Genomic DNA, 121,896 nt, shown 5'->3' on the forward strand with positions numbered 1-121,896 from the left:
ATATCCTCTCCAACGTTTAAAACAGCTTCAGATTAAAAATAATCATCTCAATGTTTTTTCTATTTTCCATGTTATTATACAAATTAAATTCTAGGAAAAAAATATGTTTAATAAAGAATAAATACCTGACTTTATACCATATACTATAACTGTCCAATATATCTAATTAGAAATATACATACATGTATAGAAATTACAAGAAATTCTTCCTTCTCAATCATTACAAATATATATCTTCCGTTTCCCAGTATTTAACAATTGAAATCGGAAACTAATATTCAATATGTATAATGTTCTAAGTGCTTTGTGTCACACGTCTAACACTTTTATACATTTGTATAAATAATGTTCAAATAATATTATTTTACGACTGTACCCAAGGATTCCGTCTTCATGGTTTTTCAATGGCATAATTTTATCAGGAAATGAGCCGTTTACTTGTAATAAAATTTTAACAACTAAAATGAACGATTACCAAAACGACAAGTATGAACATTTGTTTCCCGAACTACTTTATAGAAATAATGCTGAAATTCGTAAATCTTGAAAAACATAGTTGAGTATTAGGTCAATATTCTGGCTTTTGACTCATATTTTGTTTTGAACTAAGCAGATATATTCATATTTCACGTCATGTAATGTATTTTTTTCGTGTATGATTGTTTGTTTGTAATTTTGAATGGAAATATCTGTTACAAAACCTTGACTGTTGAATCTGTTGATTTTTGTAAAACCGGAACTTTTCGGCATTTTGTCTGTATCCTTTATCCTTTTTGATCACTCTGATGATCTTGTCGACGAAAGCTATATGTTGAACTATATATATATATATATATGGAGTTTGATGGTCTTATACTGATAAAGATTTTTTAAGTCATGTCCTGGAGATCTGAAGTCTAGGGCAGCAGATATAAAGTCTAGTGCTGCAGAAGTAAAGTTACGCAAAAGAACCCCCAACTTAAACACTGGAGATGCAAATCAATAGCGCTAAATATATATAAACTCTATAAGTCAGTTATAAAAGGACCCGAAATCACAAATGTTAAACTAACAGCCAAAAATGAAAGAAAAATAAGTACCTAACACTGCAACAAACAACAACCCCTAAATTACAGACTCCTGAATTGGGACAGACGGCACATACATACTGAACTGTAAAAGTTCTGTAGATGACTTGTGGTGAACTAAATAGAAAGTCCCAAATCCAAAAAATCATATATGTCATCATAAGACCACATCGTTAAATTTATGTATATTTTAATTTATTTCCAATTGTCGACTCGAATTTTTAAGTAGTGTATTGCTTAAGTTAAAATGTTGAAAGCTATAAGATAAGATAAGATAAGATAAGATATATTTTATTTCAAATTTAAGACCCACAAGGGATATATAGAGAATACAAGTATACGGAAAAAGAACATTCATTTGATGAGTATAGATACATAGAATTTACATATACAATCACAATACAATAAGAATGTAAATAATAAAAGTTAACCCTTGGTTTAATATATAAAACATATTTATATTAGAAATTAATACATCTTCCTCATATTGACTTGAATAAATTTTACAACAGTATAAAAACCTGATTGTCTTCACAGCTAAATAAATAAAAATAATTTTCCTGATTGTTTAGTAAAGTTTAGGCCGTGTTCATATTGACCTAAATTCGGTGTTGTGTTAGTGTAACTCACACGTAAACTAAACACAATTGCGTTCCCATTGATAAAACTCAATGTTTACATGTAGTTTAAATCATGTTTTACCTACACACAGTCGATAGTCAATGTAGGCCTTGTGTAGGACAAGTATACACAAAACTAGGCATTTAGGACATTAGTTTTATCGTGTATATATTTAAGGAGGAAACTATTTTTGAGTAAAATTGATATTTTTGATAATTATTAGTTGTCTAAATTTTTACAGATTTTTTTTGTTAAAAAAAATTAACGTACTTTATTAAGCCCTAATCAAGACTCAAAGCAGCATCATTGCCGAACCCATAAGGCAGCAACCATTTGATTTTCGGGGGAGGGGGGGCTGTTATAGTTGAGTATAAAACATAAAGGCAAGGTGGTGGGGATGGTGAGCTATGGATTTTGTTTTGGAAACTAAAAATTTTTCCAGTTTTTGGCCCTGAAAAAAAATTTGTTTGTTTCACCCTCAGCTGCCACTATATATAATGCTAAAATTGATTTCGACTTGTCACCAATATTTGTCCTGAAAAAAATCAATAGCTCACACCCCCTCCCCCTCCACAAAAAATGAAGTAAATAATTGTTGCCTAATTCATTTGAAAAGGTCGTCCCGAATCGACTTGACGTACACAGAAGTATTCGCCACTGGTCTTTACTCAAAAAACGATTCACGCATAAATGCATGACTAAAAAAAGTGTGAGGTAAATGATATGTTTGTCTAGTATCTCAGATCCGCTAAATAACACGTAAAATAAATAAAAAGAAACGTTACCCTATTCATTTTCCAAATACTCCTTGGAAAAGAAATACCATTTGAAACGAACAGAAAAGATAAAAAGGTAGTGATCCCTAATCATGCTAATATCTCAATCCTTTTTTTTTCAGCTGTAAGCACGCTGTTGCAGCTAACGTTTTCTGATGCGTTATCGAGACATCTCTTGTATATTCAAACTACTGCAAATTATAAAAATGGCTTTCATAAAGTAGCAACCACTTAACTTAAAAAAAGGGGAGGGTTATTTTTTTTTATCTGAGTCAGATTTTTTTTCTCGCTTACGTTTTTATTCCTTTTTTTCGATGCTGGTTATCAAATACTTTTTTTCAATATTTAACAATGATTCTTGATTCAGAACATTTTTTTTATCATCTGTATGACCATTTTTTTTATCAAATTGGGGATCGGAATATTTCCATTCCCATCCTCCACCCCCTTTTGAAGTCAAATGGTTGTTCTCTGACCGCTAGAAAAAAAATCCAAAAATTTTGAATCTGTTCTACGTAATGAACATTTACATGACATATAGTTTACAAGTGGGAACAAATATTATGTACAGGTAGCTAAACAAGGTGTATAGATGTGAACAAATGTAATGTGAAACCAAAGTACACTACACTATAAACTAATTGTAAACATGTTTACTCTACACGGCGTTTGGTGTGAACACGGCCTTAAGTTATTTTATGGCAAACAAAGTTAAAGAGATCCTCTCTATCAGACATAAATTTTTCACATGAAGTTAAAACAATTATTTAACTTCAACACAGCCAGAGGAGCATTTTTTTGCAAATTTCTTCATTTCATAGAATATTAGAAAAACGACCAAAATCCAATTTGCAGCTTACATGTATGAGCAGATATACGTAATTTACAAATAGCTCTTCTAAAATCAAAGTTCTTATTTACATAACAATATTGTCATGTGACTTTCGCAAGGAAGGTGTTGTAAGTGTTTGCCTATTGCTTTACTCTTTACTTCAGACAGTATTTAGTAAAATACATCCATGAATTGCAACAACAGGCATATACAAAATATTTACATTTTCAAAAGAAAACAAATGTGTACAAATTCATAGCAATAGGACAAAAAGCAAAGCCGAATTTTCGTCTGTTTCGTGCGAGTCACATGGTGCAGTTATAATGGTATTGAAACGAAAGTGTGTGGTGTTAAAACAGTTTTATTACATTGGTTGCAATGAGTTACATTGATTTCCCTAAGAAATTCTCTCCTCGCGCTGTCATGACGTCGGATCAAAACTAATTGTGAATGTTTAGAAAAAAGACATACATGTAGTTCCTTACATTTTCTACTGTAATTGCAAAAAAAGCCATGTGCCATGGTTTAACACACAACGAAGTACTCTGTGCAATTGAAGACGTGATCTCTAGAGAATCTATTAACTCTATACAACTTACAGAGAAAAACTGTGTTGTTACTGTGAAAGAAAAAAATCAAAAGGATAGATTGATCAATGTTGGAATTAAAATTCGAGAAAGGTCAGTTAATTTTGTTGAAATAGATAAACAATTAACAAATGTCACAATTAAAGATTTGCCCGATGAACTTAGTAACAGTTTCGTTACAACAGGTCCAGGGTTCGATCAGGAGAGGTGTCATTAAAGACACCAGTATTGAGAATGGTACTAGATATTTACAGCTTAAAAACTGTGTACCTATACTTCCTAATAAGATAACATTTGGTAAACATGAAATCAGACTATTTGCCGATAATAATAGAACATCCTGTAAATTCTGTAATAGAACTGATCACCCCTCGTTCAAATGTAGAGAAAAACCCCAACAACTTCGTAAATGCTTTAACTGTCATCAGCTTGGACATATATCTAAAAACTGTCTGGAGGAGGTTGTGTGAAATTATTGTTTGTTAGCGGGGTATAAAAGCGGGACTGTGAAAAGTATCAGGATGACGAGACAAGGCGAGAAATGGGAGAATACGTTGAATGAAATCATCGAAGGCAGACGTGGTCAGTCATAAAGCTTTGACGAATCCATAACACAGTGTGACACAGGTATAGAAGACACGTATGTGATTCCTAAAATCAAAAACTTTAATACTTGGGGCATCAAATGGTAAACGGTTGGGAGATTTCAGCCCTGATATTATAAATGCGTCTGTATTTGGTGCCTCCTTTGAGAATATAGATGAACTTCTTAACCATGCTCTGTCCGTCATGGATGACACAGATGCAAGTGTCGAAAAGGTGGTCATTTGTCTTAGGACAAATGATATCACTCGTAATATATATAGAAGTGACCCAGATGAAGTGAATGTAAACGCTACGAGTGCTGTTAACTGTGTAAAATCAAGATTTCCAAGTGCAAAAATAGGTCTCTCCACTATCATTCCTCGTAAAGGCAAAGGACAGAGCATACTAAAATTGAATGAAACAACACAATCTGTAAACAATTTTCTTGCTAAATTATGTAAAAAGGATAGTTCTGTATCTTTGATTGACACTTTTAACATATTTTGTCAAAATGGTAATGCTGCGAGGCCACTGTATGACATCAATGACCCTAGCGGAGTACATATCAGTGATAAAGGGGTAGATAAATATATTGTTGAATTGTCCTCATTTTTTGGTAATACTCATGTAGTTGAGGCAATTGTCCACACACCAGCTCTGCGAAAACGCAATCTGAGTTCAAATACTACCCCTTCATATACTGAAAAGCAAGGTAAACATCATAAAAGTATCTAGGATGGACTCCGTAGCAGGAGTGATCTGTTGAGTACAGAGAATAATTGTTTTTTCATACAATACTCTGATCAGAAATGTATTTGCCTAAATGTATGTGGGTTGAGATCAAAGCTTAAGTCTCCTGAATTTCAGGAACTGATGCTGATGTATGATATACTTATATTTTTGGAATCAAAGACTGATGAATTTGACATTCTAGGGATGCCTGATGGGTTTAAGTATTTTGCTAAGCATAGAAAAACATTTAAAAAGAAATTGGGTGGTATAATTATTTGTTTTAAGAGTAATTTAGATTTTTTTTTGAAATTTCCAAAATCTAATTCTGAATTTGTACAGTGGGTAGTATTAGAAAAGGGGGTAGTTGATTTTGATAAAAACTTGTTAATGGGATGTATGTATCTTCCACCTGAAAATACTAAGTATACAAGCAAAGAGGCGTTCACAGAGGTTGAAATTGAAATGATAGAACTTGTTAATAAGTACAATTATCAACCTCTATTTGTTGGTGATTTGAATGCTAAAACCAAGTTGTTAGATGATGTTGTCATCTCTGATGACAGTCTTTTTGATATACTGGATGATTTTGAAGATGACAGTTTTGTGTCATATTTGTACGATTATCAAAATTTATGTGACAACAATGTGTCTTTAAAGCGATGTTCAGAAGATAGCAGTGTGCCCAATAACTATGGGTACAAACTTATTATAGATTTTTGTAAACGTAACAATTTGTATATTGGTAACAGTAGGTTACCAGGTAATGATCATATGATAGGTTTGACTACATGTAATAGTGTATCTCTTATTGATTATCTATTACTATCCTCCAGTGTATTTCCATTGATAAAAGAATTCAATGTTCTCGAATTCAACCCAGTTTTTTCTGACGTTCGTTTTGGTCTTTGTTTATGTTTTCATGCTTCAGTGAACATTTTTACTATGCATTCCGATGATAATTGTAGTAGTCAGCGTGGTCATGCACGATGGGTCCCAGACAAGGAAAACCGGTTTATTGAAACACTCGTTAGTGACGTTACTAAATTTGAGGAGATATCACTGCTTTTGTCGGAGGACAGTAGTACTGATCCAAAAGAACGAAACAACACAGCCGTTGATAAAATATGTGATCTTTTTAAAAGCACCGCTAATCGTGTATTTAAATCAAAGGGAAGATTCTATCCATCGGGTACTTCTAACCAACTTTGGTTTAATAAACAATGCAGATATAAGCGAAAGGGTTTCCATAAAGCGAAAACCGTTACAGTTTGAATAAGAATAAAGAGAACCGAGATGAGATGAAAAAGTCCGGGAAAGTTTACAGAACCGAAATGAATAAGTTTTGAGAGTTTTCAACATGCACTAGAATCTGACATGCGTATACTTTCGAAAAAAGATTCTGGTAAATTTTGGAAAATCTTGAAAAGATTTGATAGAGGGGGGTCTGATAAAGATATCCAAGTTACTATTGATCAATTAAATGAGTATTTTAAGTCATTAAATAAGAGCGATGTTCCAGATGATGATATTGATTATGAGGATTTAGCTTATATTATAAAAAATCAGAGTTTTATTGAAATTATAGATCAGGAAATTACAGAGTACAAAATACTGTCAGCTGTTAAACAGTTATGTAATGGGAAGCCCAAGGGGAAGATGAGATTGTCAACGAATATATAAAAAGCACGGTGAATCAATTTTTGCCTATTTACACTAAGTTATTTATTATAATTTAGTGTTTGATTCTGGAATCGTTCCAAATTCATGGCTTGTTGGTATCATTAAGCCGTTATTTAAAAACAAGGGGGATCCAAATAATTTGGATAATTACCGTTACCGAGCTATTTGTCTTACATCGAATTTAGGAAAAGTGTTCACCTCTATACTTAATTCAAGACTTCATGCTCTGTCAGACGAGATCGGGATTATAACTAATGCCCAGGGTGGTTTTCGTAAGGGGTATTCTGTCCAAGATAGTATGTTTATCATGCATGCTTTAATTTCACTATATTTGAGTTCGGGAGAGAAATTATTTTGCGCTTTTGTAGATTTTAGAAAAGTGTTTGACACAGTGTGAAGGGTGGGACTATGGCAAAAACTATTAAAATATAACATTGGTAGGAAAATGTTTAAAGTTATATTGAGCATGTATACAGATATTCTGATATTAAGTCTTGTGTTAAAAATTGAGAACTGAAAACAGATTTTTTCCCGTGTGAGGTAGGTGTAAGACAGGGAGAAAAAATGTCACCTTTTCTCTTTGCCTTATATCTTATTGACTTGGAGGAATATCTGGATGAAAACTCTGTGGATGGTCTAAAATTTATGAATGAAAAATTTACAGAGAATCTTGATTTGTATATCAAGTTCATCTACGCCAAATGTTATGGTATATGGGGAACTTGGAAGATTTCCACTTGAACTGCAGATCAAGTTAAAAATGGTATGTCTTTGGCACAAGCTAGGAACAAATGATAAAAAAAATATCGGGTAAACTTTATAAGTTACTTTGGTACATGCATGAGCAAGAAGGTTGTAAGTTTTAAGTAGTTTTACTATGTAAAATCTGTGTTTAATGACTATGGCTTTTGTGAACTATATAATTTTCCAGAGCAAGTTGATTATAATTATATTAAAATTAATGTAAGGCAGCGTCTCCAGGACCAGTTTAATCAAAAATGGTTCTCAGATATAAATAATGCATCAAGGGGGGGGGGGGGGGGGATTTTATCTACACTTTAAAGAAGAGTTTTGCTTGGAACTATATCTGTTAAAATTAAGGCGGGGTCATAGAGTAAACATATGTAAATTAAGGGTATGTTATACAAAGTTTCCCATCGAAACAGGAAGATGGAGAAATGTACCACGAAATGAGAGGATTTGTCCTCTCTGTAAAGCTGGTCTTGGAGATGTATACCACTATATATGTAAATGTACCAACTGTGAAGTTAAGGATTGAAGGGGGAAGTTCCTACCTCCATATTATTTAAAATATCCAAATGAAAAAAAAAGTACTTGGCATGCTTAAATATAGTAATAGTAATGTGCTGTTTAAGCTGTCAATTTTTACTCAAAAAGTTGAAAAGATGCTTGTCTAATTTAAAACTGTAATAAACACACTTATTTCTGAAGATGTATAATTTAAAAATGTATTCTGTTTGTATTATGAACTATGTTGTAATTAATATTGTGTATATAAATATGCTCCTGTTACGCAGTCTTCTGCGGCTGAGTTTTCTCTAATAAACTATGAAACCAATTAAATGTAATAAAAAGAAATAAATAACATATCGAAAAATATTTAACTCGTGACAGACACTGATAATTAACTTTTTCGCTCGATGAATGCTTTTCTATATTTGAATTCTTCCAATAATTGCTCTATTATTATTTGCGAACTATCAATCCCTTTGGATATCAAGAACATTTGCATAAGGGAGCTACCATTTGATTTAAAGGGGGAAAAAAGGGGGGGGGGTGTTTAAATAGGATGAAAAATTATGTCCTGCATTTTTATTTCAGTTGTAATCTCTGTTCTACCTTTTTATTTTTCATTATTCAGTCCTGCTTTTATTATTTTTAGTTTATCCTGACGTTTTTTTTTATCATAAAATGTCATCCTGTTTTCTTTTATATCACATCCTTGCCGCCCGATGATGATGGGAGTTTTTAACGACTTTGACTGGCTATACAGTCCTTGCACCATCGAAAGGAAAGATGTGGAGTTAAAGACATTTTTTTTTATTCCACCACATGTCCATATGTGACTAGTATAATTATGTTTCAAGTCTTTTCTCGTTGTTTAACGAACATAATATACATGTTGAAGGCCGTACTTTAACCTATAATGGTTTACTTTTTAAATTGTTACTTGGATGGAGAGTTGTCTCATTGGCACTCACACCACATCTTCCTATATCTGAAATAAATATTTATCAAATAAATGACTATTACAGTGTCATCTTTTATTTTGACGAATACATAAAAAAAATAGCTGCCACGATCGATTCCTATTTTATACAAATTATACAATTAATACAGTCAAGACAAGACACCTACTAGTAAAATATTAACACTTGTTACATATCAAATACACAGCTTATCAAAACACAAGACGAATCTAATAATATGAGCAACTATACTATATAAAGACTATACATATTTCTTTAATTATAATACAAATACAACTCTCATGAGTACAAAATACATTTCACTTTATCAAAGTTTAAAAGCAGATATTTTCATTTGTAAAAAGAAATATACATTTTTGATGGTCAGACATATGAAAAAAAATCCCACAAACAATATTAGCATGTTTAGAAATAACATTAAGAACATCTAAATGTACAGGACAGTTTAACCAAAAAAGTATTTTATCTTCAACGTCACCAGTACACTTAACACATGATCTATTTTGAATATCAAAATTATCAAAACGACTAGTTTCAATTCTGATGGGTGCCACACCACATCTAAATTTGACTAAAGCACTCCTGTATCTACCTGGAATATTAAAAATTGAAATATCTTCTTCACCATATATACCCTTTTGAACATTCTATATGTACGTAACTGATTTTAATCAATTGATTTTAGTCATTTGGCGTAATTTTGTCGAAACATCCTACTTCATTATTTCGAAACATACATTTTCAATATTCTTAATATTCTTGATGTATGTACATAAAGAATCTCATTGGCACTTATATTACATCTTCTTAATTCTATATAAACTACAGTCTAATCTAAATAGAACAATAAACAATACAATAAAAATGTGATAGATGTCATAGATATACAAATAACAAGAAGCATAATATAAAAAAATTGTAAAAATAATATCTTTTTTGAAAGTTCACTATGATTAATAGTAATGATTTAAATAAAGCTAGCACATTCGTTCACATCTTACATTTTTATGAAAACATTTTAGTTCCTTTTGCCAAATTTAGTCAGTTCATTACTATCAGAATGTCACCAAATTCACAAGATAAGACAATAATAAATTATATATAATACAATTATAAATATATAAACATATAAAAAAAATAATAAATATATATACATTACAATAGCATCATAATATATTTGTAAAACAGCGCTGATATATCCCATAAAAGCTAGTAAGTACATAGTATTGCTTAGTGATGGGAAAAGCTCAATTGGCCCTAGAAAATATGTAATAGCTTCCAAGTTAAAGCTGAGGTTTACAGAATAGAGAATAATAGGGAAAAAGGACATAATAAAGGTCTACAAACGTACAGAATAGAGAAAAATAAAGCAAAGCAATAAAGAATGGAGAATATGTATGTGTTTAGATATAACATAAAGAGAATGACGGGCAAAATAAATTCAGAAAAGAAAAAGTTGGCTAAAAAAATACTGAACATAAGGCACATATTCAGACCATCATAAATGCATAAATAAAAAATATATACCTTAAACTTTGTATATTTATTAAATAATACAACAAATTGCTACAGCAACTAAGTTCTTTTGTTTTTTAACTACATAATTTACAATATATAAGCAACTATATCAGGTAACAAATATGTCGAGTATTGTATAAAATATACATATAAAAAACGACTAAAAAGTGTTAAAACACAACACCAATAACAAAAAACCAGATGCTCTAATGCGCCTGTGTCGGTCACCTTGATCTATGTGCCTACTAAACAAAGGATACAGATGGATTCATGACAAAATTGTGTTTTGGTGATGGTAATGTATTTGTAGATCTTTATTTACTGAACATTTTTGCCGCTTATAATTTTCTCTATCTATAATGAACTTGGCCAAGTAGTTACAGTTGTAAAAATTTAGTAAATATTAAAATAAATTATGGAATTGTTGAAAATTAACTAGAAAGGGCAATAACTCCTTAAGTTGTCAATTAACCTTTTTGGTCATTCGACGTTTTTGTAGATCTTAATTACTTTGATGTACATTATTGTTGTTTACATAGATATAGGAAGATGTGGTGTGAGTGCCAATGAGACAACTCTCCATCCAAGTAACAATTTAAAAGGTAAACCATTATAGGTTAAAGTACGGTCTTCAACACGGAGCCTTGGCTCACACCGAACAACAAGCTATAAAGGGCCCCAAAATTACTAGTGTAAAACCATTCAAACGGGAAAAACAAGTTTATCTCTATGTATGATAATATTCAAGATAATAACAAAAAGCTGCAAACTTTTCTTAAATTACAAATTCAGGGGCAGCCACCTAACAGCGGGTTGCTTAATTGGTATGAAAATTCCAGGGCAAATAGATCTTGACCTCATAAACAATTTGATCCCGTCATATTTGCTCTAAATGTTTTAGAGGTATTAGCTAAAAACTGCATTTCACTCTATGTACTTTGTTTTAGCGATGTCATCTATCTTGGTTCGCGGGTGGGGTCAGCGGACACAATTTTTAAACAAGATACCCTAATGACCATTGTGTACAAGTTTGGTTATATTTTAGCGAGTAGTTTCAGAGGAGAAGATTTTTGTAAAGATAACAAAAATTTACAAAAAAAATTTTAAAAATAGACTAAATGAACAATTATATCCCGTGTCAAATTTGCTTTAAATGCTTTGGTTTCAGAGATATAAGCCAAACACTCCATTTTACCCCTATGTTCTATTTTTAGCAATGTCGGCCATCTTGGTTGTTGGCGCGGTAATCGGACATATTTTGTAAACTAGAAACTCTTATAATGATTGTAGCCAAGTATGGTTAAATTTGGCCCAGTAGTTTCAGAGGAGAACATTTTTGTATAAATTAACAGACGACAATGACGACAAACGACAACGGACGACGGACGCCAAGTGATGAGAATTAGGTCAGGTGAGCTAGATAGGAAACTATGAATGTAATTGTTTATAAATATTTTGGATAACAGATATCCTTCATCAGTTTGATTACGATTTCAAATGAACCATATGAATCTACTTTGATTAGACTATAACAATCTTGAAATTTATACAATAAAACAAGTAAACCGAACATCAGTCAAGACGCCTGTACAATTCTGAAAGTTTTAAAGATGACATAAGTTATATGGTTATTTACAACAGAAACTGCAAAGCTATGCTTCAAATACAAATAGTAATGTGCGATATGAACTATCACAATTTTAAAATGTAAACGGTGACGACAGTTACGATGTTACAAGAATTATTCAGACGTTTAATATACATATATATTTTATGTACAAATTGTAATGTTGTACACATTATAATTTGTACAGATTTTTCGTACAAGTTATCAAGTGTTTTATAAACTGCTAAACACAAATGGAGGATTTTGTTTCACATATTTCTGTGATATTTCCATGACTACATGATACAGACTAATACTGACGTTGATATAAAGAACATTCGAAGATCACAAAAAGACTTTTTATGAATATGGTATTGGAATAAAGAGAAAAATAAAATTAGAAATTTAATTATTCGGTTGTCCTTATTTCCAGTTTGAAGACAAGGAGAACAGCACTTAATGTTAGGTTGAAGTGTACACATTTGAATTTAAGATATTAAACTGATATATTTTAAAAGATTTTTTTTTTTCACCTGGTGTAAAAAGGTTTGTGTCAATAAACGTATAATTGTACAAATTATAATTTTTACAAACTTACATCTTGTACACAACATATTTATATATATATATATATATATATATATATATATTACATCTATTATCACTGAACTAATATTTTGTAGACGAAACGCGCGTCTGACTAATATAAAATAAAAATCCTGGTATCTATGATGAGTTTATATACATATTTGTTTAGGGCTAGCTGAAGGACGTCTCCGGGTGCAGGAGTTTCTCGCTGCATTGAAGACCCATTGGTGGCCTTCGGCTGTTGTCTGCTATATGGTCGGGTTGTTGTCTCTTTGACACATTCTTCATTTACATTCTCAATTTCATGATGGAAGAAGGAAAATAGTAAAATAACCAAAATACCTAGCTCCAAGCAAAATTCCAATCGAAAATGTACTTCAAGCCCAAACACATCAAACGAATGGAAAACAACTGTAATGTTACTGACTTGGTACAGGCATTTTCGTATGTTTGAAGGCACTGTTTGGATGTATAAAATAAATACAAGATAAGTCAAAATGACAATACACAAAAGACGAGAGGCATTTGCAGGGATACACATTATTCAACTTATTAATGTTTATACATAGAAAATCATCAAGCTTTAAATAACGCCTTTTTTGCGAAGTCATAATATATAAAAACATTTATCAGAGGCTGTAACAAAATTGATATCAATACGTTTGCTGCTTTTGTGCATGATCATGGACTTGGACAGACACATTAACATGTGGCTATGTTAATACAAAGTGCATTATTGAATAAAGACAGACACATCTGAGCTGAGATAGTTTTTCAGTTACTTGACCTCAGACAAACCCTTTTTATTTCGTTGATAAAACAAGGAGTAAACGCTGTGAACTTGTTTAACTCTACACAACTGATTCCGGTAAAGTGAACAATTGCAACATACACACACTTGAGTTCTCACAGATGACCATTACATTGATATGTTCATAGACACTTCACCTATTTGTTAATCAAATTGAGATTGGTTATATCTTCCAGTCGTCACGTCCCTTTTTCATCGTCTAATGTATTCTTTTTGTTGTTCATTTTCAACTCCTAAGCCAGAATCTATCAGAAATGACATTAAAATGTTACAAATAATTAATCAATCATATGTTTTGTACGGTAGCTGACAATAAAGTTATGATAAAAACACGAAAAATGGAAATCACAATATTTGAAAAAGATTTTGTTTCTGCTATCACACAAATCAATCAATGTATATAGATGTACTTTGAAGAATGCACATGTACATGTCTCCATCTTTGAACTACATTATATAACGTGTATTTGTTTATCAAATAGTGTGTGGTTATATTTTCAACATGTTAAGCATGTCTGTTAGTTCGATTATTATGATATTGAGTAATGCTGAATTTGTCCTTTAATTGCAAAAATTGAAAAATGGGTGTTGAAATTTGAAACATAATTGTATTTTTTTGTTGTAAAATTTTGCAGATATTTAAATATTTGATACTGATTCGCCTTGTTGATTTTTAGCTGAAATATTTTGGTTTTTAACATTTACTGCTCACTAACTATGTTCATTCATTTACAAGTACAGAAGGAATATCTTTTATTCAAATTTATTTAGTCGTATGAGCGTTCTAGGTTCGTAGTTACAAGTTCAAGAACCTGGAAGTTCTAGGTTAACTTTGTAATTATAAGACACCTTCTTTTTAAAGGTGTTGAAATAACTTTCACCAATAACGTTCAAAAAACAAAACATAACTTTGCAAAACTCACATTGTGACAGGCACTTTTCTTTTTCTTCCAAATTTGTCTCTGATTCGGTTGTAGACCTGCTGTTATCAGAAACATTGCTGCTACTTGTACATGTACATGGTTGACTTTCAACGTCACTGTTTGTGTCTTTTTCTAAATACATTGATACAGATTTAATGTTGTATAAACAATTTAATTATATATTTTATTTTCCATCTGAATTCTCAGTTTATTTATTGTTAGAATAATTTCCGAAAATACCATTTGTTATTCGTGCACTTAAGATGTATTCAAACTAAAATCTGTTTTTGGAGAGAAAAACGTTATAATTTCAATACATAAATAGGGTGAATGTTCTGCCAAACTGTTTTCGTCTAGTTTTTTTATTCGAAACTTTTTGAAGATGTTGCTTTTCTATCATCCTCAACTTTGAAATACAACATTATATTATTTGTTGGGCCTGGAAATCGAATGATGTGATAAACACGCGTGCGGCATGTGTTCAATTCAGCTGATACGACCGAAAGTTTAGAAAGACAAAATTATAAACCGCGGGTAGTCAAAAGAATAAACACAACTGTAAAGTACTGTATAACCTTAAGTAACAATAAAATAACAGTTACATTGTCCACTGCATTACACATATCTTATTTATACAATGTACATGGGCAATAGCAAAAACAAAAACATTTTTTATAAGTATTATTTTACTTATAAAAGTATCCTAGAGAATGAAAGCTTCAGAGCAAATGCATTGCGATTTGTTTCCAAGGAACATAAACTCTTATATAATATTTGATCATCAATTGTTATTGAAAGTGTCAAAATCATTTCTGATATAAACCTATGATTTAAGTTTCATAGCATGAACTGTACACATGAGAGTTTCAAAAATGCATTTTTCCATGTAATTTAGTAATCAATATTTCCAAGAGCATAACTTTTGGAAACAAAAATTGATAAGCACTGATTTTCGAACTTGTCCAAGAAATTCCTGATACATACCTATGCTATAAGTTTCATTAAAATCTGGTAAGAATTGTATAATTATGTCATTGCGCTAACAACACCGGACGGACTGACAGAGGCCTGATTTTTCAGTTTCCTGTAAAATGCGTTGCACGTGGGACAATTACATAAACTTGTTTAACAATGCACATTTTCAATTTAATCAATAATATGCAAGTCTTACTGATAGACATTAAATGTCTTGACGTTTTTGCATTTGGCACGATATTGATTTGTTCTCATCTATCCACAAACAATCCATTCGGTGAACCAGTAATCTGCGTACTGATAACTGTCATAATACTGAATTCAACATCTAGAATGTGGTCTTCATTATATATTTTCACCGTCCGATAGTTAAATTATGATATCTACATGTATATACTGTATACATTATTCTAAATCCACCGGACATCAGGTATGGGGTAATCGTAATCAGTAATCGTAATCAGCTGTAATCGATTACATTTTGCAGTGTAATCCTATGTAATCAATACAGGTGTAATCGTGATTACTTTTAGATTACTTTAAGATTACATTCATATGATTACTTGCTGATTACAAATCTTGTATATATATATATATATAATAATTATAAAATCTATAATACTTATATATATATATGAAAATAGTTTTTGATAGAGAAGATGAAAATAAGAAAATGTAAAGCTTGAATGAAAAATCATAAACTAGTATTCACAATGATGGGACCTTGTTTAATGTGATAAATTGTATCATCTATATAACAAATTTGTATAACCAAGTGTTTTATTTTGTTTACAGTTTACTTAAGAAAATTGCCTCTCCAATATTTCGTTGTGAGATTGAGCTTTTATGATACAAGAACATGCCTTGAAGGCATTTTTTCCTTAATTGAAAACTTCTGTTATTTACTCCTATTTCATATAAGTTTACCCAATATGTTTACATAACTACATTGAAATTCAAACGCAGAAATTTATTGACAAATTGAATTAATTTTGTTTTCCATAAATTCAAGTATAATATTTGCTTTCTAATAATTTTTATTCTGTTATATTAATTTTGAGCATTACGGCTCATCAGTATAAACAAGTACATGTACAGTATATACATATGGCATATTATATTACAAACAATATGCATTGTAAACAACAGGTGACCTCAGAAGTTTCATCAATACAAAATATCTTTTATTACAATAAACTGTTTCTTAATTTAATGAGAAATGTATATACTTTCTTAAGTTACAAAGCTGTTTTGTGTTTTCACATGACAAAAGTTCTATTATTTAATTATTAAAATTTATTGATATTGTTATTAAGACAATAAAATTTTAATACCCAAGCTCACCTATTTTTTGTTAAAACAATGGAAGTAATGATTAACACCTGTAAAAACATTAATGGATGTGTCAATTATGTCCCCAACAGACAATAAAACTTAATTAATTCTTTATTTGTTCAGGTTTTTTGTTAATTAGGCAGTTGGTTAAAATTTGTAGAAAAAAAAAAAGTTATATCTTTTACATAGAGATAGGACACTTGTCTATAGCTATTTCATCAAATTACACATGTAACACTGTACTTGTCTATAAATTCTTTTAAACAAGATGAATACATTAAGACTTTTAAAAAAATCACCAAAATTAGCTTTTTTGTGAGGATAAAAAGTTATAAAAAAACTATGATATTGCAATATACAATGTAATCACAAGTAATCTAAAGTAATCATGATTACTTTAAAGAAAAGTAATATAATGTAATCGATTACATATGAAATAGGGTGTTATTGTAATGTAATCGATTACATTGTATTAGCAAAGTAATTGTAATTTAATCGATTACATTTTAAAGTAATCGACCCCATCCCTGCCGGACATTATATTTTTCTTTTAAAAAACCCACACATTACGAAATGTAATTAGTATGTTAAAGGTAATTACCATTCTTCTCTTCTTGGTATGAATCTCTTCTTATTAAACGTTTTTTAAATATCAGAAATCCTATTACCACAATGAGTACTATGAAAACTGTCGGCAAACTAATCAATAATTCATTCCCTGTCTCTGAATCGTCAGTGAAAGCTACAGCTATAAAAAATTGTAGAAAAAAACCAAGACACATATCAACTTTGCTTTGGTAATGATTCTATTGAATATCTTCATTGTATGTTAATCAAATCTATATTTCAAGTTTCTTTATATACTCATGATACTGTGGATTCATTTATTTTCGTGGGTACCAATTTTCGTGGAATGAGGAAAACTTTCATGTCCGTGGAAATCTAATTTCGCGGTTTGAGAGAAATCTGCAAACAAGCCTATAGAAAATTTGATATTCGTTGAACATTTAATTTCGTGGTTCGTCTGTTCACACGAAATCCACGAAAATTGGTATTCAACGAATAATAACGAATCCACAGTACATGGTATACAAGGATAGTGGTGTCAATCATATTGATATCATTATACGGTTTAAAAAGAATCATCCCTGTTCTTAGAAATCGAACTGTTTCAAAGGCACAGACCATCTCAAAATATGAGCTATTAAGAACGCCTCCGGGTGCGGAAATTTCTTGCTGCATTGAAGACCTATTGGTGACCTTCTGCTGTTGTCTGTTCTATGGCCGGGTTGTTGTCTCTTTGACACATTTCCCATTTGCATTCTCAATTTTATTAAATATATGATGTTCATGGATCAATGCGTCGCTTTTATAATCCGAAAACTACTTTTCATACATGTATTATTAAAGAAAAATTCGTTGAAAACATAATATAATGATGCAAATACCGATTTGTATCGTCAATGTTGACACATTGAACATTCTTACTTCACTAGGCACCTAATGTCTAAACTTAAGCATTAACGGTGTCATGGTATTCCATCGTGTAAAACAGAATGTATGACAATCTTTCTATCCAAGAACTACTCGAGGCGAAACGTACTATACCATTTGATGCTACCAGAGCAGGTACACGCATAGTAATGAATGTTTCAAGACTAACCTGCATAAGACGACCTAGTACACTTTCCTAGTAATTAAGTATCACTGTATATCGAGTTATCTCTTTTTCCTACATTTTTTACATGCGCAATGAAAAGTGGCAGAATTCTAGTTGTCAGTTTAGTTATGGTGATCGTGTAATAGTAGAAGTAGAAGTAGAAATGAATGTTAACATCAAGGATCAAGTACATCACGTTGGAATATATCAGGAATGACTATGTTTGTCAATTTCTTCATTTGACCATGGAATAAGAGATTATTCCTTATAAAGGTGTACTAGGAAATACATTAATTTGAATCGACAATGGAGACATAGCAGAAAGAACAAACGACACATGTGCATATATTTAAATATCAAAAAAGGACATTGACGTCAATTTGAATTCAGATGTATTGACTTTGTTCCATTCTCAATTTTATTTCAATATTGCTCATTCATTTTAGGGTAGCGCCATATGGGACAATATTATGTTACCTACTGATGAAACATATATTATGGATTTGATACTTTGTCACTTTTATTATCAATAAGGGATTTTAAGCTTTAGTTTAACATAAAACCGTTAGTATTATTATCGTACTGTAAAATGCAGATTTAACTTGGTTTCTTTTAAACATATTAATGCGGGCAGTAGGTTTTTCATTATATGATTCTATATGTATATATATTTTGTCATTCAATAATGATGCTTATACATATTTGCCTCCTGTGTTTCATATCCATTATTAATCTTCGTAATAACTTTTCTCTCCCGATTTTAAAATGTTCCCTCTCAGAGTTCAAGATCAAGATAGTAATGCAGATGTGGTATGATAACTAATGAGACAACTATCAACCAGAGAACAATGAAGTGGATGTACGTTCTCATGTATACCAAAGGTGTCAGATAGGCAAACGTTTACAACTAACTATTTACCTGAAGGACATATTTATTATAAAACAGGGAGATGCCACAAAAGATTCAGACTTTGACTAGCCTTATGTCTCGTTGTTAGAACAGATTTGGATAGCAAATTTGTTCATATTACAGGTATAACCAAAACATACTGATTTAAACTGGACATAACAATTTAAAACGTTATTATGCCCCACCTACGATAGTAGAGGGGCATTATGTTTTCTGGTCTGTGGCTCCGTTCGTTCGTTCGTTCGTTCGTTCGTTTGTCCGTCCGTCCGTCCGTTCGTTCGTCCCGCTTCAGATTAAAGTTTTTGGTCGAGGTAGTTTTTGATGAAGTTGAAGTCCAATCAACTTGAAACTTAGTATATATGTTCCTTATTATATGATCTTTCTAATTTTAATGTCAAATTAGAGTTCTGACCCCAATTTCACGGTCCACTGAACATAGAAAATGATAGTGCGAGTGGGGCATCCGTGTACTGGGGACACATTCTTGTTTTTGTTTTGTTTTTTGGCGATGATGATCATTTTGACCCTTCCTACTGTGTGCATATTTTTTAACGAGTTGGCAATGCTTGTTTCTGGTACTAAATTTTAAGAGTTGAATGAATATTATCTGTGTAACACTGGTAAAGTATTTAGGATTTCGTTAGCATAGATTACTTAGAGCTGAAAAAGTATTTTACAACATTCTTTCCTAGATACAATATTAAACTTGTTTTTGGAAGTTTGGGTGTACCTGTAGAATTGTTCTTAACGACGGGATATCACATCCTAGTTTTACGTAATGTTGTTCTTATAGCCTTAATACTTGCATATGAGCAATGTAAAGTCATCCCCTTGATTAAACGTATAGGATATCAATTAGATACAAATTTAAACAACATCATTTTGGAAAAAATAAGTGCTTTCAGGACCATGATTGTCTTAAAAGTTTTATGACGTATTTTCTAAATGAATCGGATGTGAACTGGCTGATACTATAACCTGAGAGAAGACGATTGATATATTTATACAAGTATGCTATTATGATTGGATTTGAACTTGTTTTCAGTAACTCTTGTACTCTTAGATCGGTAATTCGTATTTAATCTTTATGTTAGTATGTTTCTTGCTTCATGTCAATCTGATATGTCAAGCCTTTTACAATTTTTTTTTACAAGTTGACCTTTTTTTAAATGTTTTTTGGTTATAACAGCGTCGTAGTACATATTTTAAACAAAATAGTTTCTATGTATAGCAGTATCTATGTCAATAGGTGAAATATTTGGGCAGTTTTTGATATCAAATAAAAACTTGAGGACTTGGGATCACTGGAGAGCCAAAAATAATAGGAGAGCAAATGTGTACTGCTGTTTAGATCAGAAGTACATGTTCCTGTTTATTTTCTATCAAACTTCCGGGAACTAGTACGCTTTAATATGAAAATATGTATTAAAGCGTACTAGTTCAATGGGGCTGTGAATCATTATTATTTGTTTTTGTTTTGTTTTATTGTTTTTTTTTGTGTGTAGAAAACAACATATAAAAATCCAATATTGCATACATACCTTCTGCTTTACAGGGATCTATATTTTCAACTGCTATAGAGTAATTCTTTATCAGCTGGCAAGACACTTCAAAATCACGATTACATTTTATCGAATTCGCCAATCGTTTAATCATATAAACTTCATAGTAGATACCATTTGTGTGGTGCTTCACAATATCGAGAGCCATTTGGGAATCCTAAAACATAATTATACAAGAGTACGATTATTTTTCTGTGTCAAAATTTAAAATCTACTAATATTTAAGCATCAGTTATTAGATAACCCAAATGCAAATGTTTGTGTATACGAAAACCACATCGTTAATATAATACTTATACATAAATTCATGGAAACAAAGACAACTAATGTAGTTTTATGTCATTCAAAGGTTTGAAAAAGAGCATTTCCAAAAATACCGTTATACATTTATACGACAAGAAAGCATGGCTTTAATTTTGAAAGGAGTAGGTTCAGTTAGGCCCCTTTTTGGCCCCAAAATATAGCAGTTTTACAAAATTGTTAAAATGTATAATTTTAGTTATTTATTGGACAGAAGAATGATTCTGCTACATAAATATGGGCTGTTTTTGACAATACGATGTACATTTATTGAGTACTAGCACCATTAAGTCATGCTAAATTACTGAAATCTTCACAATTCTAGCATTTTGGTAAAATTTTAGACGGTTTTCGTGTAAAACGAAAGTGGCCGCATTCGTGTTCATCCAAAATATTTAAATATAAGTTGTATTTGATGATAATACATAACATATATAAAGGTTGAGGATGAACACGGATGCGGCCACTTTCAATTTTGACAAAAACCATCTTAAAAGTGACAGTTTTCAGCATATTTGGTAGAATTTTCATATTTGAGCTTAAATCGGAGCGTTTTTAATGACTAAATTAGTTAAAATCTTGAACATAAATTAATTGAATCAAATAAAATAGACACTTAAGTGTTTAAAAAGTGGTCAACATCTTTCGTCAGATTAACCTGAAATTTGAGGCCAAAATTGGTCCTTACCGGACCTACTCCTTTCGATGATATCAGATACCAAAATAACATCCAGCTAATATATCAGTATATCATAGATCAAAACATTTTTTGTGCATCAAAGCCTCAAAATTCTATATAATTTGGAAAAGAATACAATAGCCGCAATATTGCCTCCCTTCTCGGTGTGCTTCATTGCAAGTGTGTTACAATTTTTTTGCATTTCTGACTAGAAAAATGGCGGGTGGATGCCATGCACTATTTTCACATCCGGTTCAACTAAGATTAGGTTTTGACTACAGTTATCTGCATTTTTTCTACTCATATTTTGTATTGCCCCTGGTAAAAGTCTAAGACTTCCTTTTACTACAGTTTATAAATTCATAAAAAATCACATGATTTTTTTTTACTATGAACCAATTATTAAAGTATACTGGACTCGTATTCAGTAACTATTCTTTGCTAACTCACCCCTACAGTTACTGTACAGATCGGCATTGGATACACCTTTTTCAAATGCAGATGTATTGTGCTACTTTCGTCTGATACGTTGCTTTTGATTGTGGCTTTGGTTTCATTTGCAGGTGGATCTAGAATAAATCAAAATATATTTCATTCAATCTTTTCTTGCTGCAATCACAGGCGCTTGGGTATATGATACATTTTTTTTCTTTTTTTTTTCTTTATTAAAATATTCAATTTTTTATATTTATAATGCATATCTATCACTTCTGTGCTTGTCTCACCTAGTTTCGAGTGACTTAAACGACTAAGTGAAAATACCAAATTTTACTATCCATACTAAGAAACAAATGGATAGTAAAATTTGGTATTTTCACTAAATCGTTTAAGTCACTGGAAACTAGGTGAGACATGCACAGAAGTGATAGATATGCATTATAAATATAAAGAATTGAATATTTTAATAGAGAAAAAAATGTATCATATACCCAAGCGCCTGTGGCTGCAATGTACATGATTTACTATCGAATCATATCAAACCATATACTGTTAATAGTCATCAAAGGTACCAGGATTATAATTTAGTACGCCAGACGCGCGTTTCGTCTACATAAGACTCAAAACACAGATAATGTATCGCCTTTAAGTTTCAGTAAAGTGCAAACTGTTAATGCAAAAATTGAACCAGCATTTTTTTTAACCCGTAAAAAATGCAAACATTTAAAGACTATGAACCACAGTGACAAATGAATGTACATTATCAATTTATCTCCATGGGGATGCGATGTGCCAATGCTCATACAACTAAATAAAATTATATACCTTTATACCAAATACCATTATCATTTACTTATAAAAAGCGTTTCCCTTCAACTTTTCTGAACACTTAACTTTAACATGTAATATATACTGAAGGAGTAGGATAAAATGATCCCAGAAGAAATGAGATGTGCAATGTATTTTGACTTAAACGTTTTGATTTCAATAAGACATCTTTAGTTTGGTATTGTCCGACTATTTCCCGTAAAAACTATAAAACATAACCCTCCATGGACATGATGATGTTTATATAATGTACCCGAGTTTTAAAAACACGAATTAATTCCTTCCTTAATATCAAACCAATATAATGCATGCCATTAAAGACCATATAGTGTTCAGAGATGACCGAAAATCAAGTCCATAAAATTCTATTGGCCAAATGTGTCATGAGGTTATAATGAATTGAATTGTTAACTTGAATCTTACTAGTATTTCACTTTAACCGTAATAAGAACATTTTAAGTTATAAGTATTCAAACGACACAAACCACATCGAAAGTTTTAAAAAGTAGTTAGAGCCTCGTGTTCGAATCGAGTGCCTATTTTTTTTTTTATTTTTTCGATCCAAGACTGTGTCAAACCAAAGATTTGAAAACTGGTATTTGGTGCTCCTCCCAGTATCTTGCCGTACTTAGAATCAAGAACAAAAAGATGAGCTTGAAAATGATGTGTCTGGGTGTGTTGGTATGGTTTTCTTGTCAGTGTCAAATACCTTAATGAAATCACACTTTAAATATGCGACTCAATGTATTGTTCTACTACAGCGAAGGGTCATCAACAAAATAAAAAAGTCACAAAGGTAACGATACGAGATAATAAACAACCAACTGACCAATTCCAATTTATAATATTCATTAGGAAACCAGTCATTAGTAGTGTTGCCAGTGAAAACAAACTTAACTGTTCTCCTTTTTAGCTCAACCGGGCAAAAATGGCCAAGTGAGCTTTTCTCATCACTTTGCGTCCGTCGTCGTCGTCCGTGAACTTTTATGAAAATCATCTCCTCTGAAACTCCAGGGCCAAATGAAACTAAACTTGGCCTAAATCATTTCTAGTTGAAAAAATGTACCCAATGACCCCACCCATCAACCAAGCCAATCCGACAGGAGTAAAAATGTTCTTCAGGTCAACATCTACATGCCCGAAAATTTTCAGCGACATCAGACAACCGGTTGTTGGGTTTGCGCCCCTAAATTGGTAATTTTAAGGAAATTTTGCAGTTTTTGGTTATAATTATCTTAAATATTATAATAGATAGAGATAAACTGTGAACAGCAAAATTGTTCAGCAAAGTAAGATCTACAAATAAGAATAGGAAACATGACCAAAATGGTCAATTGACCCCTTTATGAGTAATTGCCCTTTTAATTAAATTTTCACAATTTTTCTAAAGTTTTTACAAAAATCTTTTACTCTGAAACAACTGGGCGAAATTGAACCAAGCTTGGCCTAAATCATCCTTATGGCTAGTTTAAAAAAGAGTATCCAATGATCCTGCCCATAAATCAAGATGGCCGCTATGGCTAAAAAAAGAACATGAGGGTCAAATGCAGTTTTTGGCCTGATAATATCTCTGAAACTAAAGAATTTACAGAAAAGTCGACACTAAATACAAAAATGTTCATAAGGTCAAGATCTATCTGCATCAGACAATCTGTTGATAACTTTCTGCCCCGGATGATAATTTTAATGAAATTTTGCAGTTTTTTGTTTTTATTTTGAATATTATAATAGATAGAGTTAAACTGTTAACAGCAAAATTGTTCAGCAAAGTAAGATCTACAAAAAAAGTCAAGATGACCAAAAATGGTCAATTGACTCTTTAGAAGTTATTGCCCTCATTTTAAATTTTTAACAATTAGTTTTTTATATTCTTTTACAAAAATCTTCTCGTCTGAAACTACTGAGACAAATATACCAAACTTGGCCACAATCATCATTAAGGTATCTTGATTAAAAAATGTGTAAGATGACCCAGCCCACCAACCAACATCGCTGACATGGCTAAAAACAGAACATAGGAGTAAATGCAAGTTTTGTTAATTATTTTTTTAACCTTTTTGAATAGAGAAAATCTGAAAGGAACAAATATGTTCCGAATAATGAGCACTTCCAATTGTCCATATATATCAAAACTGTTAGACAAATTCTTATAGGAGTTATATGGCCCATAAATGACAAAGTTTAACATTTTTTTTTTTCATTTTTGCCTTTTATCATGAGAGCTATAATATTAAGGGAGAAACATTGTGTTTCTGTTATGCCTCATATGATTTAAATTATAAAAGAAAAATATACACTTTAAATAAGAAAAATGATAAGCAATGCAAGATCTATTAACAAGTCAAAGAAACTAAGCAGACTGAATGATCAGTAAAACAAGAGCATTAAGATAGAGATTTTTGTCATAAAGTCTACTCTCATCTACAATGTTTAAGAGTGTGCTTTGTTTGATATACTCATAGACCAAGGTGAGCGACACAGTCTCTTTAGAGGCTCTAATTATACTTACATTCAAAAGTATGTTTCGATATTTCTTTCTTTTTTGTTTGTGTTTCAAAGCTATAACGACATTGATAATTACACAGCAGGTCAGACTCTGTTACGTTGTTGATCTGCAGCTTAAATTGGTTATCCTTCGTTACAATCTCGCTATACTTAAGTGGATCTATTGGATGGCCATTATAACAAATCAGTTCAGGCCCTTTTGTCCATTGTCTTATAAGTCCTTGGTTGATAATGTCTACATCAGCAACAGTACAAACTAAAGACAGAGTCTCTCCAATACGTATGATTTCTGGTTCAAATGTCAAAAACACTGCAATAGTTCAGATACTAGTACTTGAATATAAATACTCAAAGTTAGACCCAGAAGTTTATAGACGTATTTATACAATACAACAATACAATTATCAATTTAATTCTGCACTGACTTTTTAGATAAGTTTATCCCGACTTTTTTTTACAAAAAAACTCTTGTCCTGCCTTTTTCAATTTCATCCTAGCCCCCACCCTTTCTCCCCATAAAAACAAATGGTAGCTCCCTTGCGATATAATTTTTGGATTTCTAAATTCTTTTATTTGTATTTTTTTCAACTTTGTGAATAATTTATCCTTCATTTTTGTTTAATTCGAGTGACCATGATGACACTGGCTTACCAATCTCGCATGTAAAAAAACTTTATTCGGTTCGCAAAGTAAAAAATGTATGTTCGAAACATCATATCCAGTATTTTGATTGGTTGAATTCTGGGACAAACTACGAAAACCGTGTTCCAAATTGTTTCTTAATACTTAATACCCACAAATGTTTGGTACCAAACGATTTGATATCATTTTAAAGAGTGTGTTTCTTCCTGTATCATGTTTATTATGTGTGTGTCGTTTTTCCATTACTGAGCTGATAGTAAGATTTTATTCTAATGACATTATTACGCTGCAAAAGTGGTGATTAGACAAGACTCAAAACACAACTGGAAACACATTTGGTTTTGTATTTTAGTTTTACATGTCTAGGTCGAAACTTGTCTCATTTTTAAACATATTTAGTTTGACCAAAGCAAGGAAAGTGTTTAGAATTGTGCGTATGATGTGTAGCTTATAAATAAGTGTTTAAATGTTAAATACGAATTCAAAAACACATTTTAAGTGTTTCTATTCATGACAGGTGTACATTTTTAAAATGTTCTTTATACTTAAAGTTGTGTTTAGATATACCATTGTAACTACTAATATATATCTCAAAACGCGTTTAGAAAACACATGACTTTGTACACAATTCCGACTCAAACATGAATAAGATAAACTGTTTGATGGTTTCAAACAACGTAGCACAAATGGTAGTTTATACAAGATATTCCCAAATGTCATTATCTAACTATCTTTTATTAGATACATACCATTCGCATTTAACGTGTCTATTATATTGAGCAACAGCATACTCAACTGGATATTGGATTGTGCCATTTAATCTGTACCTGTAATCATACAAGGATTAGTGTTTTTCAATAACTATAATATATAAATGTATGTTGTTGTTTTAACCCTGTATGGAACGAGTAGAAAAAAAATATGCTCTTGATAACGGATGTTGTTATTGTCACACATTAACCATATCTGTATTTCGTATATTCAATTTTGATGTAGATAGTCATAATCACAAGTTAATAAAGTTGACCACGATGACGGTCTTACAATAGAATAACAAAGGATAATGGGGGATCCATTAATGACAAAAAAATAGTAAATTCATGTACACAACAAAAACACTCATAAAGCCAAGGAACAGCGGTTATATTACTGTTACTCATCTTGGTGAACAAGGTTTTGAAAGAAACTCTGCTTACGTTGCCAACATCTTAAGGACACCGAGCATATGCGCTGTGGTATTTGATACAGATATCTTTTTTAATTTTTGTTGTTGTTGAGTTACCTACTCTTATTATGTACATGATATTAAATACAAAAGCTTCATTCTCACCTGTTTGTTTTGATGGTCAAAATCTATAAGTTCTTTACACCTACAAAAAAAAATTCGTATAATTTAGTAAATTAAAAGGTTAGATAATTTTCATGTATTTTTTGTACTAATACATTTTGAATGGAATCAGACAAGACATTCATGAGAGTATGGCTTCATTGGAGTATAATATTTCACTCCAAAAAAAGAGTAAATGTCATCCTACCGTGAAAACCTCTGTTTTTTAGTATTGTTTGTGTGTTTTCGTTTTCGAGTATCTTGAAATCTTCATAAATGATATTTCACTTTACCACACACAGTTCACTTTACAATTACGCTGATCATGCTGATGACAACACACTAGCTTATGCAAATAGAGATATAGACACAGTTATTTCCACACTTGAAAAAGACAGTTTGGCTCTGATAGACTTGTTCCCTTTAAATCAAATGAAGGCAAACTCTGAAAAATTTCAAGCTTTGGCAATTGGCAAAACAACAATGTGCAAAAACGTTAAATTTGATCTAGCAGGTAACAAATTGTTGTGAAAAAGAGGTCAAACTATTAGGCATCACCATTGACTTTGAAATAAATTTCAACAAACATATATCAAACATCTGCAAAAAAGCATCCAGACAACTAAATGTATTAAAAAGACTTGGGAAATACTTGAACAAACTTGGAAAACTAACAATATGTCACTCCTTCATTATGTCAATTAAACTTTAATTTTGCTCATTGTCTTGGCATTTCTGCAGCGAGGCCAACACAACAAAAATTGAAAAAGTACAAGAAAGAGCATTTCGCTTCATTTACCAGGTTCACAATAGTACATATGAAGACTTGCCAAACTATGGAATGGGTTGCCAAACCACTTTAGAACTGAAACATCTTTTACCCAATTAAAGAGTCTAATAAACTCATGGAATGGCAACTCATGTCATTGCAATGCATGTGCTTAGTTTTTATTTTATGTTTTATGTTATAGCTTTAAAACATAATAGTGTTGCTTTTTATGTGATTGTTTGCTTAGCTTTTTTATAATTTGTGATTGCTGTGCTTTAGTTCTTATGCTGTTTTAGCAATGGTGATTATGCATGTGTATACTGTGTCGTATTTAAATTAGTGCAGCCTAAATATGCATGAAATGTATGTTCTGTGTCTTTTATGTTTTAATATTAGTATTGTGTATATATATTATGATTATCATGTAAATGTATGTAGTTGTCGGTTATAAAAGCTCAGAGAGATTATGTTTATTTGTTATATAACATGCCGACTATAAATAAAGCTTTGAATTCAATTCAATTGATCTAGTGTTTTGCAGAATATAGCCTTTGGCCTCCGACCTTGATGCATAAATACTTCCTCTCAAATTGCCCATAAATCATTTAGGAAAAGCGCGTAAATTTGTCGTTTTTGCGTGCAAATATTAATAAGTGTTTTACTTTTATCACATGTCTTTTACTTATAGCAAATACATGTATGCATTCATAGATCAACAACAACAAAAAGGCTCTTTTTAGAAACAACAAAGTGAGTTACAAACATTTATTGAATATTCCAGTCGATATAATATTGATTACCGGTGCCAAACAGTAAAAAATCACTGTTTATTGATAAAGGAAGATGTGGTATGTGTGCCAATAACAGAGACAACTCTCCATCCAAGTCACAATTTGTAAAAGTAAACCATTATAGGTCAAAGTACGGTCTTCAACTACAGGAACACATCCGCGAGGTTGATGACTGAATTAAAGTACCAACGCCTTACTTTTAGTCTAGATCTTTTAGCATTCGTATTGTCCTTTGATAAAGTCATGGTGATTATAAAAATCTATGAAATTTAAATACAAGGTTTATGACCACAAAAGGAAGGTTGGGATTGATTTTGGGAGTTGAGGTCACAACAGTTTAGGAATTAGGGGCCAAAAAAGGGCCCAAATAAGCATTTTTCTTGGTTTTCGCACAATAATTTTAGTATAAGTAAATAGAAATCTATGAAATTTAAACACAAGGTTTATGACCATAAAAGGAAGGTTGGGATTGATTTTGGGAGTTTTGGTCCCAACAGTTTAGGAATTAGGGGCCAAAAGGGTCCAAAATTAAACTTTGTTTGAGTTCATCAAAAATTGAATAATTGGGGTTCTTTGATATGCCGAATCTAACTGTGTATGTAGATACTTAATTTTTGGTCCCGTTTTCAAATTGGTCTACATTAAGGTCCAAAAGTTCCAAAATTAAACTTAGTTCGATTTTAACAAAAATTCAATTCTTGGGGTTCTTTGATATGCTGAATCCGTCCTTGTTTTCTTACTTTGACCGGAAACTACTTGTAGATATATTTTTGGGTCGATGATTGAATTCATTAGAATTCTGTATAATGACGAAGTTCGGCAGTGATTATGACCCGTGTAAACATGTATAGCAAATCCGAAATTTAGGTCACCGTACGGCCTTCAACAATGAGCAAATTTTCTACCGTATAGTCAACTATAACATGCCCCGAAATGACAAATGTAAATGATTCAAACGAGAAAAGTAACAACCTTATCTATTATGTACAAAATAATTAACGAAACCCAAATAGTTAACACTACAACAAACCACAACCACTACATAACAGGCTCCTGACTTTGGGCAGGCATGAATGTGGCTGGGTGAACTTAAGTTTGAAAGCGCCACCCCTATAGTTATTTTGGACGGTGGTATCACTTACAATACAAAATAAGAGCAAACAATACAAATCAGTTGAATAAGGCTTAGTTTACTCATCAGATGGATTCAAATAAAATTACATCAAACAAAACACACACACTAAACGTGAACGGCCGGGAACTTGTACATCCCAAAAACGAATTGACACGAAGTACAGATCTGAGAGAACTCGCAGTTACTGACAGCTATTTCAAAGCAAATGACAACTAATAAAAAAGATTCAAACATTTAGACTAGATTATCAAACAGTGCATCTATTATCCAATTGACTTAGTACATGTATAATAACGTCATCAAGACCACTACAGTAACTCTTGGACTTTTATAAACAAATCAAAGTACTGAAGTACTGATCATCGGATGACCACAAGTTCTTGTGGATGGTCACAAGCACCTGTCTCAGAACAAAAATTCACATCCCTATACATGTACCTGAAGTGAGGTTTAAGTACAGATATATTTTTTTTCTGAGACAAGTTCGTGCGTGGATTATAAATTCAACCTCATCGTAATAAATGTTATATTGTAGTGACACAGTATACTCTGGTAGGTTGTTATATATTACTATTAATATTTGTATATTACAATTACATGTATATATAATTTTCATCCATTTGTATATCATTTATTCTACTATATTGATAAAAGAGCAGCGCAAGTGCATAGTGGACACTTTTCTGAACTAATTTGATTTTCTAATAAATTGGATTTGAGTAGGCATTCATATTTTCACGCAAAATGTTCAATGTCCCGTGCTGAGTTATCGGTCCTTTAACTCTGCATGGGAGATTGCAAACGTTCGTGGATATTCTTCCATAGCTTTTCTGTACGTGTACATAGATATTAAAGATTGTTAAACTTTACTTATATCTATTTCTAACGACAAAACAGTTTCATATCATGAGTTTATGTCATAAAAAAAAATGTTTTTAGAAGTAATCCTTGCAAAATGAATTTATTACAGCACAAAAAGAAATGTTATTTTGCACTCAATAATGTCCGCGTATTTAATATGTTTGTAGATGGGTTACAATCCCAACAAAGAAGCGACTTAATGGAAATCAGGCGACAGCAATACACCGGAATGTCCTCACGGTCATCCGATGTAAAAAATAAAAACAAAGCTGTGATAGCAATACACAGTTAAAAGTTTAGTTTGGTGATTTTTTTAAATATGAAAGTGTTTTGTACAATAAAATTGATTTTTAGATAATTGAGGAATAATATAGCCTTCTTAGTGGGTTTATATAAACATTTAAATTGTTTTAGCATGTTTTATCATGTTTATAGGCCATTTATATGTTTGACAGTCCGTATTTTCCTATCCGTACCACCCATAGGTCCATACATTATTGTAGTGCTTTAATATCAACAAAGATTTTACGCTCGATCTTTTCAATTCAATTTTATGGAAAAACGAGCAGAAATGCATATGATTTTTTTTTGGGACCACTTGATAGATATAAACCTATGGTTTCAGGAAAGGTATCACTGCAATTGATTGAAATGTTCCTTTTGATCAAATTTTGGGGAATTTTGTGACATGTTCACCCCCTTTTTTGTTATATTTTGTATCAAAGAAATTCAGATTATTGCCATGGTTAAACCCAAAAGGGATTATATTTCACCATTATGACCATTAGAAATCAAATCTATGGAAGATTTCTTTCTATAAATATTTACATGCATAACACAACTATTAAGCCTTATTTGTTAGAAAGAAGGGGGAAGAGGGTGTTTAAAAATTATGAGTGTCAATTTTAAGTTTTTTTCCTAACTGTGTATTGCTACCTGTTCTCAAGTTTTTCGGTTCAGAAAAAATTGAGGATTCGAAGTATGTTTAAGCGCATGTCAAGGGGGTCTCATTGGGGGGTTCCGATCCCGGATCCCGCTTACTGTTTTGTCAGATTCCCGTATCCCGCTTACACTATGTACGTAAGCAATTATATTTTTTTTTGTCAATTCCCGGGTCCCGCAAGACCTCATTTCCCGTTTTCACGACACAATAATTTGACTTTCACGTTTCACGCTTACGAAAAATCGGCAATCCCGCGTCACGCTTAGACCCCAATGAGACCCACTGTCAATGGATAAGATTAATTTTGTTTGCATTTTTAGTAAATAAATATTAAACTTCCGTGAAGAAAAACACATAGGTGCCAGGGGCGTAGCTGCCGTTAGCATGGTTAGGCACTTTAGGCACGTGCCTACACATATTTTTTTCACATTTTTTTTTTGGTTAAAAAAAATAATAAACAACGTTATCTGTAGATGAACTCCAGTGAAAGTAGAACTTGCAATTGGTTCAGATCATTTAACCTCTATCAACAAAAACTTGAATGAACCTCAACTTAGAAACATCAGTTTTTTAATAAGTTGTTGTTAGTGTTCAACTAGTTTTCCGCTTTGTCTTCAACGGACTTGCCAATGTTGGTCGTCCGTTTGGCTGTGCAGGATGTATTATAATAAATACGCAGTCACGTCTGGTCAGAATGGGGACATTAAATCCGATGCCTAATTGTAGAGAAAATGCCACTCTTTGAGGAGTTCGTAGTTGCCTACTGAAAGGCGTAATTTCTGCTCCTGTCCAATAATCCCTCATTTTCCAATGCATGGCATTTTCAAATTTCCAGACCTTCGTCCTGGACGACACCTATTACAGGACTTAGCTCAATGTTGTATTTATTGTAATATATTTTTTTGTCCTGAACTTTCATAAATATTTGACATTGGATATTTAAAAATCAATAAATCAACTAGCTTCCAGTAATTTTGAGTACTCTCAGATCTGCGTACAATGACCACAATTATTCAAATTCCTAAGCAGGTAGGAATTTAACAGTTGTCGAGGATATAAAGAAATACGAATTTCTTAAATTTTGTAACGATAGTATGAACAGAACAGAACTTTTGCATTAGGCATCGACTATGTGTGTATGTGTGGCTAGGGTGAAGGTTTAAGAATCAAAAGATTGATGGTTTTTGTCTAGCCAAAATGATAGTTCTATTATATATGTTATATATTAATATCAGTGTTTACGTGCCTATTTTTATTTTAAGGATCGTCACAATCGTACATATAGCTTGTTGTTCGGTGTGAGCCAAGGCTCCGTGTTGAAGGCCGTACATTGAACTGTAATGGTTTACTTTTATAAATTGTTATTTGGATGGAGAGTTGTTTCATTGGCACTCACACCACATCTTCCTATATCTATATCAATCAGAACGGTATAGATATGAAAATACCAAACAGGGTGTACTGCTTAATTAAAGGGATACGCTTATCTACAGTTAGGCAATGCATATTGTAAATATTTTTTTCTTCATATTTCCGATTGTACTGCGCGTTATCTTATTCACCAGTCAGATGTTATAGTGAATTATTCATAATTTTTAGAACTTTTCATCATGTATATTATAACTATAATGATTAAATAACCAGTAAATTCAATATTTTTGTACAGAAAATTTTGCAGCTAAAATGCTGAAAACCGTTTTCCGTCAGGGGGTCGCCCCCCCCCCCCTTGAACCCCCTACCTTGAGCGGCCCCTAGACATCCTGACGATTGGTGCCTACAGTTGACAGAATACCTAGCTACGCCCCTGCGAGTTATGAACATTATGAACTTATTAAGCATGTATAGGTTGTCAATTTGGCACACTGTTCATTTGCCTGTCCTTTATTCAAGTAGTTAAGATAATATTTCTGATTAAAATTGCATTCTTAAAACCTCAACAGTTATACCAAAACGCAACGGGACATTTTTTTACGGATTCAACAAAGGTTTGTTAGGTCTGAGCTGCCTGTAATTAATTAATCATCTAATTCATAAACTAAAGTCAAATAAATCACAGATGAAAAGTATGATAAGGAACTTACTTGCCAAAGAATCGAGTGGTCTAAACATTCAGAATTCAAAATGGAGGTTTCTTACATTCCGGCTCACAACCACAAATACTTTATCATCCTCATACACATTAGTGTACAAGATTTCATCTTTTTAAATTAGCAACTCTACACGGTTTAGAAGATACCCCTGTGCATGCCAAAATATTAAACAATTTTCTTACCGTTTATTTCAGTACATGTATGTATTTATATACAACATATTTCTTATGTAACACAAGAGTTACACTTTCCGGTTTCCGTTTTCGGAGAATTTGATAAAATCTTAGTTTTTGACATGTCATTTTGTCAGTTTTCGTATAACTTCAAATGAAGTGGGTGTAAGTTGAAGGCAACTGTACGGCCTTCAACGATGAGAATCAAAGTACTGAAGTACCATACATTTCAAATGACCGCCAGTTCTTGTGGATGGTCCGACAAGCACCTGTCTCAAAAAAAATCACATCTCTATACCTGAACGTGAGGTTAATGTACAGATATAAAAAAAAATCTGGGACAAGTTCGTGTGTGGATCAGTGGCGGATCCAGAAATTTTCATAAGTGGGGGCCCACTGACTGGCCTAAGAGGGGGCCCGCTCCAGTCACGCTTCAGTGATTCCCTTTATAAGCAACCAAATTTTTTCCCAAAAAGGGGGGGCCGGGCCCCCCGGGCCCCCCCCCCCCCATAAATCCGCCTATGTGGATGATAAATTAATGACAGGGAATTTATCCTCATAAAATTTTCCTCTTTGAATGAGAATTAATTATAATAACCGCTCCAAATCGGAAGATTTAAAGTCATCTGTCAAAATTTTGTTAATTATTACTAGAGATCGGTCATTCAAACACGTATCAACCGTATCTATATTATAATTTTCATGCATTTGTATACAATGTATCATTCTACCGCATGCGTGTGCATAGATATATAATGATTAATAATTTTTCACTTTTAAAATGTATGTATATACATACATGTATAACAAAACATTTCAATATTATTAATTTATATTCTTTTAAAAATATTTGATGCGTATTCATTGAACATGTTGAAGAAATGAATTTATAACAAGCGACAAGGGATATTAGTTTGCACTTGATGATGTCGACGTATTCAGGTTTATAGATCGGTTAAAAACCCAAAACGAATATTACGTAATGGAAATCATATGGCAAAATCAAGGGTACTTTATTCAAATGATTTGCATTTAGTTACGTGACTTTGACACTTTTGATTAAATTTCTTCCCTTAGTTTAAGATTGAAAATATCAATTATATCAAATTTTCGGATAATCCAGTCCTTTTCCATGTGTTTTAGTGGGAGATATTATGGACATAATTGTGCAAATCGTGATACAAGCATGAAATTTGGCATACGGGTTGACTAAATGATAATTAAAAAAAATCAGGTGCTGGCCATCAAAAATTTCCATTTTTTCAAGATGGCCACCGATCATTTTGCAAATTGCGTCCTATCCAATTGGTTACATTTCGACAATCCTTGAAAGCTGTGTTATAGGTATAATGCAATGTAAGTTTTGATAAAACGTAAATGACAGTTCCTAAACTATGACAAAACAACACATAAATGACAAAAAAAAGTGACTTCCGGTTCCAAAATGGCGGCAAAAATTTTAAAAATGTATTTTTTTATAATTTCCATCAACTAAACAAGTGATATCACATTCTTTGTTAAGTTTACATGCCTAGTTTTGTTAGATAGACAGGTTGGTTATCTTATAATTATCTTACAGTAGCCAATACAAAAACCCGTACAAGGAAGGACAGAACGGTAGCATTTACAGTTGTCAACACAGCTGGATTTTTTGCCATCACATTACATAAGTTCCTGACAGGAGGAAGTAACGACAGCCGAAGAAGTCCTTTTTGGTTTCCAACTGTCATCGATTTTTTTCTTACATCCAACCCCAGCGTTCGTGACTTGGTACATGTACCTGTCGAATACATAAATCATACTGAGCCCAAACTTGTCCTCCTTGATATGCTTTTCTTTGGATGTGCTCCGAGAAAAACTCTTGTAGGCGGAACTGCATCACAATGCTACTGCTTCCTGTGTAACAATTTACATCGCGCCTCGTTAACAGCAAATGTTGATCATATGTTAATTGTTCTGTCATACATGATGCAAACAAATGCTTATATGATGTCCATGTATGTATCTTTATAATTCAGCGAAGAAAAAAAAAAACGTCCCTTACATCTGGAAATACTTCCCATGTCATACAAACTGACCTATGCCTTTTCCCACGAAAATCCAATAAAGTATCACATCCACTGAATGCATGCACGAAAGAAAGAGTAGCTACACGAGGAACAAACGCATTTGATATGACACGTACAGGAAGCAAGCTGAACATTTACAAATATTCGTGTATCTGCCTCTCCATGATTACAAGGGGTAGCTGGAAAGTATCATTATTAGTCTCTAAAGAAGCAATTCTGTCGGCAAGAAACTTGAAACATTTCGTTTTGTTGTCATCTTCACAGTCCCCTGGTGTTCTACTAGAACCAACACCTTTCCGTCTAGCACAAGAACCTTGCTTTTGTCTTGTAACATCTAGCCTTTAAATTATTCATTTAGTAAACATCAAATACAATGTCTACTCTTGAATACTTAGTGATGCAAGATTTTATGTAAGGCAGTATGACATCTTTTGCAGAATCATCAAATATTGTTGCACGACAAGGTGGCCTGGAATAAACCATTGCTGCCCCTCCAACGACAAATGCGTCAGAATTTGGATCAGCTAATCGCAAAATGTTTCAAGTATACCCATTTGCACCGATTTAATACCACTGTTTAAAGTGACATCCTGAGACAAAAACGGAGGAGCAGTTTGGTTTTAATAAATAAAGAAATACTCCATGTCAATTTGTCTACTGTGACAAGAAATACAAGTCTATAGAAAAGATATTGCAATCACTGTTAAAGTTCTCTAGCTTTGTTTTTGACAAAGACGTTTACAGTTTTATTTTACGGACATAGGAAATTGTTCTTTTTGATCTGGTTATAAGAAACAGGTTCTCCTTCGTTTTGCATTTGCTTCAAACGATCTTCGTATTGTTTGCCTTTGATCTTTTTAAAGAAATCCTTTTTTTGTGTTTTTGTAGTGTTCATTAAGTGGTTCATCTGTTAAAGAATGCCTAAAACCACTAGATCTTTCAAATGCATCTGATAGTCTTCTGACTTCTGGTCCAGCTACCATCCATATGTCTAAAAGGGATCTTCGGTTAACCTTATGACAACAACATCGCCCTTCACAATTCCATTCTTCGATTTTTTTACCTGATCAATTGTGCTATAAGAAAAATATTTGCTGGTCTTACGTACAGTGAAATTATCATTTTCAAAATCAATTGCCACCTGTGGGTGATGTTAGAGAATGGAAGCCATATCTCGGAGAATGTCGGTAACGATCGAAAATAATTTACACGATCAAGACATAGATAAATATAGCATCATGCTTTTTTGTTTTTACTGAATATGACTCATGAAATGAGCATACTACCAAATTCAGAAGAATTTCTTATTTTATGATTAAACGCCGGGGATTAAACTGTGGTCTAGATGACTATATTTCCTTGCACAATACACAAGTCTATCAATCATTGAACGTCACAGAGTCATGAAATGATTATAATTTCTGAGTTTAGCTTTCTTAAGCCGATATATACAATTCAAGGAAAACACATACAGTTATCTGATGCGTGTGTCTAGTCCTAGGTACATTTAAAAAACATACAAAGAATCTGCCGTTCTAGGTGTTGCAATATTGGTTTTAGTGAGGACACATGTCAATTCGGAAAGTCTATAATCACATGGCAAAATCACATGTGTTTTTTCTCGGAGCACATTCAAAGAAAAGCATATCAAGGAGGACAAGTTTGGGCTTAGCCTGATTTATATATTCGACAGGTACATGTACCAAGTCATGAACACTGGGGTTGGATGTAAGAAAAATATCGATGACAGTTAGTGCATAAAAATCGCTCTTTATATCTATAAATAGTTTGCGCATGCGCAAACTTGTTAAATCATGTGTATCATAACCTTGAAAAATGTTATCAAACCAAATCATAAGATCCTTGAAAAATCCCAAAACACTAATTGTATAGTAAATAGTCAAATGTTTTTTAATGAATTTTAATACATTTTCGCGCATGCGCAAACCCTGGATATGTCAAATATTCATTTCTAGTAAATTTTTCACATGTAAGAAAGGCAGCCACCAAACTTAATAGCTGTTTTTTCACTAAAAGAAGGTAAAAGAAACGTTTTCCAGAAAAAATAGTATTTTCAAACTGTAAAAACGGCCATTTTAGAAAAAGGTCGTGGCCATCTTGAAAACTGATTTTGTTTAATGGCCAGCAGCTGTTTCTTAAAAAGTATATAACAATGATGCTTTGTGGTGATTTTCATGCTTGTATCATCGTTTGCACAATTCCCTCGATTTTGCCTGCTAATATCTCCCACTATTTTTGAAAACTGTCTTTGGCGGGTATTTACAAAAATGTTGTGTAATTCTAAGGGACTGGTCAAAATTGATATATACATAGGACCGGTGCAAAGTACAGTAGGACAGATACTTTTTTCTGAAATCGCTTTTGTTGGGACATCACTTTTTTCACAGATAATATCCATAGGACACAAGTTTTTTTCAAACGATAAATCATTACTTTGAAATAATTTTTATTAACATTTATAACAAAACTTGAAATAACAAGTATAATATACAATATGTAAAAATAACAAGAGTGCACACGCTGAAATGTCTCGCCTTCTATACTAATCATTGATATTATGTTGATAGTCCTAAGTATAAAGCTTAGTTTTATTACAACTGTCTCATAAACTTAACTTTAACCAAGATAACTAAACAAAGACCAATGAACCTTGAAAATGAGGTCAAGGTCAGATGAACCATGCCAGGCAGACATGTACAGCTAACAATGCTTCTATACAACATATATAGTTGACCCACTACTTATAGTTTAAGAAAAATAGACCAAAACACAAAAACTTAACACTGTGCAATGAACCGTGAAAATGAGGTCACCGTCAAAAAAAACCTGCGCGACTGACATAAAGATCATAAAATATTTCCATACACCAAATATAGTTGACCTATGGCATACAGAATTAGATAAAAAGATCAAAACTCAAAAACTTAACTTTGACCACTGAACCATGAAAATGAGGTCAAGGTCACATGACATCTGCCCTCTAGACATGTACACCTTACCATCATTCCATACAACAAATATAGTAGACCTATTGCATATAGTATGAGAAAAACAGACCAAAACACAAAAATTTAACTATAACCACTGAACCATGAAAATGAGGTCAAGGTCAGATGACACCTGCCAGTTGGACATGTACACCTTACAGTCCTTCCATACACCGAATATACTAGCCCTATTGCTTATAGTATCTGAGATATGGACTTGACCACCAAAACTTAACCTTGATCACTGATCCATGAAATGAGGTCGAGGTCAAGTGAAAACTGTCTGACAGACATGAGGACCTTGCAAGGTACGCCCATACCAAATATAGTTATCCTTTTACTTATAATAAGAGAGAATTCAACATTACAAAAAATTTGAACTTTTTTTCAAGTGGTCACTGAACCATGAAAATGAGGTCAAGGACATTGGACATGTGACTGACGGAAACTTTGTAACATGAAGCATCTATATACAAAGTATGAAGCATCCAGGTCTTCCACCTTCTGAAATATAAAGCTTTTAAGAAGTGAGCTAACACCGCCGCCGCCGCCGTAGCCGCCGCCGGATCACTATCCCTATGTCGAGCTTTCTGCAACAAAAGTTGCAGGCTCGACAAAAATTATTATATAAAAATTTAGATAGGCATCTTTAATTTTTTTTTATAACTTTTTCAAATCAACTTGGATTTTTATCAAACTATGCAGCTATTTTAGATATATATCAAGCTTACAGCATCCCATTTCATTTAGTTTTTTGTTGTATTGCTGTAAAATTTAAGAATTAAAGTAATCTTGGTAAAAAAAAAGGTAGGATTTGCAATTCGGACAAAATAGAGATAGTACACTTTAATTTTTTTAATAACTTTTTCAAATCAACTTGGATTTTCATCAAACTATGCAGCTATCTTAGATATATATCAAGCTTACTGAATCCAATGTCATTTAGTTTTTTGTTGTTTTGCTGTAAAATTTAATTTCACAACAAACATACATCGTGTACATCATGTATATTACATCAACCAACAAAGTAGCAAAAATCATTCGGGGGTCACATCAAGTACATTTTCTGTAAATGGGAAAATGTTAAAGCAATTATTACCACTCCTTATAAAAAAAAACATTCCAAGGCAACCTATGGGTCTTCAGGTTAAAATATATATCGAGAGTTAAACCAAATGCTATTGAGTTTCATGTTTCTCCTGGAGCTTGTTTTTATAATTAATATTTAAAGGTATTGATAAAATTCTATATAAGACACATGCAGCTTCATTAATGTTTCAGTTTAACAACACCTACATGCATTTGTGGTTTGATTGCATTATGTAATGTTTTTGTTTTTTCAATGCTATATTCATAGTATAATTTATGATAATGCCATGCCTGTAATTGTATGTGAATCAACAAAATAAAACATGAAACTGTTGCTTTTGATCATATTATAAAGACAACATACATTTGTATGTTAAATGCCTCTATTAAGTATACTTTTATTTACAATACATTGGAAAAGTAGGATAGGACACCAACTTTTTTATTACTAAGTTGGCATAGGACATCATTTTTTTTCCAGTCAGAAAGCCATAGGGCAGAGGCGGATTTAGAGGGGGGGCCCAGGGGGCCCGGGCCCCCCCTTTTTGGGAAAAAAATTGGTTGCTTATATAGGGAATCACTGAAGCGTGACTCGAGTGGGCCCCCTCTTAGCGCAGTCAGTGGGCCCCCACTTATGAAAATTTCTAGATCCGCCAGTGTAGGGTTGTAACTTTTTATATTAAATGTTTTCATTTTTTGCACCGGTCCTATGTGACGATAAATTTTGACCGGTTCCTAAGGGAAAATGCTGAAAAGTTGACTTTTTACGAAATGGGAAGGTTGAAATCATCATGTTTTAAAAAGAATTTGCCCGAAAACTTCAGAAAGCAGGTAAGTTAAAAGTTATTGAACTTTGAAATTCAATCTACATGGTGTTTCCCCATATGCGGAGAAATCATGAACAATATCTTCTTGTATCTTGATTTCTGTTTTGGACCTTGTTTTTCTACGATTTTTCGCTTTTTTAAATAGTAATTATGCTATGGTTACGCTTCCGATTTTCAAACTTCAAAGACCGTAAGTTTTTAAAATAGACAATGTTCATGTGTACACGAACAAATCCCTAAAAACATGCACAATTCACTTATATGCGGACAAGTTGTTGATACAGCATAGGAATTGATATATTGGCATTTTTATCTAATCCTATTATGGCTGTCGTCATGATAAGGCAAAATGAACCTTTTATCTTAAAGACGGATATAAATCTTAGATAATTAATCTGAATGAAAGGATTATAGACTAGTAGCTTGTAACTTCACTTTATTGTCCAAAAAGACAAACATTGAAGGATAAACTGAATAAAACAGTTCATGATTATTCCTGTTGAATGCTTCTGCTCCATTACTGGTACGTCTTGTGGTAGATCAAGTTTCAGCCCATACGGATGGTTGGAACAAAGCACTGCGTCATCAACATATGTAGCTAAAACATAATCAGCAAAATCTTCTATTTTCTTCTCTTTTTGCATATCTTGTGTTAAATATTCAGCAAAGCAATACGTTTTCTTCTCTCTTTGTACATGGACTGTCTGATGAATTTAAAATAATTTCTTTCAAGATGCTAATCTTCATGGTGAAATATCTCCGAACATAGGATACTTTTTAAGCCAAAAATAAGAACAAATGTTAATCATTATATAATATTTATGATATATACGTGTACAGCTAAATTGGCGCAAATGAGTTACGAATATTGGCGCAATTGATACATTTGGAAAACAAAATTTGGCGCAAATGATACCCCTGAAAAACAGTAATTGGCGCCAAAGGACTGTTGCCTAAAATACAAGGTAGAGATCCGTTTGCGCCAAAAATGCGTCCTTTTGCGCCACAGCTTTTTCTCCTAGGCTACGTTTGCGCCACATGTTTTAAAATTACAAGGTATCATTTGCGCCAAAAATAAAACACGATTGTTCCACTTAGCAGAAAAATGACTTCCCTACTCCTTTATTCGGACATGGTACCGGCAGTTTACACGGTTTCCTTTTCTGAAACACATCTGCTTCTTACTGTTGCTGCATAGGTACTTCCAAATTTAATGTATGTAGTAGCTTGTAACTTCACTTTATTGTCCAAAAACACAAACATTGAAGGATGAAATGCATAAAGCAGTTCATAATAATAAAGCCCATACACATTATGGGAACAAAGCACTGTGTCATCAACATATGTGGCTAAAACATAATCAGCAAAATCTTCTATGTTCTTCTCTATTGGCATATCTTTATTAAATATTCAGCAAAGCAATAAGTTTTATTCTCTGAACATATGATTCTTTTTTAAGCCAAAAATAAGAACAAATATATAATAATCATTAATATTTGTGATAGATACGTGTACAGGTAAATTGGCGCAAATGAGTCCCGAATATTGGCGCAATTGATACATTTGGAAAACAAAATTTAACGCAAATGATACCCCTGAAAAACAGTAATTGGCGCAAAAGGACTGCTGCCAAATACAAGTAACTTTTGAATAGCGTAAAATACAATAAACTAATAAATGATTAAAACGCAACGACGACTCGGAATAATAATAAAAGGCTAATATCAAAAAAATATACAAAATCCTAAATGTGGACTTTGAACGAACAATTGTCGACAATTGTCTGGTCATAATATTAGCAAAAATTGTATATACAAAATGTAGAAAGGTAAAAAAAAACAACCATTTGATTTGGTTCAGTGGCAAATATTCCATGCATATGTTTAAGACGATCAACTTAAATGAAGACAACTTTAAGATTTGCTTCATATTTATAAAACTTTTAAATGAAACTTTTTTGTTTTATCTTATAGAGTATATAGATATAGGAAGATGTGGTATGAGTGCCCAAGAAAAAACTATCCATCCAAGGCATATTTTTACAATAATTGTATTTATATATCTGCAATAGTATTGAGCACAAATTAATCAGGTCGGGAAAACTACCCTATACAGATACGCATAAATTGTCATACATTTGTCCTCGCACATGTAATTGTTTATTTACGTGTGACGCAATATAGTTTTACTTCTTTTTTTTTTACCGATCCACTAAATGAGTATTAATAATGCATGATGGAATACTACGTTTTTACAATCAATCAAGAACACGAGTTATTTACTGAAATATTATTACTCATTGTTTTTTTCATGTATTACGGGATTAACAATTTCGCTTCGCTTTCACTTTTTGTATCCACATTAATATTATAGTTCGTGATATGAAGTATTCGTTCCACGCTCTGATTAACGAACAGTTGTTTTTTTATGCGATTAAACGAGTGTTTGAATTACACAATATACTCATACTGGACAGTGGTCACTTCATTAGAAATTTCACTGTTACACGTCGTGAAATCATGCACAGGTGCAATGCTCAACGATGGAAAACCCCTTTTCAACTACTTTTACAAGACGAAAAAAGAAAGTCGAATCGTGAAACCTGTAAATATAAAAAAAGAAGATGTGGTATGATTGCCAATGAGACAACTGTCCACAAGTGACCAAAATGACACAGACATTAACAACTAAAGGTCACCGCACGGCCTTCAACAATGAGCAAAGCCCATACCACATAGTCAGCTACAAAAGGCCCCGATATGACAATGTAAAACAATTCAAACGAGAAAACTAATGGTCTTATTTATATAAAAGAATGAACAAAAAACAAATATGTCACACATAAACAAACGACAACCACTGAATTAAACCCTTTTTTTAATCTGAGCATTCCAATATGTAGATTACAGTGGCGGATCCAGAAATTTTCATAAGTGGGGGCCCACTGACTGACCTAAGAGGGGGCCCGCTCCAGTCACGCTTCAGTGATTCCCTATATAAGCAACCAAAATTTTTCCCAAAAAGGGCCCCCCCCCCTAAATCCGCCTATGGATTATGTTTTGTTTTTTACATTAAATATATTTGCAGAACAAGAACATTTATTATGAGAGTCCCAGACACTATATTAGTCGGTGGCGGATCCAGAAATTTTCATAAGTGGGGGCCCACTGACTGCCTTAGAGGGGACCAGCTCCGGTCATGATTCAGTGATACCCTATATAATCAATTAAAAAATTGCCAGAAAAGGGAGGGCCCAGGATCCCTGCCTCCCTTCCCCCTTAATCCGCCTCTGTTAGTTGATAGTTTTAAACTCCCCCTAAATTAAGGGGGAAGAAATCCGCCTCTAAACCATCAAATAACAGAGGCGGATTTAGGGGGGAGGGGGTGACTGTTTGCCACTTTTTCAAGAGGTTGTAAACAGCTAAACTCGTAGTAGCCCACAATGCATTGTAGTTCATTGATTCGGTCAGTTTTTCAAGGCCATATTGACCTTTAAATTTATTTGGGAAATTACTATACAAATATTCTGACGTCAGGAAATCTAGATTTTTCGACCTGTTAAAATAGACACAAGCATGATAAAACATGATGGATCGAAATGTGACACGAATCATTGGTCGTCGTAAAAGAAATTCGTTCTGATAGGCTACTACGACATTCTTTGTTCATATATTCTCACGGACTGCGCAAGTGCATAGCATTAATGTTTACTACAATTATTTCGGTCACAGTCTACTGACTTTACTATGAAAGTAGTTTCTATATCAATAGTGAAACTTTACGTTTGACACGGGGTGGCAATTTCGAAGCGAAGAAAAAAACTAACTAAGTAAGTTCAAGTATCAATTTTTTTTTTATATAATTATAAGTACCTTATAATGTATTGCACGGAAGGAACTAAAACATAATCTACGTTCTGCAAGCAGAAGCAGTCGTTTTCAGAGCTCTAGCTGTTTTCTCAAACTGTTTTTGCGATCCCTAGTTTTCCGTGTTGCAGATTTTGAAGCTTCATAATTATTATGCAAATTTCTGAATAAAAAACTACTTTAGACGACTTCCCTCCGTATCCTTTATATAAAATTAAATTCCTATCATGGAAAATTATTTAACCAACAACAGCTTATTACGTAAAATTAACTGGTTTCAAAACTAAATTTTCATCAAAATATAAAGTGTCGCTCGGGGTGTCAGATTTTGCATTCTAAGGGATATAGGCTTTTCATAAAAAAATAAAATAATATTTGCATATAAATCGGTCTTTATCTGATATTTTTTTAATCCAAACACATCTACTTTATTATAATAACACATTACAAACCAAATGTACTTCATTTTGCCTGTTTTTAATCGTATTAGAAATGTGCTTTTAATTTCATTAATAGTTAAAATGACTCAAAATATTTTGTTTTAAAGCTGGAAAATGATTTCTTTTGCTTTTCATTCACTCTCATGGTGAATAAGTTTTCATTTAATGTCAACTGAGAGAAGCTCGTGTATTGCAATCTAACATTGATAACTACTTGGTTGAAGTCATGTGTTATGTTATTAAGATACAATTTGTGAAATATAACTGCATGTACCTCTAGCTGGTTTCTTTCTTGTAGATTTTTCCAAAGAAAGAACAGCGTTGCTTTGTACCTTCTTTTTATTGATTGATTGTTGGTTGTTAAAGGCAAATGACCAGTGATATATATATATATATATATCTTGTTCACATTGAGGACGAGAGCAAAGTAACTTTGTACATTAAATACAACAAAAGTCATGTACTTGTTCTACAAAGGGGGTCGACCTTGTTGAAAGGCAGTTTATTTGTGATACCGCTGTAAAATTGGTATACTCTAAAAGGAACAGACCTTTTGCCTCATATACCAGCCTTCAATGGACCCCTCAGAGAGTGGTTGCAAAGGTTGTTTTAACATATTCTCGTCATACACAAGTCAGTACTGTAGTAAACAATGTACTTGTAAGTTGCTCCAGTCGATCATTGCTGAATAATAAGTTAAGCGACACCTCATCACCTAATACAAATCCTTGACCTCATCAAGAATCCACATATTGTTGAAAGAGATGGAGAGGATGTTGTATATTGCGGGCCGGTATCCATTCGTGATTCAAAAACATAAATTGGAGAAAGTCATTCCCCTCAAATTATATATTACGTCCCCCTTTTCTTCGTAATCGCAAATACTTTCCATGTAGCAGCCACAAGGTAAGTCTTGTGATAAGTTAATGCTATTGTAAATGATGGTGTATAAACAGTGCTCAGAAACAGTGTGTTTGCACAATGTAGAAACTCAGTCTTGACAGCAGGTTTGTGCATGATCAATGTTGAATAGTAAATTTGGTTTCAATACATATATTATGTGCAAATGGATCAATAAACCATACAAAAAGCGTTAACACAATAATAAATATAAAATTATGAATGCTGTGCAATTTACTTACTTTGAACTTGTCGGAGGTCCCAAGCTATACATTCAAATTTGAATTTGACCTCTATCTAAAAATATCTAAAAAATAGCGTCCAAAGCTCTATAGATTTAAACCAGGAAGTTTATAGTTCTTACAATCCTTGCGTGGTTTAAGGTTCCACTAAGGGAGCTACCATTTGATTTTTATGGGGGGGCTAGGATGAAATTTGAAAAAAATAGGCAGGACAGGAGTTTTGAGTAAAAAAAAGGCAGGATGAGACACTTGCAAAAAAAAAAAGTCAGGATGACAATTTATGTAAAAAAAGTCAGGATAAACTAAAAAAAAAAAAAAAGCAGGACCGAATAGAGTGAAAAATAAAAAGGCAGGACAGAGATTACAACTAAAAAAAAATGCAGGACAAAATTTTTCATCCTAGCCCCCCCCCCCCCCCATAAAAATCAAATGGTAGCTCCCTAAAGTCAAAATATAGGACGCTTCATAAACATATAAACTTTGCCTGTATTTTTAAACCTATAATGAATAAAGTCCTAAACTATGGGAACATATGTTCATTTAAACATACTCTACATATACACACTGTAAAAACTTTAAATAAACTTGAAATGTTATTGTTGTGGCCAAACCGGTTTTGGGGTGAACACTAAATTTTCAAAAAAATCTGGAGGCTTGAGAGATGACTTAATTTGTTTTAAATTGGTATGAATGAATACTGTCACATATAAGAAAATGTAGTGATTTACGAGTTTCAGTTAAATTCATGTATCTAAGTGAACGCATATCAAAGGTACAATCTCGAGGGTACAATACAGAAATTGGACAAAAATCTCATTGAAACATATTTATTTGACAAATAAACACTAGCTTGTACTGCATTACATGTATCAGTAATCGTCTATACCAATTTTAAACCAAAAAAGTCATCTCGTCGGCCTCCAGATTTGTTTGAAAATTAAGTGTTCACCCCCAAAACCGATTTTGGCCACAACATAACAATTTGAAGTTTATTTACAATTTTGACAGCGTGTACATGTAGAGTATGTTTAAATGAACATATGTTCCCATAGTTTAGGACTTTATTCAATATAGGTTGAAAAATACAGGCATGGTTCAGATATTTCTGTAGTGTCCTATATTTTGACTTTAGTGGAACAACTAGTCTCGGGTTGTATTTATTAAAATCATATCATTTATTTTTTATCTAGAGACATATTTTTACAATAACTATAGTTCATATTTGAAATAATCTATTTTGGTATTGAAAAAAAAAAGACCATAACATGATGATCATAATGATAAATCGAAATATGTAACAAAAATGTTTATCATCGGTCATTGTAAGAAAAAAACGTTATCATTGGCTACTACGAAATAACATTATTTTTATTCTCACGGTTTTGTGCATGTGCGCATGATTTATGTTTACTACAATTAGGTCATATTTACTATGATAGTGGTTTATGTTTACTACAGTTTCTACCCGTATAACCCAGATACAAATGAATCCGGACGTTGACGCGTTTGAAGCGATAATCAGGACAACATTTGGTATGACAACAATTTCGAATGCCTCTCTAGCACTTATTTGAGTATATATGAATACATGTATGTCAATGTGCATGTTAGTTTATTTATTCAATTATACAGTTGTTGTAAGTTTTAGATATTGCATAGAACGTTTGATAAAACTGCTAGATGCAAAACCCACAGACATGGTGCAATTTCATACATTTTATGAGGTAAACAATGTTGAACATCTTTTCGTGCATACACCTTTGCATATTAATACCTTAAGCAATAATAAATAACTATACGTTGAATTACTACGTGTCTTCAAATGTTCCCTAGAACTTAGAATAAACGCAATATCATACTAAATAAATTTTCTCTTACTGTATTGTTCGTTCATTCAAATGTGTCGCGTTCGTTGTGCGTTTTAAATAATCACTGTACAGTTCGTTGACAAAAACCGTCACAAATCACTTTCTTGTCAAGGTATTTGAGATGGTGTCGGCGACCCTTTTTCTGTATTTTATTGTAAATGTTTATCTGTTAACTTAGTCAAAGTAGTTTAACTTAAAATATCTGTCATCCACAGCCAAAATTGCAATATTTCACCAGCATGACATCTGATAGGAATTCTTCTATTGAAAATTGGGACTTTCAACGTTATTCCAGATGAAATGAAGTTAATAAATATATTCCAGTAGAAATAAAGTTTCAAAAAGTATAGTACAGTCAATAAAACTTTAATGACTTACTTTTCACAATTTGAGACTCTTCCAAATGCCGATGTTGGTCCAAATTCGCCTAGACGAAAGCAGACATAGGAACTCGTTGAAACTTAATTTGCCGAATGCCATAGATGGCATTCCAACTGCTTTATTTTCTTTATTTTATTTTTATGCAGTTAAGCTGCATTATGCGAGCACCCTAGATTTGTGTTCTACCCAATAAATGCTGAAATACTTGCCATTGTTATTATCTAGCTCGCTACTATGTTATATATAACTAATTGAACACTTTTTTAATACTTTTTATTCTGGATTACAAAAAATATGACCAGAAAAACCTTAAATGATCGTCGATTTATCCAAAAGTTTTGAAGTTACACATAGGAAGTAGTGCTTATTAAGAATCCTTGTGTAGTTCATTATGACTTATGCTTTTGACCAAGATGTCAAAGAACAATTGTATGAAATATTTAATCGCCGAAAATCTCTCAAGACAAGTAGTTTAGATTTCTTAAATGGCAAAAGTCGTAGGAATATTGTTTGTCATCAATACGTAGTACAACTACGTCAGTAGTCTATTATTAAGTTCAATTGTTCATGCTGTTGGCGGCAATTTCAAATTAGAAAAAGAAATTTTCGTATCTTTTCAATTTGGAGGCAGGTGTGCAAATTAGCGGTGGTCCGAGGTCCGCGACCTTCCACTATAGCAAGCGGAATTTCGACTAGGATAGTTGGTTTCTAGCTACGCCCGACGTAGTCACTTTCCACTTGAAAGAAAATAAGAATTAACTTTGCAAACCTTTTCACCATGTTCACCAAAGTCTCCAATTTAACGAGCTAAAAACTTATGTTTATTATTTTTATTCATGACAGCGATGTTCATTTTGTTCAACCGCTAGCTTTAAACAGAAAATCGCCGACAAATATTGTATAAATTCGAGTAAAATCGTATCTGGTTGACAAAAACAACATTGTAAACAACTAACAATGGCGGCCGCTGAAGACAAAATTTTACAATATCGGATCCGATTCCGGAAGCGGATAAGGGTAATTCCGGGTTTAACGATCATTACAAAATAAATCAAAGCAGGTAAAAAAATACACCTATGCATGGTAAATAAATATAAACACTAGAATTGTAAACCAAAAGATAAATGTAAAAAAAATAAAAAGCAGAAAAATATTTTATACAGAAACTCAAAATTTTTTTTGACAAATTTTAATTTAAAAATCCAATACAACGTGACAGCTGGGAACAGTATATCTAACAATATACATGTCCATGGTCACAGTCTAAATTTTCTTTATCAGTGATAAATGATGATAATGCATGTTAGATGCTTTTTAAGTGTAAACATATTAATTACTGCAATTTCGAAGGGTTATTTTTTTATCTCAATTTTGAAGGGTCAATTAAAGTAACTGAAAGTTTCTTTCTCTATTTTCACAAATAATGCAACTATATTATATATACCTGAATGTAAGTAAAGCATATGATATATAGGTGGCATTCTTTGGGCCACTCTACCCCTCCTGTTTATTAACTTGGAAACCGTCGAGCTCCCCACCCTAAACAGTAGGGGGAGATCCAGGATCTTAGGTTAGGAGGGGCACAAACTTAAATTTTCTCCGAGTAGAGCGAAGCTAAAAAAAAATTGAGGTAAAATTATCGGAATATTCTTTATTAAGCTGAGAACAACCCATGCTTTGCAAATTTAAGGGGTGCACGCTGCCAACCACCACCCCCTCGACTGAATCCGCCCCTGCATATATTCAAGTATAGGACAATATACTTGGAAACGGTTGAGATCCACACCCCTTAACCATATATACTCATGTTTGTGACAATATGAAAAATCAAATGAAATATAGGAAGAGTCGCTGGGGGTCACCTCAACCCTCCTGTTTTAGAATTTAAAAATGATCGAGATCCCCACCCATAAACCATATATATTCATGTATGGGACAATATAACAAATCAGATGAAATATAGGGGGAGTCCCTTGGGTCACCCCACTCCCTCCTGTTTGAGAATTTGAAACCTGTTGAGATCCCCACCCCTTAACCATATATATTCATGTACGGGATAATATAACAATTCAAATGAAAGATAGGGGAGTCCCTTGGGTCACTGTACACCCTCCTGTTTGAGAACTTGGAAATGGTCAAGATCCTCACCCTAAACCATATATACTCGTGTATGGGACAATATAACAAATGAAATGAAATATATAGGAAGTCCCTGTGGTCACCCCAACCCTCCTGTTTGAGAACTTGGAAACGGTTGAGATCCCCATACCAAAACAATATGTATTCATATATGGGCCAATATAACTAATTAAATGAAATATAGGGGGAGTCCCCGGGGTCACCCTACCCCTCCTGTTTGAGAACTTGGAAACCAATGAGATCCCACCCCTAAACCATATATATTTATGTATGGGACAATATAACAAATAAAATGAAATGTAGGGGAAGTCCCTAGGGTCACCCTACCCCCAGTGGCGGATCCAAAAATTTTCATAAGTGGGGGCCCACTCCAGTCACGCTTCAGTGATCATTCTCTATATAAGCAACCAATTTTTTTCCCAAAAAAGGGGGGGCAGCCCCCTAAATCCTCTGCCTACCTCTACCTGTTTGAGAACTTGAAAACCATTGAGATCCCCACCCCTAAATTATATATATTCATATGTATGGGACAAAATAACAAATCATTTACATTTACTATGGGCAAGTCAGTCAGACCTCACCTTTGATCCCTGTTGTAGTAAACATTTGTCTGTTCGTGTCTAATAACTTTTGTACTATAGAACACAAATTCAGTTTTCTTTCCATGGAAACCAGTCCATTCATACTATTACATGTTCATACTAAGTCAACTTGAACTTCAAGCAGTCAAATAAAACCAAGGTTAACTACCAAGTAGAACAACTGCAATCATTGGGAACTTGTACCACTGCAGACTCACCATAAAAAAATATACATTGCTATATGCATTGCTTTTGAAACATTGATAACATATAAATTATTTGCCGTAATAAATAAATCATTAGATAAACATAAATGTACTATATATGAATGTTTAATGTTGAGGCAACTTTGCCAGTTTTCAGAATTACGGTTGCCTTGGTTTTTGGTTAACTGCCTTCAGCGCTTACAGCGCTTTGATTTATATATAAAGCTTTGTAGATGTGATGTGGTGGCCAGTGAGACAACTTTCCACCAAAGTTTAAATGAAGTGGGTGCATAAAGCAATTATTATAGTCCAATGTACAACATTTAACAATGAGGAAAACCTATACCATAAAGTCGGCTAAAAAAGGCCCCGATATAAAAAAAAATTCAGGAAAACGATAAAACTAACGGTAATATTTTTATAACTTATGAATTATGTATTAAAGAAAAAGAAAAAATGACAGATCTATATAACCAATGTACTACAGGCTCCTGACGTTGGACCGACACAAAAAAAATTGCGGCGGGATTAAACACGTGAGCCCCCAATCCTCTCCTTAACCTGAGACACTGGTGTAACAGCACAACATGATAAAAAAAAACTGTACAGTTGCAATTGGCTCAACTCAAAATGTTGGTAAAAGGCAGAAAAACCATATACAATATCGACAAAGGAGTAATTTTAGTAACTGATAGTTATTTCAAAGCGAATTACAACTAAGAGGTAAATCATGTATCTAAAGTATTAATCAGTATATATCCAACGCTTTTAGGTAAAGACGTAATAAAGCTCATGGACTTGTGCAATGCCAAATATAAACAGTATCAAGAGGATGTACGGTATTATGAGTTCTGAGATTCAGGCCAAAAGGCTTAACCTATGATCCATTGATTGTTTTTGATTGCTGTCTATATAAAAAAAAATGTGGTATTGAAACAACTCTTCGCAAGAGACCAAATGAAACAAAAATGAACAACTATAGGTCACCGTACGGCCTTCAACAATGAACAAAGCCCATACCGCATAGTCAGCTATAAAACACACCGAAATGACAAATGTAAAACAATTCATACGAGAAAACTACCGGCCCAATTTATGCACAAAACAGTGAACAAAAAAATATATAAAACCACTGAATTACACGCTCCTTGCTTTGGACAGGCACATACAGAATATGGCGGGATTAAACATGTTAGCGGGCAACCAACCCACCACCTAACCGTACATTAAATGTCGTATGTCAGTTAAGAGTTATTTAGCCACGACAATAATTTTGCTACCTTTATATTTTACCCTTGCAAAATTTAAGAATGAGATGTTCCTGAGCAAGCCATTTCTTTATCGTTCCATTTAATGTAGTTAAAATAATAGCCGAACTGAGGATAAGGTGATGCTTGTAACACTTGAAGTTCTTTGCCTGTAGTTCAGATATTATACTTTTAATATAACGGTAATAAAAGCCACTATGAATCTGAATTTTGAATAATAAATTAGACATCTCACAAATTCAAGAGGTTGATTATACGACCGCAAACACAAATTTTTGCAATCACGTCGTCGTCGTCTGTCGCAAGACATTTGGTTTTATGACCACAAAAAGAAGGTTTGGTTTGATTTTGGGAGTTTTGGTCCCAACAGTTTAGGAATTAGGGACCAAAAAGGGTCAAAATTAATTAGAATAAGTTTGTTTGATTTCATCAAAAATTGAAATATTGGGGTTCTTTCAGATGCTGAATCTAACCGTGTATTTAGATTCTTAATTTTTGGTCCTGTTTTCAATTGGTCTACATTAAGGTCTAAAGGGTCCAGAATTAAACTTAGTTTGATTTTAACAAAACAAAAAATGAATTATTGGGGTTCTTTGATATGCTGAGTCTAAACATGTACTTAGATTTTTTATTATTGGCCCAGTTTTCAAGTTGATCCAAATCGGGGTCCAAAATTAAACTTTGTTTGATTTCAACAAAAATAGAATATATGGGGTTCTTTGATATGCTGAATCTAACCATGTATTTACACTTTTGATATTTAGGTCCCGTTATCAAATTGGTCCACATTGAGGTCTAAAGGGTCCAACATTGAACTTTATTTGACTTCATAAACAATTTAATACTTGGGGTTCTTTGATATGCTGAATCTAACCATGTGTTTACATACTGGATATTGGAACATAAGAGGTAAATGTCCCAATTTAAATTTTTTAAGTTCTCAGACCACATTCATTCTGTGTCAGAAACCTATGCTGTGTCAACTATTTAATCACAATCCAAATTCAGAGCTGTATCAAGCTTGCATGTTGTGTCCATACTTGCCGCAACTGTTTGTGGTCGTATCAAGCTGCGCACTGCAGAGAATTTTATTTTTTTATTGTGAGTCAACTGAAAGAAGCTCGTGTAATGCAATATTGCCTTGCTAACTAAGTTATGTGTAGTATTACTAATTAGATGAAATACAAGATAAACTATTACAATATTACATGCACCGAAAGTTCAAATATAGGATTCGGAAACAAGTTTGGAAAAACTTATATAAATAGTCCGTCTTCCTAAAAAAAATTAACATCGATTTAACAAACAATATTACGTGCTAACAGTATATTCAGTTTAATTTAGCATATGATAAACTGAATAAACACACACACACACACACCCCTACACACACACACACACACACACACACACACACACACACACACACACACACACACACACACACACACACACACACACACACACACACACACACACACACACACACACACACACACACACACACACACACACACACACACACACACACACACACACACACACACACACACACACACACACACACACACACACACACACACACACACACACACACACACACACACACACACACACACACACACACACACACACACACACATACAACTTACAAATAAAATAAATTAAAATAAAATAAAATGAGATTTGTTCTTATTTAAATAAATGAAAAAAAAAAAATGAAACAGTCAACTCTAATTTAATTTATTATGGTACCGTGTGAAAGTAAATGCCATCCTAAGCGTAAATTTAAAAATACAATTCGCGATGAAAACTAACTGTGGCATCACTATTTGATTTTTATATAGCATTTGAATTATAAAATTAATACATTTTCATGTGCACGGCCGACACTCGGCTAACCGAGAGATTGGTCAGTTAATCTATATTGAGTATGCGGCTATATGGGCGATTGGTCTGTTAATCGTGTTGGTTATACGTCTGTTAAGAGTAAAACGCTTAATTTAATGTTAAACTCTATTAAATATACAGATTTTTGGCATGTTATAAGCACCAAATCATAAAAAGAAAAGTGTCTAACAAAATGATATCTATCATAGAACATTTTGCACTTGTAAAAACATTTCTTAGTCTGCGCAGTTTTCAGTAAAACTAAAAGGCGTCGCGCAAGTAAGTAGTATTTATGCTTATACGCATAGCAATTTAAAAAAAAAAGGCGAAACAAACAAATTTAGATATCATTCAAAGGACAAAAAATAGTACTGTGGTTCTAAAAAATAAATTGACATTAGTAAATATTTCATAATTGTAAAATAACGTGAATAATACCACGTTTTAGTGAAAATTATGGGAAAAGTCTGTTAATGGGTTGGACAATTGAAATTGTGTCAGTTAAGAGTTATTTAGCCACGACAATAATTTTGCTACCTTTATATTTTACCCTTGCAAAATTTAAGAATGAGATGTTCCTGAGTAAACAAAAATGACAATACGGTGCCACAGTATCCTAGAAAGAGCATTTTTATTTTGACTTTCTTTGCATTTTATTGAAGGGTGTGTCACTTCAATATAGCGTGATATGGATTGGCCTCTGGAATATGCATGAATTTTTTATTGGTGTTTTCTATCAGCCTAAATGTTTGTGTCTGTTCGAAGTAGCACGTTCTCAATTCTGACTGAAGTGTCTTTCTAATACATCACAGGGTACATATAACGTGTTCTCGTTCACATATGAACATGATATTTGTCACTGGACGTTAAACCCTAATTCGTCAGCATCATCCAATTGGTTCTTTTCTTCTATAACTTAATCATATGTTGTTTACAAATCACTCTAAAGAAGTAAACGGAAAGGAGCGAATGCAGCTACATTTGGTTATTTTAAGTTTCAATTCTACATAAATGCAGAGGAGAACTACAGTTGTCTATGGTGGCCGGTGAAGTCCATCTCGCGTTTTCGCGATTTCGCCTTTCATATTCTATAGGGCGAAAAGGTGAAATCGCAAAGTCGAAAACGAGAAATCGGTTTCGCTTTTTCGCGTTTTCGACTTCACAATTTAGCGTTTTCGCCATATAGAATATGTAAGGCGGCGAAAACGCTTAAGCGCTAAAACGCAAAATGGCATTAACCTGCCACCATAGTTGTCCGCATGTAAACTTCTAGAATTTGTCATCAATATAAGTACATCGCAATCCGTTACTGTTTCAACAGCCTTCGGTGTTTCATGTGTGTATTCTTAAACAAGTATTATTTTTCTCTCGTTTTTAGCAATGTATCACTCTCTACTGTCCTTATATATTATTCTATATTCTGCATTTCCATCCAGATTCTCGTGTATACCATGAGGGTCCGGATTGGGGGTATTGTTTATTTCTGTATTCTTTAAATTGTTGTCATTTTTTTCTACATTTTATTTATCTTACTCATTATTCTTTCTTTATTTTTCATATTTTGTCATCCCAATATATTTTACTTACTGATGTTTAATTACATTACGCATTTATCTCTGATTTATTTACTGGTTACCAATGTAGATTACAAATTTGTGTCATTCATGACAATTAAACAGAATCAAGATGATATATGCGATCATTCTTGGATGAAAGTAATATTACTTTAATATTACACTTTTTGAAACAATTTTTATCAATTTTCAATTTCATGTGTTGTTTCCGTATATGTTATGTTCCATTGCTCATGTGTTGTTTTCGTATATTTTAGCCGCTCGTCTTGAGCCTACTCGTTTAATCCGATAACACCCCATATAGCAATAAAATTATACTTTCATTGCCATTCATAACTCTTAACAGACCAATTAACAGACCGGGTTTTATACATCCGACCCATTAACAGACCAGGTTTTAAATAAAGATTGATTTGTGTCACCAAAATACAGATTTTCGTGTAGATTTTTCACACAATGATATCAATATGGTTAACAATCAGAATGCCTTTCTTTTTTCGATGTTCAAAGTATTGAATGCAAGTAAATTTAACCAAATTGTCATTTTGTGTACATTTTATGTGTGTAAAATGTGTATAAATTTATTGATTAGTAACCCGCCTTTTCATTTTATAGATCGTACACAGAAGCTAGAAAAATAATAATTACACCACCGAATTCAGTACATTAAATTGTTTTGTTAGACATGAATACTTTTTATGATGAAAATATATTTAGAAAGTTATACAATAAAACATGCTGAACTTTCAATGATTTTCGCGATAACACCTGATTAACAGACTTTAGCCAACCCGATTAACAGACCAACCGCCGATATAGCCGCATACTCAATATAGATTATCCGACCAATCTCTCGGTTAGCCGAGTGTCGGCCGTGATGTAAACCTCATTGTTTTTATTAGATAAAGTTTATTTTAATATTTGAAAAAAAATACCTATATGGTCCAAATACTGATATGGTCCGGTCCGTTAATAAACAAACCAGTATATATACTCAATGAGTATACGCATATGGTCACGACCATACGCGTATGGTCCATACGAGTATGGTCGGACCATATGAGTATACGTATATGGTCATGACCATACGCGTATGGTCCAAATACTCATATGGTCCATACGAGTATGGTCGGACCATATGAGTATATGCATATGGTCATAACCATACGCGTACGGTCCAAATACTCAAATGGTCCGGAACATATATATGATATAAACATATTTGTACCATAGTTTGTTTAATTTTCCATTGAAAAAGTGTGAGGGTATCTACACTTGTACCATAGTTTGTTTAATTTTCCAGCAGAGCTTTCTCGTGAAATTTAGCCCCTCCTATGGTGTATCTACACATACCCAACACTTTTTAATTTGGTAACTATAACATATACAAGATCAACTTTCAAAACGTTTTGTTTTATTTATGTATTGAGAAACTTTTTGAAATATTTGCATATGGACCTCTTCAGCCTTTAAACATGTCAAACTGTCCCCATATATAATATAATCTTACGATTAGAACAAGAGACCGTCCCGATAGTATCCCTTCGAATTTCATTATATTTTGGACATTTGAAGAAGTAATGAGAGGTACATTGTAGTTTCTACTTGACCACAGGAACAAAGTGCGTTTTCGATTATATTTTTTCTAAATAGATGGTCCCTTATGACTCTACTCTGGAGTCTGAGTCTTGCTAAACATATCTGAGTGTTCTCTTCTACAGCCTAAGTGAAAATACAAAGGTATTTTATTACTATTTCGAGAGAGATGCGTCTTAAAACCCGATTTTGATTGATTTAAACGAATGCCGTCTGGATTATTATTCCAAAGGTTAATAACGGCTGGTAGAAATGACTTTTGATAATGGCTTGTTCTGCATAATGCAGTTTGTAAATTTGAAAACCCCCTAGGACAGTCTCCGTGAAACATTTGATAACATTTTTATATATAACTTATGTTTATTACGCAGAGTCTCGGTTTCATCGTACTGCAACTACAATGTATCTCGATGTTATCTTAGTACCATCTGTAACGATTCTTGCTGCTTTTAGTTGTAAGTTTTCCAGAGATGTTTTTTTTTAGAAATAATCAGGTATGTTATCTCAGACAATGTTCCCGTATTCTAAGACAATGTTCCCGTATTCTAAGACTGGGCGTATGAAAGATAAATAAATAGTTTCTATAAAATTTTTCCTTTTAAGTTTAAACTTGAGCTTTCGGCATAATGCTAATCTAGGAATAGCTGTATTCATAATTATTTTTACATAATTATTCCAGCTTCCATCTTCATTTATAGTAACCCCTAAATGCTTGTGCGACTCAACTTCTTTTATGATATTATTATTCATATATACATGTACACTGGCGGGTGATGGGGTTGATGGTGCCTTTTTTAAATGGTCATTATTTCTGTTTTGTTTGGGTTGAAATTGACAAGCCATTGCTTAGACTAATTATGTATTTTCTCAATATCTTTATTTAGCTTTTCTGCCGCTTCATAGTCGTCAACTGAGAGAAGCTCGTGTAATGCAATCTTGCCTTGTTAACTACTTGGTAGAAGTCATGTGTCACGGTGGGTATGGTTGTCCTGCGAGAGAATGTTCTGTGCTGGTGATTCGGTCCTGACGGGTGCTGGTGATCAATGAAAAAATGTAAACAAAGACGAAAATGATGATTTTTGACGTTTTCACTCATAAAAAATAGAAGAAAACAGTTGAGATTTTTCAATTTTGTTTCTTATGGGTTTATATGTAAAGCATTAAAAAGTTGACCCTCTAAACTGTTTCAGTAAGCGTAACACAAAAATGCTCATTTTCAGAAAATCTCGAACTGAAAAAATAAAACAAAAATTCTCATAGAGTCCGCTTTCTATACCGCAATCCACACGACAAAACTATTTTGTGAAAAAACATTGCAATTTATTAAAATTTAGCATTTTTTCAATTTATTCATGTCCTGATACTGTGCTGGTGGGTCCTGTCATTGTGCTGGTGGGTCCTGATACGGTGCTGGTGATTTTGGATAAGAAGTTGCTCATATTTGAAACAAATGTTACAAAATCAATAAAATTGGGCAGATAATTATTATCAATAGGATCTATGACTCCTATTTTAGCTATTGTGCATCCATTTGGCTGTTTAATATGTGTTTTCAAATGATCGTTACTTATATTACACAATTACATAACAGGGCAACCTCTTTCGTCCAATATCAGATAACAATATATACTATCTGAAATAAAAATAGTTTTATTAAGATATTAAATGCCCCTTACATTGATGCTTCAACAATCATTCCCCCCCCCCCCCCCCCCCCCCCCCCCCCCCATTTCCGCCTTCATTGTTACAGTGGTGTAGCAACACAATAATTTATCACAAAAATAATAACACAAAGACACACATTATTGAACAACAAATGCTCACAGGGTACTGAAAGCTAGTTCAAAGCCGCATTTTCAACTAATAGATAAACCATGTTCTCATATGCAAAAATTCCAATCGTGCCGATTAAAAAAGTCTCAAAACTTAAGTTCACATTTTAATGTTTGATTAAGCAGAACTTTAATTAAAAGTGTGCAGTGAATCTTGTGCTCACAAAAGTTATTGTCATAATTATGTTTACATAAGACTTATAAAGGAATTAAGAAGGTACCAAGAAATATTTTACAGTTCAATTTAATGATCATGAATGGAAGGAAATGGTACGGAAGTTTACATAGGACAAAAAGAAATTGATAGTATTTTTTGGCGAAAGACTTAAACGCTTCTTTGCATTATATAGTAAAACTCTTCTTTAAAAGCATGCAAAAAATAACTTTGATTGACTTGCTTGCTATGTTTGCTCCAAGGATATTTTCAAACAATAGGTAGGCGGAGTTTCAATACATACTGGGATTTGATTGGACAAATACAAACTGACAGGAATTGAAGTTAATGTTTATTGTCCAAACAAATTCTAGTATATAGTAAACATACTACTTACCTGTCGTTTACAACCATCCAAACAATCATAGCAAGCAATTTAATCAAGGTTTGCTTTGTATGTATTTATAGAAGAGCTGTAAATTATAAAAAGAAAATCTTGTTGTCGTAGATGGTTAAATCCTCAACAAAATATCATTAACTTTGTTGGAACGAATAAAGGTTTTAAATCAAATTTTCGTGGACATTTTAGCTTCCACCCTGACGAGGCATGTTAGCTGTTCGTATGCTGTTGCACCTGACGCACCGAAACTTTCACATTTCCATCTTCTTTTCTGAAATATTTTACCCAGCTCATACTTGACAGGATTGTTATTCTAGTAAAAGGTGTAACCAATGAATTGAACACAAGTTAAAAATTCCACAATACTATATAATTCATTTTATGTGTCAATTTGTTCGAAAAAAATCGAAAAGAAGAGAGTTTTTTAATGTCATGGTTATCTGTCGCTATCTAGATATATGCTTAGCATTTATTTCAGATTACATGGACTCCTCACCCAGGTGACCCTGCTGCCTTTCATAACTTTATTCGTATACAATTATTTTAAAATAGATAACCAAAGGCTGCAACTCGTATTTTTGTATTTAATGATTCGTTGTAACGAGAATATTTGTGGTAAATGGAAACTGTGAGGGTCAAAATCTTAAATTGCTTATAAATGTTGCTGAACCCAGTTTCGTTATCTGATCTGAATTTTCTAAAATGTGCAAGGTAGATAGACATTTTGATTTTTTTTACTCGGTAAGTTTGCCCCAATCGCTTGAACTTTTGCAATATTACAGCCAATTTCAATGAGTGTGTAGACAAAGGGATTACTTTGGTTATCTTGCTTGCTGAACAGAAAAGTCATTGTAAGTTATGTAAACTACCCTACTTTAAAAGTAGACTAGTCCGACAAATGACACATCTTTCTGTCTGTAGGACCAGGCTACTTCGAAAGTAGGGTACTTTACCTTACCTAACAATGACCTCACGGTTTAGCTAACAAGCTATTTTGGAATTTTGAAATGAAAAAGCTAAGAAATCTTAGTTTTGTTAGTGTGTACTAGGTTTTCGAAAAAAAATACCTGATAACCATTCAGACAAAAAAAAATGTTGAAAATATCTTACAGATACAGCAAGCTATAAGATAAAATTGAGAATGGAAATGGGGAATGTGTCAAAGAGACAACAACCCGACCAAATAAAAAACAACAGCAGAGGGTCACCAACAGGTCTTCAATGTAGCGAGAAATTCCCGCACCCGGAGGCGACCTTCAGCTGGCCCCTAAACAAAATATACTAGTCCAGTGATAATGAACGCCATACTAATTTCCAAATTGTACACAAGAAACTAAAATTAAAATAATACAAGACTAACAAAGGCCAGAGGCTCCTGACTTGGGACAGGCGCAAAAATGCGGCGAGGTTAAACATGTTTGTGAGATCTCAACCCTCCCCCTATACCTCTAACCAATGTAGTAAAGTAAACGCATAACAATACGCACATTAAAATTCAGTTCAAGAGAAATCCGAGTCTGATGTCAGAAGATGTAACCAAAGAAAATAAACAAAATGACAAAAATACATAAATAACAACAGACTACTAGCAGTTAACTGACATGCCAGCTCCAGACTTCAATTAAACTGACTGAAAGATTATGATTTCATCATATGAACATCAGGCACAATCCTTCCCGTTAGGGGTTTAGTATCATAGTCACCATCATAACATATATGAGAAGAACATAACCCGTGTCATGCCAACAACTGTTTTTAAAAAAAATAATGTGTTTAGTTCCGATGCAAAGACCTTATCAGTGACTCAATATTAACGCCAAAATATGCAATATTTAATGACTTGACAACAGTATCGTAATTATATCCCTTCTTAATAAGTATATTCAAAGGTTTTGTAAGTTTCTGAGGTGAATACTGACACCTTTGTGCTTTATAAAGAATATTATCATAAAAAATTGGATGTGAAATACCTGAACGTATTAGAAGTCTGCATGTTGAGCTATATTTACGAATGATGTCTTTATACCGATGATAAAATTTAGTAAATGTTTTGACTAGTTTGTGATATCGAAAACCCTGGTGTAATAATTTTTCAGTAATACATAAATTTCTCTCGTTAAAATCTAAAACATTGTTACATACACGAGCGAATCGTACAAGTTGAGATATATAAACACCGTAAGATGGTGACAAGGGAACGTCACCATCTAAAAACGGATAATTAACGATAGGAAATGAAAAATCATCCCTTTTATCATAAATTTTAGTATTCAGCTTTCCATTAGTGATATAGATATCAAGATCGAGAAAAGGGCAGTGGTCATTGTTAGTATTAGCTTTATTTAAAGTAAGTTCAACAGGATAAATTTCATTAATATACATACTGAAGTCGTCATTATTGAGAGCCAAAATATCATCCAAATATCTAAAAGTATTATTAAATGTGTTTATCAGATATTGTTTCGATGGGTCTTTGCTTATTTTTGTCATAAATTGTAACTCATAACAATATAAAAACAGGTCCGCAATAAGTGGTGCACAGTTAGTCCCCATTGGAATTCCGATAATCTGACGATATACGGAATCCCCAAAGCGAACAAAAATGTTATCTAGTAAAAATTCAAGGGCATATATAGTATCAAAGCATGTCCAATTAACATAGTTTTTTTGTTTATTGCTACTAAAAAATGACCTAAAAGAGTTTGAACATATATATTCACATTCTGATTTTTTGAATGCCCATTTAATTAGGTGTGTGAATTTTTTCTTAATGAGAATATGAGGCAATGTGGTATACAGGGTAGAAAAATCAAAACTTTGAACAGATTCAAAATCACCAATATAAGCATGCAATTTATCAAGTACTTCCAACGAGTTCTTGACACTCCAAAAGTAATTTATTCCACTATTTTTGAAGGCCTTATTTGAACAATTTATTATCAGGTTTTTAATTGTACCAAGTGTGCTGGTAAGAAGAATAGACAATTTAGTAGTTGAACAATGGCTTGAAGACGAAATAAATCTATATTTGTAAGGGGTTTTGTGTAGCTTCGGAAGCCAATACATAGTTGGGACTTTCATTGTATTTGGCTCTGCTTGTAAAGCGTTGTTACAGATTTCGTTTTCTGAAAATGGAGTCAGTTGGAATGTTGGTGAATTGGTGATTTCCTTTTTCAGAACCTCAATGTAAAATTTACGTCAAACAATAATAATATTATTAGCAGCTTTATCTGCCGGGACAAAAACAAATTTCTTGGCTAGTTCTTTTAGTTTATGTTTGATACGAGAAATAGGTTTATTGTGGTTATTGTTTATAGTAAAATGTTCTTTAAAATGTTGAATACGTATATCAACTATCTTAATTACTGAATTAAAAAAAGAGTCCAAAGATTTTTTGTCAGCTTTTTCCCGTTTTATCCATTTCATACAGTAAGTATGGAGTGAGTCGTTGATGATATTACGACACTCATTCCAATTAATAATTGACGGGGGACGATATTTAGGTCCTTTACTGAGGAATGATTTTAACTCTCGGTCTTGAACGATGTTAAGATCTCCTGTTATAACATGGGATATGGGTCCATAAATATATTCGGAATTACTGCAATTACATGAAGTAGGTGTATTTTCACTGATATTAACATCTTTACACAATTGACTATAATTAAACACAAATTTCCGGGTAGATTTCTTGTAAATATAACAAATAAGAGGTAGCTCAGTATTGTCAAAATATCCAGGAATTTGTTCTTTAACAGAATGGTCGTTAAATATACCGGCAATATTTACAAAATCAAAGCCTTTATTGACATACTTAATTTTAATAAAATGTTTTTTATGATCTTCAGGGCGATCAATTTTGGGAAATAATTTAGAATAACAATATGCCATAATAATTTGAACAATTTCATACTTAGGACTGCTATATGAAATTGTGTTGCAATCCTCCAAAATTTTATTTAACTTATTAACCTGCAACGAACAGAGTTTTGTTAACAGATAATGTTTGCCGTTGTTTTTTGAAATAGAAATTAGGTCCGAAATATTGGTATGATTGGCCCGAAATTTTCTTTGATTGCGATTTGTTCTACGACCGTGAGAACGTTTTTTACGAACAGTTTTAGAAACTATATCCAAAATGTTAACGGAATTGGTTCTAGATATATTACCAATTCCCATGATATTATCATTTAGACCGAGAGGGTAAACTGTCTGTAATTTTTTAATCCAATTTAATTCAATTATTTTCCGTGGACACGCTTAAATCATGCAATAGGATTGGCTTATCAATTCAATGAAAATATTGTAATTACGGGTGATTTGAACAGTGATTTATTCAAGGCGCAAAACAACAAATTAATTGAAATCTTAAATATATTTAATTTGCGAAATGTTATTGATAAACCAACTCGAGTGACAAATCACAGTAGCACACTACTTGATCCAATTATTTTAAGTGACACTTTGTCGTACTTTATCTCAGATGTTTTACCAACGCCTTCTAATATAAGTGACCACGATGCGCCAATAATTTTTCTCGAGTGTCCGACAACTATTACACGTTCGTATAAAAGAGAAATTTGGATATATGAAAAAGTTGACAAAGTTAAATTCTCAGAAAAAATGGACGACGTAGACTGGAATGCACTGCTTCCTGATAATAAAGACGTGGACGAACTATCTGGAATATTTACTGAAACATTCTTAAATATCGCGAGGGAGTGCATTCCCACTAAATTAGTTACTATACGTAGTTCTGATAAACCATGGTTTAATGGTGAATTAAAACGAGAAATTCGAAAACGAGACCGTTTTAGAAAATATGCCCTGAAATTTAAAAGAGAATCGGATATTGCGAAGTACAAGAAACAGAGAAACAGAGTTAACAATTTAAAAAAACTTGCTAAGGAAAGATTTGAAACTAATTTAGATAACCTTATATTGAGTAATGCCCCAAATTCAAAAAACTATTGGAAAATAATGAAAATGCTGATAAAGTCGAATAAGAGTTCAAATAATATTCCTCCTCTACAAAACATAATAAAAGATGAGGAGTTCAGTGACATAGTTTATGAGGATAGCGAGAAGTGTGACTTATTGAACAAATACTTTGGTTTGATATCTAAACTCGAGGAAGAAAATGTTCCTATTCCAGAGTTTAAAGAAAAAACTAATACTTATATTCAAAATATATACATAAATCAAAATGAAATAATTGATATTATCAAAACTATTGATCCGAATAAGGCATCAGGACCAGATTTGATTAGTCACAGAATGCTGAAAATTTGCCCTAAGAAAGTGGCGGTTCCTTTACAAATAATATTAAATAAATCCCTCCAACAATGTAAGTATCCTTCTAGCTGGAAGATTGCAAATGTTATTGCTATTTTTAAAAAAGGTGATTCGTCATTACCTTCAAACTATAGACCAATTTCGTTAATAAGCTGTGTAGGTAAAATCATGGAACGAATTGTCTTTAAACATGTATATAATCATTTACATATGAATAAATTAATTTATGAATATCAGTCTGGATTTTTGCCAAAAAATTCAACTGTACATCAGCTATTAGAAATGTATAATTGTATTCTTAACTCACTAGAAAAGAAGGAAATAAATTGTTTTGTCTTTTGTGATTTTTCGAGAGCTTTTGACAAGGTTTGGCATAGAGGACTCTTGCATAAAATGAAAGCTTACGGAATACATGGTAATCTACTTAACTGGTTTGAGAGTTATCTTTGTGATAGGCAACAAAAAGTCGTGATTAATACATCATCATCCTCATTTTGCAGTCTTTCAGCTGGAGTACCCCAAGGCTCAGTACTTGGTCCCTTATTATTCATAATATATATAAATGACATTGCAGAGAAACTCACATCTCTAACTAGACTCTATGCGGATGACACTTCGTTTAATTACTCGGGGAACGACCAAGAGCAAATAAAAACTGTTATTGATCGTGACCTCGAAGAGCTAAACGAGTGGTCACGGAGGTGGCTAATGTCTTTTAATCCAGACAAAACAGAAATAATGATTTTTTCAAATAAAGATGCACCCGTTTTAAAATTCTGCTTAAATGATAAAGAAATCCCTATAACAAAATTTCACAAACACCTTGGGGTAACGTTTTGCTCTGATGCTCGGTGGAACAGTCATATAGACAATCTGATTATCAGTGTTACGAAACATTTAAATATCCTGAGAAAACTCAAGTATCAGCTTTGTAGGAAAAATTTAGAAAAACTCTATTTAGTATTTATAAGACCAATTTTTGAATATGCAACTGAAGTTTGGGATAATTGCGGGATAGGATATGTTAATAAACTTGAAAGTTTGCAGCTAGAAGCTGCTAGAATAGTTACTGGTTTGCCTATATTTACAAAATCTGAAATTCTGTATGAGGAAATTGGGTGGGAAACTTTAGCTGACAGGAGAAAAAGACGAAAATTACAAATGTTTTATAGCATTCAACATAACCAAGCTCCGGATTATCTTTGCAAACTTGTTCCACCTAGTGTACAGAGCACAACTACATATCCCTTGAGAAATGGCAATGACATCATTGTTCCTTTTTGTAGATTATCTCTTACTAAAGAATCTTTTATACCATCAACTATTAACCTATGGAATCATACCGATTTGTCCCTTCGAAAATCAGACTCTATAGCAAAGTTTAAAATCCAATTAAAAAGGTTAAATACCCCAAATAAAGATGTACCAAAGCACTTTCTATATGGACCGAGGAAACTAAATATGATTTTAACACAATTTAGATGCTACTCATCTTTCTTGAACTATGACTTGTTTAGAGTCAATATAATTGCTGATCCATCTTGCTTTTGTGGATGTAACATTGAGACTGTACACCATTTCCTTTTCGACTGCTCTTTATATATACACCAGAGAGAAATTCTGATGAATAATCTAAGATGGCTTCCTGATGACCTTATTTTAAATGTTAAGCTACTTACATCTGGTAATCCGAATCTCTCGTATGAACAAAATGTGAATATATTCAAACACGTATTCGAATTTATCAAAAGGTCTGAGAGATTTCTTGTTATGTAGAAAATGTATTTACGGTAAATTCACATCATCATCATCATCATCATCATCATCATCATCATCATCATCATCATCATCATCATCATCATCATCATCATCATCATCATCATCATCATCATCATCATCATCATCATCATCATCATCATCATCATCATCATCATCATCATCATCATCATCATCATCATCATCATCATCATCATCATCATCATCATCATCATCATCATCATCATCATCATCATCATCATCATCATCATCATCATCATCATCATCATCATCATCATCATCATCATCATCATCATCATCATCATCATCATCATCATCATCATCATCATCATCATCATCATCATCATCATCATCATCATCATCATCATCATCATCATCATCATCATCATCATCATCATCATCATCATCATCATCATCATCATCATCATCATCATCATCATCATCATCATCATCATCATCATCATCATCATCATCATCATCATCATCATCATCATCATCATCATCATCATCATCATCATCATCATCATCATCATCATCATCATCATCATCATCATCATCATCATCATCATCATCATCATCATCATCATCATCATCATCATCATCATCATCATCATCATCATCATCATCATCATCATCATCATCATCATCATCATCATCATCATCATCATCATCATCATCATCATCATCATCATCATCATCATCATCATCATCATCATCATCATCATCATCATCATCATCATCATCATCATCATCATCATCATCATCGTTTTCAATGTTTACATCTACTTCTGTTTCATTTGTTTTTCTCAATTGATAGACTCGTAAAATATTGTTTATTTTGATATTGCATGCTCATATTAATATTGTATTGTAAATTATTGTCATTCGGAGCGGACTTCATAAGTATGGCTTACTTGTGTCCAATCCATTTTACTTTGAGTAAATAAAATATGTTTAAACTAAACTATTTTCCGTGATCGTACAAACTTTGAATGCGATTCACCAGGCTGCTTATTTACTACTTATAGGTTGAACTTTGTAAATACAGCTGTTTCTCAAAACACGCCTCTTTTGGGGAGTAATTGAATATTCATAGAAAATTAATTTTGTTTACATACTGGTTCCCAGTTATGCTCTCTGTGTTCCATATCGCAGAGACAGAACTTGGGAATGTTACCAGTAAATAAACACTTGCATATTGTTTACATTGAAATCTGTGGTAACCTTTCATTCGAGGTAGGGGTAGTTAAGAAAATTAGTGTAAGTTTAAACTCTGAGAAGTTCAGGGCATATAAACGTTGAAAATATGCCGCACAGCCCTATATTTTGACCTTTGAAAAAAATTGTGGTGCATATGAACTTTCAATTCTAGGATGAGATTTTTTTCAAAACTTCATAGTAAAAGTGGTACAGTTTTAGCCGTAAAAGGAGTTCCTATGGGAAATTGCATTGTCAATATTTACAGAAATGCAACCTCTAAAGGTTGAACTGCTAAATATTTAAAAGGATGGTTGTGCTTCTTAAGGTGTTGGTAAATGATACTTTTGAATTTATTTATTTGTCTTTTAAAACGATACAGATGTTCTTGAGTGCGTTCAGATAAATATCGTCCAGTTTCTCCTACGTACTGAATACCACACCCCGGTTTGTTTCATGTGAGTAAATAAATAATACTGTTTGTTTTTCAAGTTATATCAGTTTCAAAATTTAAGGAAAATGTGCGACCATTAAACGTGGACCTTACCGTATTGTTGGTGGAAAGACGGGGACATGTAAGTCATTTTTTGGCATGACACTTATCGATAGAAGGGTAACCACGATTTTTATTGTTAAAAATGTTAGCGATGGTAGTATTTTTAGATAACCGATTTTGAAGATTGAGACGTGTGGATACCCTTTGAACAAGTTTAGTATTTAGTAATTTTCCATTTCTAAGCTTCATAATTGTTTTGTTAGTGAATTATATAATAAAGGAGCAAAGATTGGCGTCCAGAATATGAACCAGCATACAATAATTGAAGTTATATAAAATGGATAAATTTGTTCGGCTAAAAATGTCAAACGCTATCAGTATTAAATAGTAGAATGGGACTGAATATTGAAATACTACTTTTTGATAAATATTCCTAAAGTAATGCATTAGAGCAGTTCTCGCTCGGACACACACTCCATAATCTAGTATATTATAAGAGCATAAACCTGAAGCACGAGGAGGCACTCTACTGCCTCCACACGGCACTAAAGACAAACTCTGTAAAAAATAAAATTGAGAATGGAAATGGGGAATGTGTCAAAGAGACAACAACCCGACCAAATAAAAAACAACAGCAGAGGGTCACCAACAGGTCTTCAATGTAGCGAGAAATTCCCGCACCGGAGGCGACCTTCAGCTGCCCCCTAAACAAAATATACTAGTCCAGTGATAATGAACGCCATACTAATTTCCAAATTGTACACAAGAAACTAAAATTAAAATTAAAATAATACAAGACTAACAAAGGCCAGAGGCTCCTGATTTTTCTTTTAAAATACAACTTTTAAATCTTACGGGAAACTATTCCAAGCTTAAAACTTTCACTGTAACCTTGCTTAAACTTATCCCCCATCCCCCCCGAAAAAAAAACCCAAAACAAGCAAACCCGAAATACTATTGTCATTCTTATAGTCAGCACTCAATTGTTCACAAACAAATGTGTTTAAAGCTGCTAAAGACATATGATTCAAACGCTCAGTAAGTCCTTTGTTCTATATTTTTGGTCTCCATTTTTATGCAAAACCTTTTACATTTTAATTTTATCGGTTATTGTTGAAGGTCGTACGATGACGTATGGTTGTTAACACATACTTTCTTTGGTTTCTTATGGAAATTTTTCCATTGACAACAAACATACCACATCATCTGCATTATATAAGTATTGTATAAATTACAACGTATTTTGATAATCTTGCAAAATGATCGTAATCCCGAAAATCGTTAACATATTTTCTTATCTTAAAAGGGGCAAGAAGGTTTCCATCAACAGGCCAATAAATAAAATTACAGTTAATTTAAAAAAAAAAAAATAGGTGTATTTTTTCTCTCATAATAACAGTAAACAGATTCACAACAATGTCAATTTCAAGAAAGCAGACAACAGTTAATTAGTCAATAACAATGCAGTATCAATGATCTTGAATATATGCTTCTTTTAACTAAAATATAAACGCACAGAACCAGGACATTGGAGCACAGTACCAGGACCGTTTTTCTTATCACCAGCACAGCGTCAGGACAATTCCGTTTAACGAACTTGTACGACTTTTGCAATATAATATTGTTGTAATATACTTTGCATAGTACTTATGACGCATCAGAGAAAAATTAAGCAACAAAACAGTCGTTTTATTGCCGTTCTGATACAATGTAAACAAACCCACCAGCACAGAATCAGGACCCACCAGCACCTGACAGGACCAAATCACCAGCACAGTACGTTCTCTCGCAGGACAACCATACCCACTAATTAGATCAACTGCACCCCTTGTTTCTTTCATGTAGATAACTCATTTTGCCATTGAAAGTCACGCATTGCTTAAAGTCTATTTTGTTGATTGGTTGATACCGTGGGTTGGTAAATGCATACTGCCATCGAAACATTGCATGCATATCAAGGAAAACAAATCAACCTTCTATAGTATAAAACAAAATGCACATGTATGTTCTACAAAGTGACTCGACCCGCGGGTTGAAAGGTGTTTTATTTTTGATGGCGCTGCGCTTGAAATTTGGGATATCCTGAATAGGGAAATTTTGACTTACATACAGCTCTTCATTTGATCATTGATTTAACTAGTCTCAATTGTTATATATATATATATATATATCAAAATAAAAAAAATAAATACATGGTGGTAGGCCTATTCCATCTCTTATAGAGAAATATAATGAGAAGTGTCACGGGCTATGGCTATATAGCTAAGGTCGTGTAAAGGAGGAACAGGTACATCGTTCGTGCAAGGTTTCGAGTGGTGGTATGTCATGTATGTTCAAAAATCTGAAACTAGGGCTCAAAATTAAAAAAAAAAATGAAAATACAGGGGTTTGACTCTTCCATGGCTTCTGTAGAAAAAAGTAAGGGGTGTTACGGCCGGGTTTTGCGATATAGGTCTTGGAAAGGACAAAAGAAGGTTTCGAGTGGAGCTATGTTCAAAAATCTAAAATTAAGGTTCAAATTTTGAAAAAAATGAAAATTACAGTAGGCTGGCCTATTTCATGGCTTCTAGAGAAAAAAATTAAGGGGTGTCATGGGGTATGGCCATATTTGATACAGGTATTGTAGAGCAGAAACAGGCACATTGTTTGCGTAAGGTTTCGAGTGGCTTTATGTGAAAAAAAATCTGAAACTAGGTCTCAAAATTTGAAAAAAATGGAAAAATACAGGGGGTTGGACTAATCCATGGCTGCTAGAGAAAAATATTGAGGGATGTCACGGGGTTTGGCAGTATACATGTAGGTCTTCGTAGAGGAGAAACAGGCACATCGTTTTCTCAAGATTTCGAGTGGCGGTATGTTCAAAAATCTGAAGCTAGGGCTCAAAATTTGAAAAATGGAAAATGCAGTGGAATTGGCCTATTCCGAGGCTTCTAGAAAAAAAATAATGAGGGGTGTCAATTGCTATGGCTACATTAGTCCTGTAGTCGTTTGCGCTAGTTTCGAGTTGCGCTATTTATTCAGGCACTTTAATTATTACCTACTATATATACTAAAGAAACTTTTATTAAATGTTAATGCATTTTTATTTGTTCTATTCAAGTACAGTCTCGCACATGTTTTTTGGCAGATATACAATTCAGTAATTTTAACTCTGACTTAGGTCAGCATCTATATGCAGCGATAATTGTTTTCTTCAAATACATAATTTTTAGGAAAAGTGAATGTAAATGGTTATGTATGTCCATTTTACAATACCATCCCGCTTTAATTTTACCGGATTTTGGAATTTTGCATTGAATTTCTGAATTTCTCATGATTTCGGAATGGTGAGACCACCTTCTAACCCTGTAACTAAGTACTGACGTCCACTTACAGCCGATTACATTGAGTGTGTATGTAAAGGCATCTCTTTGACGTAGCATAGTCCTACAGATAGAGATAGATTGGTTATCTTTCTGACTAGTCTACTCTTAAAGGCGGATAGTATACCTAACCTAATATTAACTTCACAGTTCAATTAGCAAACAAGCTAACCAAATATACTACCTTTACCTACACACCCAATACAATCGGCTGAAAGTCAATTTTGATCGATGCAAAAGACGAATTCAAAGGTACGGGATGCGGGAATTTCTCGCTGCATTGAACACCTATTGGTGATCTTCTGCTGTTGTCTCTTTGACACATTCCCCTTTTCCATTCTCAATTTTTAAATTTTAGCACATGAACTTCAATACTGACAAATGCTTAAGACTCCTACATAATCATGACAACTGGATTTAGACATTTGATTATGACTGTGCAATGGGCATATATACTGTATATATATTTTTTCAGAAAGTATTTGAATGAAGTATTAAAAGTATTGTGTATTTTTATATTCAAATACATAAACGAACTTTTAATGCACGTTTTCGTTTGGTTAAAGTAAAATGGGTAAACACAAACAATGAGAAAAACAAATATATTTGTATGCCCGATAACAACAGGACCTTCACAGAACAGCAAAAACTTTCGATATCAGCTTTGTCATAGGGAGATTCAATCAATGAAATACAGTAAAGATCAAAAGAATAAAAACACTAATTATCCGACACATTTCCATCAGCTCAATATTATATTTTGTGTATATACTGAACTGTATAAAAAAAGAAGATGTGGTACGATTGCCAATTAGACAACTCTCCACAAGAGACCAAAATAACACAGTAATTAACAACTATAGGTCACTGTACGACCTTTAACATTGAGCAAAGCCCATACCGCATAGTCAGGTATAAAAGACCCCGTAATAACAATGTAAAACAGTTCAAACGAGAAAACTAACGCAGGCCCTAATTTGAGTATAAAAAAAGAACGAAAAACAAATATGTAACACATAAACAAACGACAACCACTGAATTACAGGCTCATGACTTGGGACAGGCACATACATGTACATGTTTAACTATGTCTGCTTTTGAAATACATGTAATTCATATGTTTAAGCTAATTGATGGTTTCGAGAAACAGTAGGTTGCAAGTTCGATCCTCGTCCAGTTGTAACAAACTACTTTAAAATTTGTATTTGCTGCTTCTCTACAAAAGACGCAGTATTATGGATAATTTTAGTAAATACAAATACGTCATTAACGACCCCCCATTTTGGGGTAGAGCTTTCTATATAACGCTGAGATCCTGTGTTCAAATGATTGGTAGGAAATTTTTTAAATGAATAAATTATGATACATGTATAGATGCTCTTTGGTCGTGTTGTTGTCTCTTTGACACATTCCCCATTTCCATTCTCAATTTTATGAAAATTAAAACCTAATGATGACTGCACTTTTTAAACTATAGGTTTGAAAAGTAATCCTTACAATGTTGGAATGAAGTGCGAATCTATTAAGTTTGAAAAACAAGTTTATGTGAATGACCCACAAATTCCGCACGACACCAAGTTATAGTTGCAAAATATTGAGCTAAATTTGTACTTAGAGGCGGATCAAAAGGGGTTCCCAACCCAGGATAAATTGTGGGGTGCAGGGGGGTGGGGTCTACAACCACATGTTGCCATTCAAATGCATTGATTGTCAAAATGATAGCGGGGTTTCTTCCCTTGGACAACCCTTCCCCAGGGCAATTTTACCGCCACTGGTACTTTAATGAATGATATATGAAAGCTTGAGATTTCTACAGGAAAACAGGTTTACCTTTAATTCAAGAGTACGTTTGTATAAAAGTTTATAGAAGATTATTTGACTGAATTTACCCCTTTTTGAATATCGACTCCATGGTTGAAATACTGATTGACACCAAATCCGGGCAGGGTGAAATACCACTTAATTACAGTACTGCACTTAAATGTACCTGTTCCTGTCTTCGATATGCATTTAATTTTTCCTTTACGTTAAACAGCCATCATACCAGCCGTCAAACTATCCATCAGATTGAAGGGTAAAAAACAATTGTTTTGGATTAATTGAGTAATTATACATAACACTACTTTGCCTATTGCTAAAATCCTGACTCCCTTCACAAGATCCCGAACCGATATTTTCTAAAACCATTAAAGTGTTTCACCGTCTTCAAACTTCACTTTCCCTAAGCAGAGTCATGACATACTTTTAAAAATTATATAAGATAAGATAAACCAAATGTTTTCACCAGAGGGACATACACACATATCAAATATAATCTTTATAGCATACACATTCATATAACACCTTAAATATTAATATAAAGTCATACAGGCTATTATATGTTAAAATAAAAACAAAGTATTTTAGAATTGCTACACCACAGATCATATGGCAAACTCTCATTTCATTTTATAATATATTTTGCTGGAAATGTACAATTGTTTAACTGCCTTGTTATAAACATATCCGAAACATGAACCTGCGTCTATTTTAACGTTTAACATATTTAAAAGTAAATATAACTTAAACACCAGTTCTACAGGTTACTTCACAAAGTCATGCTATTGAGTTTGACATAAAATGGTTTGTTACATTTATCATGTTTATGTAAACTACATAATGTTTGCGCGATAAGTTTTTATGATTGAAGATAAATTAAAAATGTCGGAAATTCCAACTCTAATAATATATCGATATATAAATATAAACCTTTGTAATGTTTACATCACGTGTTTTTTCAGCTACTATATATACATAATTACATTGCCAAACACACAATGTCTGGGATTATAAACATTGAGTAAGTAACTATTTTCTTTATCAAGATATGCATTTATTAGGGGGGAGGGTTCCGGGGGTTGGATCCCCACCTTTTTTTTTGAATGATCAATGCATTTGAATAGGGGCATATAGTTGGAACACCCCTTTTGTTCTGGGTTGGGACACCCTCTTTAAAATGGCTGGATCAACCCCTGAAAAATATATGTAAATGTATAACAAATGTTAATGTTCTGTTAAGACTGAAATTTTCATCTTATTATGCCTCCGCAGCTGTGGACAGGGCATTAAATATTTATTAATTCCATGGTATGTTCAGACGTCCGTACTTACCTGTCAAAACTAGTTTCTCCCTTATAGAAAAGAAATGATTTGCAGCAAGTTTGAAAAAAATGTATACTAAATAATAACATCATATAAAATGTATAATTTAATAAAAAATAAAAAAAGTAGTAAAATTTATACGACTGCAAACATATTTTGGGGTCGTATATTGCTAAATGTATCATGCATGTCGTCGTTATGTTCGTCCGAAGGCATTTGGTTTCCGGACAACAACTTTAGTTTAAGTGTATACATGTATCTCTATGAAACTTAACCAAAAGCTTCAATACTAGATAAGGAAGATTGGGATAGGAAGAAACATCAACATTTTTTTGGGGAGGGGCAATTTTTTCCCCTTAAGAATTAAGATTTTTTTGGGAAAAAAAGGGGGGGGGCAATTTTGTCAATTTTCAAAGAAAAAATGGGGGGGGGGGGGGGGCACAATTGATTGTGGCAAATTTTTGTACATGTATATACAAAATTTAGTCGGAAAAAAAGATTTGCTAATTCTTCCGTAACACAAAAGCAAGAAATCTTCAATTGAATATAAATTCAAATCATATATAACCGATTTCAAGTTATTTGGCTTAACATCAATTCCATATCAGAAACCTATAATGTATCAAATACTTACATTCCAAATTCAGAGCTTTACCAATATTGATCCAATATTGATCCAAGTTTTCAGGGTTAGAACACTGCGGTCGTATCCAGATTCACTCGGCGAGGCATTTTATCGAGAATCATTTTATATCATTTATTCAGTTTGAGTTATTTCCATTTGAACAGAAAATACTCAACTGTTAAGGGTTCGACCTCTGCTGTCACTCTGGTAGCATCTAATTTTTCTCTTAGAATACTATTTTAATTGAATTGGAATAAACAGGTTCCTCTTTAGTAAGAAAGAAAACAAGTCATCATAAATTATGATCTTCAAAATAGCTTAAATAGGTATCGGAAATGTACGAAAGCCTATAAGGGTCACACAAACAAATATTTTTATCTCGTAATTAAATATCTCGTTATTAAGTGAAAACTATTGCGTAATTACGAGATAATCATTGTTTTATCTCGTAATTACGAGATACTTTTCACGCAATTACGAGATAATCATAGCATAATTACGAGAAAATTATCGCGTAATTACGAGATAAGAAGTTTTTTATCTCGTTATTACGAGATAATTATCGTTTGATTCACTTAAGGGCATACGATACAGTTACAGGGGAAGTAATGACGTTGCTAACGTAAAATGTTATTTTCGCGACGTCAAACTGTGACATATCGGGAAAAGATGCATTTTTCGACTGATTTTTATCATTCAAACTGATTTAATTTGAAAACGAGTGCATGGACCCCTATTTTTTAAAACGACATTTTGTTTCAATTTACAGGGAGATTATGTGGACCAAGTTTTATAAAACTGTAAATAGCGCAATTTTTTTAATATTGATAAATATACAGCAAAAATTGACGCTTTTTTTCTCAATTCATGACCATTTGATAAATATGAGTTATTTCTGAACAAAAAATGCATAAATTTTTAGAATACTTATAAAATACAGAAATTACAAATTATTTAACAAAAAACAATTTGTGTTTATCTTTTAAAACAAAAAAGTTATGTCTTTCTTTCGAATGGGAATATACGGCCACAAATCCGAATTTTGAGGAAATATACCAAATTTCGACCTCATTTAACTCAAAAAGTAGCACATGAAGGTATATTTTTAATTACATATTTGAGTTAATCAGATAAAAAATAGCCTATATGCAAATTTTCATCAACTTGTAAATACGGGATCAAAACTGTATCGTATGCCCTTAAAATGTGTGGCGTGACCCGGCCAACCAACCAAGATGGCTGCCAATGCTAAAATAGAACATAGGGGTAATGTGTAGATGTTGGCTTATAACTCTGAAACTGAAGCAAATCTGACAAGGGGTTAATTGTTTATCAAGTCAAGATCTAGATGCCCTGAAATTTTCAGACAAATTGGACAATCGGTTGGTGGGTTGCTGTCCCTAAATTGGCAATTTTAAGGAACTTTTGCAGTTTTTGGTTAATATCTTGAATATTATTATAGATAGAGATAAACTGTAAACAGCAATAATGATCAGAAATAAGTCAAATGACCAAAATGATCAGTTGACCCCTTAAGGAGTAATTGCCCTTTATAGTCATTTTTTACCATTTTTTTGTAAATTTTTGTAATCTTTTTACAAAAATCTTCTCTGAAACTACTGGGCCAAATTTAACCATACTTGGCCACAATCATCAGTGGGGTATCTTGTTTAAAAATGTGTGGAGTGACCCGGACAACCAACAAAGATGGCCGCCATGGCTAAAAATAGAACATGTGGGGTAAAATGTAGATTTTGGCTTATAACTCTGAAACCGAAGCATTTAGAGCAAATCTGACAAAGGGGGTTAAATAGTTTATCAAGTTAAGATCATGAAATTTTCAGACAAATCGGACAACTGGTTGGTTGGTTGCTGCCCCTGAATTGGTAATTTTTAAGGAAATTTTGCCGTTTTTGGTTATTATCTTGAATATTATTGTAGATAGAGATAAACTGTAAACAGCAATAATGTTCAGCAAAGTAAGATCTACAAATAAATCAACATGACAAAAATAGTCATTTGACCACTTAAGGAGTTACAGCCCTTTACAGCCAATTTTTAACAATTTTCATAAATTTTGTAAATTTTTGTAAATTTTTAACAAAATATTTTCCTCTGTAACTAACGGACCAAGTTCATAAAAGATGAAATTAATTGTAAGTAGCAAGAATGTTCAGTAAAGTAACATCTACAAACACATCCCCATAACCAAAACACAGTTTTGTCATTAATCCATCTGTGTCTTTTGTTGAATATGCGCATAGACCAAGGTGAGCGATACAGGCTCTTAAGAACCTCTAGTTTCATTTTTAGCCATGGTGCTGTCAGTTTTTTTTCGATTTATGAGTTTGACTGACCCTTTGGTATCTTTCGTCCCTCTTTTCTGAACCTGTGTTCATAAAATACCTTCAAGGAAAGAGAGAAATAGTATGCCCACAGAAAAATAAACAGTAGATATTGCTCAATGTGGACAAATGAATACGGGGCAACACGACCCCTCAAAAAAAAAAAAACAACATAAAAAAAAAAAAAAAAACACGGGGCGATCGCAAGTGCTGCAGAAGGGTAATAAAACCGGGCTTCACATGAGACACCAATTATGTTGCTAATATAAGGTAGCAATGAGCAGATAGGGAAGAACATAAAATTGACAATCATAAATGTAACCACCCCCAGTTTCCTGCTTTCTTACAAATAAAGCTTACTGGTTGTGTCATGTATGTGGGTACCGGTATGTATGGAAACAAATGTATGGAAACAACATACATTAGTAGATTTTATTTCCAATAGTAAAAATTAGGAGAAATGACATATATCGCTTTAGATTAACCATACCAACAGATCTGCATTTGTTTGCTACAAATTGTTGCTGATTAGGATTGAAGATATCTCAAATTTTCCCTTAAATTGGTTCAAAGAATAATTTCTATCGATACTAGTATGAATAATAACGTTTATTAAATAAAAACATTAACATTCATTTATCAAGGGGTGAAATAAAAATCATACGCTTTTCTTATTTCCCCGTAAAATTGAAATGAAAAGTTCGGGCGTAAAATATTTTGTCCCCTATGGGGACAGATTTAAAACACAGACTATCAACCAGAAAATGGCTTACATGCAAACATCAATCTTAATGTTCAAATGAACCCAATTTAAAGTCTGATTTATTCTAATGTTATCTAAACTTAATTGTATTACACAGTCATTTCATATTCGAATATTCAACTGAGTAATTCTACCTCAGCACAGGCACTCGTCTCAGAAAAAAAATTCCTATATACCTTTATATAACACAGGCACTCGTCTCAGAAAAAAAATTCCTATATACCTTTATATAACACAGGCACTCGTCTCAGAAAAAAAATTCCTATATACCTTTATATAACACAGGCACTCGTCTCAGAAAAAAAATTCCTATATACCTTTTTATAACACAGGCACTCGTCTCAGAAAAAAAATTCCTATATACCTTTATATAACACAAGCACTCGTCTCAGAAAAAAATATCGTATATACCTTTATATAAGGTATATAGGGGAAAAAGATCTGAGACGAGTGCCTGTGTACCTCAGTGCAAATTCGGTGATATGTCAACTCAGTATGTCACATTCAAGAAAAAGAAGACGAGGTTGTGGTTACGACATTTTGGAATGTATGTTATTATTTTATGAAACGTATATTTTATTACATTCTAGTATCTCGTTAAATTTTCGATGGCATGACCGCAACTTTACTACTTCGACATCTTGGTGTGATAGCGTCATTTGAAACAGCAATTACATAAATATGGGAAATACAAACGCTGGAAGAGTATGAATCAACTGGGCGATATGATATAGCTGCTGGAATATAGCAACATAGAAATAGGAAGTTTACTTTTTGGAAGATGAAATCATCTGTTCTAATGGTAAAGTGTTATTCTGAAACGACTCTTATTGTCAATTTCTAGATGTGATCTCGCGTCAAGCTATATACGAGGCAGACTTAACTGTATCTGGTAAACTGGAGACAACCAACATCAAACAACATTGAAGGAATGTAATTCGAATTTTTCGCTATGTATGTATTGTCATTTGATTAATTATGAATATTACCACAAACACGTATTTAAAGAGTAAGAAAACTATAGTAATCGCTTATAATTTAAATTAAAAAAAAGATGTGGTACGATTTCCAATGAGACAACTCTCCAGAAGATACCAAAAATGACACAGAACTTAACAACTATAAGTTATCGTACGGCCTTCAACAATGAGTAAAGCCCATATCGCATAGTAAGCTATAAAAGGCCCATAAATCACAATGTAAAACAATTCAAACGAGAAAGCTAACGGCCTAATTTATGCATAAAAAAAATAACGAAAAACAAATATATAACACATAAACAAACGACAACCGTTGAATTACAGGCTTCTGATTAAATCCACTTAGTTTCGGTTTGTCAGCTTCACATGAATATACCTTTAACATATGACATGTCATCCAACAGGTTGAATATGAGTTCTTCTAACTGCAATCGACACTTTTTATATTTATAATGACGTTTAACTGTTTTTAGGTATCACGTCGTCGTCGTCGTCGTCACGTCGTCGTCATCGTCAGCGTCGCCATCGGCGTGAACATCAGCGTTGTCCGAAGACATTGAGTTTCCGGGCAATAACATAAGTATAAGTAAATAAAAATCTATGAGATTTAAAAACAAGGATTGAAACCACAAACATGACAAAAGTAAGGTAGTTACCATTTGATTTTTATGGGGGGGGGGGGGGGGGGGGGGCTAGGATGACAAATTTTGTCCTGCTTTTTTTTTTAGTTTATCCTGACTATTTTTACATAAATTGTCATCCTGACTTTTTTTTTACAAGTGTCTCATCCTGCCTTTTTTTTTACTCAAAACTCCTGTCCTGCCTATTTTTTTCAAATTTCATCCTAGCCCCCCCCCCCCCCCCCCCCCCCTCCTAAAAATCAAATGGTAGCTCCCTAAGGTTGGATTGAAGACCTGTTGGTGACCTTCTGCTGTTGTCTGCTCTATTGTCGGGTTGTTGTCTCTTTGGCACATTCCCCATTTCCATTCTCAATTTTATTGGATTGATTTTGGGGGTTATGGTCCAAACAGTTTAGGAATAAGAAGCCAAAAAGGGGCCCAAATAAGCACGTTAAATTTGTAGTTTCCAGAAAATAACTTGTTTATAATTGTATGTATCTTTCTAAATTTGTACCACAAGGTTCCATATCACAAAGGGAATGCTGGGATTGGGGGTAATGGTCCTAGACGTTCAGGAATCAGGAATATGGGGCCAAAACAAGCATGTTTCCAGACAATAAATTGTATTTAAGTGTGTGGATCTCTCTGAAATTGTAATGCAACGTACCATACAACAAAGGGATGGCTGGGATTAAATTTTGGGGGTAATGGTCCCCAAACGTTTAGGAATTAAGGACCGAAAAGGGACACAAAACAAGCATTTTTCTAGTTTCCAGACAATAACTTGTGTTTAGGCGTGTGGATCTCTCTGAAATTGTAATGCAACAGACAATACCACAAAGGGATGAATGGGATTGAGTTTAAGTGTATAAATCTCTCTGAAATAATACTGAAATGTTCCATACCACAAAGGAAAAGCAGGGATTTAGTTTAGGGGTAATTACTAAAAGGGGGTAAAACATTTTTTTTTGTTGGGGAGTGGATTTCTTTCATAAATGTTTTTTCTTAAAATTTTCCATTGATTATTTCTGCTTTATGTATAAATACAAAAGAAAACTGATATGCAAGGAGATACACACCAAACATCTTCAATCTTCAATAGCATAAATTGGGAATGGAAATGGGGAATGTATCAAAGAGACAACAACCCGACCATAGAAAAAACAACAGCAGAAGGTCACCAACAGGTCTTCAATGTAACGAGAAATTCCAGCACCCGGAGGCGTCCTTCAGCTGGCCCCTAAACAAATATATACTAGTTGAGTGATAACGAACGCCGTACTGATTTCCGAATTGTACACAAGAAACTAAAATTAAAATAATAGTATTGCGCTTAAGCACTGTATTGCACAATAGAAAGAAATCTTCAATTGCACAGTATTGCACAATAGCAAGAAATCATCAATTGCACAGTATTTGCAATAACACGAATATTTGAATTGCACAGTATCGCGCAATAGCAAGAAATCTTCAATTGCACAGTATTGCACAATAGCAAGAAATCATCAATTGCACAGTATTTGCAATAACAAGAATATTTGAATTGCACAGTATCGCGCAAAAGCAAGAAATCTTCAATTGCACAGTATTGCGCAATAGCAGGAAATCTTCAATTTAAGGATGTTCGCTTCTCTGTTTGTTTAAAAATAACAAGCTTTTTAAGCTTTTTAAAAGACTGTTATCAATTGAAAGTATATGAATAAAGAAACTGAAAAAGCAAAAAAAAAAATGGAGGGTCCGTGTACTTGTTTTCGAGATATAAGCCGATGAAAATTTGGCGGGAAATAATTCTCTCTAGATTTTTCTTTCACTTAACATTGGCACCTTTTTTGTTTAAAAATCTATGAAAAAATAACAAGGATTTCATAAGATTTTGAACTATGGCTTTTAAAATAATATGTAATAAAAATATGAAAAGAAAAGTAGGGGTTAGTGGGCAATTTTTTTTTAATGTTAATACATTGATAAACTGCGCTCGGCGAAGCATTTTATTACCCATTGTGTCTTATTCCTTATAAATTGTGAACTGTTAACCGAGTGTAAATTCTACTTCCGGATGATGGAGCTGACATGATACGCTTACTATGTCGACACATCAACTCTCGCTCATTTTGGAGTTCGTGCGAATCTTTCACTTTTGTCTGTTATCATAATTTTTAGTCTATATTTGTGAGATTTGAACATAAGTAAACTTCTGTTGCCTTAAGTTTTTACTTAATTGGGCAGAACTTTTTGCTGATAGAGAGAAATGTTTTTAAAATGGTAAAGAAAATCAGTACACGATCCGTTATTTTACGATAATGGAAAACCATTTTTTTTTTATATATATTACCCAACTCTTTTAACATTTTCAGATGTAGTTTATGGTTCCAATTTATTGCAAAGTAGATGAAAATATATAAAGTACTGTATGTAGCTTTGTGCATAGTATGTGAAACAGAAACACCAGTTCAAGGTAAATAAAGCAATCATGGTAGAACTGATAAGATATGATCATGTGACTGCTATATCATTTTTGTCTCGCCTTGACGGAGTCTAAAAGCGAGACATAGGTATGCTGATTCCGGCGTCGGCGACGCCAACAATGTATTAGTTTGTGAATAGGTTTAGTTTAAGGTGAACCACAAGTGGTAGGTCAATCATATTTGGTATGCAGTTGTATAAGCATTGGCACATCTTATTTCCATGGAGATTTTTTGGCCCTGCCCTCTCAGTCATGGTCTACTGACTTCGAAACTTTTGCTTATTTTACATGTACTAGTTTGTGATTAGGTCAGTTTACGGGGAACCACAAGTGGTAAGTTAATGATATTTGGCATGCAGTTGTATAAGCATTGCCTTATCTCAATTCCATGAAGATAATTTGGCTTCGCCCCCTAAGTCATGATCTATTGACTTTGAAATTTTTCAAAGTTATCATGTATTAGTTTGTGATTATGTCAATTCAAGGGGAACCATTAGTTGTAGGCCAATGTTAATTGATAATCAGTTGTATAAGCATTGACACATAGAGAATATGTGGCCTCCCCCCTCAGTCACAGTCTAATGAAACTTATCTTAGTTTACATGTATAAGTTTGTGATTAGAGCAGTTTAAGATGAACTGCTAATGTTAAGTCAATGATATTTGGTATGCAGATTTATTGTCATTTGCAAGTATTGTTTCCATGGAGATCATATAGCCCCACCCCCTCTTCATGGTTCATTGACTTTGAAACTTTTACATAGTTTACAAGTTAATGTTTGTATTTAGGTTTGGGAACGATTTATAATAAGTGAACGGTATTTGGTATGCGGTTGTATTAGCATTGGCACATCTCATTTACATGGAAAGATTTTAGCTAGGTGTAAATTTTTTTTCCCCAATTTTTTAAGGGTTTCATATTTTGTTTTATTTTGAAAAGTTTCTAAATGAAATCTTCAATTGCACTATACTGCGTAATACATTGTTAAGATATTTGACCATATCAATTTTGTGTTGGAAACATTTGTTGTATCAAAAATCTAATCACAATCCAATTCAGACAGTATCAAGCCTGAATATTGTTTCAAAAATTTACCCAACTCCTTAGGGCTCAACCTCTGCGGTCGAATTAGGCTGCGCTCAGTGATTCATTTTGTTGATTTATAACATACTAAAACATATAATTTTTTTTAACTAAAAATCATATTCATGTAAAGTAAAAAAAATATATGATCTATAATAGGTATCAACATTACGTGTTTATTTTAGTTTATATGCCATCTTATTAACTACCAAGATGACCTTCGAAGAATGCCAACAGTCAAATAATCCGATACAAAACATAAATATAGATATGCACAGAAAGCGAAATCGTGCAGATAGATTTTTCAAGGTCTGTTTGAATTCATATATTTATAGGATAAAGAAAAGGTAAAATCACAAAAATAGTGAACTCCCAGGAGGAGTCCCTAATTAAATGGCAAAATCAAATGATTAAACACATCAAACGTATGAAAAACAACTGTCATATTCCTCACTTAGTACAGACATTTTCAAATGTACAAAATATGGGTACAGCAGTCACCAGTGTGTCACGATCTCAAAACAAAGAAATATTTATCAAAAAAGCACAAAAAGCATCTATCAAATTTAAAAACCACATGCATTGCTTCGTGTGTTTGACGTCATAACATGTATACATCACATACATGTAGGAAGAAAGAAATATGTTAATCATCGTTTTTACCTGTATAAGAATTTTTTTTTCGATTTAGTCAATCAAATGGTTTACCCTTGTTTCTCTTTCAATGTTGACATTCTTTTCCTCGAATAATTAATGCGTAAAGTGGAGGGACCATTAAGTTTTACCCTTGCCAATATCTGCGTACAATGTACGTTCATTGTACGTCTCAAAGCTGGTTTTCGATGTCTCACTTTTAAATTAGTTTGCCTTCACCAAATGTAATAAAACTTTTACACAATGCCTATTTCCACATGACACAGATCGAGTTTGAATTTTGGTGGCATTTTTTAACCGTTCTACAGTTTTGCCCTTTATAAATGGAAACTTGCTGGCTTTTTAGTTTCCGTTCTGTATCTTTAGTTTGCCTCAACCTTTTGTTATGAGACTTACATACAATGCTTATTACAATAAAACACAGATTGAGTTAGAATTTCGGTGGCAATTTTAAAACTGTTTTACAGGTATGCCCCTTCCTAAATAAAATATTGCTGATTTTTAATCTTCCGTTCTCTTACTTAAGTTTAATGTAACCAAATTTGATGAAACTTATACACAATGCTTATTACTACTTAACGCATATCAAGTTTGAATTTCTGTACCGTCACTTTCATCGATCTTGAGTTATGCCCATTTCTAAATGGAAAAAAAAATGCTAAAAATCCATTTCCTTCCTCCAAATTAAGTTTTCCGGGACGACATGTTATGAAACTTATACACAATACTAATTACCACATAATTCAGATAAAGTACAAATTCAGATAGTTTCACTTTTACCCTTCTTTAGTTATGTTCCTATAAAACCGCGTATGATATGCAAGTATGGCCCCTTTAAAATATTGATTATATTGAAAATTGCATTTTTAACCCTGTCTTGTGTTTATTTCTTGCCAGAATTTTCAGAAATTTATATTATTTTTTTCAATGTATTGACCTTGTACCTTGGATAGATAAAATGTGTTCAAAGCTAGAGATATGGGAAGTCTTTTCTTTTATTTAATATGATAAGTAATTGTAAATCCTGTTTACTCTTTCAAAATCATTGTTGTACAATAACACCTGACGGAATAAGAAAGCTTGAACTGATTATAAATGTTTCCTGAACATATAGCATAGGAACAATAGATTCATCGAAAGGAAACAAACACATATGAATAGTATAATTACATACTAGGAAAGGTAACGTTACCCATGTTAAATGTACGACATCGAAACGAATCGGTCGCGATGGTTTGTTCTAAGCAAACTAGTCTTTCAAGAAAGTGACGCAGGTCGGTTTCAATTTTCATTTTTTTTTATATCTATTGTAGTTGAACAATAGAAGAGGGGGATTGTTTATGATTTTTTATGAATCGGTTTATAAAAAAAGATTACACTATATTAACTGTACACCTATAATACTGCATTCGTCAGTCAACACTTCAGGTTACCAGATCACAATCTGAAAGATTTTGATCACATGAAGATCCTTGTGATCGAACAGGATTGTACATGGAAACATAGGCAAAGAGAGAATCGGGAGAGGTTTTGGATACAAGAACTGGGTGTCCTCCATCCAGAGGGAATCAATAGAAAGAAATAATTAAATTTACAGTCTAATGTATATATTATGATATTCAGGATTTTGGATTAAAATCAATCGACCAAAACTTACCTGTATAATTACAGATCTACGTTTACACCGTATTTACTCTATTACCTACTAACCGACCTACACCACATTGTACATATACACTATGTACGTTTACCATAATTAATATACAAATTCAAAAGCAATATATTAATTTTGCCGACTAGCCCGTCAAGTACGCTGGACGCCGGATTTTATTTTAGATTGAAACATGTAATAAATATGATAAACATTATTTAAGCAAACATCAACACATTTGTTAATCATTGATCGTTACAACTAAAATGTAACTTAAGAAAGTTCCTCCCCGTTCCAACGGCCAAGACACGCCCAGGAAAAACCAGAGATAAAACCATATAGTATTTGATGGTCATAAAAGCTCTGGAAACCTGTGTTCTACAGCAAAAATATCTTTCGACAGACCGTCTCATAGGGGCAACACGAGAACTTGCGTTGATAATGAACTTTCATTCCCAATTAAAAAAAATACACTTATAATCTAGTATATAACATTTCAAAATTCATAATTCAAAAAATAAAAATATACAATACGCCTACAGTTTTGCGATATTAAAACCTAAATTATCAAAAATATAATTTTGATGTATACGCTTCAAAGGACAACTAGAAAGTGAGATGCATTTACATGTATACCTTTTACCTGTAATAAATTTTGATTACAAACAAATCCTGATTGGACAATACCTTATTTACAAACCGTTAATACAGACATGTTCCCGCTATTACTAGTCGAAACGCGGGAAAATTCATTTATACATTATATATCAGTATTGTTAAAACATTTAAAACTGATGAAGGCCATTTGTTGAGCCGAAATATTTGCAATTATTGTATAATTTATAGCATCTGTTCAGTTTTTCCATCTTTGTGCGATGATATTCAACACTTTTTAGTGTTTTGTTTTCCATCTATTTATCGGTATTGTTACACAATCTTTTAGACTCATATATTTTTCCTGTTTGTGTAGTATTGTCAACTTTGATGATCCAATACCTATTGAGTTTACTGGTTGGTAGATTCTTATAGACTCTCTCTATATATATACATATATACAACTCGTCTAAACATCAACCCAACAATGTTAGATCTGTAAATTTGCTTTTGCAAATTTTTGTTTTTTCCCTCGCCGGGATTCGAACCCATGCTACTGTGATATCGTGACACCAAATCGCCTGCACTGCAGCCGTCCCGCTAGACCACACGACCACCTGGCGAGGGAAAAACCAAAAATTTGCGAAAGCAACTTTACAGATCTAACATTGTTGGGTTGATGTTTAGACGAGTTGTATATACATTATGTACACAGCCATGTATCACCATCATTGATGGCGATCCGATGGAAACATCAGTTGTAGAGTTGTCACTGACTCAGACGTACTTATATATATATATATATATATATATAGTTAGAAAAAAAGTACAGGTTCCAGCCCCGGCGCCGGGGAGGAAGTTACTTATCAAATCTACTCTAACTGCGTTAGGTTGATTGTCTAGGCACTATATATATAAAGTCTCTGAATGATTGTATAATAAAGACTATAACACAAATTCCCATACGTTTCGGCCATTACGGCCTTCTTCATTGGAATAAATTACAACATTGAAACAACAATTACATTGCTTGGATACATTACGTTATAATAACTTCTTTCATTTGTCGCGTTTTTCGCTTTTTTAATATAAATATTATAATAAGAATATTCATATTAAAAGAAGTTATTATAACGTAATGTATCCAAGCAATGTAATTGTTGTTTCAATGTTGTAATTTATTCCAATGAAGAAGGCCGTAATGGCCGAAACGTATGGGAATTTGTGTTATAGTTTTTATTATATATATATATAGAACGTCTGAATAGTAGTCAACGATTTTCCCCACGAGGGCGCTGGATCGTTACGAGTAACGATACATGTACACAATAAATAAATTATATAAACGCCTAAAAAAGTGTACACAACAACTCCAAATACAAAAAAGGTAACTATAAATGTAATGATTTATAAATATTTCGGATAACAGATATCCTTCGTCAGTCAGATTCTGATGTTAAATGAATCATCTTTAAGTCTTCTTAGATTAAACTTTTACTAAATCTTGAAATTTATACAATAAAAAAGTCAAACCGAACATCAGTTAAGACGCTTGCATCATTCTAAAAATTTGTTAATCATGACATAGGTTATATGGCTTATTACAACTGAGAGCTCACATATATGCTTTAAATACAAATAATAATGTACGATTTGAACCAGCACAATTCTAAAACTTTATCGGGAACGACACTTATGATGATATAACATGTATAAGCATGATAACGTCTGTAAAATTACCAAATAGACAGCACTGAACGATCTAAATTTTAAAATATTTGAAATTGACAGAGTAAAGTAGCTACAACAGAGTCTGAATATTTAAACATCGCGAACAAACGGCCGTTAAAATGTAATAATAATTATTGGCTAAGTATACCTAGAAGACGCTTGGTACTTATACATCCCTCAAAAAATTAAGCAATTTAAATTAGTATCTTCAACACATTTATTTAATAATGAAAAAGGTTAAGAAAAAGAAACAGAGACTGTAATAATAAGTAATACTAGAACACACCCGTGATATCGCGGGTCCGTGACTGAATAAAAGTATATAACTATGCGCAAGCCTTATTTTAGTATTAGTATTGTCATCTGATAAAGTCATGCCGATTATAAGATACACAGTTTTCTCTGGTTTCAAATCTTTCTGTTTGAACCCGTCGAACTGGAACTTATCAATTATTGATACTATTAATTATTTGGAAAACAAAAGGTCCTTGAATGGAATGTTTTTTAATCAACAGCATTGTCCTATATTAGTTATAAATAAAGTTGAATTCTTGATTCGCTGTTTTACGTCATGCCCGCTAACAAATTGAAAACTGTACCTATACGCCTTATTTTAGTCCAGATTTTTAGTATTCGCATTGTTATCTTAGAGAGTCTAACTGATTAAAATACTACAATAGGTAACAATTTGACAATTAAGTAATCCTGAATACACCGTTTGGTGGTGCGCCTGTCAGATGCGGAACGTACAGATATATATATATATATATATTGAAATATCTATCATAATACTACTCTTAATTATTTGATAGTTTATCGATGATATCTTTTCTTGAAGATGTAAGATTTTTACATTGTTTTACAAGGAAATTTTATAGCAGGTGATAAAACTACTGGAGGTATAAATTTCAACTGGCAAATAGCTGTTTGCATTATACATTGTTAGAAGAATGTTACGTTCACTACCAAACAAGTTGTTCATGTTGTTATAACAGAAAAGAAGTAACGAAAGATATCTTATTTTTTTGTTCCACCGAAATTGTCAGCGTCGTTGAAGTTCGAAGACCTGCTGGTTTTAGACAATATTTTGCTTCTCTATGCAACTGTATATCAGTGTTCCATACCACTAAAACACAGTTGAGTTTCATTTTTTTTGGACAACTACATTGTATCTTAGTATTTTAGAAATAACGTTTCCAAAATTGGCCTAAAAGCCAGCATTTTGCCTGTGTCAGGACAATTAAGTGTGAATAAGGGTATATATGGATCGCTATGATAATTTTTCGACAATGTTCCAAACCGCAAAAGGAAGATTTGGATGCATTTTGTGTTTTTAACAAAATTGTTAAGGAATTTTAGTACAGAAAGGGGAAAGTTTAAGGTTTCCGGACAATAACTTGAATATACATCTACAGCTGTTTATGATATTATACCAAACATGTTCCTTTTAACACCGAAGGTTGGGATCAGGGATGGGGTAATTGAAAATGTAATGGTAATTAAGTGTAATGCATCACAATTTTCCATGTAATTGAATGTAAAGTGTAATTGAGCATTTTTTTAATTACTTGTAATGGTAATTTAATTAATTACAATGAAAAAAGCATGTAATGTTTAAACATAAATCCTTATCATTAACACCATAAAAGTACATGTAATTGAAATGTAATTCAAAAGTAATTGAGCATTACATGCTTTTTTTTAAATAATATAATATATAATTTTTCAAATATTGATATCACATACTTTCTGTAATTTATGCTACTTAGAATGAAATTCAAAACAGTGTAGTTGTGGCCATTGATTGACACATTAAATTCATCCATTGACTGGGACAATTTACGTGAACGTTTGTCTGTAACGACCACTGTTCACAACTTACCTACGATAGACATTTGAACTGAGGGGTCACCAAAGGTTTCATTACGCCTTTAAAATTAAAATAATTCGAAAAATTAATCAGGAATAACCTTTATGTTTTGATTTATATAATTGATATAAATCAAAACATCGTGTTTTTTCTGATCAATTTTTTGAATTACTTTATTTAGGTGTTGAGAACCTTTGGTGACCCCATAGTTTAAGTGTCTTTAAAAAGTACACAATGAGCAGTGGTCGTTACATACAAACGTTCACCTAAATTGTCCCAATCAATGGATAAATTTAATGTGTCAATCAATGGCCACAGCTACACTGTTTTGAATTTCATTCTATTTGATCAACAGAATTTTTTTTCTGAATAGTCTTATGATTTGAAAAAAAGACATATGTTTTTTAAGAAAGATCTTTAACTAAATAGATTGAAAAGTAATAAATCACCATGTTAAAAAAAAAACACAAAAAAATGTGTGAAAAATCTTGATGAGAGTTCATTCTGAATTTAAATTTACTGCACACAATCATTTTGTCAAATTAGTATACACAAAAGGATTATAGAGATAAAAATTAACAGCTGTAAAAACAAACAGCAATTAATCAGATAAAATGTCCAGGGACAATGCAACTATAACATGTATTTTATCTAATTAGCAAAATATTGCTAAGATATAGACATTATATACATTGTTTGTACTAAAAAATATTTTCAATGTTGTGACAAGCATACCTTTTAATAATTATTAAGTGATTTTTTTTTAAATCAATATGTGCATTTGTTTATTTATTTATAATTTCTTTATTCATGCATGATTCTATGTTTTATTTAAATAACTTTATTTCTGATATGTCAAAATACCCCTTAATGTATTGGCAAGTTAATAGGAACTAATTTCCTCTTCTATCAACACATCTACTGATTATGGAAGTATATTACCTTCATGTTCTAATCAAGCGATATATGCCACATTAGCTCCTACAGAAATACTTTTGAGAATGGCTGTCAAAGTGTATAGACCAGAGAGATGCAGACTTAATGACAAAACATTAAAATTACTCATGGTTATTAAATGCAACGCTGAAACTATGTTTACATGTATATTTTACACATACATTATACATACATGTATAATATTGGTTAACAAATATTAATATGAAATGTAATGTGTAATTTAATTAATTACTTTAGTAAAGTAATTGTAATTAAATTAATTACATTTCAAAAACTGTGTAATATGTAATTAGTGTAATTGACCATTTTTGCAATGTAATGTGTAATTTAATTAATTACATTTCAATGTAATTGACCCCAAGTCTGGTTGGGATTGATGTCTGATGTAATGTATGTGATTGATTAAAATAAGATATATAATAATTTTCCACACTGTGCTTGTCATTCTTTCAGCTATTGAATGTAGTTATATAGTTTTACCATGACAAATTACAGTTCAAGTTGGAATTTGTTCTGGTAGGATGATTTTCGGCAGTTATGGTCCTTAGAGTGAGCACATTTTTTCAAATAATCAGCTTTCCGCCTTTTTCCTTCATGCTTGCATATATTGGTATTTTGACTTATATTTCTACCTTTCTATGCAAACGTCACTGATGATTATTTTAATAATTAAATTCGCAACTAACATACAAATAATAAGTTTGGTTATCTGTGATGAATGTTTATGTCCAATTTTTTAAACCGTAAATAATTGATGGAGCAAAAAAACAGAATCACACATAACATTGTTGTATATTTTGTAGATCGTATTTCATGGAATCTTCTCAAGAAGCCTGCTGTATTTACAAGAGATGTCCAGCTTGAATGCACAATTTCGACAGAATTTCCATGTTGTAACGAATTTACTCGGAAGTGGTCAAGAGGGAGAAGATATGACTTGGTTGTAATGAACGGTGTATCTCTTAACACAGCAAAATACAAAGAAAACCTAAATATTTCGGCAAATACATCAACTCTTACAATATACAAGTTCAGTGAATACGATGTCGATATTCCTTACGAGTGCTCATACGGCTTTGATTCTGCAAGCCATATATTGGAATTAACTGAGGAAAATTTTGAATGTATGTATATATGCATGAAATGACTGAATAATAGTCAGCGATAAATCTTACGGTAGCGAAAATGAGTGACTAATTCTATGTTTTTTTTCATTTATGCACTCTGGGGAAACTGTCCTTAGGTTTCTTATCCAAAATATATCCCGTCAAGTCTGTTAGTCCTCGATCAACCCGGGAATGCTTTATGATTGTGATGGTACGGTTTTTGAGATCAGCTTTGGCTTGCCCAGGTGATCTCAAATGACGACTGACGGGGAGGTCGGGCTTGAAAGTGTAGTCACTTCGATGACCATTCATGCGTTTTTTGAATGGCTGTTCTGTTTGCCAACATGCATGCTACATCGACACTGAAGAAGGTATACAACATTCTGGGTTTTGCAAGTTACATTACAAAATATAGTGTACACAGACTTGCTGGTCTCCGAAAAGCTAAGACAGGAGGATTGGGAGCGATCTTTGGTAAGTTTGGGTGCTTGGCAATAGTTTGCCAATTTGCACGGATCAAACGTGAACGTGAAAGGTAAGTAAAGGCTGGATCGATGTTAGAACGAGCGGAACTATTTTGCTGCACTTTTCTGTTTGTACTGTAACAGGTCAATGCGGCTGTTAATTGGCACGCGAAAACGCCTTATCTATGTCCAAATTCTTATAACCTCATTTGGTAAAAAAATCCGTGAAGTTCCTGTAACAGTTTAGAGACAGCCACTTTACTCTGAGAGCTCGACTGTACGGGATACTTTTTGTACAGTGTTTGGGGTGACATATTTGGGGAGAAAGGTGCTGATGTTTATCTGTAGGTTTACAGTAGAGGTCTATTGATAAGACACTGTCCTTTATACATGTAGTTGTGTCTAAGAAAGATATTTTAAAGTCGGACATTTCATAAACTCAATTGACTGGTAGGAGTTGTTTGCATGTCTGACAAAATCATCCAATTTTTGTTGGGATTTAATCTATTTCATGTCAATATCATCAAAGAAACGGAACCAAGACAGAGGTTTGGATAAAGATGTAGAAATAATTTGTTTTTCTAGTTTGCCCATGAAAATATTGGCGTAAGACGGTGCTATTTTTGTCCCCATCGCTGTACCGTTTATCTGAAAGTAATGCTGTATATATATGTATGTATACATCTGGACAAAACACTTCCTTTGAAAACAATGTAAAATGACATGATTGTAGAATTTGTATAATTTGAGTTTTACCTAATACCTTTAACCCGTTTTGTCTGAAATTAGCACTTGTACCCCTTATTTCTGTATATCAATTATTTGGAGTCATTTAACAAACGTTTTGTGAATGAGCTTTTTAATATGCATTTTTAGTAGAATAAAGGCAACAGTAGTATACCGCTGTTCGAAATTCATAAATCGATTGAGAAAAAAACAAATCCGGGTTACAAACTAAAACTTAGGAAAACACATCAAAGACGAGAACTACGACACAACAGAAACACAACATTAAAATGTAACACACACAGAAACTAACTATAATATAATAACAATTGCAATTTTTATACGATCGCAAAATTTTTTGTTGCGTCGTATAATGGTACCATGTCATCGTCGTCGTCGTCGTCCGAAGACGCATTTAGTTTCCGGATAATAACTTTTTGCTAGATGGTTCAATACCACGTAAGGAAGGTTGGGATTGGTTTTGGGGGTTATGGTCCAAACGATTTAGAAATTAGAGGCCCAAAGGGGCCCAAAATAAGCATTTATCTATTTTCTGGACAATAAGTTGTGTACTAGTATTTTAATTGTTTTGATATTATACCACAATGTTCATATCATAATATAAAGTAGAAGGTTGGGATATATTTTAAGGGTTATGGGGCAAACAGTCTGATATTAAGGGCCAAAAAAAGGGACAAAAAACAAGCGTTTTTGTAGTTTCGGGACAATAACTAATGTATAACTGTATGGATCTCTCTGAAAATGTTCCACAAGGTTCCATATAACGAAAGAAAGGATTTGATTCAGTTTGGTTTTAATATCCCTGAACATTTAGGAAAACGGGGCCAAAAAAGTGCAAAAAAGAAGCATTTTTTCTAGTTTACAGGCAAAAACTTTGGTTTAAGTGTATGGAACTCTCTGAAAGTATACTTTGAGGTTTCTTACTACATAGGATAGGCTGGAATTGAGTTTTTGGGTTTCTCCATGGGAGGAAAAGGGGAGGGATTCAATAAGTTAGGGGTAAAAAAAAGGGGCCAACATAAGCTTTTTTGTAGTTTTCAGTCAATAAGTTGTGTTAAGGTAGCATAATACAAAGATTTTTCAGCCCCAATCAGACACCTTTAAACTGATGTTATTCCACTTATCTTTCTTTCAATTTTATAAATGAGGTACCAAAAGAAAGAAGAAGGATTAATCTTTCAAATTGTAATAATTTCATTATGACATAATTGTTACATAATTAATTGTTATGTAATACGTTGTCATATTTTGATGTTCTTACTTAAATGAATTAGCTTCTTTGTTATTCCTTGCATCCCAAAATATTTTATAGATTCTTGCACAACACAGTTTGACCTCCAAAACTGTGTCTCAGATTTTTCCTATTGCATTTCATTCTCTCATAAATCTTCAATGAAGTTTGCAACATCAATTCATAAGAGACCACTAAATTTAATTGGGTATAAAATTTGTTCTATTGAAGTTTTTTGGGAATCTGAGACACAGTTTTTGAAGTCAAGCTGTGTTGTACAAGAATCTATAAAACATTTTGGGATGCTATGAAGAACAAAGTGTGGACATCATAATATAGCAACTAATTACATAATAATTAATTATGTAATAATTATGTCATAATGAAATTATCACAATTTGAAAGATAAATCTTTCTTCTTTCGTTTGGTACCTCATTTATAAAATATAAAGAAGGATGAAATGAATTACATCAGTTTAAAGTTGTCTGATTGGGAGTGAAAAAATCTTTGTATTGTGCTACCTTAAAATGTATAAATCGCCCTGAAATTATATTTCAAGTTTCCATAATTTTTCGAAAAACTAAGGTTTTCTTACCCCAGGAGTAGATTACCTTAGCCGTATTTGGCACAACTTTTTGAAATTTTTGGTCCTCAATGCTCTTCAACTTTATATTTGATTAGCTTTTTAACTGTTTTGATCTGAGCGTCACTGATGAGTCTTATGTAGACGAAACGCGCGTCTGGCGTATAAAATTATAATCCTGGTACTTTTGATAACTATATATCCATACTACAAAGAGATGGTTATGGGGGTTTATGGCTCAAATAATTAAAAAATCAATTGGGAGCAAAAAAATGGGGAAAACAAGTTTTTTTTTTCTGGTTAAAGGACAATTTAGACAATATAAAAGCAGTGTATGGGAGGTAATGCAATTGAAATTTAAGGAATACTGTTATATATATTATGTTTGGTTACTTGATTACATCCCTAACACTGCTTGTTTTCAAAAGTTTCTAGAAGAAATCTTCAATTGCACAGTATTGTGCAATAGATTTGTTAGATCTTTGACCACATTTATTTTGTGACAAAAACCTATATTGTGTCAAAAATTTGATCTCAATACAATTTCAGACAGTATGAAGCTTGAATTTTGTGACCAAATTTGCCCCATCTGTTCAGGGTACGACCATTGCGGTCGTATAAAGCTGCCCCCTACGTAGCACCTGGTTCTAATTTGGTTCAGGACATTTTAAGAAAAAATATGGTGGGTTTAACCTGGTTTTGTGGCATGCAAATCTCCCACTTTTATGGCAAAGTTAAATATAACATTAAGAGGGCATCATTATATGACAGGACTACAATACAAATAAATGGGAGAACATATAGAACAGAGAAACAAACGAATAAAAGCTAACAAAGGGTACCAGGTTTAAAATATAATACGCCAGACGTGCGTTTTGTCCACACAAGACTAACCAATAACGCTCAGACGAAAAAAGTTCGAAAGCCAAAACAAGTATAAAGTGGAAGAGCACGGAGGACCAAAAGTTCCAACAAATTGTGCCTTCTACAGCTAGGGTTTTCTGCCTAGGATAAGGGCATCCTTATTATTTAGAATAATTCATACTTTTGCAAAAAGTAATTTTTTTTTATATCACTACAATCGGAAGACTTTCTACCACAAATAAACATAATAAAAGCATGAATTCACAAAGTTTTGTTGCGTTAAACTTAAATTTTCAATTTTTTAAGGTGTTTTGATATAAAAGAGAAGATGTGGTATGATTTACAATGAAACAACTCTCCACAAGAGACCAAATGACACAGATACTAACAGCGATAGGTCACTGTACTGTCTTGTTCAGTTAATATCAATTTTTCGTCTAAAAGGTTAATCATGTGTTTGTTATTCGTCGAAATATGAAATAAATGTTCCAACCTATTTTCATTCATTTTATCAATTTTCAAAGCAAATAATGCCTAAAATACAAAGATATATAAATCATCCTCTACAGTGCAGATAATACAATGGCAGTTAATCATAAAAAAAACCAACATTTTAATATTTTTTTTTAAATATTTGTAACAGTGTCAGTTTTCTGCTGCAAACTGAGTCATGCGTTTGTTTTATCTAAATAGTTCGATTATGAAGTAGAAAAAGCAAAACAGTTGAAAAAAAGAATTGAAAGAAAAAAAATAGATTTGTACTGGGAAAAAAGGAAAATTTAGTCATTGGTGGTTTTCTATTTAAAGCACTGCATTTATGCGGTATTTGGTTCATGTCAAATGGAAAGAGAAAAAAGCGTTCTTACCTAAAAAGAATGAAATATACGTAAAAGAAAGTAAAATACTTTTACTTTTTGCGTATTCAAAAAATGCATATATAAAAAATGAGGTTGTGTCACATTTCAAGGACTATCAAGATCTCTTTTGTGGTATCAAATGGAGCAAACGTCATTAAAATCAAACCAACTTAAATGTATGATCAAGCAAAATTGAAGCAAAATTTTAAAATGAGAAAGTCCAAAACCAAGACTCTGAAAAAGAAACTGACATAATCTTGACCTGGTTCGAGCACTTCAAACGAAAGAAGCAAAACGGGGGGTGGGGGGTGGGGGTGGTGGGGGTGGTAATGGGATTTTTAATGTATCTCAAACAGCTATAATGACCGATGATATTTGCGATCCAGGAATTTAAGGTGCGTAAACATACATTCTAGACATATAGACATACGAAAACATACGAAACGCGCGTCTGGCGTACAAAATTATAATCCTGGTACCTTTGTTAACTATTAACACCACTGGGTCGATGCCACTGCTGGTGGACGTTTCGTTCCCGAGGGTATCACCAGCCCAGTAGTCAACACTTCGGTGTTGACATGAATATCAATAATGTGGTCATTTTTATAAATTTCCTGTTTTCCAAACTTTAAATTTTTGAAAAAACTAAGGATTTTCTTATTCCAGGCATAGATTACCTTAGCCGTATTTGGCACAACTTTTTGGAATTTTGGATCCTCAATGCTCTTCTACTTTGTACTTGTTTGGCTTTATAAATATTTTGATATGAGCGTCACTGATGAGTCTTATGTAGACGAAACGCGCGTCTGGCGTACAAAATTATAATCCTGGTACCTTTGATAACTATACAACACAACTGAGGAAGGAAATGAAAAATGAAACAAAACAATTCTGATGAAGACACTAACAAAACGGTTTGTAGTTGATAGTGTTCATGTAGTTTAGATGATATAGTAAAACTCAATGGAAATACACCTTCCTAGAGTTTGATACTTTGTTATACTTATTAAGTATAGTAAATAGTTACCAAAGACACCAATCTGTTACTTTAATACGCCATACGCGCGTTTCATCTTCATAAGACTCATCAATGAGTCTCATATCAAAATAGTTAGAAAGCCAGTCAAGTACAATGTTGAACGAGATTTTTACGGGACTAGTGTTTGAATTATGAAACCAGCAAGTAAACGTATATGACTAAAAATGTCGGGTTTAACGATAATAAAAACGCAGAATGTTAAGACTATTTTAAGACGAAGCTAGACATGTAGCATCCGTTTCAGCATGTTAAAACAGAATTCAGAGAAAAATTGGTCACTGATAATTTTGTGATTTTGTAGTATTGCGGGAATAATTCAAAATATGAACATACATAATATCTTCAGTTTTAGAATGACGACTCTCTCGTTATTTACAATGCCGTTACAGATATTTTACAATGTAAATGTTAGGGTTTTGAGTCAAATACACCATGTTTCATGTGAGGTTATTATAAAAAGAAGATGTGGTATGATTGCCGATGAGTCAACTTTCCACAAGAGACCAAAGGACACAGAAATTAACAAATTAGCATGTTTTGAACAGTTTGGTAATGCATTATTTTAATGTTTTATATATTGCAATGTTCAGTTATTTGATATACATGATTGGGGATTGGGTTTTAAGATTACATGTACTTCGGTACTTGTAACGCCCAGGATATATCCTGATACTCTTGGCATAGAGAATATTTGATATTGCGTATACTGTGTTAAAGTAATGTATTATTTCTGTTAAAAACTGTATACAAAATATTTGCATGCTGCTAGATATTTTGCCATTTGTTGAATTAGTTATTGACATTCGTTTTCAATTTTGTAAAAGTCATATCAGAATATACTAAAACCCTTTGTTTCTTTCAGAAGAAGATATGTTTTTTTTTATGAAACAGTAATGTGAAATAAGTATTTTCATTATAAAACAACTCACAGTTATCAACTATTGCATATCTGAACTTTAAAATGAGTGAGTTGAGACAAAAATGAAGAACAAAATCTTACTATGTATTTTAAAGAATTTAAAAAAAGGTGAAAAATATCTATGTATTTTTATTAAGACCCCTTTTCAACATCAACATTAGTTCAAATGATGTCTTTCTTTGATTTAACGTAAGCCAAATCATTTGAACATACAGTTTTAATGTTGTAATGACCAATTCTTGGGACTATTATGTATAGTCAATGAATGAAGAGAAAATACTTCGCTAAAATGTATACATGTAAGTCTTCTACCTTAGTCCTCTGATTTGGAAATATTGAACCCATTAGTGAAATACGATACTTTCATAGGGAATTTTGTTTATATTGCTCACTAAATGTGGTGTTCGACCTCTTGTATTTCGATATAATTAGAAAACATGCCATATCTTCTTCTTTTACTTTAAAAATTTGTTCCCAACCATCTTGTCGATGGGTATACGGGCTTATCTTTTTTTTTCAGCCAGCTACTGCAGATTAAACATTTAATTCTACGTGTATAGATATAGAAAGATGTTGTGTGAGTGCCAATGAGACAACTCTCCTTTATTGTTTTGCGTTTCATGAAATAAACAAAATAAAAAAAAGTCGAATGATGTTTAAATGTTTCTAAATCTTTAAATTTATTCCCATCAGTTTTATGTCGATGCGTGTACGAATTTATCTTTTTGTTCAGGTACTTCAAACATTCAATTCTACGTCTGCATGCTAGTTTTGCATGACATGTTGGTTACTTTTTCGTACAAATGAACAATAACAAGTCAAATAATAGAAATATTTCCAATTCAAAGTATGTTGTCTGATATTTTCTGTCTATTTGAGATCATCCTGAGGAAATGCTTCCATACAACCTAACATTGGAAGGACATCAAGTAGTTCTCAATATAACACTGATGAAAGTTTACCCTGCTCCAATATGTACCGCTATGGATGGGGTATGTATATAAATACATTTTCTTTAAAAGTTCAAAATTGGTTGAAAAAAAAAACACATAACAAATTTAAAACAACGGTATGTTTAACAGTATTAATAGTTAGTTTATTAGCAGTGACAATCATGTATAAGGTTAATGTATAATGAATTTGTCAAATTATTTCATTATTTATTTCTGTATTGTAGGATATTGATGTAACGGACAATTTAATTATTAAGAACGACGAAAATGGATTATTTTTACGATCAAATTTACGGTTCAACTATACGATCAATTATGTTTGTCATACAACTGTTGAAATTTCGTGCAGAATTGGTCAGACTAAATTTGCTATTGTAAACTACTCTCGACCATGTATTAAAGGTAATAAATAATATGTCACATCATGTATCGGTCTTAATTGTATTAAAGGTGGAAATAACTATATTAATTTTTTTTTTGATGATCGACGAATTCCAAATTTTCAATCTTATCACATATAGTCAACTTTTATCTCAAAAATGTTAAACTAATAGTAGTTGCTCTAATTAAATAGTTGTTTTACAAAAGCAATTATTGTGAAATATCGAAATCTACATTTGATTTATAAAGGTTATACAAATTATATCAGTTAAAATATACATCAATGCTAATCATTCTGTTTTAACACTTAACACTAAAATAAAAAAAAAATACTGCTTCTGTATTTGTTCGCAATAAGATTAAAACACATATTTCAGAAAAGTATGACTCCACTGTAAGCCTAGTCACAGTCAGGGTCATGATCATAGTTTGCAGTATTGTAATTATCTTTTACATTACCGTTTTATTACGGATGAACTATAGACTACATGGTTAGTATGACAATATATATACAGTTCAAATGCAGCTAATGGACCATTTTTTCCCACTGTGACGTTTATTAAAATGTAAAATATTTGAAATAAGTATACTAAAAACAATCATTTAGTTACACAAAATTTGTCGCAGTTAAACATGCTGGTGGTCGATAAACGCTCACAGTATACAGATACACGTCATACGTATTTAAGGCACACAACAGCTGGAAAATGATTGATATATCAAATTGGCGAACAATTCTACTTTTTTCATTCAATACTCCAATAGTTAGAAAAAACAATCATCATATTGTCAAGGTTGGTTTGTATTCTGAACATTCTATACAATGATCGTTGTAGCCTAATCAAATCAGAAACATGAAACATGAAAACTTAATTAAACGCCTATTTCTACATATACAATATGTATTCAATGGCGTTGTACATAAATGACATATAAAATACAAAAATACTATACAAAAATACAATATGTATGTACTATACCAAAAATTGAAAATATACACTGTGATACACAAGAAAAAAGTCAGAAAAGTTCAAAATAATTTTCGAAATACAATGTTTTCAACCGACATTTAAAAGTAGATAAAATCAGGTCTAAGTATACGATTCAATTTATCTAAATTCTATTCACGAAACCCGATATGTCTTTTTAATTAATATTACGATGATGTCGCAGTGAAGTAAACCATTTTTTTTAACCATCATCCAATTTTTGGTTTAAAATAGTCATGTTATCTATTTTTTATACAATGCCCTCCATACAAAATACACGAACTTTTTCGGAGAATTAAGACGTGCTGCTATTATTTATTATATCGTCGAGAAAAAATCTTCCATTGTATTCATGTTAAACATGTGAAAGAATACCACACTCTCAATGAGCTCCAATCTGTCAAAAAGATCAGTCACAAAAAGTGCGAAAACAACGATTTGGAAATAACAAGTTTATAAACAATGGTTCAAACGGTTGGATTTTTTGTTTACACAATGTGGACAAAAACAGTCTGAAAATTAATACTAAGTAACATCTTATTTTAGTTAAAAGAAATAAGTACTTGTCAACTAAAACAGATGGTAGCAACCAAGAGTCAAAAACTGATGATAGAAATAATGACGATACCAACGTTACTCCACAATCTGTAGAAATGCAACGTATGAGTATCGTTCAGTCACATGAAGGGATGGATCTGGAACCGGCAGTAAAACACAATGTGCAACACTCTCAACCTTTACTTCAGTCAGTTGCTAAGGAAGGGAACATTGACACACGAGTAGTTACCAACAAATCCCGAAAGAAAAAAAAAAGATTAAAGACAATTCAATCAGTGTGAATCTAAAGATGACAACTGATGTTCAAATGTGACAAATCGAAATAGGGAATATGGTAATCCCAGGACATGACGTTCCATACAAGTCAATCGATGTTAACTTATGAAGATCACACGAAGTACATATTTTCTTTGTCATTTATTCTGTTTAATATAACAAGTATTTATACAGTTATACCAATAATACATGTATAGCCAATTATAATCCATATAATTACATTGAACGTGATGCTTTTTATGTTCAATTTTAAAATTTTATATCTTTGTTGAAAAAAACAAATGGTACATGATTTCAAAATGTATAACCCTTGTAACATATACATAGCGAAATTACCTAAAAGAAAAAACTATTACTATTTTTTTTTTACGATTTCAAATTTGATATTGACAAAATTTTAAATTTTTTATCCCCTTTATTAATTGTTACCTTTCGTGAAAATTGAACATGTTTTTGTCCACTATTTTTGTGTTCTTTGTATATCTCAGCACATTCTATATGTCCGTGATATAAATCATATTACAGATACCCTTAATAATTAACAGAATCTATTGTCAAGATGTTCTGAATTATTATTATCAAAGTGTTATGTAAATAAAGGCAACAGTACCGCTGTTCAAAACTCATAAATCCATGGACAAAAAACAAAATCGGGATAACAAACTAAAACCGAGGGAAACGCATTAAATATAAGAGGAGAACAACGACATAACACTAAAATGTAACACATATAGACAAAATCCCACGAGCATAACAAATATAACATATATATATAACATCAAAACCAAATACATGAATTTGGGATAGACAAGTACCGTGACACGTCTTATCGTAAATGACGTTGTTTATACCGATTGACCTCGCTTCAATAGGTGAAACTAATTGAAAACAAAAAATCGAAATAGCTTTTTTCGCTTTATTGGCGGGAAAAACCTTGCAGGCACTTTTTAAAGATATAATTTTTGTACTAGTTGGTGGGATATTGATTTTGATTTTTTATTATTTTGCCAATAATGGCGGTTTTGTTGAATATGTTGTTATTACTATTTTTTCCTATTATACTGGTTTCGGAATATTTAATCATATGGAAATAAAAAAAAAATCTTGCATGTATCCTAAATATTTTTGGTATATAAGCGTTATTCAAACAATAAAAAAGTACGGGTGAAATGTATTTGTAATGTTTTTTTTTAATATATATGTATATTACCATTTTGTATATGCCAATAAAGGCAGAATTTTATGTTTAATTGACGAATCCATATATCATGTTATAATTATATAATTTGCATTATTGACTCTCTATAGGCAATGGACTTATATCAGTGTAAACAAAGAATATGACCACAGTAAACAAGAAAACAGATTTTAAATTAATAATAACATAAACAAGATAAAGTTGACCAACTCATGTGTCTTGTTATTACAACTAATTACGTGAAATTAAACAGCATCATTAAATGATACAAAGTTACTCTGTTTTCATTTCAATTCCAAAATGTACTTTTACAAAGACTTCACGTAAAAAACGCTTTTTTATATTTTGTTTATTGGTCATTGATCGAAATAGTATAATTATATTAAAAAGTTAATATGTTTGACATCCTTTATGAATTGATTCATCGGCTTATGTCTTCTCTCTGTACTATAAGCTCGCGCAACCTCAAAAAGATATATATTGTAACGTTTATTTGGTGATCTATGTTTTACATTTTATATTTTATATATTAGTGCAATAATCTTTGTCGTAAGTAGAAATAACATTATTACTAATATATACCGTTGTTCAACGAATAATGATATAATTATGTTAATTAGTGGCTGTACATGTAATTGTCAAAAAAAAATATACGTATTAATTCCTTTTTATAATGTTTCTCAACTTTACTTTTGAATGAATGAATGCCATTCTTTAAATGAGAAAATAAAGAATAAAAATTTCGAAACACCATATTATGCTTTACTCATAATATGAAACATTCATTTATGATATTTGAAATTTGCACTAACATATTTTGACAAAGTTTTGTTTACGTTTTGGTTTAAAGATTCATGGAAATATGTTATCAATGTTTTTGTGTTTCCTATAACTCCGAGAAGGAACGGATTCAATATTTCATTTAGTGTATAAAGAACAAGTCACTTGATAGTGATAACTGTTAACCGAAAATGATAACTGTTAATGAGAGTATGAAAAATCTTAAAGTACGAATGATACATTAAAAAAATGTCCTTCCATTCTATCTTATTGAAATCATATTAACTTCCTACACGGCATACGTTCTGAAGGTCAGAAACTGTTCAATGTATTCAAACTCAATTTTGAGATATCTATTATTCTCTATATTATATGGACATTGGCTGTAAATTTTAACTTATCAGTATGCATTTATACATATTCAGTGTTGTATATAGTACAACGGTAAAAAAACGTTATTTATATCAAAAATTTTAGGTATAAAATATACTTTTTTTATTCCTTTAGTTCTGTTATTTTTAGATTAGTGCTGTTTTTTTAATTATTTAAATATATATGCATTTGCATTTATGGTGTCGATTTATCTCTTTTCTTGTTTTCTTAAATGACACACTTTTTGCAATGTTATTTGTATATAAGTACCTACAAATGTTGTTATTTAATAATATTTTTTTTTATTAAAACATAGTCGTAAAAGTACGCATGCATTTTTCATTGGAGGTCTGTATGTTTTCACTTTTGATAACAATGAGATACAATATGGCGAACAAGTAAGTATGACATTTCAAACGAACAAAACACTTAAAAGTGTACTAGTTTGCTCAGTTGAATTTAACAGCGTGTGCCTGTTTGAACAACGGTTATGTCAAAGAACGTTTCGTCATTTTTCTAAAACAACTAAATGTATCCTTATATCAAAAAGCACTACTGAAAGGATATATAGGTATAAATATACCTGCATTCATGTATACTGAACCTGTAATTATGATAAACTGTACATCTAGGTTCTTTATATAAGTAATCGGATACGTTGATCTTATCGTGTATGATGTTATACATGTTATAATATTGCGAAATATCCTTTATTTAGTGCTAACAAAGAGTCTTCTGCTTTAGACCGTAGGACGGAAGTGGACGTTCCATATATACTATGCGAAATAGCTCTCTCTCTCTCTCTCTCTCTCTCTCTCTCTGAACTCTGAACTCTTCATATAATATGTCTGACATTTTGAAAATTAACTAGATTAACGAAAACCGTTATTCGTGATGTATGCTGTGAACTTGGAACATTAATTATTTCTTGTAAATTATAAGCCATGGATTTCGTTCATTGCCATTGTTAGTCATTATCTGGTTTGGAAAGACTGTTGTATTTTGATACAAGTTTGACCAAATTGTAGTATAAGGATGTATTTCAATATTTCCAAAATCAATGGTTTGATACGAATGTTCATAACCGTCTTCATTCAGCAAAGAAATTGATTGACTGTGTTCAGAGCTGTCTGAGGAGCTCGACTTTTCCGATGACGAAATGATGTTGCTAGTTCTTTCTAAGCTTGACCAGTTGACGTTTGATATTGACTCTCGTGGATTGTTGTGTAGCCCTTGAATATTTGCACTTGTGAAAGTAATGTCTCCAATTTCATCGTATTGAACTTCAAGTGGAACGATTGCTTGTATTTTTGAATTTTTCTTATGTTTATAAAAACAATAAATATTCCAAAATAGACTGATGAAAAGACTTCCTCCGAAAACAATTCCAAAAATCTGCCAGGTCGCGTTGTTAATCATGTTAACGTCCATTGACTTGTTATTATCTTAAAAAAGAAGTTAAACTGACATTTTATACAAGAATAAGAAAGAACAAACCATTTTAAACGTTTGCAACGATGTCCATGTATAATAACATAAAACATTAAGACATTTTTTTGTATGTCAGTTACTTGCACATCTTATTATTATGTATGCATTTCTGTTACAGTATAAAATAAGAAGATGTGATACGATAGGCATTGAGACATGTGTTTTTATATAAATGTTCAACATATATATAATCTTTGTACGGAGAAGTCTGAGAAGTTCCGTGTTTTAACCCTTTTAGGTCGTCTGCCAAATGACATACTTCAGCTACGTTCACAAGATGTTTTGCTGGTTCGGTAACTTTAAACAAATATTTTACCTTTGATCTTTGCAAAATCTACTAAAGATGCTAAACAAGATAAGGATAGTCGTAAATATTTTCTATACAATTGTCGCATGTATTTGTCTATCAATTGTACCAAAACTATAGTCGGTTATAATTTAACTTTTAAACATGTAAACATGAAATTTCTTCAATTTAATATGAATGATCAAATGGAAAACTACCTATATCATACAAAGAAAAAAAACAAGAAAATTGTAAAACAAAACACTAGTACCTTTCTATGCTAATCTCACTGATGATTGTTTTGATTATTAAATGTAGATCCAAAATACAACATTATAAGATTGTGTATCTATGATGAGTGTTTATGTCCAGTTGTTTAAAACCGTAAATAATTGGTTGAGCAAAATAATGGAATCACACATAATTAACATTATTGTATATTTTGTAGATCGTATTTCATGGAATCTTCTCAAGAAACCTGCTGTATTTACAAGAGATGTCCAGCTTGAATGTAAAATTTCGACTGAATTTCCATGTTGTAACGAGTTTACTCGGAAATGGTCAAGAGGAAAAAACTATGACTTAATTGTGATGAACGGTGTATCCCTAAACACAGCAAAATACAAAGAAAACTTAAATATTTCGACAAATACATCTATTCTTACGATATACAAGTTCAGTGAATACGATGTCAATATCCCATACGAGTGCTCATACGGCTTTGATTCTGCAAGTCATATTTTGGAATTAACCGAAGACAATTTTGAATGTATGTGTACATGTATGAATGTAGGCGATAGGTAAGTAGGTAGGTAAGTAAGTATGAATGTATGTTTCTTCGGTGATAATGTATTTGTTTTGATTATTTATCTAGTTGTTTACTTCCCAATCCCCGTCTTCATGTATTTAATCAAATATTTGGAAGTTTTTTTGAAATTGATTTGACCTTCTGTATGCGAGCGTTTGGCAGCAGATGATTTGATTCCTATTAATTGCATTCATCGTTAAGGGTTTGCTTTCATATATACATTTCCTGTCACACAAAGTCAAAGGCTGTCAACCAGTGTTTCACAATAACGTGAAAACGCTCTTCCACATTTGATTTTCAAATTTAATTATGTTGTGCCCTTTGACTAAATGAAGGTCAAGTTCAATTTTCAAGAATTTAGAATACCTTCTTTTGAATTATCGCCTATTTACCACCCAACAGTGGTATTTTAAAATATTTTTCTCTTGTTATCATATTATGACTGAGGTAAAGCTGATTGTAAATGTCTTATCTCACAATTATAATTGCAGTGACAGATTTATTTGAAAATTTTTCTATTTTTTAAGTAGTGATAATTGTAAGCTATATTATTAGGCATACTAATTATCATATATGTAATGATAGAGGGAAATAACGCTTTGGATTTGTAAGTATCATTTTCATTATTAATTAGATCTGGGAAATATATTGACATAAAATTGAGAATGGAAATGGGGAATGTGTCAAAGAGACAACAACCCGACCAAATAAAAACAACAGCAGAGGGTCACCAACAGGTCTTCAATGTAGCGAGAAACTCTCGCACCCGGAGGCGTCCCTCAGCTGGCCCCTAAACAAATATATACTAGTCCAGTGATAATGAACGCCATACTAATTTCCAAATTGTACACAAGAAACTAAAATTAAAATAATACAAGACTAACAAAGGCTAGAGGCTCCTGACTTGGGACAGGCGCAAAAATGCGGCGGGGTTAAACATGTTTGTGAGATCTCAACCCTCCCCCTATACCTCTAACCAATGTAGAAAAGTAAACGCATAACAATACGCACATTAAAATTCAGTTCAAGAGAAGTCCGAGTCTGATGTCAGAAGATGTAACAAAAAAAAAAAATAAACAAAATGACAATAATACATAAATAACAACAGACTACTAGCAGTTAACTGACATGCCAGCTCCAGACTTCAATTAAACTGACTGAAAGATTATGATTTCATCATATGAACATCAGGCACAATCCTTCCCGTTAGGGGTTTAGTATCATACCATCATAACATATATGAGAAGAACATAACCCGTGTCATGCCAACAACTGTTTTTAGAATAAATGTGTTTAGTTCCGATGCAAAGACTTTATCAGTGACTCAATATTAACGCCAAAATATGCAATCTTTAATGACTTGACAACAGTATCGTAATTATATCCCTTCTTAATAAGTCTATTCAAAGGTTTTGTAAGTTTCTGAGGTGAATACTGACACCTTTGTGCTTTATAAAGAATATTTCCATAAAAAATTGGATGTGAAATACCTGAACGTAATAGGCCGTGTTCACACCAAACGCCGTGTAGAGTAAACATGTTTACAATTAGTTTAGTGTAGTGTGCACTGGTTTCACATTACATTTGTTCACATCTATACACCTTGTTTAGCTACCTGTACATAAGATTTGTTCTCACTTGTAAACTATGTGTCATTTAAATGTTCATTACGTAGAACTGAATTCAAAATTTTGGGACAATTTTTCTAGCGGTAAGGGAACAACCATTTGACTTCAAAAGTGGGGTGGAAGATGGGAATGGAAATATTCCGATCCCCAATTTGATAAAAAAAAAAAATGATCATACAGATGATAAAAGAAATATTCTGAATCAAAGAGTTTCCCCATACATTATAGTGTTAAATATTGAAAAAAAATGTATTTGATCACCAGCATCGAAAAAAAAAGGAATAAAAACGTACACCGCGAGAAAAAAAATCTTACTCAGATAAAAAAAAAAAAAAACCCTCCCCCTTTTTAAGTTAAGTGGTTACTACTTTATGAAAGCCATTTTTATAATTTGCAGTAGTTTGAATATACTAGAGATGTCTCGATTACGCACTAGAAAAGGTTAGCTGCAGCCGAAAAAAAGGATTGAGTTATTAGGGATCTCTAAATTTTTATCTTTTCTGTTTGTTTCAAATGGTATTTCTTCTCCAAGGAGTATTTGGTAAAAGAATAGGGTCACGTTTTTTTTAATATATTTTAAGTGTTATTTAACGGATCTGAGATACTAGACAAACATATCATTTACCCCACACTTTTTTTAGTCATGCATTTATGCGTGAATTGTTGTTTGAGTAAAGACCAATGGCAAATATTTCTATGTACGTCAAGTCGATTCGGGAAGACCTTTTCAAATGAATTAGACAGCAACTATTTACTTCATTTTTTAGGGAGGGAAAAGGGGGGTAGAGGGGCGTGGGCTATTGATTTTTCCAGGACAAATTTTGGTGACAAGTCGAAATCAATTTTAGCATTATATATATATATAGTGGCAGCTGAGGGTGAAACAAACAATTTTTTTTTCAGGGCCCAAAACTGGAAACATTTTTTGTTTCCAAAACAAAATCCATAGCTCACCCCCAACCCCCTTGCCTTTATGTTTTATACTCAACTATAATAGCCCCACCCCCATGCCTTTATGTTTTATACTCAGCTATAATAGCCCCCCCCCCCCCCATGCCTTTATGTTTTATACTCAACTATAATAGCCCCCCCCCCCCGAAAATCAATTGGTTCCTGCCTTATGGGTTCGGCAATGATGCTGCTTTGAGTCTTAATCAGGGGTTAATAAAGTACGTGAATTTGTTTTTAACAAAAAAAAATCTGTAAAATTTAGACAACAATTTCTGTAAAGAACTATACAATAATTATCAAAAATATCAATTTTACTCAAAAATATAGTTTCCTCCTTAAATATATACACGGTAAAACTAATGTCTTAAATGCCTAGTTTTGTGTACACTTAGCCTACACAAGGCCTACATTGACTATCGACTGTGTGTAGATAAAACATGATTTAAACTACATGTAAACATTGAGTTTTATCAATGGGAACGCAATTGTGTTTAGTTTACGTGTGAGTTACACTAACACAACACCGAATTTAGGTCAATGTGAACACGGCCTTAGAAGTCTGCATGTTGAGTTATATTTACGAATGATGTCTTTATACATGTATGATAATATTTGGGGTGACATATTAATTTGAAAATTTTCTGTTTTCTGATAATATATGTAGGACTGTATACATAACGTTTAAAAATTTACTAGTCAGGTTACTATTATTCAGTGGTTGTCGTTTGTTTACATGGTTTATGTGTTACGTATTTGTTTTTTGTTCATTTTTTGTACACAGATTAGGCCGTTAGTTTTCTTGTTTGAATTGTTTTGCATGGTCATTTCGGGGCCTTTTATAGCTGACTATGCGGTACGGACTTTGCTCATTATTGAAGGTCGTACAGTGACCTATAGTTGTTAATTTCTGTGTCATTTTGGTATCTTGTTGAAAGTTGTCACTTTGGAAATCCTACCACATCTTTTTTTTTTATAGTAAGACTTTAAAAATGTTCATTATCAGACACTTTAAAGATAATAACAGATTTTATAGGTTATTAAGAGACAGACATTTTAAAGTTAATTACATTACTAATAATTCTACAAGTAATGTTCGAGTAATTTGTTAAACCATAATATGTTCAAAAGGAAATAACCCTCCAGATTTGCAAGCATGATTTTCATTATTAAGTTTTCTTTTCTTTGGTAAATTGTTTGTAGAATTTTATGGTGTGTTTTTTATTTTGTAAAAACTTATTTTCAAAATGATATATGTATACTATATAATTGTTTAGTTGTGTCTGTTAATTTTGATTTTTACCTGATTCTGTTTATGGTTCCAGATTTGACAAATCATTAGATAATAATCTAATAATTATAATTTTAAAAGTTAAAACTAAGATCAGATAAGTTGCAAATCTATATTTGTATGTTAGAAATGAAAGAAAAAAATATTGGGAACTATCAACTAAATATATAAAGTTTGATTTTGATTTATACACTTAGTGATAAAATAAAACACATCTAGTCATTTTCAGTGCTATCACCTAATTTTAATTGGAATGCCAGATGTATTAGAACTCTTTTATTTATATTTGATAATAATTTAAAAGTAAACATCACATCATTTCTCTTTACATCATATATAATTTTAGAGTCGACAGTTAAATCATATTTAATTTTAGATTTACATTATTGGTTCATAGAAATAAAGTTTGATTTATTTCCATTTGGACAGAAATGGTTTAACTAAGAAATATTCATCAAACATTTAGTTCTAATGGGGTTCTTTGAAATGCTGATTATAGCAATGTACTTAGAATTTGGGAAATTAGACCATAATAAGTAAATATTCAATTTCAATTTTTTCAGTTCTATGATCACATTTATTTTATGTCCCAACCCAATGCTGTATCACCTATTCAATCACTATCTAAATGCAGAGCTGTTTAAGCCTAAATGGTGTGTCCATACTTGGTCAACTGTTCATGGTTTGACCTCTGAAGGAAAATCCGCTTGCTATCTCTCTGACAGCCTCTTGTGTACTTTTTTTTTTATCGTATGAAGGACATAGCTGCGCATCGTGAATTTAGAACCAAGCATCGTATGTGATTGTATTAAAAGTATTTAAAACTTCTGTGCTGAAATAAGCACTCGTACTTCTAATTTTCTATTGAAGTGATGCTTTTTTTTCATTCTACAGTCATTTCACAATATTTTGTGAATTTTTTTGTCTTGGTATTATTTCATATGCACTTGTAGTGGCACACTTCAATCGGATGATTTTATAATCCGATCAAAAGCATTTTTTTAAAAGTTTTATTGCGTCAAAGGATTTGGAAATCAACTTTAAGTATTTATTTTTCGTCTTTTATTAGTCTATTTTGGGAGTTCGTCGAAATTCGAAATTAGCGTTTCGATCCTTTTTTGTTCCTTTTATTTAATTTCAAAGAATATAACGCATACAATACAAACATGAATAAGTCATCCTCTACACTGCAGATAATACAATAAATGACTTTAGTCTTAGATGCATGATTTTTTGAAGTTGTTAGTGGGTTTGAACTAGCTGTCAGTTAACTTCGAGCACTCTCAGATGTGTAGCTAGTGTCTTTTTTTTTGTTGGTGGGATGTACAAGTACCCGGCCACTCCATTTGTATTTTTGTCCATCTGATAAGCTACGCCTATTTCAACTGATTTTTATAGTTCGTTCTTAAATTATTCTGTTATACCACTATCCCAGGGTAGGGGGATGGTTGTGATCCCGCTTGCATTTTTAACCCCGCCTCATTATGTATGTATGTGCCTGTCCCAAGCAGGAGCCTGTAATTCAATGGTTGTCGTTTGTTGATGTGTTACATATTTGTTTTTTCTTCATTTATGAACATGCATAAGGCCGTTAGTTTTCTCGTTTGCATTGTTTTACATTGTCATTTCGGGGATTTTGATAGCTGACTATGCAGTATGGGCTCAATCATTGTTGAAGGCCATACGGTGACATATAGTTTCTGTGTCATTTTGGTGTCTTGTTAAGAGTTGTCTCATGTGCAATCATATCACATCTTCTTTTTTATTTATAACATAAGTTAATTTTAATAGTTCGTTTTATTATTTTTTAAAACTGTTCGTGTGTTTTGTTTTGAATTAATGGCGAGAATTTGAATTAGAAACAAAATCATTAAGAACAGAAATTGAAAGAAACAAATAAAGATTTGTTCTGAAAAAAACCCACTAAATTTGGTCATTCATGGTTTTCTATCTATATTTTTTCATTTGTATGGTACTTGAACCAAAGTTCATCGGAAAAAAAATGTGCTAACGATAATTAACATGTGGAGCATGTTTAAAATTTATAAAAAAAAACGAAATTTAAGATAAAATTTAAAATTAGTCCAAACTAAACTCTCGACTATGTCAACCAACTGAAAGAATAAAAAAACTCCTGACATATTCCTGACTTGGTTTGAACTTTCTAACGAAATTTTTTGGGGAAACATAAACATTTCTGACGAAGACTCCAACAAAAAAGTTTGTAGTTGAAGGTGCAGTACATGGTATAACGAAAAATGAGCTTTGCATGTTATCATAGTTATCACCACTTGGTTGTACTTTGATTAGCTATAAAGTTTGTCTCCTTAAGTATTCACACAAAATCAGAACAAGATCTATACGAGGCACTTATTCCAATAACGAAACCGAAAAGTAAAAGAATATGATTAAAATGTAGGTTTAAACGATAAGAAACACGCAGAATATTAAGAATAACCTAGACAAAACTAGACATGTATCATCATGATCATCTGCATGTTAAAAACATAATTCGGAATTATTCAGATAAAATCTTGTGATTTTGTAGTATTTGGACATATAGGAATAATTCAATATATGTACATATATATTAGCTTGGCTTCTAGAATAACGGATCCCTCGCTATTTACAATGCCGTTTGCGACATTGAATGCAAACTGTTGCTGTCAAATGTACCATTTTTCATGTGAGCTAATTATCATGATTTGAACAGTCTGTTTATGTATTACTTTAATGCTGTATAAATTGCAATATTCAGTAATTTGATATACATGATTGGGGATTGGGTTTTAAGATTGCATGTACTTTGGTACTTGAAACACCCAGACTACATCCTGATACTCTTGGCATTGAGAATAATTGATATTGCGTATACTGTGTTAAAATAATGTATTATTTAAGTTAAAAACTGTATATAAAATAATGGCATGCTGATATTATATTGTCATTCGTTGAATTAGTCATTGGTATTCGTTTTAAATTTTGTAAAAGTAAAACCAGAATATACTAAAAACCCTTTGTTTCTTTTAGAAGAAGTAAGGGTTTTCTGTGAAACAGTAATGTGTACTACGTCGGTTCATTATAAAACAACTTTTTCTCACAGTAATCAATAATTGTACGTCTGACCTTTAAATGATTGGATTGAAACAAAAATGAAAAACAAAATCTTACATATATTTTAAGGAATTTTGAAAAGATGAAAAAAAAATCTATGTATTTTTATTAAGATTCCCTTGCAACATCAACATTAGTTCAATTGCTGTCTTTTTTTTATTTAAACGTAAGCCAAGTCATTGAAACACAATGTGTTAATGTTTTGATGACCAATTCTTGGACTATTATCTATAGTAAATGAATGAAGAGAAAATACTTCGCTATGAATGTGTACATGTAAGCCTACAACCTTTAAGTAGTTAGTTCTTTTAGTTTTTAAATCTTGCACCCATTAGTGAAATACGTTCATTTCATAGTGAATTGTGTTGATATTACGTACTCAATGTGGTGTTCGACCTCGTGTATTTCGATTTTATGTAAAAACATCTTTTCATTTTATTTTTAAAATTCGTTCCAATCCATATTGTGTCGATGCGTATACGAGCTTATCCTTTTGTTCAGGTACTTCAAACATTCAATTCTGCGTGTATGCTTTATTGTTTTGCGTTTCATATTGCTTTCTTATATAAATAAACAAAAAAAGTCGGATGATGTTTAAATGTTTCCAAATCAAAGTACGTTGTCTGTTAGTTTCTGTCTGTTCTATATTTGAGATCATCCGGAGGAAATGCTTCCATACAACCTAATATCTGTAGGACAGCAAGTGTTACTAAATATAACTCTGATGAAAGTTTACCCTGCTCCGATATGTACCGCTTTGGATGGGGTAAGTATTAAAAAACATTTTTTTTTCATCAAAAGTTCCAAATAAGTCAAAAAACAAATATCAATTTTAAACAATTGTTTGTTTACATGTACGTATATTAAGTTTGCTATTAATGATATCATGTATTAAGTAAACTCATGCACCTCTTATTCAGTGGTTGTCGTTTCTTTATATGAGACATACATGTATTTGTTTTTCGTTCATTTTTTGGTACATACACTAGGCCGTTAATTTTCTCGTTTTAATTGTGTTAAATTTGTCATTTAGGGACGTTTTATAGCTGGCTAAGCGGTATGAACTTTACTCATTGTTGAAGACCGTATGGTGATTATTAGTTGTTAATGTTTGTGTCATTTGGTCTCTTATGGAGAGATGTCTCATTGGCAATCATATCATATCTTCTTTTTTTATATCTTATTCATTACGTATACTGAATTAGCCAAAATAAAAAAAATATGTCTGTATTGCAGGTTATCGATGTGACGAACAATTTATTTGTTCAGAACGATGAACATGGATTATTTTTACGATCAAATATACAATTCAACTATACGATCAATTATGTTTGTCATACAACAGTTGAAATTCTTTGCAGAATTGGTCAGACCAAATTTGCTATTGTAAACGGCTCCGGACCTTGTATTAAAGGTAATGATAACTCATATCATTTATATATCCTTTACAGTCGACAGCAAGGGGGATATAACTATAATTTAGATATATTTTAGATAATCGGAAGAATTCGTGAATTTCAAGCTTATCACTTATTGTTAACTTTTCTCTCAAAAGTTTCAAACTATGGCATCTGCCATTCTAAAACTGTTGTATTAAAACTGCACTCATTGGGAAGTATCTGTATTTAATTATGATTTATAAAGGTTAAACTAATTAAATTAGCGAAAATATACAACAATGCTAATACATGTAACTCTGTGTTAGCACTCGAACATGAAAAGAAAATGTAATGATTGTGTATTTGTTTGAAATAAGTTTAAAACACTTGTTCCAGGAATTTCTGGCTTTACTGTAAGATTAGCAGTAACGGTCATGGTGACAGTTTGCAGTATGATAATAGTCTTAAACATTGGCGTATTGTTATGGAAGAAATGTAGACAATCTGGTAAGTATAACAATACGTCAAATACTTATGTTGCTTATGGGCGTATTTTTACCACGTTTGTGAAAATGTAAAATATTTCAGATTAGAATACTAATAACAGCAATTGAGTTAAAATCTTATATACAATGTGTTGAGGTTAAACATGTTGATGAAGGCTAAACATGTGTAAAACAGCACAACATAATTTAGCTACAAACGGTTGGGTTGTTTATTTGTTTACAAAATGTTGACACAAACAATCTGAATACGAATAACCTTTCATTTTAGTTAACAGTAATAAGCACGAGTCAAGTAAAAGCGATGATAGTAACCTACAGTCAGGGAAAAATGACAATACCAACGATATTCAACAATCTGAAAGTGTAGAAATGCAAGACCGGATTATTGTTCACTCACAGGAAGGGTTTAACATGGAACCGGTGGTAGTACACGATGTGCAACAATATGAACCTTTACTTCAGTTAATTGCTAAGAACGAGAACATTGAAACCGTTGTACACGAGAAGTCACCAACAAAAAAGAAAACAAAATAAAACAAATCAATCAGCATAAATCATATGATGACACCTGAGGTTTAAACGTGACAAATTGGAAAAGGAAAGATAGTATTTCCTGGACATGACTTTCCATACAAGTAAATCGCTGTTAACTTATGAAGATCAAATGTAGTACATCTTTTCTTTATCATTTATTCTGTTTCAAAATGACCTGTATTTATACAGTTATACTAAGCATACATGAATCTGCCAATTATAATCCTTATAAATACATTGGAGGTGATGCTTTCTATCTTCAATTTTAAATTTTCTTATTTCTTCGTTGAAAAACAAATGGTGTATAAATAGTCTGATACACGGTTTTAACAGGATTAATGTTAAAATTGAGAATGGAAATGGGGAATGTGTCAAAGAGACAACAACCCGACCATATAAAAAACAACAGCAGTTGCATAGAAGTATACCCCTTGTAACATATACATAGCAAAATTACTTAAAAGAACAAACTATAACTGTCTTTTACACGATTTCAAGTTTAATATGATTAATTGTTGTCTTTCGTGAAATTGTGTTCTTTGTTTATCTCAGCTCATTCTATATGTCCGTGATATGAATGACATTACAGAGGCCTTTAATAAGTAACGGAGTTCACTGTCAAGATATTCTGAATCATTATTATTAAAGTGTTATGTAAATGACGTTTTTAATACCGATTGACCTCGGTTCAATAAGTGAAACTAATTGAAAACAAAATCTAGATTGCTTTTTTCGCTTTATTGGCGTGTATAACCTTGCGGCTATTTTTTTTTACATATAGAATTTTTGTACTAATAGATGCGATATTGTTATGATTTTAGTTATTTTGCCAATAATGGCGGTTTTGTTGAATATTTTGTAAGAACTAAGTTTTCCTATTAGACTGGTTTCGGAATAGTATATGGAATTGAAAACTTACATGTATCCTTAATATTTATTGGTATATAAGCGTTATTCAAACAATAAAAATACGGGTGAATGTATTTGTAATGTTTTTTTTTATTTATGTATATTACCATTTTGTATATGCCAATAAAGGTAGACTTTTATGTTTAATTGACGAATCCATATATCATGTAATATTTATATAATTTGCATTATTGACTCTCTAAAGGCAATGGAATTATATCAGTGTAAACAAAGAATATGACCAAAGTAAACAAGAAAACAGAGTTTTTAATAGAATATATAAACAAGATAAAGGTGACCAACACATATGTCTTGTCATTATAACTGATTACGTGAAATTAAACAACTTCATTAAATGATACGAAATGGTATACTGATTACAAAGTTACTCAGTTTTCTTTCCCATTCAAACATGTACTTTTACAAGGACTTCACGTAAAGAACGTTTTTATATTTTGTTTGTTGGTAATTGATCGAATCAGTATAATTATATTAAAAAGTTATAGTGTTTGACATCCTTTATGAATTGATTCATCCGCTTATGTCTACTCTCTGTACTATAAGCTCGTGCAACTTCAAAAAGATATATATTGTAACGTTTATTTGGTGATCTATGTTTAACATTTTATATTTTGATCAGTGCAATAATCTTTGTCGTAAGTAGAAATAACATTATTACTAAGATATGCCATTGTTCAACGAATAATGATATAATGTGGTTAATTAGTAGTTGTACATGTAATTGCCAAAAAAAAATATACGTATACATTCCTCTTCATAATGTTTTTCAATTTTACTTTCTAATGAATAAATGCCATTCTAATAAATGAGAAAATAAAAACAATAAAATATCGAGTTACCATATTCTGCTTTACTCATAATATGAAACATTCATTTATGATATTTGAAATTTGCACTAACATATTTTGACAAAGTTTTGTTTACGTTTTGGTTTAAAGATTCATGGAAATATGTTATCAATGTTTTTGTGTTTCCTATAACTCTGAGAAGGAACGGATTCAATATTTCATTTAGTGTATAAAGAACAAGTCACTTGATAGTGATAACTGTTAACCGAAAATGATAACTGTTAATGAGAGTATGAAAAATCTTAAAGTACGAATGATACATTAAAAAAATGTCCTTCCATTCTATCTTATTGAAATCATATTAACTTCCTACACGGCATACGTTCTGAAGGTCAGAAACTGTTCAATGTATTCAAACTCAATTTTGAGATATCTATTATTCTCTATATTATATGGACATTGGCTGTAAATTTTAACTTATCAGTATGCATTTATACATATTCAGTGTTGTATAGTACAACGGTAAAAAAACGTTATTTATATCAAAAATTTTAGGTATAAAATATACTTTTTTTATTCCTTTAGTTCTGTTATTTTTAGATTAGTGCTGTTTTTTTAATTATTTAAATATATATGCATTTGCATTTATGGTGTCGATTTATCTCTTTTCTTGTTTTCTTAAATGACACACTTTTTGCAATGTTATTTGTATATAAGTACCTACAAATGTTGTTATTTAATAATATTTTTTTTTATTAAAACAAAGTCGTAAAAGTACGCATGCATTTTTCATTGGAGTTCTGTATGTTTTCACTTTTGATAACAATGAGACACAATATGGCGAACAAGTAAGTATGACATTTCAAACGAACAAAACACTTAAAAGTGTACTAGTTTGCTCAGTTGAATTTAACAGCGTGTGCCTGTTTGAACAACGGTTATGTCAAAGAACGTTTCGTCATTTTTCTAAAACAACTAAATGTATCCTTATATCAAAAAGCACTACTGAAAGGATATATAGGTATAAATATACCTGCATTCATGTATACTGAACCTGTAATTATGATAAACTGTACATCTAGGTTCTTTATATAAGTAATCGGATACGTTGATCTTATCGTGTATGATGTTATACATGTTATAATATTGCGAAATATCCTTTATTTAGTGCTAACAAAGAGTCTTCTGCTTTAGACCGTAGGACGGAAGTGGACGTTCCATATATACTATGCGAAATAGCTCTCTCTCTCTCTCTCTCTCTCTCTGAACTCTGAACTCTTCATATAATATGTCTGACATTTTGAAAATTAACTAGATTAACGAAAACCGTTATTCGTGATGTATGCTGTGAACTTGGAACATTAATTATTTCTTGTAAATTATAAGCCATGGATTTCGTTCATTGCCATTGTTAGTCATTATCTGGTTTGGAAAGACTGTTGTATTTTGATACAAGTTTGACCAAATTGTAGTATAAGGATGTATTTCAATATTTCCAAAATCAATGGTTTGATACGAATGTTCATAACCGTCTTCATTCAGCAAAGAAATTGATTGACTGTGTTCAGAGCTGTCTGAGGAGCTCGACTTTTCCGATGACGAAATGATGTTGCTAGTTCTTTCTAAGCTTGACCAATTGACGTTTGATATTGACTCTCGTGGATTGTTGTGTAGCCCTTGAATATTTGCACTTGTGAAAGTAATGTCTCCAATTTCATCGTATTGAACTTCAAGTGGAACGATTGCTTGTATTTTTGAATTTTTCTTATGTTTATAAAAACAATAAATATTCCAAAATAGACTGATGAAAAGACTTCCTCCGAAAACAATTCCAAAAATCTGCCAGGTCGCGTTGTTAATCATGTTAACGTCCATTGACTTGTTATTATCTTAAAAAAGAAGTTAAACTGACATTTTATACAAGAATAAGAAAGAACAAACCATTTTAAACGTTTGCAACGATGTCCATGTATAATAACATAAAACATTAAGACATTTTTTTGTATGTCAGTTACTTGCACATCTTATTATTATGTATGCATTTCTGTTACAGTATAAAATAAGAAGATGTGATACGATAGGCATTGAGACATGTGTTTTTATATAAATGTTCAACATATATATAATCTTTGTACGGAGAAGTCTGAGAAGTTCCGTGTTTTAACCCTTTTAGGTCGTCTGCCAAATGACATACTTCAGCTACGTTCACAAGATGTTTTGCTGGTTCGGTAACTTTAAACAAATATTTTACCTTTGATCTTTGCAAAATCTACTAAAGATGCTAAACAAGATAAGGATAGTCGTAAATATTTTCTATACAATTGTCGCATGTATTTGTCTATCAATTGTACCAAAACTATAGTCGGTTATAATTTAACTTTTAAAACAGTGAATATGTTGTTTTGAGTACAGGTAAATTACAAATAATAAATAATCTGCACATATAAAGCTCTGAATATAC

The 121,896-nt window shown here is 32.3% G+C and overlaps 3 protein-coding genes across 5 annotated transcripts; 2 read left to right on the forward strand and 1 right to left on the reverse strand.

Annotated features, from left to right (window-relative positions):
* Positions 1-13,343: 13,343 nt before the first annotated feature.
* On the reverse strand, positions 13,344-34,544 carry LOC143059030 (uncharacterized). Of its 2 annotated transcripts, none has more exons than XM_076232496.1 (9): positions 34,490-34,544; positions 27,722-27,761; positions 27,141-27,218; positions 25,754-26,059; positions 22,429-22,547; positions 20,979-21,156; positions 17,469-17,615; positions 14,558-14,689; positions 13,344-13,879 (listed from the first exon to the last, which is right to left on the reverse strand). In XM_076232496.1, exons 3-9 carry the CDS (start codon positions 27,205-27,207, stop codon positions 13,827-13,829), a joined length of 1,002 nt encoding a protein of 333 aa, XP_076088611.1. In that variant the 5' UTR covers positions 27,208-27,218; positions 27,722-27,761; positions 34,490-34,544; the 3' UTR covers positions 13,344-13,826. The 2 variants fall into 2 exon arrangements, with proteins under 2 accessions (XP_076088611.1, XP_076088610.1); XM_076232495.1 differs by lacking the exon at positions 34,490-34,544 and adding an exon at positions 34,299-34,467.
* Positions 34,545-80,406: 45,862 nt separating this feature from the next.
* LOC143059069 (uncharacterized) lies at positions 80,407-106,053 on the forward strand. Its single transcript, XM_076232533.1, has 7 exons — positions 80,407-80,764; positions 83,765-83,865; positions 93,218-93,538; positions 101,105-101,217; positions 101,403-101,580; positions 101,937-102,050; positions 103,095-106,053. Exons 2-7 carry the CDS (start codon positions 83,799-83,801, stop codon positions 103,385-103,387), a joined length of 1,086 nt encoding a protein of 361 aa, XP_076088648.1. The 5' UTR covers positions 80,407-80,764; positions 83,765-83,798; the 3' UTR covers positions 103,388-106,053.
* Positions 106,054-107,848: 1,795 nt separating this feature from the next.
* Positions 107,849-117,991, forward strand: LOC143058766 (uncharacterized). 2 transcript variants are annotated; one of them, XM_076232209.1, is made up of 5 exons: positions 107,849-108,278; positions 115,952-116,064; positions 116,535-116,712; positions 117,074-117,184; positions 117,452-117,991. In XM_076232209.1, exons 1-5 carry the CDS (start codon positions 107,861-107,863, stop codon positions 117,715-117,717), a joined length of 1,086 nt encoding a protein of 361 aa, XP_076088324.1. In that variant the 5' UTR covers positions 107,849-107,860; the 3' UTR covers positions 117,718-117,991. The 2 variants fall into 2 exon arrangements, with proteins under 2 accessions (XP_076088324.1, XP_076088325.1); XM_076232210.1 differs by lacking the exon at positions 107,849-108,278 and having other exon boundaries at positions 112,548-116,064.
* The last annotated feature ends 3,905 nt before the right edge of the window (positions 117,992-121,896 follow it).

The sequence above is a fragment of the Mytilus galloprovincialis genome, chromosome 14 (assembly GCF_965363235.1).
Source record: "Mytilus galloprovincialis chromosome 14, xbMytGall1.hap1.1, whole genome shotgun sequence".
In the NCBI taxonomy this organism is placed as follows: domain Eukaryota; kingdom Metazoa; phylum Mollusca; class Bivalvia; order Mytilida; family Mytilidae; genus Mytilus; species Mytilus galloprovincialis.

What these genes read in the sequence shown, in the direction of transcription:
- LOC143059030 (XM_076232496.1), bottom strand. Translation starts at nt 27,207, where the DNA reads ATGGCACAATCCAATATCCAGTTGAGTATGCTGTTGCTCAATATAATA. An exon ending in AGACACGTTAAATGCGAATG is followed by an intron (nt 26,060 to 27,140) that starts GTATGTATCTAA and finishes GAACTATTGCAG; the next exon opens with TGTTTTTGACATTTGAACCA. An exon ending in TCTGTACAGTAACTGTAGGG is followed by an intron (nt 21,157 to 22,428) that starts GTGAGTTAGCAA and finishes ATTATGTTTTAG; the next exon opens with GATTCCCAAATGGCTCTCGA.
- LOC143059069 (XM_076232533.1), top strand. Translation starts at nt 83,799, where the DNA reads ATGAAAATATATAAAGTACTGTATGTAGCTTTGTGCATAGTATGTGAA. An exon ending in AACTGAGGAAAATTTTGAAT is followed by an intron (nt 93,539 to 101,104) that starts GTATGTATATAT and finishes TGTCTATTTGAG; the next exon opens with ATCATCCTGAGGAAATGCTT. An exon ending in CTCTCGACCATGTATTAAAG is followed by an intron (nt 101,581 to 101,936) that starts GTAATAAATAAT and finishes CACATATTTCAG; the next exon opens with AAAAGTATGACTCCACTGTA.
- LOC143058766 (XM_076232209.1), top strand. Translation starts at nt 107,861, where the DNA reads ATGATGAGTGTTTATGTCCAGTTGTTTAAAACCGTAAATAATTGGTTG. An exon ending in AACCGAAGACAATTTTGAAT is followed by an intron (nt 108,279 to 115,951) that starts GTATGTGTACAT and finishes TCTATATTTGAG; the next exon opens with ATCATCCGGAGGAAATGCTT. An exon ending in TATGTACCGCTTTGGATGGG is followed by an intron (nt 116,065 to 116,534) that starts GTAAGTATTAAA and finishes TCTGTATTGCAG; the next exon opens with GTTATCGATGTGACGAACAA.